Source organism: Furipterus horrens, unplaced genomic scaffold, assembly GCF_987537825.1.
Source record: "Furipterus horrens unplaced genomic scaffold, mFurHor1.1.pri manual_scaffold_3, whole genome shotgun sequence".
Taxonomy (NCBI): Eukaryota; Metazoa; Chordata; class Mammalia; order Chiroptera; family Furipteridae; genus Furipterus; species Furipterus horrens.
Window position 1 is genome coordinate 105,512,407 of NW_028327173.1, and position 121,896 is coordinate 105,634,302.

Sequence of the window (121,896 nt, forward strand, 5' to 3'; positions counted from 1 at the left end):
GGACATAAACACCTAGAGGCAGGAAATCCCTCTCAGAGTAGTCACTTACGGTGAATTGCAAACGATGAGTGGGACCTCAGAATGCCAAAACTGCAGCCCAGCCCTGACAGGCGTGGCTTGGTTGGGCCTTGCCCTGCAAGTCGCCAGTTCAATTTCCCTTCAGGGCACATGCCTATAGGTTGGAGGTTCCTTCTCTGTTAGTGCAAACAGAAGACAACTGATGTTTCTCTCCCTTTCTACCTCCCTTCCCCTCTCTTAAATAAATAATTTGAAAGTCAAAATTAAAAATTAAAAAAACAGCAGTCCAGATGGAGGGCATGGCATCGGCAACAGGAAGGTATCTGGGTGCACTTCTCAGCCTTCCTTATTCTTCAGCACTGCACCCTGGAACCCCTTATGCTTGTTGAGGCTGCTCAATCAGCTGCCAGTCCATCATGAGAGCTGAGTGGGGCCATCTGTGCTCTTCCTCTGCCTCGCAGGGCTGGACCAAATCATCCCTCACCCATTAATCCAGCCTTCTACTCCCTCCTGAGGAACTCAGAACTACTTTTCCTCACAGGAAGCAGGCTTCTGTGGCTATTTCAAGGCCTACTGAAGTCTGCCTCAGAAAAGGAACCACACGGAGGTAACTTCTGGACTCTGGGAATGACAGACTTACAGACCCACCCATCCTACCTCCACACAACAGGCCCACATGAAGACACATGACACAGTTGGATACATAGGGCCAAATGTTCCCCTTTATTATGGTTCACTCAGTTACCACAGACACACTGGCTCAGGCATGTCAACTGCCACTTGGAGAATGGTCTATGTCTCCCAGAAATAAGGAGCAGCAGTGGGCACCAGCAGAATACAAAAGCAGGTCAATGGCTGGCTGTAGACCTGAGGGTCCCCAGAACTGACTTGGGCTTTCCTCCACTCCACCTCCAAGACCATCCAGCAGAAATGAATCTGGGCCTAGCCCCCACTTCTTATAATGGTTCCTTCACCAGGAAAGTGCATAGTTGCCTGGAGATGCAGCACCCCAGGGCCTGGACACACTCAATCACACACAAGTAGCAGGCCTTCCTAGGGACAGTCAGAGATCAGCCATATAGGTTTGAGCCAGGACAAAGGAAAAGAAGGCAGGGGAAAAAAATCAATTGGAGGTGGTAACCAGCAGGTCATGGATTGTGGGCTGGCAGCTGAGCACAGGACTCCTGGACCTACCAGAGAAACTGAAAGAAAGGAACCAGAGGTCTGGGCTGGGGAAGAGGACAGGGGAGGAAGGACCTAAACCTAATGCACTAGGGGTTGTGACAAATGCTTTCCAGAGAGAAAATGGTAGAGGAGACAGCCAATCACACTCTGGCCCAAATCTAAGGGACCATTAGGAAGAGAACTTTCAAAGAGGCCCTGGTTCCCCTTACAGGAAAATGAAGTACTTGGAGCTCAAAGCTCAGGATTGTACCCAGAAGCCCAGGTGCTGGGTTCCAAGCTGAAGCCAGCTCACCATGACCAAACAGGGATTGGTTTTTCAGGACAGATGCCCAGGTAGAAGGGAGAGTGAAAAATGAGCAGCTATTCCATGAGTGAGAATCTACTCCCCTCCAGGCCTCAGTGAGCCAGGGTCTTTACCAACAACATTCTCATAATGCCTGAAACAGAATAGCCCTACAGGCTTGAAATCACTATCGTGGACGAGAAAGTTCTGGCAGGGTGAGGAAGGGCCAAGAACCAAGACCAGCAGGCAGAAGAGAGCAAGTTATATTGATGTGGGGGGTGGGGAGCCCAGAGAGCCTCCCTTTCCACCGTTACTAACCCAAAATCCCATGCCATCCATTGCACCTGTGCAGATAGGATTGGGCCTGTGTTTCTTCCTGGGTCCTGAGTTCAAGTGCCCAGAACTCACCTGTGACCAAGGGCAAGCTGGTGTGGGGGAGTCATGCATCCCTCCATTGGGCTCTGCCTGCCCTCTCCTCTGATCTTCCCTCCAGGTCCAGCTCCTCTTTGAGCCTATCCCTTCTACCAGACTCACACAGAACAGCTGCCAGGAATCCAATGGTCAGTCACTCCGAAACACCTACTACCTCCCAGCAGGCTTGAACCAGTCAGACCTCATCCAGGAACCAATAATTATACACATATCCTCTGCTCCAGCTGCACTTCTGGATACCTCCCAACTCTTCAGGGAAGGCAGGGTAGGGTTGGAGCATCAGGCCACAGCAGCTGGGGTTTTGGGGAGGGATAAAGACAGAGGGTCTTGAGGGGGGCTCTGGGAAGAGAAGGAGGGGAAGCAGGGCAGGAAGAATAGGAGCCTGCCTCTACAGGCCAAGCTCTGAGAGTCAGGGAGATGACTCTGCATTGCCATTTCCCAGGAGTCAGGTGCACAGAGGGGCTCTGCATCTGTATGCCCTCCCACATCAGGGCTAAGGCTCAGCTCCCCTGTCTGCTTCCTTGATCTGGGAATGATCAGTCTCTTGACCAGTCTCAGGAGCAGATACAACTGGGACATTCAGCCTTGGGGAGACAAAGAAAAGCCACATGTGGAAGAGAGAAAGCCTGTGCAAGAGAAGAGACCACCGGGAATGTGATAGCAGGAAGAAAAGAATGGAGGAGCTTAGGAGGAAGAGATTCAAATAAGGAGCACTAAATGATCCCCTGCCTGTCCACACCCATCTACCACCACCACCACCATGAGTGCTAACTAGTGCTGCTTCCCAATCAGACCAAAAGTGGAAACAGTTTCAGCTCACAACCCTGGAGAGGGAGCCAGGCTCTCTCTGTTATGCCCCTGTCCCAATAGGGGTCCTTGGGCGAAGGTCAGAGGGAGTGGCTTGGTGGCGAGTGGGGACTGGTTTAGTTCTAAACATACATCTAGCACCAGGACAACAGAGACCTCCATTGCACACTACTTCACAGGGGACATGGATACAGCTACCACACATGGGACTCCGTGTGCAGCCCATAGCTCTCAGAATGCTCAGAGAAAATCCAAAGGGGCAGGGGATATATATTTATATTTATATATATACATATATATATATATATATATATATATATATATATATATATGTATATCTGATTCTTTGTACAAACAGGAGAGAAGAAAAGACAAGGGGGAGGAGAAAAGGGAAGGGGGAACCCTACTTGGTCACCATAACAGATGATGTGGCTTGAGTCCCCATCCCGCCAGCACTCAGCCCTGCCTTTCAGTAGGCAGGGCTGGCTCACATCTCATTGGAGTATGTGTAGTTGGGGGTGGCAGAATATTGAGTCTGTGGCTGATTCATGGCACCCTGAGCCGCCCCCATGGCTGCATTCTGGGCTGCTTGCTGCACATGTGGGTTCTTCCATGCCCCTGTGGTCCACTCCTCCTGAGCTTTGCTGAAACTCCCTCCACTGCCCCGGTAGAATTTATGAACCTGTAGAAGCAGGAGCACAAGGAAGGGTTAATCAAAGGCAGACCATCCAGGAAAGACATGAGAGCCAGAGACAACTTGCTGTAAAAGCCAGTCCTCCCACCCACCCATGCTTCGTGCATCAGGAACAAAGTCCACCAAGCCATTCCACAGTGAGTCCCTGGGAAGACCTCTGGGTCCTCCTGTCATTTGGAAGAAAGGTTTGTTACAGATCACAGCCCCTTTCCAAAGCCACCCTCTCACCCATGAGGTAACCACATACCATGCTGAGGGCGATGAAGGAAAAGACAGCCACAACTGTGAACATGACAGTGGGAATGAGCATCACCACCGCTGAGCCAACGTTTGTTCCAAAGAAGGAGATGGTGGCGATCCAGCCGCTGCAGGAAGAGGCCAGTTGTGGGGCTACTCAGCATGGTGAGAGGTACCCAGGAGCAATCCCACTAGACACTGGGGTAAGGAACCATCTCATTGTCACATGGAGGGACCATATCACTGGATACAAAGGGACCATCTACTGATACCCAAAGGGCATACGTCAGTAGTTTAGGGCCTATGGCTCAGAAGACAAGCTCCTCATACATAAGGCTTTCTTCCTTCGGGTTCTTTCATGATGCCTGACACCCTGAGCCCCAGAAACCAAGTGGTTTCTCCTCTGATTGTATGGTTGTATCTACTAGCCTGAATCCTTTCACACTTCCCCACAGTCCAGGCAGCTTAGCACATGGGGGTAAACAAAAGACATACCCAAAATACCACCCATGCCAGCCCTGGGTCAGCCCCAGATACCTCAGTCTCTTACCAGACGCCCCAGCCTGGGATGCCCACAGCCTGGATGATGCTGATGACCAGCTGGGCCATGAAGGTGAAGAAGAATGCCATGAAGCTGAAGGAGCTGTCAGTCCTGCAACAGAGGAGATGGCTCCCATCACCTGGGCAGAGGGCCAGTGATTCCCCCCCGAGGCCCTTCCAAGTTTAAGTGAGTACACAATGGACAGAGGCCAAAATAGGACAGTGTTTACCCATGAATCTGTGCAGGATTCCATGTGTTAGGTCTGTGCAACAGTATACAGGAAGACATCTCTTCATGAATGAACCACCCACTGGTACACAGAACCATCTATGTGGGCCCATTGTGGCAGAAATAAACAACCCCATTGTCAAGGGGATGGACAATTCCATTAGCACCAAGACAGTTAGCTCCACTGGTACATGGATAATGGTCCCATAAGCTTAGAGACAGAAAATCCCATTGGTACTAGAATGGACATCCTATTGGCACCAAGAAAGTAACTTAATTGGCACACAGATGTATGGCTTGATTGGCAAAGACATTTGAGGCATCATGGATACTCCAGTGGTGCCAGATAGCCTTATTGGTATACGAATGAATAGTCCAATTGGCACAAAGATTGAAAATCTCATTTGATACAAAGTAGACACATGTTGGCACCAAGACAGCTAGCCCCACTGATATATGGATGGGTGGTCCCTTTGACACAGAGTTGGATGACCTCATTAGCATATAAATAGTATCAGTGGTATATACGGATGGCTAGTTCCATTGTCACATGGATAGATGGTCCACTTGGCATGAACAGCTAGTCCCATGGGTACAGGACGGTTATCTCCACCAAGACAGGTGGCCCCATGGGCAAAATTTAACATGCAGCTGCCTGGGGAAGGCAAAAGTAAAACAGGCCTGGTCTCTATGTTGCCCACACCCACAGGTAGAGTGAGGACGAAAGGAACTAAAAGGACGGCTCTGACTCCCAGCCCTCCCTAGAGCTCCCAGGAAGCCCAAATCCTACCTGGCAGTCTGAGCTGAGGGAAAGTAAGTTTGGGAGACAGCAAAAGATAAAAATAAAAATGAAAAGGTAAGAAAATATGTAGAGAAGAAATGGGGGAGATGAGCAAAAAGGCAGGGTTAGGAGCCAGGGTCAGCACCAACCACTTACTTGAAGGCCTTGTAAATGGGCCGAAACCAGCAGACGTAGGAGCAGGGTGTGAAGAGGATGAGCCAGAGAAAGGCGAGGCCAAAGTTGGTGGCTCCCCCGCCTCCGATCAGCCACGCGAGACAGCCCACCAGGTTCACGGCCAGCGTGACGCTGTTCACTGCAACCCAGGAGCACACGCACGCACAGAGACAGACACCAGACATGAACAGAAACACCAGGCCCATGCACAGATACATGAGCACCCAGATATAAACACACACACCCATAACTCAACACATAACAATCGAACACATGCAAACAGCACAAGCAGAGAGATGCAGACGCACACAAACACCACACATGCAAACCAAATTTATACACATTCATACACATTCATACCCATAATCCACATCAGTGAGTACATGCACACACATACACACACACATATACACACACATACACACACACACACAGAGTACAGACTGTAAGAAAGAAAGCTGGGAGCTCAGACCAACCCCTTCCCCACACATGCTTCTGGGGATCTAAGAAACCCAGAGAACAAAGAGCCTCCAGAGCAGAAATCCAGAGCCTCAGCCCAGCATGCCCCGTTGAAGGGCTCCAAAGCCTCGGGGTAGTAGAAAAGCCCTTTTCTTTATAAGAATGGCCTCAGCCCCTGGCTCCGCCAGAGCCACAGCAATCACCAAGGCCAAGGATTGGGAAACCCACCTTACATCTTCTCCTGCAAGGTAGGGGCACAAAAAGGGGAAAGTAAAAGGCCTTGTGGGAACGTCTTTTCAAGCCACTGTATTATCCTGCCCTGCACTTAAATGGGGCTGAGATCTCAGTCTTTACATAATCTGTTTCTTAGACAACTATGATGCCACCTCCTCCAAAAAGCCTCCCTTCACTACTGCAGCCTTATTCATCTCCCATCCCTCTGACCTCCTGCAGATCTGGGCTGCTCTTATGGTTCCTCAAGTCCAAATCCCAGTTCCATCGACCAGACTAGAAGCTCACCAAGAGCAAGTCCAGGGTCCCCCTCCTTTGTGCCCACATAATCTAGATCAGTGGTTCTCAACCTGTGGGTCACGACCCCTTTGGGGGTCGAATGACCCTTTCACAGGGGTCGCCTAAGACCATCGGAAAACACATATATAATTACATATTGTTTTTGTGATTAATCACTATGCTTTAGTTATGGTTGGGGGTCACCACAACATGAGGAACTGTATTAAAGGGTCGCAGCATTAGGAAGGTTGAGAGCCACTGATCTAGAGGAACATCAGAATCACAGTATCAGGGACCTCAAAGACTCTTTCCTCATCTGATGCTGTTCTAACATACACCCAGGTCTTCTAACACAGAGTGCTCCCTTCCTCAAACATTAGGCTGGGTTCCTTTAAGGCTCCACAAAGACCTGCTGAATAAACAAAGGAAGGTGGGCTCAACCTTAGCCTCAAACACCCAGGCATCTATGGTACTGGCTTCTGAATAGAACCTGTAAGCATCTCAAGGGTTCTATACATTTCTTTGGGAGCAAAGCATCTGGCAGGCACTTAGAGGGGACTTAGGAAGATATTTATGGCCCTTAAATCTACCTCCTGAATGAGATCCTCTCAGAGGCACAGTTCCCAGAGCCCAAGGTCAGGTGGAATACTCTTCAAGTCTGCCCTGACAACATTGTCACCTGTGCAGGTACACCCACTCAGGCCTCTCATAATAAGAATGACCATTTCTTCCTGTACATTTCACCTGCATTTCCTCCATTTCTGTTTACTGCACCCAAATTTCCTTGGAACCTTAGTATTCTTACTGATTTTATTTGCTTTTTACATAAACCAGATATTAACCTGTTTTTGATTTAAACCTCTTTTCCCAGTCCCACCTCTCTCCAGCTCAGTGGATCTAGTTACCTCTCCTGCAATTATTCTACTCCCTCTTTGGAATTGACATCCATTGACTTGGCCACTCTCTAGCCATCAACTTTTTTTCTGCCTCCACTTCTCTTTTTTTACCTAGCTTAGATTCTGCCCTGTCTTCTGATCACACTCACCCTGGATGAACACAGCTCCCATCTGGACCTGAGCTGAATGTTACTAGGGCAAAAGGAGCATCCCCAACCCCAGAGACCTGGTAGGACCTCTCAAAGGGACCCTGTGCATGGCCAAGAAATCTTAGAGGTCGCGTTTCTTTGGATAATGTACCCGCCCTCTGTCCACAAAAGTGCTCTCATTCTAATTCCAGTCCCCTCAAAGCTCCCATCCTCACTTCTACATCATATTTTGATGGAAAAAATGGAAACCAATAGAGACAACATATTCATTCTCTTCCCAAAATCTACACACCTACCTACACCTGCCCTATCTTTTCCTTCTCTAATGTTACATGGGGAAAAATGGCCCCATGGCCACCCAAATGTCAAGCCAGAATTTGTAACAGAATTTGTCTGTCCCCATACTTTTTCTACCACTCCATGAAGGACCTGCTGCAAAGATAGCATTCTTCACCACCTTCCTGGCACAATTAATCATCTACCCAGGTAAGCTACTAAAGAGTAGACCTACTCAAGGCAACATTACACATGGCAGACCCTGGCTAATGTCACTCTGAGGGTGTCTGGCATTCTTTGGGCCTGGTACCCAGCACAGGATAGCCAGACTCCTCTCCTTGCCTATGCCTAAAAGATACCTATGACCAGTCTCGGCACAACCAAGTCCCATCCCCCTAAGATGATAACATTGCCCCACAACCTGCCATCAACCATCAGAAACTGGGGCCTTTAAATGCATGACCTCAAAATCTTAGAACATTAGAACTCTAGACTCTAAGAAGTACCAAAACCACAACACAGAGTTCTATGTGGGACCACAGCAATCACAGCGTCAACACCCTCTTCCTACAAATAAGGAACCTGCTGCTTGGGAAATGGAGTGAAGAGCCGGTTTGATCTCATCTCTTCCAACTCCCAGCTGAATGCTCTTTTCTTTGAGCAGTGTTCCAGAGAAAACAGGAAAAGTGAGGCTTTGAGAGAAGGATCCCTCTCTGAATCCAGAATCCTGAGGTTCCCTGGAAAAACCACTCCAGTGGGAAAGAAAAGGGAGAGCAAGAGACAGAGACCCCTTTCTAGATGGTCTGTGAATGGGAAATGAAGAAATGAGAGGCCTAGATGGGGGTGGGGGGGGGTGTTGAGGAAACCTAAGGCCCGGCTGGGAAGTCAGCCCATGCAAAGAGCCTTTTGGGAGTCAGGCAGGGAAAGATTTGCTGTCCTATGCAAATGATGCAAATGGGGCTGAAAGACACCCAGCCTGCGGGCACCTCATCCCAATGCCCCACACCCCTACCCAGCCCCCCACCCATAGCACTCACACATCCAGAGGTAGTAGAGGCGCTTGGTCATGCTGAGATGCTGGGGAGGGATGTCTGCCTCAAAGTCTTGGTAGAAACATGGCTTCAGCGGGATGAACTTGGGCAGTGGTGGGAAGTTGTTCACTTTCTCTGTGGGTGAGGCAAATCGCACGGCAACACCTTGAATGTTCCCCTTCCCAACAATCCAGTATCATTGTTCTTTCCCTGGCCTAAGCTGCCCGTTGGCTCCTGTGGCTATAGGCCACTTTGCTATTCCTACCCAACCAGCCCTGCTTCCTCCATGAGGCTCCCAAGGCAACCAAAGGCCCTAGAGCAGTGTCACTGTCTCTCAGAAGAAAAACAGTAAATGCTGTCCATCAGAAGTGCAGCACCCTCCTCAGCAGGAAGCCAGTCTCAGGCAGAAGGAGCAGGAGAGGTTAGTCTGGAAACGAGGGTCCCAGCCTCAACTCCAACATTCTGCTCTTGGGCAACCCCTCTCCAACCTCAGTTTACCCAGTGAGATGAAGGTTCAGCTAGATAGTCCCTAAAAGTTCCTCCAGCTCTGACATTCTGTATCTGAGCCTTCAGAAACCAGAGGAAAAAGTCTATCAGAGAGCAGTGATGACAGAGGGGAAAAGGACTGTGTCACCCATGCCATTCATCAGTCCAATGGCCAGTAGGACCAGGGCATCATGACCCCTGGCCCCCTGGGTCAGAGGTCTGACAGAGGGCTAGACAGTGTCATATGCAGGGTCTCAGATAGACAGGCCTAAGAACAGGACCAGGGAAAACCTGGGGACAAGGGAACAGAAAGAACCTGACCTCTAAACACTAGGGGGAGCCCCGGCTGGGATGGCTTAGTGTATTGAGTGCTGGCCTGTGAACCAAAAGGTTGCCAGTTCAATTCCCAGTCAGGGTGCATGCCTGGGTTGCAGGCCAGGTTCCCAGCTGGGGGTGTGTGAGAGGCAACCAATTGATGCTTCTCTCTCATACATTGATGTTTCTCACCCTCTCTTTCTCCCTCCCTTCCCCTCTCTCTAAAAATAAATAAATAAAATATTTAAACACTAGGAAGGATAAGAGGACTAGGAAGAGGTCCACCAATGCTATGCTCACTTGCATGTCTTACCCATATGGCCGCCATCTCCTTACCTGCCATGATGCCACCAGCTGGCCCAGCTTTTTTGTCCTGAACTGGAAGGAAAGAAAAGCCAGAGAAAAATGAGGATCATGGCCCATCCTAACCAGGTCCCTCTCTCAGTCCCAGCAGGGATGGACGATCCCTGGGGCAGGACCCTATTCACACTCACATAGTGGGATCAACCCCATCAAGGCATCTCCCACCTCACAGAGACACCATTCCATCAGCTACCTTCTCCCAGGCATTTGTATCCTTTTGCCTCAAGGCACAAAGTCTAACCACAGAAAACCCCAGGGTAGGAAAGAAACCTAGAAGGGGACCCCATGAAGGGAAAGACAAGTGACAGAGAGGGCCTGAGAGGACCAGAGACCTCTGAAAGAGAAAATCCTATTTCTTGACCCTGAATAAGGCAGAACCCTGGCCTCAGTCATAGGCTAGGCTCCCCTCCCTCCTGACTTTGCCTTCAGTCATATGTTTACTTTTGGGTGATTTATAATGTGCCAGGCACTGGGTAAACAGCCATGAATAAGAAAAATGTGGTCCCTGCCCTCTGCATGAAAATAAAAGGGAAGGATGGCTGTTATGAAAACATATACCGCATATATCAAGGTGATCTAACCTAGTCTGGGAAGTCATGGAAATTAAATATAAGTAGAAGAGCCTTAAGGAACACAGAGGAGTTGCCCAGTGCAGGGCGGCCTTCTCGGAAGAGGGAAAAGCTCACAGAGACCCAATGCAGGAAGGAAACTCACACTTTTAAATAAAGGAAAGAAAGCCACCATGGCCAAAGCAGAGAGGAGAGGTGAGCAAGGAATGATGCTTGAGGCCCTAGGAGCAAGTCTGAAGGGGCCCTGAGGTGGATTTTGGGAGTGGTGGAGAGAGCCATCAAGAAGACTCCCTACCAGCTTAACCTTTTGAGTGCCAGCATCGCTGGGAGCAACGGTGACCAATTTTCCCCAAAGTGCCAGCATCTCGCTCCCAGAGACTCTTTTTTCGATGGCTATAAATGTAAATAACAATAGAATACTGCCTTTTGTCATCTAGTAGTTATGGAGTGAATGATGTCTTTTAACCTTTTGCCAAATCTGTTGCCTCCAGAATGCCAGCCTGTTAAACCAAGCATGCATTGTTCGGGGACAGCCAGCTGACCTGGAGTCTGCACGATCCTTCCCCATGTGGGAAGGCCACTCTCCCCTTCACACCCCCACTCTTATTGGGGATTTCTGGACCCACGGGTAGGTAGGACAACGACCATGTCCAGCTTGAAGCAGCTAGAGGAGCTCATGACCTTCACCCATTGTCCTTTATAAGATTGTAAAAGGTCTTAAGTCTGAGAGGGAGGGATCGTTATTTTCTATTGTTAAAATAATTATTTATTTATTTATTTAAAAAGAAGAAGAAGAAGAATATATGAAAGGGTAGAGCGGGAGAGCTTGTATGTACAAACCATGGGCATGGATTTGAGGGGGGACTGCTGGGGGAGGAGGGTGCTGGGTGGAGGGTAGCAAAGGGGAAAAATTGGAACTATTGTAACAATATAATCAATAAAATATACTTAAAAAAATAGAATAATTGGTATTTTATGTTTTCTTCTCTTTTTGTACCTGAGATTATATATTGATATAACTTTTTCTCATGTTGATCCAAATTTCGAATTTTTACATTTTTTTCAAATACTGACATATTAATTCTGTTATAATTTTTACTTACATTTTAAATGGTCCTTTTAATTTCATTTATCTTTGCAATAATTGTCGAAACTCTGCAGTGTGCACGATAAGGAAGCTTTTGCTAATGGATATTTTCATTGCTTCACAGTATAGCGCTAGCATTTTGTTTATAAACTGTTTTTCACTGTTGATATCTATTGATGTATATCTCTAGTGTGAATGTTGTTTGTGTTCATTCTTTTTGTACATTATGAAGTTTATTTTTCCCAAAAATTTATGCAATATTTGGCATACTTCTTGTTTGTTATCCATGTTGCTAAGTGTTTTTTCAAATTATAATCATAGGTTTTATATTACACCATATATTATACTTCAAAAGCCATACTGAATAATTTATTTTTTCTAAAATAATTGTTATAATAAAATAATTTTAATGCAATACATTTTTTGCTAAATTGCATCAAAGAACACTGCTTACAAAAGAAGAGTGCATTTACTATATGTCGTGAGATTTTCAGCAAATTATTATGAATAAAAATGTTTTTATAGACATTTTTCATAAACTCTGCATTTCTCAGCAAAATAGCCTGGCATTTCTCACACGAATTTTAGCAATTATGCATAGCACTCAAAGGGTTAAACACTGAGGGGCATGGGGCCTGTTAACAGAGAGCCCCATCACAGGAGGCTCCCATGAGAAAAGACCACAACTAGTTGTGTTACTGGCTTCCCAACTCCCAGGTGCTGTGAGACCCCAGACAGGCTGCCTGGTACACAGTGGGGATATTCCGGTTAGGAGTTTCAGCCTGGGGACTGCACTGAGACACACACTGAGTTAAGGCCAAGGAAGCAAATAAGCAACCAGCTCACTAAAACAGCAACTTTGGTGGAGCTATATACATACTCAAAATCAGAAAGTGGTCCACGACCAAGTGCTAAGGCAACTCAACATTTAAAAGTTGGGTAGAGATTTCTATAAAGTTTAAAAATAGACAAAACAAACCTATATATGGTGTTGGGGGGGTTACACAGAGGTGTTGGCTCTGTGAAAATTCATCAAAAATATAGTTATGATTTGTGCACTTTCCTATTTTTTGTATTTCAATTAAAAGTTTGTTTTACAAAAAGAAAAACAAACCCTCCTAGAGTCCCAGACAAATTTCTCTGGATCCAGTTAAAAGTTCAGGCAATTATAATCTTTTGTGGCCCCTTTGTGATAAAATCAAATAGATATAAAAACCCAGAACATCTACCATAAAGGAAAAAAGAAAAGCATGACAGGAACCCAGATGAAATGATACTCTTACACAGCTGCATTAATTGTAGCATTGTTTACAATACCAAAAGATTAGAAACAATCTACATGTCATCAATAGGGGACTGATTAAATAAATGGTAACAGTCACACAATAGACTGCTCTGTAGCTATTTTTTTTAAATGCTTGGTATGGAAAGAGCTCCACAATTACTAGTCATTGAAAATACAACATGAAGAACAGTCTCTATAATATGCTACCTTTCGTTGTTTTTTTTTAGAGGGAAAAGGAGAATAAAAATCTATTTCCCTTTTGACCTAGTAATTCTACTTCTGTTTATTTACCCACAAGTAAAACAAATACACATTACTCAACATGACACTATTTGCAACTGCAAAATGTTGGAAGTGACCTAAATGCAACTGTTTAAATGAACTATAGTACATCATTCAATAGAGTCTACACAGAAGTAAAAAAAGAATGAAGGTGATCTCTATGAACTGCTATGGAATGACTTCTAGGATTCAATGACATGTGAAAAAAACAAAGTACAGACAAGTATAAATAGTACGCCACCTTTTATGTAAGAAATAGAGAAATAAGAATATGCATACTAATTTGCTTATTTTTGCAAAAGGAACACAGGAAGAATAAACCGGAAACAAATGACATAGTAACCTACATAATGAAAGGGCTTGGATGAGTTGTGGGACTTCTCTGGGTAAAGATTTTTACATGTTTTTGTACATATAATGTTGTACATATTCAAAAACTTACACCAGAAATAAAAGTAAGCCCTAAAGTTGAAATAAACAAAAACAAATGAAGCTGGACACAACCACAGAAAAAAAGAATTAGCTAAGTAACTTGTCACAGTACTCTGTGTTCTCTCAGAGGGATGTATCCCAAAGACAAAAATAACTGGCAAAATCCTTATGTATCAGCAGGTTTACTGTTACTGTTGGTATTAATGTGGTGATTCTGAAATTTTGTCATGTGAAGTGTAGGAGAAAGCACATGAGTAAATGTGTGTTATTGGGAAGCTGAGTTTTCACTGCTAAGAGTATGAAGATAGAATACAGAATGTGGGAAGGTAAAAAAAGAGCCCTGTGCTGTTGGATTTGAATTGGACATATCAGTATGAACTCGTGATTTAAAGTATATATATGGCTGGTCCCAAGCCAAGACAAATACAAGGTTAGCCTAGAACATCTTGTAGTGCAAACAAGAAGATATTCAATTAGTGGGGTCATGTCAAAAGGACACCTGACTGAATGGGGCTACTACCAGCCAAATTTGGGGCCATTAAGAGTATCAAAAGCAATAATAACAATAATATAACATATTGTATTTGAAAAAATAATTCATAAGTCCAAAGCAACACTCTTATATTTAAAAAGAAAAGGAGGCCCTGGGTGGTGTGACTCAGTTGGTTGGGTGTCATCCTGCAAACCAAAAGGTCACATGGCTGGGTTTCAGGTTCTGTCCCCAGTGGGGGTACATGCAACCAATCAATGTTTCTCTCTCACATAATTGTTTCCTTCCCTCTCTTTCTCCCTCCCTTCCCCTCTCTCTAGAACCAATAAAAAGAAAAAAAGTTAAAAAAAGAGGGAGAAAGGAAGCTCTGCAGAAGAATGCTAGCTATATATGTAAAAAGAGTAACAGAATTAGAAGAATCTCCCAATCTTGCAATCACTAAGGAAATAGTTGATTCAGGCAAGGATCCTCAATAGATGCTAAACCTTCATTGAGCGAAAGACTGTTGGAAGAAAGAGTCTCAAAGTGCTAGCCCAAAGATTACTTAATTGCAAAAGGAAACAGGCTTGTACACTGCGAAGAAAGCTAGCAAATGCTACTTTTAACCAGATGATCAAACTTAACCTCACTAATGGGACAAATGGACATTATGGCCTCCCAATGTGATGCAGAGAGATGGGCACAGCATCACCTGTGTAGTATTCCTGTCCCAAAATATTTCACCTGAATCTAGTCATGAGGAACAATCAGACAAACCCAAGTTGTGTAGCATTCTAAAACCTACACTGACCTGGACTGTTAAAAAAAATGCTGGACACTGTCCCAGCTGCTACCTAGACTCTGACCTCACCCAAAGCCCCCAGCCAAGACTTCCAGCCAATAGCCATGTAGAAAATTGCTGCCCGGGAAATCCTGGACTCCAGGGCAACCCCACGGTGGAGGTGGACCAGTACACAGCCAAGGGCCGATTCCGAGCAGCTGTTTCCAGTGGAGCTTCTACAGGTATCTATGAAACTCTGGAACTAAAAGATGAAGACAAATCTCAATACCAGGCAAAGGTGTCCTGAAGGCTATGGAACACACTAACAAGATTCTGGGTTGCTCTGCTGGAAAAGAAACTAAGCATTGTGGATCAAGAAAAAGTTGACAAATTTATGGCTGAGCTGAATGCGACTGAGAATAAATCCAAGTTTGGGGCCAATGCTATCCTGGAAGTGTCCCTGGCTGTGTGCAAGGCTGGATCAGCTGAGAAGGGGGTCCCACTCTACCGACACACACTGCAGATCTTGCTGGGAACCCAGACCTGGTCCTCCCAGTCCCTGCCTTCAATGTGATTAAAGGGGGCTCCCATGCTGGAAACAAGCTGGCCATGCAGGAGTTCATGATTCTGCCTGTGGGAGCCAGCTCCTTCAAGGAAGCCATGCGCATCGGCACCGAGGTCTACCACCACCTCAAGGGGGTCATCAAGGTCAACTATGGGAAGGACACCACAAATGCGGGTGATGAGGGCGGCTTTGCACCCAACATCCTGGAGAACAGTGAGGCCCTGAAGCTGCTGAAGACAGCCATCCAGGCAGCTGGCTACCCAGACAAGGTGGTCATTGGTATGGATGTGGCAGCGTCTGAGTTCTACTGCAACGGGAAGTATGATCTTGACTTCAGGTCACCTGATGACCCCTCATGGTACATCACTGGGGAGAAGCTGGGGGAGCTGTACAAGAGCTTCATTAAGAACTATCCTGTGATCTCCATCAAAGACCCCTTTGACCAGGATGATTGGGCCACTTGGACCTCATTCCTCTCGGGAGTGGACATCCAGATCGTGGGAGATGACCTCACAGTCACCAACCCTAAGAGAATTTCCCAGGTTGTTGAGAAGGCCTGCAATTGCTTGCTGCCAAAGGTCAACCAGATTGGCTTGGTGACCGAATCCATCCAGGCCTGCAAACGGGCTCAGTCTAATGGCGGGGGAGTGATGGTGAGCCACCACTCTGGGGAGACTAAGGACACATTCATTGCTGACCTCGTGGTGAGGCTCTGCACAGGACAGATCAAGACTGGTGCCCCCTGCTGCTCAGAGCATCTGGCCAAATACACCAGCTCATGAGGATTGAGGAGGCGCTTGGGGACAAGGCCATCTTTGCTGGATGCAAGTTCCATAACCCAAAGGCCAAGGGAGAAGCTGGAAGTCCCAGGACCCTACAGGATAGATGTAGGCCTTCAAGCCCTCCTTGCTGAAATAAACACTGGTGCCAACCAAAAAAAAAAAAAAAAAAATAATAATGCCAACACCCAAAAAGACAAAAAAAATTTTTTTTAAAGGGACAGGGGATTGTCTAAACTAATGGAGACTAAAAATACATCGCAACAAAAAACTGTGTAAACCTTGATTGGGGGAACACTATAAAGGACATCACTAGAATAACAAAGAACACTTGAATATAAACTCTAAACTACTTAATAGTATTATGTCAATGTTACATTTCTAGGGTGCGATAATGATATCAAAGTTATGTAGGAGAATGTCCTTGTTCTTAGGAAATATGTGCTCAAGTATTAAGGGGTAATGCATCATGTCACTTCAAACAGTTCATAAATTGGAAATTATGAAGTGATAGATATAGACAGAATCAAAGCAAATGTGGCAAATGTTAACAACTGGTGAATCTGGGTGAAGCTATATAGTAAAAAGTATCCTTTTTACTATTTCTTCAACTTTAACATGAGAGTTTTCAAAATAAAAAGTTGAAAAATATAAATAATGTCACTCATGGGTAGGTTATAACACATTGAAAAGAATGCAGAAGTCTAGGACGACATGCAAAAGAAAGGGAGAGGAAAAAGAAAAAGTTATAATAATAGAACCACAGAAATTTTTTAAGTCACCATTTGCAACCCTTGTGTAAGAATTGATACAAGCGGAGACTTCCGGCCAAGATGGAGGCCTAGACAGACGCGCTGCATCTCCCTCCACAATTAAGAAAGAAGACAACTACCTCAAAACTAGAAACAACCAGAAGTTCCAGAAAATCAAACTGCATGGAAGTCCAGCAAACAAAGATGTAAAGAAGAAATACTCATCCAGACAGGTAGGAGGGGCAGAGCCTGGGCGGAGAGGGACACAGTATGGTGGCAGTGGTGGCGGTGGCAGCGGCGGCAGCGGCAAGCCGGTGGAAAGCTCAGTCACACGTTTTAAAAAGTCAGGACGGACACCTGGGGAGCTTTCCCAGCTCCTCACCGAACCTCGAAGCTCCTGGTTCCAGCACCGGAGAAAATCAAGCCTCATTGCTTCTGACTGTGCAGAGCAGTGGGGGTTGAAGTTAAGGCAGGAATTGCCAGCCTCTCAGCAGAGTCTGCTTGTTTAAAGGGCCCCCATGGTCCTAGAAAATCTGCAGACCCACCCACTCTGGGAATGACGGTAAGGGCAGCAGCTAGAGGGGCGCCAGTCCAGTGCGGAAGTGGGAGAGGTGCCTGGAAAAGGGGCGAGTGCTGGACAGGTGGCATTGTTCTCTCTCAGACCCCTCCCCCACATATAGCGCCACAACATGGTAAACAGGTTGCCCTGTACTGACGAATCCCTAAGGTTCTGCCCCTTACAACGTAACTCAAGCAACAGCTCTACCTGGGAGGTGGAGGAAAACAAACATAGGAGCCTGCCAGAATGAAGAGACAGAGAAGTATGGCCCAAAAGGGGGAACAGATCAAGATTCCAGTGGGAGAACTAAGCGACGAGAAGATAGCCAACCTAACAGATGAGATAGACAACCTAACAGACGCAGAGTTCAAAACACTGGTGATAAAGATGCTCACAGGATTGACAGATATGCTGAGTACAACAAATGCATAAGAGAAGAAGTGAAACAAAGGAAAATCCACACAAAACCAATGGTGAAGGGAAGGAAACCGGGGTTCAAATCAATGATTTGGAACATAAGGAAGAAAAAAAACAACCAGTGCAGAATGAGGAAGCAAGAATTGAAAAAAATGAGGAAAACTTCCCAGATTCTGCGAAGGATGGACATACAGGTCCGGGAAGCACGGAGGGTCCCAGCGAGCTGGACCCAGAGGGGACCACACCAGGATGCATCATGACTGAGATGCCAAAGGTGAAAGATAAAGAGAGAGTCCTGGGGGTAGCAAGAGACAGGCGGAGAGTTGCCTACAGGGGGGGTGCCTATAGGACTATCAGCTAATTTCTCAGAGGACACTTTGCAGGCAGGAAGGGACTGGCAAGCAGTATTCAATGTGATAAAAGGCAACCTGCAACTAGGACTACTCTATCCAGCAAGGCTATCATTTGGAATGGAAGGGCAGACGAAGTGCTTCCCAGACAAGGTAAAGCTAAAGGAATTCATCATCACCAAGCCATTATTGTATGAAATGTCAAAGGGACTTACTTAAGAAAAAGAAGACCAAAACTATGAACACTAAAATGACAACAAACTCACAACTATCAACAACTGAATCTAAAAAATACAAACAAAATCCAACTAAGCAAACCAGAATAGGACCAGAATCATAGGTATGGGGATCATTTGGAGGGTTAGCAGCTGGGAGGAGGGAGGGGGAGAAATGGGGATACGGTGCAGGGATTAAGAAGCATAATCAGTTGGTACAAAATAGGCAGGGGAAAGTTAAGAATAATATAGTAAAGGGTGAAGCCAAAGAACTTATATGTACTACCCATGGACATGAACTAAGGGGGATGGGATTGCTGGCAGAGGGGAGCAAAGGGAGGAAAAATTGGAACTACTGTAACAACATAATCAATAAAATATACTTAAAAAAAAACTTCACAAACATAACATTGAACAAAAGAAAAAAAATAGAATTGATACAAGCTAGGATGCCCAATGGCCGCGAATAGGAGAGTCACACAGTTTGAATGCCACCCCCTAGGTTATCTACTAATCACAACAGAGGAAAAGTACTTCAATAATGAAAAGATCTGGCAGACCAAGTAACCAAGCTTACTATTTCTGATAATGGAACCAAAGGATATCATGCACGTCCTGATGTGACACACACAGAAAGATACAAGGTCATCTATGTAGTATTGTTGCCAAAATGTTTAGTTTGAAACTATTATGAAAAAACAATCTGACAAATCCAGATTGCGGGAAATTCTCCAAGGCAAATAAATGTTAATGTCATGAAAGCAAAAGTTGGTAAAGAAAAAAAATTGGTAGGGCTCTCATCTAAATTAAGAGAGACTTAAGAGACATGCAACCAAATGCAATGAGTGATCCTTTAGTGAATCCTAGATTTTTTAGAAATGTATTTATTGTTTTTCTATTACAGTTGCCCCACTTTTTCCCCCGTTGCTCCCCCTACCCCACCCACCCTTTTTCACAGTCAATCCCCACCCTGTTGTCCCTGTCCATAGGTCGTTTATCCTAGTTCCTTGACTAGACCCTTCCTCTTCTTTCCCTGCTTTTCCTCCTCCCCCCTCCCCTCTGGTCACTGTCAGTCTGTTCCTTGTTTCCATGCCTCTGGTTCTACTTTGCTCATTCGTGTTGTTCATTAGGTTCCTGTATTAGGTGACATCATATGGTATTTGTCTTTCGCTGCCTGGCTTATTTCACTAAGCATAATACTTTCCAGTTCCATCCATGCTGTCACAAAGAGTAGGACTTCCTTCTTCCTTTCTGCTGCATAGTATTCCACTGTGTAAATGTACCACAGTTTTTTGATCCACTCACCTACAGATGGGCATTTAGGCTGTTTCCAGCACTTGGCTATTGTAACTAGTGCTGCTATGAACATAGGGGTGCATAGGTCCTTTTGAATTGGTGTTTCATGATTCTTTGGGTATAATCTTAGCAATGGAATCACTGGAGTGAATCCTGGATTTTTAAATCACAGCTCTAAAAGACATTTTTAGGACAAGTAGAACAATTTGTACGTAGATTGCATAGTAGAAATCATTGTTCAATGTTAAATTTCTTAGGTGTTATAGTTACCTAGGAGAATATCTTTGTTCTTAGGAGATACATGCTGAAGTATTTAAAGGTATAGTGTCTTATCTGCATCTTAGTTTCAAATGGTTCTGCAAAAAGTAAAAAAAAAAATAAAGCAAATATCACAAAATATTAACAATTGATGAATCAAGGTGATGTACCTTAGTACAAGTGTTCATTGTACTATTCTTTAAACATTTCTGTGGCTTTGAAATTTTTCAAAATAAAACATTGGGGGAAAATACACATACACACAGAGAATAGGGCAAAAATAGGTTGACAGGTGTGTATAGGCAAAACAGTTTATTCTTGTATTATTATTTATTAATTATTGTATTATTTTCCATATGAACAACTGTAAACCTACTTTTGACCCACCCTATATATTTTGTATTTGTTAATATGTACACAAAGAGTCTCTAGTAGGATATCAAGAAAAAAATACCTGCGAGCCAAGTGTCACTGGTTCGATTCCCAGTCAGGGCACATTACTAGGTTGCATGTCAGGTCCCCAGTTAGGGGCGCAAGTGAGAGGCAACCACACAGTGATCTTTCTCTCCCTCTCTTTCTCCTTTCCCCTCTCTCTAAAAAAGTAAAATTAAACAAATAAATAAATAATTTTTTTTTTTTTAAAAAGAGAAAAAAATAATTGTGGCTCCCTGGGAGACAGAAAAAACTGAATTGTTACTATGTATCTTTATTCCATCTACCCCAAAACACCATAGATTTTAAGACAGATCATTAATTTTATTTACCAAAAGAAAACAAAAATAATGACAACTTGTACCAAAAATTTTAAGACACAGACATTAAAATGTTTTCAGAAATATCCAAATGTTCATCTTAGAACTGATAAAATTTAGGACTTTTCAAATTATGAATCAATATTAAGGTATTATCTGTTCAAAAAAAGTGATAATGATATCCAAGCTCCAAGAGGATCTCCAAGATGGCAGCCTAGGTATACATGGCTCGCCTCCTCACACAACCATATGAAAATTACAACTAAACTATAGAACAACCATCACTCAGAACCAGCATAAATCAAGTTGAATGGAAGTCTTGCAACCATGGAATTAAAGAAGAAACCACATCCATCCAGACTGGTAGGAGGGGCGGAGATGTAGAGATGCTGGTCCCACACACACGTGTGGTGGATAAAAATTGGGGGGATATCTCAAGAGCAAGGAGACCCAACCCCACACCAGGCCTCCCAACCCAGGGTTCCAGATCTAGAAAGATAAGTCCCAGTGAATTCTGGAGGTTGAGTTGGAGGAAGAAATTGATGGACTCTAAGGCAGTTCCTCTTAAAGGGCCTGTGTACAGACTTACTCAGACTCACTCCCACTGAGCTCCAGCACCTGGCCAGCAGCTTGAAAGGCACCAGTGGCATATAGGGAGGAAATAAACTGTCTGGCATCAGGGAAAGAGCTGGGGGATAGGTTTTCCAAGACAGACTGCTGGCAGAGGCCATTGATCCTCTTCTGAGATCTCCCCACAAAGAACCACAGAGGGCAGTGGGCATCATATCTGAGACTCCGTCAGTCTGGCTCACATAGTTTGCCCCACCCTGGTGATTCCCTGAGACTATGCTCCACCAAACTTAGGGGCCCACCAAAGCAGTTAACAGTGCCTTTTCCATACAAGTGGCTTGTCTTGGCACATGCTTCTGATCTTCCTAAATCTTCTCAAACATGCAGCAGCTGGCCTCAGTGAGCCCCAGTACCTTGCTAAGTGGCCCAATGCTCAACACAAGTGGCAGCACGTTGATTGGCAGCCTGGCCTCACTAGGGCACCTCCAAGCCCAGCACAAGAAGCAGCCAGCTGCAGATTGCTTTAAAGTTTATGCCACGTGGCCCCAGACAGAACACAAGTGAGCACCAGAGTCCTGCTGAAGTAAGTAAGCCCTGCTCTACGAAGTGGGCCCTGTACAGCTGATCCTCCACAGAGGGTGAAGGTTGGTGGTCAGTGGTCACAACCAATCCTTGCAGCTGACTGGCCTGGGTAAATCCCTCCCATTGACCTGCCAACAGTAAACAAGGCTCAACTACAAGAGGAGGGTGTACTCAGCCCACATAAAGGGCACACCTCAAGAACCCAGCTTTGGTGATAGAGGAGGTTGTGCTACTGGACCCCACAGGACACCTAGTACATTAGACCACACTACCAAGACAGAGTCATAGTAGCTCTACCTAATACACAGAAACAAACACAGAGAGGCTGCCAAAATGAGAAGACAAAGAAACATGACCCAAATGAAAGAATAGAACAAAACTCCAGAAAAAGAACTAAACAAAATAGAGCTAAGAAATCTTTCAGATGCAGAGTTCATAACACTGTTTATAAGGATGCTCAAGGAACTTAGTATCTCAACAGCATAAAAAGATCCAGTCAGAAGTGAAGGATATACTAAGTGAAATAAAGAACAAGTTATAGGTAATCAACAGTAGAGTGGAGGAAGCTAAGAATCAAATCAATGCTTTGGAACACAAAAAAGCAAAAACAACAAACCACAACAGCAAGAAGAAAAAAGAATCCAAAAAAAATGAGGGTACTATAAGGAGCCTCTGGGAAAACTTCAATGAATGTTGGTATGTCAGAAGGAGAAAAGAAAGAACAAGAAATTGGAAATCTATTTGAAAAAAATAATGAAAGAAAACTTCCCTAATTTGGTGAAGGAAATAAACATACAAGTCCAGGAAGCACAGAGAATCCCAAACAAGATGAATACAAAGAGGCCTATACCAAGACACATCATAATCAAAATGCCAAAGGTTAAAGATAAGACAAAATCTTAAAAGCATCAAGAGAAAAGCAGATAGTTATCTACAAGGGAGTTCCCATAAGACTGTCAGCTGATTTCTCAAAAGAAACTTTGCAGGCTAGAAGGAACTGGCAAGAAATATTCAAAGTGATTAAAAGCAAGGACCTACAACCAGGATTACTCTATCCAGCAAAGCCATCAATTAGAATCAAAGGCCAGGTAAAGACCTTCCCAGACAGAAAAAGCTAAAGGAGTTCATCATCACCAAACCATTAATATATGAAATGTTAAAGGAACTTATTTAAGAAAAAGAAGATCAAAACTATGAACAATAAAATGGCAATAAATACATATCTATCAACAATTGAACTTAAAAAACAAACTAAGCAGCCCTGGCTTGTGTGGCTCAGTGTATTGAGCGCTGACCTGCAAACCAAAGGGTCGCCAGTACGATTCCCAGTCAGGGCACATGCTTGGGTTGCGGACCAGGTTCCCATTTGGGGCACACAGGAGGCAATCACACATTGATGTTTCTCTCCCTCTCTTCTCTCTCCCTTCCCCTCTCTCTAAATATAAATAAATAAATTTAATTTAATTTAAATTTAAAAAACTAAGGAAACAAGCAGAACAGAAACAGAACCACAGATACGGAGAACAGTTTGGTGGCTGCCAGATGGGAGGAGAGATTGGGAAAATAGGTAAAAAGGTGAAGGTACTAAGAAACACAAATTAGTAGTTACGTAATAGTCACAGGGATGTACAGTATATGAAATGGAGAAGCCAAAGACCCATGGACATGAACAAAGGTGTGGGGATTGCCTGAGGGAGTGGGGGGTGCTGAGTGGAGGGGACAAAGGGGAAAAATTTGGACAACGGTAATAGAATAATCAATAAAATATAATTTAAAAAATAAATAAGTAAAAAAAAAGTCAGGCAGAAGAGGATAAGCTGGAGGAAAACCAGAAGAGAGTGGAGTCTCCAAAGTGGGGAGTAGACAGTGAACAAATATGATAGCATGAAACGGGCTGGGCTGAAAGTGTTCATTATACTTAGTAACATCAAGTCATCTGTGGTCCCAGCAAGAACTGTTTTGGTGGCGTGAGACTGGAAGTAGTAACCAAATGAGATCTACAGTTAAACAGGTAAGCAGGTATAGATAGATTTTTGAAGAAGGCTACCTATACCTAGAGAGAAAATAGAGAGATAGGGCACTACTTACACGGGATAGGGTCCAGGTAGAGCTATGACTAAGGATTGTTTGTTTAAGATGGAAATAAGCTAGAGATGTGAAGGATCCAGGGAATTGGTTTCATATGGATTTTCTTCATTTCCTGGCTTTTATAATGTGTGCCTTCACTTCTTCCCTTATGCGTTTGTTGTACTCAATCATATGTCAAGTCTGAGCATCGTTATCACCAGTGTTTTGAACTCTTCATCTGTTAGGCTGGGTGTCTCCTCATCGCTTAGTTCTCCCACTGGAACCTTGATCTGCTCCCTCTTTTGGGCTATATTTCTCTGTCTCCTCAACTTGACTGCCTCTTGTGTTTGCCTCTGTGTCTTAGGTAGAACTGTTACATTGTAAGGGGCAGAGCCTTAGGTATTTGTCAGTGCAGGGTGACCTGTTTTAATGCCTTGTGGTGCTGTATGTGAAGGAGGGGTCCGGCACGGAACAATGTTACTTGCTCAGCACTCACCCCTTTTCCAGTCACTTTACCCACTTCTCGTATGTGACTGGCGCCCCTCTACCTATTGTCCTGGTGATGGTTCCCAGAGTGGGTGGGTTTGCTTGCATTCTAGGAATGTGGGGGCCTTCTAAATGTACTCTCCTGAAAGACCAGGAGTTTCTTCCACCACCCCAACCCACACTGTTTTTCACAGCCAGAAGCAATAAGGCTTTATTTTCCCAGCGCTGGAACTGTGAGCTGCGCCATCTAGCCTGGGACTAGGATCACTCCCCAGGTGTCTCTCCTGGCTTTTATAATGTGTGACTGCCCTTTCCACTGGCTGGCTGCAGCCACTGCTTTACCTGCACTACCACACCGTATCCTCTTTGCCTCAGTTTCCCCGGCTCTACCCCTCCTACCCGTCTGGATGAGTATTACTTCTTTATATCTTTGTTTGTTGGACTTCCATGCAGTATGGTTTTCTGGTAGTTCTGGTTGTTTTTTGTTTTGAGGTAGATATAATCCTTCCTATGGTTGTTAAGTTGTGAAGCCTGTCCATCTTGGCCAGAAGTCCAAATACCGCTAAAAACGGTTTTGAGCAGTGGGGAAAAAAAACATCTCAATAGGTGTATTGCATCAAATGGAGAGTACTTTGCAGGTGACTGAAGTTTAAACATGTAAGAATAAATACACCATTTTTTAATAAGTAAATTCCATTTTGGAGGGTCCCTCCTCATTTATGTATATGTATGTGTGTATATGTGTGTGTGTGTGCAAGTTAAAAAAATCAAAGTGTATAAGGCAAAAAATAGAAGTTCTCTCAAAATCTGCCTTCTCAGAGGCCAACTCTTTAACAGTTTGACCTTCAGGTTTTTGGGTTTTGGTTTTAATGCCTATATGACAAAAAATAAGAAGGTGTTTTATATCCCACTTTTTCCACTCAACAATATCTCATGAAAAATTTTCATGTCAATGGATACAGGTTCGTTATATCTGTCTTTTAATGACTGGTCAACTGGGTCAACAATGTCCATGGTTATGGAGCAGTCAGGAGTGATATGGCTGAGTTGGCAATTAGGAGGTCACAGTTTCAGGGAGCAGTGGGAAGAGATCAGGCTGTCAAGGAATGACAAAAACATGAGGGAGATGAAGAAGGAACAAGTCTAGCATACAAGCCTTTCAAAAAACTTAGCTGAAATTTTAATACACATACAGAATATTAGTGACAATACTGAAGCAAGTAGTCCATCTCTTGATAGTAAGATTATAAGTTACTTGTTTTCTTTCTTTTTATCTTTATTTTCTAAGATTTCTACAATGGTCATACAGTAGTCCCTCGCTATACTGCGGTTCACTTATCATGACCTCACTGTATCGCGGGATTTTTTAAAATATTATATTTAATTATTTATTGTGGGTTTTTCGCTATATCACAGTATTTTGCGGTACTGTATACATATGTTGTTAAAGTTACATAGGTTTAAGAGTGTAGAATAAATGTAAGGTTCCTACTTCATGGGGGGTCTGGAACGTAATACCCGCGATAAATGAGGGAATACTGTATATCATTTTTGTAATAAGACAAAGCCACTGGTTTAAAATGGCAGCAACTGGTAGAGAACATAGGATTAAGAAAGTTTTTTCCAGATAGGAGATGAGCATATTTATAAGCTGGTGTGATAAGAAGGGGAAATAGCTGATGGACATTAGTACCTTGGGAGACATAACACAGGGTAGGTACTTTAGGCTAGGATATCACCTTCTACTGGGATTCAAGAAGTGGGGAAACATGGGTGTGTTTCCACTTCTCCCACAAACCCCTAACCACCATTTCCATGAGTAAAGGCTTTTGGGAGAGTAGTCCAGTTTGTAATACTCCTCCCATGAAATGCAATAAGGAGCTATTGGGAAGAGGGGAAGGATTTCTATAAAGTGATGAGGGACAGCTGAGGCTAGAGACCCTGCGTGGAAGCAGAACCAGACTGCCCTGGAATGTAATGACCCCCAGAAGCTTCCTATATTCTGAGCATAGAATCCAGAATTGGGGCCTCTGCTGCTGGGTTGGGACACACAGGCAAAGTGGCAGGGTAGCTGAGGGCATGCGCCAGAGGATGGTTAAAATCCTGGACAATGAGGTCCAGAAAAGACACAGAAGGTATGATGCTATGGTATAAAGAAAATAAAGGTGTCAGAGAATGAAGTCTCCATAGGGTCTCAAAGCAGGTAAGAGTAAAAATTGGACTGTGGTCATAGTATACTGGAATTTCAGATTTCAGAAGTAGCCACATGCCAATGATGGTCAGATTCAGGAGTATCTGGTAGAAAGGGTAGCTGAAGGAGGCCTTGCTTCCCATGAGACAATGGGATGTGAAATGGGAGAGTGTTGTCCAATACCGAAGTCCTCCAAAAAAAAAAAAAAAAAAAAAACAGAGGGCAGGGAGAGTGTGGGTACTAACTAAATTGTAGGAGCCTCAAATGAGGTGACTCTAATTCCGGCTCCAGCCTGACCCCTGTCCCTGGTCCCAGGCTGTCTTCCATGGTTACAGAGAAGTCAGTGTAACAAAGAATGAATGACTCACAGTAGGAGAAGCTACAGCTCAGTACCAGAGCACAGGGCAAGACTGCTTCATTTGTATATGAAGGTTAGCCCAGAGAAATTTAAGCTTGGGAGGACTGCAAGAGGCTAGGGTCACAGGAATGGAGGGCTCCAGGTTCCTCTAACCTTATTTCAGAGCTAGTCTGTGAGAGAGGTTGGGGGAGGGAGGGAGAATTGAGTGGCCTCTGCAAACCAAATTTCTTGACTGCAAAATGGGAAAAGTAGCAATTTGCTCCTCAACTGAGTCTTTCGTAATGTTGGTGGTTGGTGTTGGGAGAGCTACATATCCCCCTAAAGATGTAGACCTAATGAAGAACCACCCTATTTATCAATAAGATAGCAAACAATACCTGAATTTTGTTTTAAAAACCCAGATTATAGCCTGAGTAGCTACACTGGTTAAAGCATCATGCTGATATACCTAGGTTGTGGGTTCCATCCCCAGTCAGGACAAATGCAAGAAGCAACCAATGAGTGCATAAATAAATGGAACAAGTCAGTGTTGCTCGCTCTCTCTCTCTCTCTCTCTCTCTCTGCCTACACTTCCTCTCTCTCTAAAAAAAATCATTAAAAAAAACAACAACCCAGATTATAATTTATTCCATTTCTTACTGTGAAGCTGAGAGGACAGAAGCTGCCACAGTGGAGTGAGGCCCATGGCAGAGAGAAGAGACTCAATCCTGGCTTCTGATTGCGCCAGAGACCTAGGGCTGGTACCATGGCTGCCTGCTCACCAGCCCTCCCTCCTCCTCAGCATGAGCCCTTCATCCTTGACATAGAAACGATCATTTTCTTCCTGCCTGCCCAGAGACTATCTGAAATGGAAATTTGCCCCTCTTGCTTGACCTCTGGTCCCCTATCCTACCCTCAACCCTGAAGTCCCAGAACTATGACTAATGCTCAGAAAGCAGCGCTTTCCTGGCATTGCTATCACTGTCCTATGTTAACTCTTCTTCAGTAGTCCCTACTGATCTTGTGCCTGGCATTTGAGGCTCTGTGTCAATCAGCCACAAGCCTCCTGTCCTACTACACTTTCCTTCTCTACCATGGGCTGACCTGCTTCCCACACAACTTAACTTCATGCATGAGATCATGTCTAACCACCCCCTCTGCTTCCAGTGCCACTAAACCAGAGCCCCATTAGCTCCCCTAAGTCCTACTATTTTCTCACATCAACCTCTCCTGGGAAACCTTTCCAGACATCCCTGCCATACATCCCACTGCTTAAATTCTAAACCAGTTATTGGGCACCAAGGCATCACTCATTCTCACCCAATCTCTTCCTCAGTCTCTCATGAATGGGGCTTCTAGGAGGGACCCAACACAGGGCAGGATACAGAGCACTGTCAATCTATGTTCTTGCTTAAGATTTGGATGCCCCCCCCCCCAAAGGGTGGGAGAGGAGCAATTGATGCCCTTCCCCAACCACAGCTTTAGTCAACCCTGCTGTCCCACAACTTCAGGAAACCTTCAGAGACTCTAGGCTGTCAGCTAGGAACAAACTGCAGCCCCTAGGGGAAATTCTATGGGAAGGGAGACAGAGAGTGAAGAGAAAAGGAAAAGAAAAAGGGAGAAGAACTGGGAGGAATGCTCTAAACTAGAACAAGCAGGTGCCTCAAGGGAGGTCAGTACTTAATCCTATTATTTTATCCCTAGACAAAGGTGCTGACAAAGAGATGCCCAGAGAGAGGAATGAACTTGTTCAGAGATGGCCAGCCAGCCAGGGAAAAGGCTCCATTGGTTTGCTAGACCTAAGACGATGCTCTTTCTGTGGTCCATTCACCAGAGACACTCCTCTCTCCAGCTCTGGGATCTTTGCCCTCAGTCTCACCAAACCCAGATCAAATCTCAGCTAGCGAGAGTTGTGTAGCACCAAACAAAATCATTTCCACCAGTAATGCCCCTGCAAGACCCATCTTCCTCTTTCAGAGAGCCCTGCCCCTTGGAAGCAGAACCCCTAGGGCATAGGCTGCAAAATTCTCCAGACTCCCCCCACCCCATGGGCTCATGTGGCAGACTCCCAAAAAGCTGTGCTTAATTGCCACCTCTATGCCTCTACCCAGGCCATTCGCCAGGAATGCCTTCTCTCCACTCTCCTGCCATACAAATTTCACCTCCTCCAGGAAGTTTCTTACTCACTGGTTATTGCCTCCCTTTCTCTTTGTGCTCCTTGTGTCCGCGGGAAAGGCTGGCTGGCTCTCCCTAAACTCTCCATCCCGAAACCACCTGAGATGAATTTTCAGTCTCTGCTTGGTCCCCTCAATCCCCAGATCAGGAGCTCCCGGAGGCAGGGGCAGGGATGGGTTGCCAAACACCTCACCCTCATCCTCGTGACGGTCTCCCGCCAGCGTCGGAATTAGCTACATCTAGCACACGCAACAAACCGCCAGAGCCCCGATGGATTCTAGGCTCAAGCCAGTGCACCCCCTCCCCCGAAACCCTGAGAGCTCAGACCAGCGGTCCAAAGGTCGGTCGCCCCAAGGAGGTGGAAGGAGGGGAGGTGACAACCTGGGGACACCTGCAGGCACCTCTTGTAAGGACCCAAAGGAGGCCAGTTTCCCCGTCTCCAGTCTCCCCTACCCCAGACCCCATGCACCATCCCCAGGAGGACGAGGGAGGCCGGTTTCCAGGGAACTCCTGGTAGAGGGTGAGGGTGGCGGGGATGGAGGGCCCAAGGCCCAGGCTCCAGAACCCAGAGGTCTGACGTCACCCACGACAAGGTTCCCTCTAAGGGAGCTGGGGCAGGGGAAGATGGGGGCTGGAGGACCTGGGGGCACCCCTACTGCAAACAGGGAACGTGACCTCATTTTCCACCTCTCCAGCATCTCGGCCTGCCCCTTCTACCCAAAGGTGAAGCGTAGGAGGTACAAAGCTAGAGAGGGGGTGACCCCTCGCGCCCTGCGCCCAGCTTCCCTGCAAAGCCCTGCTCTGAGCCTTCAGGCCAGCACTCACCCTCTGCGGAAATGCGGAGGCGCTGCCCTGCGCTGCGCTGCGCGGCACCGGCGATGCGGCGGAGAGCCCACGGAGACCCGCTTAGGGGCTGGGAGTGCGGAGCGCGTGCGCCTCCAGCCAAGTCCTCGCACCCGCGCCCGCACCGCCCCTGCCAGCAGCAGCTCTCGCGAGACTCCCGTGCCGCTTCTAAGGGTGCTCTCCCTGCTCTCGCGAGAAAGAAGGCCGGGGTGTCCCCCACATTTTGCAGGAGCTATCCGAGGTCCTAAGTCTGGTCTGCAGCACGGTCAGGCGGCCGGCGACAGACACCACGGGGACGAGAAGAGCATGGCGAGGATGTGGAGGAAGAGGCCCAGGCTGGGAGCCCGGTACCAGCAGCCAGAACCTCAGCTTCCAAATCTGTAAACTGGGGAAAATAACCTCCCATGCCGGTTTCAGCGGCCTCTGGGATTTACTAGAAAGGCAGGGTGAGAAAGTTTTGTGAGCAGGAGAGCATGGTTACTAATGAAGGTCTTTCATATTCACAGGCCCAAAGTGACAGCAAGGGGATAGAAGATGGAAGATCAGAGATGAGACATGAGGGGACAGGGACGAGAGATAAAGAGACACGATCACACAGATCCATGGATAAACACAGAAAGGCAAGAGAGGAGATCCGTGCACCGAGGCTTTAGAAACACAGAGAGAGAGAGAGAGAGAGAGAGAGAGAGAGAGAGAGAGAGAGAGAGAGAGAGAGAGAGAGAAACATGGAGGCATCAAGATTTGGAGAGAACAAAGACATGAAAAGAGAGAGAGGAAAGAGATTAAGATGAAATGAGAAAGAGGTAAGAAATAGGGACAGGCAAGCTACACAAACGAATAGAAAGAGAGGGGCTGATAAAGAGAGAGAAAAGAATGGAGGAGACTGTGATATGCAGAAATAAACACCTAAAAAAGAATAGAGACCAGGATTAACGTTTAAAATCCCAGAACTACTGATGGTTGAGAGATACCCACTTGATGCGATGGGGCTGGGGGTGAAAGGCAGCCTTTTATTGTGAGTGGTGTTTACAGTGTGAACCTCCTGTGGGATCTCTCCAGCTAGGACCACCCTCTATCCTGCCATCCAATGGCTCCTGCCCTCCACAGTGCTCTCTTCCCACACCATGCTGGGCCTGGAAGGGGACCTCAGTGGGTGGGGACACTGCAGGGATTCTTTGCCCAGAATAAGAGCCCATTGTCTAATTCCAGCCTGCTGGGAGTGGAGCCTCACTCTCACAGCTGTGCTAGAAAAGGGGTAGGAGGGGTTTTTTTGTTTGTCTTTTGTTTTGGGGGGGGGGGTTTAAAGGCAGACAAGAACTAGTGAGGGAGAGACAAGGGCGGGAGCCTCAGGGGCTGTGGAAGGTTGAGCAGGAAGCATAATCTAGCCACCAAAGCAATCATGGGGGAAGTCATGGGCTATGGGCAGGACAACAGGGTTCTGCTGTTGATCCTGTGCCTGATTCACCAGCATGGTCACTGATCTCTATCTGTACTATAATGCAAGCTTTAGCCTATTTCCAGAGCTGTGAGGAGGGCCCAAAGACAAGATGACTGGGTACCTGAGGAGATTATCAAGCATGGCTCCTACAGTAGAGATGCTGGGAGTCCAAGTGGGCCTCAAGAAAGAAAAGTTCACATGAACCTTCAGGAGAGGAGTCTCAGGTCCACATTGAAGCTTTCTCAAATGTAGTCAATGTCACACAGGTTCACATGCCATTCACCAAAGCATGTCTTATGACTAATGCATGGGTGATGGAGATGTATGGGATCCACATAGAATTTACAGGAGCTATCTTGTGGTTCATGTAGGTCCTACAGGAAATGTTTGTGTTCCCATTTAATGAACAGAGATGACCTTTCCCCCATCAGGGGAATTAGAAGGGCCTCCTATTTGACTAACAACAGAGGCAGGAAAAGTGCACAGGTCCAAAGTCAGAAGTCCATCTTTGTCCCAGTGTAACACACCTTCAGAATTAGGGTAAATGGAAGGGAAAAATGCTTCAGTAGTGACAATTATTTAATAAAACTTCTATTCAGCAAGCATTTGCTGATCACCTACTACAAGAAACAGTATAGAGCAGTGGTTAAGAATATGGACCTAGAAGGCAAACTGCCTGACCTTTCCCAGTTGTGTGAGGTACTCATCCTTATTGAACCTTAGTTTTCCACATATACAAAATAAGGATGATGATGATAGGACCTGTTTATTAGAGTTCCTGTGAGGATGAAATGAATTAACACATGTAGACATGTGTAACCCATGGGGCAGTGCCTGGTACATAGTGTTTAATAAGTACTAGTTCATACCATGTGCCATGCTCTGGGGACATGTCATATTTTCCCCATGGTGGCAGGTGGGAGTGAAAGAGTCTGAGCCAAATTATGCAATAACACATTTAAAGTTTCTTTTTCTCAAATGAGAATCTCACATAGGTTCACCAAAGCATATCTTAATGACAAGAAGACATGCTCCCTCTAGAGCAGTGGTTCTCAACCATCCTAATGCCACGACCCTTTAATACAGTTCCTCATGTTGTGGTGACCCCCGACCATAAAATTATTTTCGTTGCTACTTCATAATTGTAATTTTGCTACTGTTATGAATCATAATTAAATATCTGATATGCAGGATGTATTTTTATTGTTAAAAATTGAACATAATTAAAGCATAGTGATTAATCACAAAAACAATATGTAATTATATATGTGTTTTCCAATGGTCTTAGGCGACCCGTGAAAGGGTCGTTTGACCCACAAAAGGGTCACGATCCACAGGTAGAGAACCACTGCTCTAGAGAATGCAAGGAATGACAGTGAAGATGTTTAATCCTATTGCAGGAAGGGAGCAAGTAACTGGGAGCAGGAATCCAATCACCCACAAGGCCAGCTTCAGGCTGCTTGTCTTTTCTTGCTATGGCTGAATGAGGCATGCCCACCCAGGGATCTCTGGGAGAATATCTATGTTACAGACCACAAAACAACAGAAAAGAAAAGAGGACTGGCATTTACTGAACCCTTAATATATCTGAGCAACATGCTAAGTCTCATGATTATCCTATGAATAAGTGCTTTTCCCCCTATTTTGTAGATGAGGAAAGTAAGGTTCAGAGAGGTAAAGTGATCTGCCCAAGGAAACAGAATGGATATATCTTAGAAATGGAAGAACAGGCTGGGTTTCCCCAGAAGCAGACACTGAGATAAGGATGTGAGTACAGTCTATATGAGAGATAACAGGAAGCACTAGTAGAAGAGTGGAGGAAGTATTCGGCAGCCGTCCGTCTCGAGAGACGATGGTGTAGCTTCTTAAGAGTCTATCTGCACCGCCGAGAATGGCTGTGCAGTCCGACTCGGGAGTGACACGGTATCTGTCTCCTCCCGTGTTGAATCGACATCTTGCGATGACGCTGGAATGTCCTCTCCAGTGAAGCTGAAGCTACAGAGCCTGGGCAGGGTGATATGGAGGGTCTGCTGTTGCCCATGCAGCAGACCCCCCCTCTCTTCGCAGCTGAAGGGTCCAAGGGAAAGACGGAGTCAATACAGCTTGGCTTCAGGTGCGCCGCAGGAGTTGCCAGTGTTGACTACAACGTCAAACCGCCTTAGGGACTCCGGCTCCGGATTTTCTGTCGGGGTTTACTCCCTTAGCCTTTCCCCTGAAGAGGTATGCCGCAAGGCAGCGGAGGTTTTTTGGAGTCAGAGTTTTCTTTCTCTGATGTGCCCTGACTGGAAGATCGAACCAGCGACACTTAGCTCACAGGCCGACGCTCAATCCACTGAGCCAAACCAGCCAGGGTTTGGAGGAAGTAGAAGCAAAGAAATAAGAGGAAACAAATTCAGGGTGCAATAATGAGCAGGCTACCATTGTGGGAAATGGGGACCCCTGGGACACAATGCAGAATACAACACAGTTGTCCCACCAAAGGAATGAGAAAACTAAGGGTTGAGGGCTGCTCGTGGCACTTCCAGACTTCCCTGTGTGTGTTTTCTGAGCAGAGAAAGTCCTCAGTCATGAAATTCCAGAGGGTTATAATAAGAAGCCATCAGGAATATCTGAGGGGCCACGGGAAGGGTACTATGTAGTAGAATCTACTACAACCAAGATCTGAACCCAAGTCTTGTCTGGCTCTCAAGTCACATCATGCTGCCTCCAAGGTAACCTGTTAGTCCTGTGGAAATTTGCAATATAGGGATTCCTTTATTAACAAAGAGCCTCCTGCCACACCCCACCCCACTCCTTGTTCCAGGTTTTGTGAGATGCCAGGTCCCTGACACTTAGTATGTATACATGATGCACAGCACTGAGTATACAGTGACACACATTCTTGCCTGAAGAGCCATGGCAATGGCAGAGCACCTCGTCCAGTCTACTCAATACCCAGGTAGGCAACCCTGAAGGTTAGAGAGTTCACTCTAGACCTTCCTATACAGTGCCTCTACACCGCACACCTCTTCCCCACCACCCAACTCCCTGTGTTTGTCTTCTCTCCCCAACCAGAAAGGAACTTCCCCAAGGCAACCTACAGAATGGGAGAAAATACTTGCAAATCATATATCTGATCAGACTTGCATCTAGAATATAGGAAGAATTCTTATAACAAAATAATAAGACAAATAGCACACTTTTAAAGTGGGCATAGGATCTGAACAGGAAGATAATATAGATGGTTGGTAGGCACATGAAAACACGCTCACCATCATTATTCATCAGAGAAAGGCAAATCAAAATCACAATGAGACACCACTTCACATGCATTAGAATGGTTATAGTGGAAAAGACAGATAATATGTATTAATATGGTTGTGGAAAAACCAAAATCCTCATACACTGCTAGTAGAAATGTAAGTGGTACAGCCACTTTGGAAAACAGTCTGACAATTCCTCAAAAAGTTAAACAGAGTTATTATTTGACCTAGCAATTCTACTTCTAGGTATATACCCAAAAGAAATAAAAACATATGTTCACAAAACACTTGCAAATTCATTGCAGCTTTATTCTTTTTTCCCCCACTTTCTTTTTTTATAATTTTTTTATTCTTTAATATGCTTTATTGATTATACTGTTACAGTGGTCCCAATTTCTTTTCCCTTTGTTCCCCTCCACCCAGTGACCTCCCTCCCTCCAGTTGCCCCCCCCTTAGTCCATGCCCATTGGTTGTGCATATAGTTCTTGTCAACATCTTCCTGTCTACTCCTACTATGTTTCTTAACTCCTGTACCATCTCCCTCCCTTTCCCCCCCTTCCCCCTCCCCGCTGACCTCACCCCATAATGTTCCCCATTCCTATAATTCTTTTCCCACTTTTGTTACCTACTTAGTCTGCCTTTGTTTAGGTTCCCTAGCTTCTGTTGTTGGTTGTTGGGATACAGTTTTCATTTTAATGTTCATAGTTTTGATCCTCTTTCTCCTAAACAAGTCCCTTTAACATTTCATATAACAGTGGTTTGGATCTGATGAACTCCTTCAGTTTTACTTTGTCCTGGAAGCACTTTCTCTCCCCTTCTGTTCTGAATGACAGCTTTGCTGGATAGAGTAATCGTGGTTGTAGGTTTTCACTTTTCATTACTTTTAATATGTCTTGCCAGTCCCTTCTTGCCTGCAGAGTTTCTTTTGGGAAATCAGCCGATAGTCTTATTGGGATCCCTTTGTACGTAATTCTCTTCTTCTCTTTTGCTGCTTTTAAGATTCTCTCTTTATCCTTAATTTTTGATATTTTGATTATAATGTGTCTTGGTGTGGTTCTCCCTGGGTCGTTTTTTTGGAACTCTCTGTGCTTCCTGGACCAGTAAGTCTATTTCTTTCCCCAAGTTAGGGAAGTTCTGCTTCATTTTTTTTTTTTTACATAATTTTTTCAATTTCGAGTTCTTCTTCTTCACCTTCTGGCAATCCTACAATTCGGATGTTGGTCCGCTTATAGCTGTCCCATAGGTTTCTGAGCCTCTCCTCATTTTCCTCACTTTTCGTTTCCTCTTCCTTTTGACTGTTTGTTCCTTCCCTATGTTCTGATTTTTTGATTTGATCCCTGGTTTTCTTTCTCTCACCACTAGTTTTGTATGTGTTCTTGTTCATTTCAGCAGGACTAGCCTTCATTCCTTCTCTGTCTTGTTTAAGATCTGCTGTTATGTCTGTAAGCATTTTTGTAACCAAAGCTCTGAACTGAGCCTCAGAAAGATTTCCTATCTGCTGCTTCGTCAGATTAGATATTTGCTGTCTGGTCAGCTGCGTCACCAGGATCTCTATCATGATCTGTGCCATCCTGACAGTTTTGTGTTTACGTTTGCTTCCTGGGCGGGGCTGTCACACCTTCTACACTATAGGGGGCGGAGCCCCGTGCACTTCTCACAACCAGGTGACCCTTCTCACCACGCTGTGGCATTTTCTGTGGGGGTGGGAGTCCAAGATGGATTCCTGCCGTTCACTCTCTGCTGAGAGACCAGGAGCCTCCTCCTCTGTCCCCATGTCCTCCGGCCCTCACAGTCCAAGACAATGGGGGTCTGCCTTCCCCGGCATTGGAATCGCTTGCTGACAGGTCTGGTCTGCAGCCCGGGGTGCTCCCCAGGCGCTTCTTGCCTCCCCTTAGATATGGGTGTCTGTGCTTACGGCTGTCCTGCTGCTGTCGCCACAGCTGCTGCCGCCATCACAGCTTGACCTCTCTGCCCCAGATTCACCCCTCCTACCTGTCCAGACAAGCACCACTTCTTTATAACTTCATTTGTTGGACTTCCATTTATTTTCTGGAACTTCTGGTTATTTCTGGTTTTGCAGTAGTTGTATTCCTTCTTAGTTGTGGAGGGAGACAGAGTGTGTCAGTCTAGGCCTCCATCTTGGCTGGAAGTCTCTGCAGCTTTATTCTTAATAGTTAAAAACTGGAAACAGCCATCAACTAGAAAATCGATAAACAAATTATTGTATATTCATACAATGTAATATGATTCAACAATAAAAATGAATGTGTAACTGACACATATAAGAACGTGGATCTGGTTCAATTCCCAGTCAGGGCACATTACTAGCTTGCACATCGGGTCCCCAGTTGGGGGTGCGAGTGAGAGGCAACCACACAGTGATGTTTCCTTCCTTCTCTTTCTCCTTTCCCCTCTCTCTAAAAATAAAATAAACAAATAAACAAACAAACAAATAAATAATTTTAAAAAAGAGCATGAATCAATCTAAAATACATCATGCTGAGGAAAATAAGCCAAACCAAAAAATATATAATATATGATTCCATTTATATGAAGTTCAAGAACAGGAAAATTAATGTGATAGGAGTCAGAACAGTGGTTGCTATTTTGGGAGGGGTGTGTAGATAGACTGGAAAGAGACAAAAAAGAAATTTATGGAATGATGGAAATATTCTAGATCTCATTTTAGATGGTAGTTACAAGGTATATAAAATTGTCAAAACTTATCAAACTGAAAAATTGAGATCTGTGCATTTTATTTTATGTAAATTATAACTCTGTAAAGTACTGTTAGCTTTTTTAAAATGGGAATTCCTGGGGCTGCTTGAGTCTAGTCAACAAGGACAATTACCTGTATATGAGACCTTCTTCAACCTCCACCCTTCACTGCTTCCCTTCCGCCAGCAGTGCCTCCAATAGACCACTTGGGGACATCCATGTCCGCAGCGACTAACACTTGGCAGAGCTAATTACCCACCAGCTAGGTTGCTCTGCTGGCAGCTTACAAGTGTGGGCACTGGGCAGCCTGTTGGCCAACACACAGCTTCATCCTTACCACCCCTTGCAGCTCTGTACATGCAGCACCCACTGCTAACTTGTCAAGTTAGAACAGCAGTGCCTGTCCAAACCTGTTCCCACTAATTGCCCAGAGAAAAAAAATTACTCTTCACAAGTCTTAGCCTGGGCCTGTGCCTGGTAAGCACTGACCTGGGGCACTGGCTAAACCTGGCACACTGAATCCACAGGACACATTCCATTCCTTACCTGCTTGTTCACTTAGGTATACTGCAAAGTCAGTCTTGCTTTGACCTCCACTATCTCCCTTCCCCCTTCTTAGCCTGACATCTTCTCCTCTGGCAACCACCCTCCTTCCTAAATCCTCAGCTACCTCTGAGTGCCCAATACTCCCAGAGCTTTGTATTTGGTATAAATCCTCTTCACTTCAGCCCATCTCTAACTGGAATCACAGATCTTTTCCCTGTATTTGTTCCTCCTCCTGTGATCCTGCCTCCAAAAATGGTCCCATTTTTAGTAATTAGGCATGCTGACATGGACTTCCTGATTCTTGCTCAAAAATGCATAGCTTCAGCCCTGGCTGCTGTGGCTCAGTGGATTGAGCGACGGCCTGCAAACGAAGTGTCGCTGGTTCAATTCCCAGTCAGGGCACATGAATAGGTTGCACATCAGGTCCCCAGTTGGGGGCGCGAGTGAGAGGCAACCACACAGTGATGTTTCTCTCCCTCTCTTTCTCCTTTCCCCTCTCTCTAAAAATAAACAAACAAATAAGTAAATAAATTATTTTTAAAAATGCATAGCCTCAATCTAATCATTAGGAAACATCACACAAACTCAAATTGAGAAACTTTCTTTGTTTACATGTATAAAGTTTTAATGAAGAAATTATAATAAATAATATATAATAATAATAATTTTTGCCATTTGCCAGTGTGGTTCAGTTGGTTGGATCATGTGTCGTGGATTATGTGTCATAATTGAAAGGTTGTACGTTCTACTCCTGGTCAGGGCACATGTTGAGGCTGAGGGTTTGGTCCTGGTTTGGGTGCATATGAGAGGCAATCGATTGATGTTTCTCTCTCACATTGATGTTTCTCTCCTTCTCTCTCTCCCTACCTTTCCCTCTCTCTAAAATCAATAAGCATGTCCTCGGGTGAGGATAATAACTAAACAAACAAATTAATTAATTTAATGTTTTTAATTTTTAAAAAGAAGAAATGAAAATTTATTCAGATCAATTTATTTGAGTCACATCCAAGAAGAAACAATTAATTTCAGGATTAGAAATAAAAATGCAGTCTTCTTTTTGGGCCAGGGGTGGATCACACAAGCCTGATTGACAAGAGTACTAATAGCTTTGAGAAGTTACTTAAACTCTGTATTCAAGTATACATCAAGTTCATACTTGGTTTATACAAAATTTATTCCAACTTCAGCAAAGTTAGCATAATTTAAGTAAAGCTTCTTGAATTTTATATTCTCTCAACTCTGAAAGCTTAGATTTGATTTATAACCACTGCAAAGTGATTACAAGCATAGCTCAGAGATATTGCAAGTTTGGTTCCAGAACACCATAAGAAAGCAACTATTCATAATAAAGTCACATGAGTTTTTTGGGTTCTGATCTTATAAAAATTATGTTTATACTGTAGCCTATCAAGTGTGCAATAACAACACTATGTCTTTAAAAAGTGTATTCCTTAATTTTAAAATGCTTCATTGTTAGAAAATGTTAACCATCATCTGAGCCTTGACAAAGATCAAAAATCACCATAACAAATATAATAATAATGAAAAGTTTGAAATACTGCGAGCATTATCAAGATGTGACACAGAGACACAAAGTGAACAGATGGTATTGGAAAAAAGGTGTCAATAGAGTTGTTCAACATCAGGTCGCCACAAACCTTCACTCTCTCCAACACCCAATGTCTGCAAAGTACAATAAAGTAAAGCACAATAAAACCAGGTATGTCTGTATCTTTACTTCCTGCAAATGCAATTAACTTTTAAAATAGCTTAGGCAAACTTCAGTTTTACATAAACCTTTTTAAGGGTAGGAGAAAATTGCGAATCTTCATCTAATTGCAGTCTAGACCATAAATTCAAATTAAACCGTTATCTCTATTGTCATATCAAGCCAAGAAAGCCTATTACAGACTAAAAGAAGTGAATGTGAATTTGCAGGGTCCACTAAATGAATACTTTGAAAATCTATTACATCACATTAGTACTTAACAGCTGTACGTACAGAAATTATTTTCAAATGTGCTCCAAGGGTTACCTCTTAACTGAATAATTAACCTTCAGAAGTCAAGTGACAAGTATTACCTACATTTTATATGCTAGGAAATGAAGGTAAAGAAAGATTTAGGATTGAATATTCTATTCAAAATTTAAAAGTCAATTAAAAACAGGCCCTGGCTTTATTTGAAATAAGATTCATGTGCCCTAAATCCCTTTTTATTGGGTCATATCCATTAGTCTACATTTCTAGAAGCCAATCCATTTCAAAAAGCTACCTCAATTTTGTATTAAATATCTCAATGTATTAGAGTACTACAGACAGACTCTTGTAGTGTTGCTCATTTCTAGTGGGACATTAAAAAAGAAAGAAAAAACTTTGTACTTTCTGTTCATTCTTTAGAAATAAAAATGAATGTATAACTGATTATATTAAAATCAAAATAGAAATTTTTTTCCAAAGCAGCAACAATAATCTGCTTGACTTAAAATCTCTTACTCATTTGGGCATCAAATTACCTAACATACAGGTTATTTTAGATTTTATTTATTTATTTATTTTTAGAGAGGGGAAGGGAGGGAGAAAGAGAAGGAGAGAAACATTGATGTGTGAGAGAAATGTCAATTCATTGCCTCTTGCACGCCCCCAACTGGGGACCTGGCCTGCAACCCAGGCATGTGCCCTGACTGGGAACCGAACCAACAACCTTTCAGTTCACAAGCCAGCACTTAATCCACTGAGCCACACCAGCCAGGGCCATACAGGCTATTTTAAATGTAAACATTCTTTTCCTCATGTTGTCTCCAGAAATATCTTATAATTATTATAAGTCTCGTCGGCAGCCGTCCGTCTCGAGAGACGATGGTGTAGCTTCTTAAGAGTCTATCTGCACCGCCGAGAATGGTTGTGCAGTCCGACTCGGGAGTGACACGGTATCTGTCTCCTCCCGTGTTGAATCGACATCTTGCGATGACGCTGGAGTGTCCTCTCCAGTGAAGCTGAAGCTACAGAGCCTGGGCAGGGTGATATGGAGGGTCTGCTGTTGCCCATGCAGCAGACCCCCCCTCTCTTCGCAGCTGAAGGATCCAAGGGAAAGACGGAGTCAATACAGCTTGGCTTCAGGTGCGCCGCAGGAGTTGCCAGTGTTGACTACAACGTCAAACCGCCTTAGGGACTCCGGCTCCGGATTTTCTGTCGGGGTTTACTCCCTTAGCCTTTCCCCTGAAGAGGTATGCCGCAAGGCAGCGGAGGTTTTTTGGAATCAGAGTTTTCCTTCTCTGATGTGCCCTGACTGGAAGATCGAACCAGCGACACTTAGCTCGCAGGCCGACGCTCAATCCACTGAGCCAAACCAGCCAGGGGCATTATAAGTCTACTTTCCTGTGAAATATGCTCTACCAAAATCAATAATTACATAACCAATTTGACTCTGATTATAGCTAAAAACGACCAAAAATTTTTCAATGAAAGATAGGAGTATATTTATAAGAGTTAGGTCTCAAAGTTTTTGTTTCATAGGAAGAAAGCTCTCTATTACATGGATCTATAAAATGATCCAAAATTCAGAGAAACATTCTACAAAGTAACTGACCAGTACTCTTCAAAAATGATAGTCCCAACTCTCATTCACCCAAGCAAGAATCCTGGAAGTTAAGTCCTATCAATTCTGTTTCCCCATATCTTTAGAATCAATTCTTTCTGCATCTCCACACCCATACTCCATCATCTCTGCAGTCATCTCTGCAAAGTTATCACATTCTCCAGTCTTTCCCCCACCCTCTCAAGCCATTCTTCTCCAAGCAGCCACAGGGATCACAATCATGCCACTCTCATATTTAGAACCTTCCTGAGGCTCCCCACTGTTCCTGTGAATGCGTACCTCTCCCTGTCTTGGCTTACAGACCACCTGACCTCACCCCTGGCTGCTTCTTCAGCCTCACGTTTTGCATACTCTCCCCCTACAGGCACTCCAGCCACCCAGAACTGCTTGCAGTTCTAAGGATCAGCTTCTCTTTCATCTCCTTGCTTTTGCACACGTTCTGTCCTCTCTTCCCCTCCCCTAACCCATCCCTTTTTCTTTGCCTGGAAAGTCTTACTCTCAAGTAAAGAAGATCTCTCAAGTCAAAGCAGCTCTTTCCTCACTCTCCAGGTACCAAAGGGCCAGGAGAGCAGCCCCACGTCCTGCTGGTTTCCCTCTTGCCTGCAGGCATACCACACCCTGTGTCCCTCAACTTCCCACCCTTGGCCCCTATTATTTCTATCCACAACTGGGCTTTGCTCATGTTGTTCCTCTGGATGGCTGATTCCTACTCATTCTCTGAGTGAACACATGCATCTCACATCCTCTGGACACCTCCCTGGACTAGCTGCCTCTGCTTGGAGTTCAGTGCCCTCCCTCCCTGCTTCCATGCTACATTGTTACTTAGGTGCCTGAGTCAGCACAAGACTGAGTTTGGGGGCAGGGGTGACAGAGCAGGTACACTATCACCCCACTGCCAGTCTTAGGGAAAGGAGACCTTGGTTGATTGGTGGGGCTGATAAATGTTTAACAACCAGCTCTTTGGGGAAAAATCTCTACATAAACATACACACATATTTATTATGTTTTTCCAATATAAGGATGTGTAACAAACAACTTATGCATAATAAAATATACAATAATTTTTATTATAAATTCCATATAGCCAATTAATTCTCACAGAATGCTTTCATTGGTTTTCCTCAGCCTAGGGTTGCAGTTGATGAAGGAGTGCAGATAATTAATAAAACAATAAAGCAAGCTCTGTATTTGTAATGTTTGCCGATTTTTGTGATGTAAGTACTTCCACCATGGCTGATTTCGAGCTACCAACATGATGTTACTGAATGCTGGGTTGGGCAAATATGCACACAGCACACTATTGTACAGTATTTCCACCACACAGATACAAGAAACATAAAAAAATTCGAGAGCATGAATAGTAATATGGCATATATGGCATAAAGTTATTAGAAAGTGATGTTAATATAATTAAATTTTTAATAATGCCCATGTTTAACAACCAGATTACAACATTGAAAATTTAACAATTGGCTCTCATAAGCCACTGTGAGCTGCTTCCAGAACCAACTTGCTGCCACTCTAAGAGACTTCTGAGGTCAATGGATGACTCACCCTATATGATGAACTTAGGATTCCTCCTCAAACCAGTGAGCTTAGTCTCTCCTTCAGCCAACTACCTGTTTCCATAGCCTCATTATGGGTCTTAGCATCATCAGGAACAGTTTTACCCAATAATGCCATCCTCCCCTCTTGCCTCTAGACTACAGCCTCCTCTTCTTCCAGTCCTCTCAGCAGCCCCTGGCATGTCCTTCAACCTTGAAAGACATCATCCCCTGAGTCCTGTTTATTAGCCAACTTCTGGTCCCTAAAATATCCCTTCCTCTCTACCCATCCTTCGGCTGGATTATACTCAAGCCTTTCATCTGGGTATACAGTAATTGCACAACAAATAAATTCACATTTAATATTATTATTTCAGTAGAAGCCCTCTTATCTAATGCAACTGAGACCAGAAGTTGGTCAATTAAACAAAAAGTCAGGAGTATCATTTAAAATAATATGTATTTGAATACTGTCTTAAAACATATAAACCATATGTTAACTTGACAGTTTTTTAATATAATGCCAAGCCTTTTTTGGGGGGTCTATTGATTGAAATTCTACATTTCTTTTATTACATAAAAATACCCATAAAAATTGTCTAGTCTCCCAGGTTCTATAAAGTGGGTAAGAGCTTAAGAACACTTGCAAAGCAATCTGATTGCAAACTCTTGGGTGTATATAGTTTCCCAAATCTTTTAGTGGTCTCCCCAAGACAAACTCAACAGCACTTTTTTCTATCCTAGTTTTACTTCTTCTTTTTTTTTTTTTTACTGTTATTTTATTACAATTGTCCCAATTTTCCCCTTTTGTCAATCTTATTTTTAATTGTGGTTAAAAACGTACAATAGCCCTAGCTGGTGTGGCTCAGTTGGTTGGAGCATTGTTCTGTACAACAAAAGGTTGTAAGTTCAATTCCTGGTCACAGCATATACCTAGGTTGCAAGTTTGATCCCCAGTCAGGGCACATGCCTGGGTTGTGAGTTTGGCCCCAGTGGGGGTGAGGCAACCAAACAATGTTTCTCTCTCACACTGATGTTTCTCTCCCTCTCTCTCTCCCTCTGTTCTTCTCTCTCTGAAATTAATGGGTATGTCCTTAGGTGAGGGTTAAAACACACACACACAAGTCCCCGGCTGGGTAGCTCAGTTGGTTTAGAGTGTCTTCCCGATACACCAAGGTTGCGGTTTAATCCCCAATCAGGGCACATACAGGTATCAACCAATGAATGCATAAATAAGTGGAACAACAAATTGATGTCTGTCTCTCTTTCCCTCCCCCCTTCTTCTCTCTCTAAAATCAATCAATAGATTTTTTTAAAACCCTAAAATTTACCATCTTAATCATTTAAAGTGTACAATTCAGTAAAGTGTACTTACATTGTTTTGCAACAGATCTCTAGAACTTTCTCATCTTGCAAAACTGAAACTCTATAGTCATTTGTGAAGGAGAAACTGTTGCATGACACAACAATGCCTGACCGCTGCTGGACCCCTGTTTTAGATCCAGTTAGATTCTGGGAAAAACAGATTATGTCCCTAAATCCCCTCAGAGACTATTCAACCCCTTTCTATGGCCCTAACATGATGGTTCCTGGGACAAGCCATTGCTCTCCCCAAGGCAAGCATGTAAGGCATTTTCCCTTTATCTGGAGCGACTCACACCCAATACCCCTATCCATCCTGCCCTGTCCTGAATCACCCCTAAGTGCCAGCCCCACGGTGCAGAGGATATCCATGTGGTGTTACTACCCCCCAAGAGGAGCCTCATTTGTAAATTCTTTTAATAAACTCATAACCTAATGCTGGGAAATTTCTCATTCCTGGGAAATTTTATGTAACACCATTAAACAACATCTTCTCATTTCTTTTTCAAAATGTTCCAAAGCAGTAGAGTTAGTTTTCATAGAAATAACAATCTGATTTCCTTTTGCACTCATATTTCTATGCTTTAGTTTTACTTTCTTAAGTTAGCTATATATGAAATAAGCACAAAAGGCATTAACAAGTTTGAGAATATGTTACTCCAAGTCCTCAGAGAAGCTAAAACCAAGATGGGATTTAATATACAAAACATTTTTTAGGGAATGATTTGTTAAAGAAAACGAGGAGGGAGCTCTGGCTCAGTTGGTTGGAGCATCATCCCATAGACCAAAAGGTCATGGTTCCATTCCCAATCAGGGCATTTACTCAGGTTGTGGATTCAACCTCCAGTGGGGGCATGTACAGGAGGCAACCAACCAATTGATGTTTCTCTCTCACATCAATATTTTTCTCACTCTCTCTTTCTTCTTCTCCCTCTCTCTAAAAGCAATGAAAAAAATGTTCTCAAGTGAGGATTAAAAAAAATTTTTTTAAAGAAAATGAGAAGGGAGCCAGGAGAGCAATCAGACTACACTATAGTCTGACCCCGAGGGAAGGAGGGAAGGAGGGAAGGATGGGAAGTAAGGGAGTAAGTGGAAGCATCTTAGACAGCTGTCTAGTTCTAAGGAAAGAGCAGCAAGACCATTGGGAGTCTCCTCACCAAAGCCACCATCTTCCATCCATCTACTAGAAGTGTGCCGGTTTTAATATCCCATCCGCTCATTAGTCAGAAGCAGCCATGGGAGGAAATTTGACCTCGTCACAAATGCAGTGATGGATTTCAGAAGGCAGAAACTGGGTCCCTTGATCAACTAGTTATATTGCCTGTAATCAAAGATGTGAGAAGTCATTCTCATAGCCATCACAGGGAACAACACAGCAGGTTCTTGGTGTATCAAGTATGAATTTAGCTTCACTACATGTAACATAAAACTCAAATAACAATGGCTTAAACAAAACAGCTCTTTTTCTCATATAATGAGCAGTCCAGAAATAAGTGAGTGGGCTCAGTGGACTATAAGATTCAGGGCAGAAGTCTCTGCACTCTCTTGGCCTTCCCTGTAGACCTTTTAAATGGATTCTCAGCTACAGCCATCATGGCTGCATTGCAGGCAGCTAGAAGGAGGAAGGGCAAAGGGCAGAAGGGCATGCAGGCGGAGTCAGCACCCTCATTTTATCAGCTTTCCAGAAAACCCCACCCCAAAATTTTCATTTATCTCTCATTGGCCTGAACTATCACATTGTCATTCCTATTTGGCAAGGAAGTGAAACATTTTAGCTTTTTAACTGGGCACATTCTCTCTGCCAATAAAATCAGTGAGAAAGAAGAAAATGGGACTTCCAGCCATGATGGAGGCGCAGACAGTCACACTGCGTCTCCCTCCACAACTAAGAAGGAATACAACTACCTCAAAACTAGAAACAACCAGAAGTTCCAGAAAACCAAACTGCATGGAAGTCCAGCAGACAAAGATATAAAGAAGAACTACTCATCCAGACAGGTAGGAGGTGCAGAGCCGGGGTGGAGAGGACACGGTGCGGTGGTGGTGGCAGCGGCGGCGGTGGCAGGCCAGAGGAAAGCACAGTCACATGTTTTAAAAAGTCAGGAGGGACACCTGGGGAGTGTTCCCAGCTCCTCACTGGACCTTGCAGCTCATGGTCCCAGCACTGGGAAAAATCAAGCCTCATTGCTTCTGACTGTAAAGACCAGTGCGGGTTGGGATGGAGGCAGAAACTGCCAGTCTCTCAGCAGAGTCTGCTTGTTTAAAGGGCCCCCACAGTCCTAGAACATCTGTAGACCCACCCACTCTGGGAACGATGGCCAGGGCAGCAGCTAGAGGGATGGCAGTCTGGTGCGGAAGTGGGAGAGGTGCCTGGAAAAGGGGCGAGTGCTGGGCAGGCAGCATTGTTCCCTCTCGGACCCCTCCCCCACATAGAGCGCCACAATGTGGTGAAACGGGTCCCCCTGTACTGATGAATCCCTAAGGCTCTGCCCCTTACAACATAACAGGAGCGACACCTCTACCTGGGACATGGAGGCAAACAAACACAGGAGCCTGTCAGAATAAGAAGAAGAGAAGTATGGCCCAAAAGGGGGAACAGATCAAGGTTCCAGTGGGAGAACTAAGCGACGAGAAGATAGCCAACCTAACAGATGAGGAGATAGACAACCTAAAAGACGCAGAATTCAAAACACTGGTGATAAAGATGCTCACAGGCTTGACAGATATGCTTGAATACAACAAATGCATAAGAGAAGAAGTGAAGGCTATGATAAGTGAAACATAGGAAAATCCACACAAAACCAAAGTGAAGGGAAGGAAACTGGGATTCAAATAAATGATTTGGAACATAAGGAAGAAAAAAACAATCAACCAGTGCAGAATGAGGAAGCAAGAATTGAAAAAATTGAGGAAAACTTCCCAAATTTTGCAAAGGAGATGGACATATAGGTCCAGGAAGCACGGAGGGTCCCAGGCGATCTAGACCCAGAGGGAACCACACCAGGACGCATCCTGATTGAGATGCTAAAGGTGAAAGATAAAGAGGGAGTCCTGGGAGCAGCAAGAGAGATGGAGAGTTGCCTAAAGGAGGGTTGCATATAGGACTATCAGCTAATTTCTCAGAGGACACTTTGCAGGCAGGAAGGGACTGGCAAACAGTACTCAATATGATGAAAGGCAACCTGCAACCAGGATTACTCTATCCGGCAAAGTCAATATTTAGAATGGAAGGGCAGATGAAGTGCTTCCCAGACAAGGTAAAGCTAAAGGAATTCATCAGCACCAAGCTGTTATTCTATGAAATGTCAAGAGGAGTTACTTAAGAAAAAGAAGATCAAAACAATGAACACTAAAATGACAACAAACTCACAACTATCAACAACTGAATCTTAAAAATACAAACAAAGTCCAACTAAACAAACCAGAATAGGGACAGAATCATATGTATGGGGATCATTTGGAGGGTTATCAGCTGGGATGGGGGAGGGGGACAGATGGGGAAATGATGCAGGGATTAAGAAGCATAATTGGTTGGTACAAAAAGACAGGGGGGAGTTAAGAATAATATAGGAAAAGGTGAAGCCAAAAAACTTATATGCACGACCCATGGACATGAACTAAGGGGGGGTGGGATTGCTGGAGGTAAGGGGCGTACTGGGCGGAGGGGAGCAAAGGGAAAATATATGGAACTACTGTAACAACATAATCAATAAAATATACTTTAAAAAAGAAAAAAGAAGGGGAAAATGGATACCAGGGAGGGTACTAGCAGTGTCTGCCATTCAGTGAGCACCAACATTATACAGAGAGTGGCATGACAGCAACTGAGTGCATTCAGGGGGCCATGGGTTTCGTTCTGTATTGCCATCTGCAGAGGCAATGGGGAGCTTACATTATGCAGGGACTCGGTGCCATGGAGACATGAATAAGCACACTCACTGGATTAATATTATTTCTTTAGAATATGAGCTCCACCGAGGGTCCTTGTGTTGTTCATCCCTGTATCCCTAGCACCTATAACAGCACCTGTAATGTAATAGAAACCAAGTAAGTATTTTTGATAAATGAATGATAAATAGTATTACTTTCTTCCTTGGGTATCCTTTTAATAAACTTCTATTACCTGATGATGTACTTTTTTGTATGTGTCTGAGGAGTCACCTGATTTATAAAAAGATGTAAGAAATATCAAACTGATATAAAATATCATTTTCAAAACAAGATAAAAAAGTGAGTATATTAAGCATACTCCACTCATAACAGAGCAAACTGATGTGTGGAGCAATAATAACTCATTCTGTAGCATGTGTAATAAGCTAGCAACAGATAAAGGTATTTGAAGGAAACCAGAGAAACTTAGTCTTTTTAAGTATTAGAACCGAGGGGATCCATAATCATCTGGCATCCGCTCACTGTTCTACCTATGGTTAGAAATGGACTTCCAGCCAAGATGGAAGCCTAGACAGACATGCTACCTCTCCCTTCACAACTAAGAAGGAATACAACTACCTCAAAACTAGAGACAACCAGAAGTTCCAGAAAATAAACTGCATGGAAGTCAAACAAACAAAGACATGAAGAAGAAATACTCACCCAGACAGGTAGGAGGAGCGGAGCCGGGGCTGAAAGGAGGTGGTGTGGTGGCAGCAGCGGTGGCAGTGGCTGGTTGGCAGAAAGCGCAGTCACATGTTTTAAAAAGTCGGGAGGGACACCTGAAGTGTGTTCCCAGCCTCAGACCAGACCGTGCAGCTCACAGTCCCAGCGTTGGGGAAAATCAAGCCTCATTGCTTCTGACTGTGCAAACCATAGGGGGTTGGGGAGGAGGAAGAACCTGCTGGTCTCTCAGCACAGTCCGCTTGTTTAAAAAGCCTCCATCATCCTAGAACATCCATAGGCCCCCCACTATGGGAACGACAGCCAGGGCAAGAGCTAGAGAGGCACTAGTCCCATACAGAAGTGGGAGAACTGCCTGGAAAAGGGGCAAGTACTGAGTAAGCCGCATTGTTCCCTCTCAGACCCCTTCCCCACATACAGTGGCCACATGTGGTGAAAGGGTCGCCCATACTGACAACTACCTAAGGCTCCGCCCCCTACAACGTAACAGGAGTGACAGCTCTACCTAAGACACAGAGGCAAACAAACACAGGAGCCTGTCAAGATGAGGAGACAGAGAAGTATAGCCCAAAAGAGGGAACAGATCAAGGTTCCAGTGGGAGAACTAAGCAACGAGAAGATAGCCAACCTGACAGACGTAGAGTTCAAAACACTGGTGATAAAGATACTCACAGGTTTGACAGATATTCTTAAGTATGGCAAACGAATAAGGGAAGAAATGAAGGCTATGCTAAATGAAACAAAGGAAAATCCACACAAAATCAATGGTGAAGGGAAGGAAACTGGGGCTCAAACCAATGATTCGAAACATAAGGAAGAAAAATATTGTCAACCAGTACAGAATAAATAAACAAGAATTGAAAAAAAATTAGGAGATTCTTAGGAACCTCTGGGACAACTGTAAACATGCCAACATCCGAACAACAGGGGAGCCAGAAGGAGAAGAGGAAGAGCAAGAAAGTGAAAGCTTATGTGAAAAAATAATGAAGAAAAACTTCCCAAATTTGTTCAAGGAAATAGACATACAAATCCAGGAAGCACAGAGAGTCCCAAGCAAGTTAGACCCAAAAAAGAAGACACCAAGACACAGCATAATTAAAATGCCAAAAGTTCAGGATAAAGAGAGAATATGAAAAGCAGCAAGAGAAAAGCAGGGAGTTATCTACAATGTAGTGCCTATAAGACTATCAGCTGATTTCTCAAAAGAAACTTTGCAGTAAAGAAGGGACTGGCAAGAAGTATTCAAGGTGATGAAAAGCAAGGACTTACAACCAAGATTACTCTATCCAGCAAAGCTAGCATTTAGAATGGAAGGGCAAATAAAGTGCTTTTCAGACAAGGTAAAGCTAAAGGAATTCGTCATGACCAAGCCATTATTATAAGAAAAAGAAGATCAAAACTATGAACACTAAAATGACAAGAAACTTACAACTATCAACAACTAATCTAAAAAATAAAAACAAAATCCAAATAAGCAAACCAGAGCAGGGACAGAATCGTAGGTATGGGGATAATTTGGAGGATTAGCAGCTGGGAGAAGGGGGAGAAATGGGGAAATGGTGCAGGGACTAAGAAGCATAATTGGCAGGTACAAAATAGACAGGGGGATGTTAAGGATAATATAGGAAAGGGTGGAGCCAAAGAACTTATATGCACGATCCATGGACATGAACTAAGGGGGGTGGGATTGCTGGAGGGATTGGGGTACTTGGCAGAGGAGAGCAAAGGGGGAAGAAATTGGGACTACTGTAACAACATAATCAATAAAATGTATTAAAAAAAAAAAAAAAAGAAAAGTACTTGATGGGAACTTCAGAGATCTTCCTGATTCTTTGTTTAAAGTCCAGGTCAACAGTGGCCACAATATAACACTTGTGCTGAGTCACTCTCTGTACTAAGCAGTCATCTGCATAGGTTCCTTTGCATGTGCATGGTAATGGTTCAAATCTTAGATACTTGGGGATCCTTAGAGCCACTTGATACTTCTGCCCCAATTTCTCAGTTTCAGCCATTACACAGTCAGTTATATAAGGGATACACTTGGTATAGAGACAGTTTATCATTGACTGCACTAACCAGTTTAGCCTTAATGGAAAAGTAGATAAAGTTGGTTTCAACCAGGATGTGGTAAGGTGGGCCCAGTAGTGTGTTATAATGGAAGAATAAGCAGGAAGGGTATTGGGGGACTTCTTTTCCTTGAGTACACTAGGATCTTTCTTTACTTTCTTTTTAGGTTTTAATCTATCCTTTTCTTTAACCTGCTGATCTCTCAGCCTAAGCATTCGCTTCATGGTCGTATATTTCCTTGTTTTCTTTTGCTTCCCCATATTCACGCTGCACTCTTGTTTCTTCTGGAATTACCCCTTTGGAAACTGCCAAAGCCTGTTGGGGATAATGCTTTCCTAGTATTACCCATTCCATTCATTCTCAGCAGATAACTTCAAGTCCTTGAGGGGGAAAAACTAACTAACATGCCCCTACATTCTTCCCTCCTTCTTAACTATTTCGGAGGACGATATGATGCTATAGGCTGATACTTGGTCTCTCCAAAATCAGTATGTTGAAATTGTAACTCATAATGTGACAGTATTGGGATGTGGGGTCTTTGGAAAGTGACTAGATCATGAGGGATGAGACTTCACAATGGCATTAGTGTTCTTATAAAAGAGATCATAATAAAGACCCCACAGAGCCCTGACAAGTGTGGCTCAGTGGACTGAGTGCTGGCCTGCGAACCAAAACGTTGCTGGTTCAATTCCTAGTCAGGGCACATGCCTGGGTTAAGGGCCAGGTCCCCATTTGGGGGTGTGTGAGAGGCAACCACACATTGGTGTTTCTCTCCCTCTCTTTCTCACTCCTTTTCTCCCCTCTCTCTAAAAGTAAATAAATAAAATTTTAAAAGAGAGAGACTCCACAGAGCTCCCTAGGCCCTTCCACGATGTGATGATATAAAAAGTGTGCAACCTGGAGGAAGGCCCTCACTACCCCCACCACACTGGCAGCCTGATCTCAGACTTCCAACCTCCAAAACTGTGAGAAATAAAATATTGTTGTTTATAAACCACCCAAGCGGTGGTATTGTTTTTGTAGAAGCATGAATGCACTCAATATATGTCTCCTCATCCCCTCCCACGCTCTGTGCTCTGATTCCCACCTCTTCTAACCCTAGTGGTTTTGATCCTCCAATTGTCCTCTTTCCTCAGTGCCTTTAATTTCTTCTTCTTTCTTCTATTTATCCTTCAAACATCTCCCAAAATAAAAGCAAAATTGTTATCCCTCTGTCCATAGCCCACTCAAGCTATTGTTTTCACTTTCATCCCTGGATGGTCTCAGTTGCTCCTAAGGCAGTAAGTATCCCCTGTGTGCTGAAGATTCCTTAAGTAGCCAAGGGTTCTCGGTTGTAAGCATGAAGAAGCCAACTCTGGCTAATGTGAGCAGAAAAGGTATTTACTGGAAGGGTATCAGGTAAATCCTATAACAAATGTCCTTACCGACTCAAGATCCATCAACCATAGTTCTGGTCATTACCTGGCTTCCCAGGAACCTTTCCTAGGGCGTGTCACTCAGATATGACTGCCAGGCCCTTTGACAATCTGTATCTGGTTTATTTATCATTCTCTTGTGAGCTAGTTTGCTGTAAATCAGCCTTGTTTCCATGAATTGGTAATTTTGTGGTTACTCATTATTTAATAAGAAAAAAATTACTTTCTCTGCTTGACTTTTAATTTTAGAAACTGAAGCTAATTTGTGCCAGTATTATGCCTTTCACTTTTGACTTCAAGGATCTGGTTGCTTTATTCTTTAGATATTATATACAACTTACTATGAAAATAAAAACACTGTTATGCTTATTTCTCCAAACAAACTAAATATTTTGGACCCATTAAAACAATAAACAACAAATATCATACATGACTGCTCCTAGAACATTTTTGGTTATCTTTGCACTCGGAGCCTGTTGCCCTGGCCTTATTCTTCCAAAGGTGCATGGGCCACCGTGATGCTGGGCTCCTCTGCACACTCCAGCTCTTCCCTGGCTCCAGGCCCTTCAGCCTTCTTCCAGTCCTCATCTCTCTCTGGAACTGCTGGTGATCAGCTCCAAAACCCCCAATTTCATAACATGGAGAACAATTTAGCCTCTATTTCCTACCCTCTCAAACATTTCAGTCTCAGAACCACTTCACATTCTCAAAAATTATCGGTAACTCCATTTAACTTTTTAAATGTGATCTATTTACCAATATTTAGTAAACTCCCAGTTTAATAAATTAAAACTGGGAAAATTTAAAAATATTTATCTATTGATTAATTTAAAATAGCAATATAGCCCTGGCTTGTTTGCTCAGTTGGTTGGAGAATTGTGCCATACACCAGAAGGTTGCAGGTTCAATCTCCAGACAGGGCACAAACGTAAATTGTGGGTTCGATACCATGTCAGGGTGTAACAGAACCCCTGGGCTGCTCCGATTGAAACAGAACCCACAGGCTGTTTAGTTAGGGGCCTGATTGCCCACCGCCAGAATTATAACTCTCAATACCAGAGTTTAGTGAAAATGAAAAGAATTGTTTATTTGCACATAGTTCTGCCTCCCCCTCCCAGACCTGGCCAGTCTTAGGAAAGTCAGAAACACCGTTTCCCTACTTCCTAGACACAGTTCAGCTTTACCAGTAGCTGCCAATCACTCAGTTCTGATTGGGGAGGTCCTTTCTGTGCTGCGGTGCCCCCAGTTCTCAATGCAGAAGTGCCTGGATACTCAGCCTCCTTGTAAACTGCCTTCTTCCTGCAAACTGCGTGGATCTCCTCTCCTCAAAGCAGCCTGGAGGCCCCCTCCTTCAAGCCACATGGAGGGAGCACCCCCTAAAATGTCTGCAGCTGCTTATATATCCCTGACTGTGTCCTCTGACGCAGTGGGTGTTGCAAGCAGTTCTCACCATTCACAGAACCCTACCCAGGTTCTGTAGGCTCCTTCCGCATCATCCCACAGTCCAAGACCCCTCCCATCTTCCTGAGTCTCGGAAGTTTCAAAGTGATCTTTGTGCAACAAAGTTTCCAGCCACCAGCTTCAGGCACGCAAAGGCATCCTGAAAGCTGCTTCCTTTTCCCTATCTCCCAGCAGCAAACTCTGGGGTTTGTTTTTGGACTCCCCTGTTCCTGTAACAAGGGCACATACAAGAATCAACTGATCAATGTTTATATCTCATATTGATGTTTCTCTTTCTCTCTCCCTTTCTCTCTCTCTAAAATAATAAATAAATCCTCAGCTGACAATTAAAAAATAAATAAAATAGCACTAATAAACTCATTACGTATTAACATAAATTTTTTTATTTTAAATAATTTTATTTCCCAAAACAAACACAAACAAAAAGTAGTGAGGCATGGCATTGTTTTACATTTTGAGGATTTAAAAAAAAAAGTATATTAATTATCTTGTTACAGTAGTCCCAATTTTGTTTCCTTTGCTCCCCTCCGCGCAGTACCTCCCTTCCCTCCAGCAATCCCACCCCTCTTAGTTCATGTCCATCGATCGTGCATATAAGTTCTTTGGCTTCACCCTTTCCTATATTATTGTTAACTTCCCCCTGTCTATTTTGTACCAACCAATTATGCTTCTTAGACTCTGCACAATGTTCCCATTTCTCCCCCTACCCCCCCCCCCAGCTGATAACCCTGAAAATGTTCCCCACACCTATGATTCTGTCTGTTCTGGTTGTTTGCTTAGTTTGTTTTTGTTTTTATTTTTTAGATTCAGTTGTTGATAGTTGTGAGTTTGTTGTCATTTTAATGTTCATAGTGCTGACCTTCTTTTTCTTAAATAAGTCCCTTTAACATTTCATAGAATAACAGCTTGGTGATGATGAACTCCTTTAGCTTTACCTTGTCTGGGAAGCACATCATCTGCCCTTCCATTCTAAATACTAACTTTGCTGGATAGGTAATCTTGGTTGTAGGTCCTTGCTTTTCATCCTATTGAATACTTCTTGCCAGTCCCTTCTTGCCTACAAAGTTTCTTTTGAGAAAACAGCTGATAGTCTTATAGGTACCCCTTTGTAGGTAACTCTGCTTTTCTCTTGCTGCTTTTAAGATTCTCTCCTTAACTTGAACCTTTGGCATTTTAATTATGATGTTTCTTGGTGTGATCCTTTAGGGTCTAGCTTCTTTGGAGCTCTATGCTTGCTGGAATTGTATGTCTATTTTCTTTGCCAATTTAGGAAGTTTTCCTTCATTATTTTTTTAAGTATATTTTATTATGTTTTTACAGTAGTTCCAATTATTTTTCCCCTTTGCTCCCCTCCACCCAGTACACCCCCTCCCTCAAGCAATCCCACCCCCCTTAGTTCATGTCCATAGGTCATGCATATAAGTTCTTTGGCTCCAATCTTTCCTATATTATTCTTAATTTCCCCCTGTCTATTTTGTACCAACCAATAATGCTTCTTAATCCTGGCACCATATCCCCATTTCTCCCCCCCCCCCCAGCTGCTAACCCTCCAAATGACCCCCATCCTATGGTTCTGTTCCTATTCTGGTTTGTTTAGTTGGATTTTGTTTGTATTTTTTATATTCAGTTGTTGATAGTTGTGAGTATGTTGACATTTTAGTGTTCATGTTTTGATCTTTTTCTTAAGTAAGTTTCTTTGACATTTCATAAAATAATGGCTTGGTGATGATGAACTCCTTTAACTTAACCTTGTCTGGGAAGCACTTCATCTGCCCTTCCATTCCAAATGATAGCTTTGCTGGATAGAGTAATTCTGGTTGCAGGTTGTCTTTCATCACATTGAATACTTCTTGCTAGTCCCTTCTTGCCTGCAAAGTCTCTTCTGAGAAATTAGCTGATAGTCTTGTAGGCACTACTTCGTAGGTAACTCTCTGCTTTTCTCTTGCTGCTTTTAAGATTCTCTCCTTATCTTGAACCTTTGGCATTTTAATTATGCTGTGTCTTGGTGTGATTCTCTTTGGGTCTAGCTTCTTTGGGACTTTCTTTGCTTGCTGGAATTGTATATCCATTTCCTTCAACAAATTTGGGATGTTTTTCTTCATTATTTTTTCACACACGCTTTCAATTTCTTGCTCTTCCTCTTCTTCTTCTGGCACCCCTATGATTCAGATGTTGGTATAATTGTTACAGAACTCCTGAGCTGCTCCAATTGAAAACAAATCCACAGGCTCTTTAGTTAGGGGTCCGATTGCCCGCCGGCGAAAAATTACAACTCTGAATATTATATTTGAGTGGAAAGAGAAATTGTTTATTTAACAGTTACACATATCCTTGCCTCCCCTCTACCAAACCTAACCAGTTTTAGGGGGGTCAGAAACACCGTTTTGCTACTTCCTAGGCACAGTTCAGCTTTACCAGCAGCTGCCAATCACTCAATCTGATTGGCGAGGTCCTTTCTGTGCTGTGGTGTCCTCCAGCTCTCAATGCAGGACCACCTGGATTCTCAGCCTCCTTGCGAACTGTCTTCTTTCTGTAAACCGCATGGATCTCCTCTCCTTCTCCAGAGCACCTCTGCGAACACTCACCAGTGAGGGAGCCAGCCCCAGAGCGTGCCCCCCCTAAAGTGTTCGCAGCTGCCTATATATCCCTGACTGCGTCCTCTGACGCAGTGGGTGTTGCCAATAGTTCTGACCATTGGCAAAACCCCATGTAGGCTCTGTGTGCTTTCCATACCATCACCTGGTTCAAGGCTCCTCCCATCCACCTGAGGCTTTGGATGCATTATAGCAATTTACATAATGAAAGACACCGGCCATCAGCCTCAGGCATGTGGAGGCATTCTGAAAGCTGCTTCCTTCTCCCCATCCCCCAGCCACAAACTCCGGGGATTTTTGGACTCTCCTGTTTCTGTAACATGTTTACAGTTGTCCCAGAGATTCCTAAGCCTCTCCTCATTTTTTTCAATTCTTGTTTATTCATTCTGTACTGGTTGACTAATTTTTCTTTCTTATGTTCCAAATCATTGATTTGAGCACCAGTTTCCTTCCCTTCACCATTGGTTTTGTGTGGATTTTCCTTTGTTTCATTTGGCATAGCCTTCAAATCTTCCCTTATTCGTTTGCCATACTTAAGAATATCTGTCAAGCCTGTGAGCATTTTTATCACCAGTGTTTTGAACTCTACGTCTGTCAAGTTAGCAATCTCCTCATTGATTAGTTCTCCCACTGGAACCTTCATCCGTTCCCTCTTTTGGGCTATACTTCCCTGTCTCCTCATCGTGACAGGCTCCTGTGTTTGTTTGCCTCTGTGTCTTAGGTAGAGCTATCACACTTGTTGTATGGGGTGGAGCCTTAGGTATTTGTCAGTGTGGGTGACCCATTTCACCATGTTGTGGCACTGTATGTGGGGGAGGTGTCTGAGAGGGAACAATGCCGTTTGCTCAGCACTCACCCCTTTTCCAGTCACTTCTACCACTTCTATATGGGACTAGCGCCTCTCTAGCTGTTGCCCTGATCATCATTCCAAGAGTGGGTGAGTCTGCAGACATTCTAGGACCGTGGAGGCCCTTTAAACAATCAGACTTTACTGAGAGACCAGCAGTTTCTGCCTCTGCTCCAACCCCCTATGGTTTGCACAGTCAGAAGCAATGAGGCTTTATTTTCCCTGGTGCTGGAACTGTGAGCTGTGCGGTCTGGTATGGTGCTAGGAGTGCCCCCCAGGTGTCCCTCCCTACTTTTTAAAATGTGTGACTGCGCTTCCACTGGCCTGCCACTGCCAGTGCTGCTGCCGTTACTGCCACCACCACACCACATCCTCTCCGCCCCAGCTCCACCCCTCCTACCTGCCTAGATGAGTATTTTTTTCTTTATATCTTTGTTTGTTGGACTTCCGTGCAGCTCAATTTTTGGAACTTCTGGTTGTCTCTAGTTTTGAGGTAGTTGTATTCCTTCTTAGTTGTGGAGAGAGAGGCAGCATGTCTGTCTAGGCTTCCATCTTGGCCGAAAGTCCTTTGAGGATCTTTTTAATGTCTGGCTTAACAGAAGACAGCTGGAGTCATGTATCTGCTTCTTCATTTAATCTGCTGCAATATCACATGTCATGCAACCTTTGGAAGATTTCACTGTACATTCATGACAGAATAAGAACAAAAATGGCTAATAATGTCTTAATATTGTTATAAAAGTAATTTTGACTTTGCAGGCACCTCTTCTCCAAGAAAGGGTCTTTCAAACTGTTAGGCAGAATAGATAGCAAACCAAGGCAGGGAGGAGGAGGGAGATATGTCCCACCCATTAATTCAGCAGTCCTGAGCCCAGTCAGATAAGATTGCCAGGTGTTCTGAAAATCACAAGAGAAACCATGATAGTGCAGGAGGAGGGGAGTCTTTGATTTCTCTGTGTATCATTTCCACTCTCTGGTAAAGGAAGGCTTTGAAACTGTATGTTAATGTCAAAGTCCAGAGAAAGGAGGAGGAAGGGGTGCCTGGAGACTGGCTACAAGCATAAAACCCATAAAATCCCAATAGGTGGTGCACTGAGACTAGCTGGGTGCCCACTTGCAGCTTTGTGCTCAAGTGTATTTTATAAATAAACTTGCTATTTCATTACCACTACACATGTTGTCTCTTGCCTGAATTTATCTCTTGTGAGGGAGACAAGAACTGAGATGGGGGAACCCCTAACTCAGGTCTCCCAGGGAACAGAGACCTCCAAAGATCTCTGGATCACACTTTAAGAAGCACTCTTCCGGACCATGGACCTGGCGGTGGGTTGCTGACTTTTCACACCTAAAGAAGTCCATCATTCATTCACTCAACAAGCAATATGCACCTACTTGAGTACCCGACACTGTTCTGTGTGGTGGAGATGCAGGTGGGAAGGAAACAAAGTCCTACTCCTCATAGAGCCTTCATTCTACTGGGAGGAGACAGGTAATAAAAATATACAGTTTGCCAAGTGATAACAATTGCCATGAAGAAAAATAAAGCTCACCCTGGTCAGTGTTGCTCAGTTGGTTGGAGTGTCATCCTGCAACCAAAGGTTACAGGTTTGATTCTTGGTCAGGGCACATACCTAGGTTGCAGGTTCCACCCCTGGTCTGGATGTGTACAATCGCTTGTTCAGGCACATTCAGGAGGCAAATGATCAACGCTTCTCTCTTACATCAACGTTTCTCTCTCTCCTTTTCTCTCTAAAAGCAATGAAAAAAAAAATAATGTCTGTGGGTGAGGATTTAAAAGAAAAGAAATGAAAGCCAGAGAAGGCAACATGGATGGAAGGAAAGGAACCATTATTTTAGAGTAGTCAGGGAGGCCTCTTGGAGAAGGTGACATCTGAACAGAGCCTGAAGGATACAGGGCAGAGAGCCAGGGGAATATCAAAGGGACAAGTAATCCAGGCAGCAGGAGCAGCAAGTAAAACAGCCCTGAGGCAGAAGTGTGTTCATCATGTTTGAAAAGCAAGAAGGCTGCTGAGGCCTGAACGGATGAGTGTGGGGAGAGTGGTGGGGATGAGGTCAGAGGAGGGGCTGTGTTCAAGATTTGAATGCACTTTTAAGGACAATAATGGTTTCACTGAACTCATGCCCCTCTTTGAGGCCGCAGATCATATTCTCCAAAAATGGCTATAACAATACGTCTAGTCCCACACACCCTCTCAGACCTTGCCATTCCCCATCAAGAAATGGAGTCTACGTCCTTTCCCCCTGAACCTGAGAAGGGCTCAGTGAGATCCTTAATAAACAAAATGTGACAGAAGTGACACTGTGTGTGGTTTATGCCTGGCTCTCTCTGTATTGGATGCTCACCCTGGAATCCACCACCATGCTGTGAGGAAACCCAAACCAATTCAATAGGAAAGACCACATGGAGAGACTCCCATGTGGCGATCTGAGGCTTTCAGCTGAAAACCAGCAAGAACCAACAGACATGCAAGTGAACAAATTTTCAGATTATTCCAGCTCCTAGCCTTTGAGTTTTCCAGCTGAACTCTCAGACATTGTGGAGAAGAGAGAAGCAATCCTTAATGTGCCCTGCCTAAATTCCTGATCCACAGTATCTGTGTGCCTAATAAACTATTGCTTTACACAACTAACTTTTGGATAATTTGTAATGCAGAAGCTGGTAACTAAAACAGAAGCCTCTTAGCATCCTATTTGAGCTTTCCAAAGAACTGATCTAATCAAGTTAGGCCTGATTAAAATCCTGCAATGATTTCTTAGGCTAAAGACAAAGCTGGTGAGCCCACCAGGGTATTAAAAAGGATTTCAGCGATCACTTGGCCTTCTTCCATCCCGGTTATGACTGGGCAGCTTTGAAATTCAGGCTGATGAGTGGAAGCGATCCCAAAGTAGGTTAATAAGGAGGAAATAATAATAGCCGGGCATGGGCAGTGCCTAATTCCTGACATTCTTCTCCTCAATGAACAGAGACCACATAAACACCAGAGAAAGGCCAGGGTCTCCTACTCCTGTTACTCCCCACCCCTTCCTTCTGCCATAAAAATCCCCTAGTCACGAAAGATTTTTAGGTGAATTTCTTACAAATTTCAAGTGTAGGTTGTAAGCATGGGTCACACTGACCTGCAGGTATGTGTGTTCTAAAGTATGAGTTAGTTGATGTAGTAGACTGTCTATACAGATAGCTGCCATCTCTACAGGCTCCAGTGCTTGTATATGCGGTCAGGCTTTCCACCGAGTTTATTTTGCTACACCTTGAATCTGAGCTGGACATGCATCTTGGTTTAACCAATAGAATGCAGAAGAAGCAATAATGTGTGAGTTCCAGGCCTAGGCCTTATGAAACCTTTAAGCCCCCATTTTCATCTTTTCGGGATGAAGCCACCCAAGAAATAAGCTTGGGCTAGAGACCACATCGTGAAAAACCAGAGGAAGAGTACCCTAGCCATTTCAACCAGCCCAACTGAGGCACCAGATGAGTGAAGCCATCTTGAGTGGTCCAGACACAATCAGACTCCAAGCTGAATGCAGACGCATGAGTGACCCAGCTGACACCACATGAAGCAGAATTGTCCAGCAGAGTCCAGTCAAACTACAGAGGCATTAGAAATATTAAATCTTTGTTATTTTTAGTCACAAAGTTTAAGGTGATTTGTTACCCAGAAAGAGGCAACTGAAACAACTGACAATATTTAAAAACATACAGCTGTCACACAAAACCATGATATCTGGGGTTTCTTTTATTTATTTATTTATTTTAAAACATGTGCACTCCAGGGAAGAATATGAAAGATGTGCCCCAACCAGCAGTGAAGATCTATGGGTACAACAAGACAACTACTTCAGAGAGGGGAGGAGTTCTGCCTTTCCCCATGACTTTTCCCTGGGAGGGGGCAGAAACGATGGGAGCTGGTGACAACCAATCATAACTCTTTCCCAAGGCAGATTCACTGGGCAGGGCAGTAATCAGAAAGTATGTATAATTTCTGGGCAGAGAGAGAGTTTTTCCAGGAATCTTATAAACAAAGTATGTTCTTTTCTCTTCCTGAAATATATAAAATGTATCTTCTGTGACAGTTCGAACAGGTCACCTTGTGCTTTACTTCAGAACAATAGATGGCAGGCACACTTGGTTAACTTCACCTTTTGCTCAAGAGAAGGGAAAACATAATTAATTGTGTGGTGATGACAGGGGGCTGTCGTGGCCATACAGGGGATTTGACCACATAGCTCCTTGAACTTGGAGGAACTCCAAATCACCCAGCTTGATTTGAAGGCCCTATTCTGGACCAGCAGGCTGGAGGATAAAGGTTACAGGGATATTATATGGTAAGAGCTGTTTTTTACTCTCAGTACCCTGGAAAGGAAAACAGGTGACCAACAGAAGAAGGAACTATTTCCTGGCCTCTTCCCAGTGCTCCAAACCCTAGGAGCCTCTACAGCAACAAGATTACGTTGTTAATCGTAAGTCTGACAGAAAGTGATGGTAGAAGGGCTCTATATATACAACATTCAGAAAAGCTGATACAGCCACTCCCCCTTGAAATGAAGCAGAAAATGCTAAGTCACACACAAGCAAAATAAAACCACCAGGTCTGCATTCCTGACCATCAACAAACAGCTCTGGTCATCCCATGGAGGCTGATACCCCGCTCTCTCTATTTTCTGTGCCCCACCTCTGTGTTTGCCTACAAGCTTTACTGTTCAGTAGCTGAGGCCTGGGACAAGGGAATTAAATTTCTGAAAAGTAGAAGTGTTAATCCCATGGAAGTACTGACGGATAACCTGAGACAATTCCAAGAGGGAAGTATTACTATCATTATCATCATTCACATTATACAGGAAAGGTAACTGAAGCACGAAGACCAAGAGCACAGTTAATTAGCAAGTGGCAGAGCTGGGACTCAAACCCAAGAAGCTGGGCTCCAGAGTCCATACTCTTAACCACCCACTAATTGCTTCTGGGTGTTAGATGAGCAGGATTTTGTAAATAGTAGAAAAACTCAGTGCATCCCTGAAGAATAGTCATAATTCTAGGAAGGCATAAACTAAGCATTCTAGCTCTGCCCCAGGTCATACCTGGAAGAGGAAGAGCACCCCTGGTGCCCCCATCCCAGGCAAACACCTAGCAGAGCAGAACTCTACTCTGGAGTACCAGGACCTTCATTATGGGTAGCTGGGGAGGCCTGTAGCTGATGGCTTTCTGCCCTGCTTCCCTTTCCTCCTGCAGGAAGTCCAGTGCCATGATTAAGAACAGTCTCTGGAGCCACACTGACCAGGAATCTAGCTCTACCTCACTTATGAAATGGATAGGAGAGTGCTTGTTGTATTAAATGAGTTAGTACATGTAAGTGCATCGTAGAGTGTCTGGCACGCAGTAAGTCTTAAATAAATGTCAGCTATAATTGGTAACTATTCATGTTACAGAAACAGGGGAGTCCAAAAACAAACCCCAGAGTTTGCGGCTGGGAGATAGGCAGCAGGAAGCAGCTTTCAGGATGCCCTTGCATGCCTGGAGCTAGTGGCTGGATACATTGTTGCAAAGATCCGCTTTACTTCCAAGACTCAGGAAGATGGGAGGGATCTTGGACTGTGGGCTGGTAGGGAAGAAGCAGACAGCCTACGTAGGGTTCTGTGAATGGTCAGAACTGTTTGCAACACCCACTGCGTGAGAGGACGCAGGGGGAGAGAGGAGGCAGGGAGGAAGAGAGAAGGAGCTGCAGACATTTTGGGCTGGCTCTGGCTCTAGGAGGCTCTCTCTCTCAGGCTCTCTCTGGCCCTCACGCCCTCACTCTCTGGCTCTTGTGGGCTCCCTCCATCTGGCTTGGAGCAGGGGTCTCCAGGCGGCTTTAAGAAGAGGCTCTTGCCAGGCTGCTCTGAGAAGGAGAGGAGATCCATGTGGTTTGCAGGAAGAAGGCAGTTTACAAGGAGGCTGAGAATCAAGGCGGTCCTGCATTGAGAGCTGGAGGGCACCACAGCACAGAAAGGACCTCCCCAATCAGAACTGAGTGATTGGCAGCTACTGGTAAAGCTGAACTGTGCCTAGGAAGTAGGGAAACGGTGTTTCTGACCTTCCTAAGACTGGCCAGGTGTGGGAGGGGGAGGCAGGACTTTGTGTAAATAAACAATTCTTTTCCTTTTCACCGAACTCTGGTATTCAGAGTCATGATTCTGGCGGCGGGCAATCGGACCCCTAACTAAACAGCCCGTGGGTTCTGTTTCAATCGGAGCAGCCCAGGGGTTCTGTTACATTCACTCACTCTATCAGCTCCAAACCTTCCTCATAATGCCAGGCGGCACCCAGGGAAGCTGAAGGAGGCCACAACTCAATCCAGGTTCTTGTCACTGCCCAAGAAGGAATTTGAGAGCATAACAAATATTTAGCAAAACACAGTGAAGTTATTAAAGTGGTAGATAGTATGTACTCAAGAAGTGAGAGCGGGCAGCCTTAGAGAATGAGACACATTGGTAGAGTCTGGGTGGAAGGTTTTTCTTAAATGTGGGCAAGAAGGGTGGGAATAAAGTAGTCCTTGACTTCTGGGCTGCTGATGCTGGTGGGGTGACTACCGACAGGGCTTATCCTAGTGCCTCCTCTCCAGATCAACAGATAGTGATTCCTTTTTTGTTTGTTTGTTTTTTCAATTACAGAAAATTGGGAACAGGGAAGCCAGGAACAGGTGATCAGTGAAGGACACATTTGTGTTGTTCCAACTAAGATGGAAAAGGGGAGGGGTAGAACTTGGGGCCTTTGTTCCCTATTCTAACTTTCCTGCCTCATTCTCACCCCAAGGTTCTCAAATATTCTGGTTCTTTTCTTTTTATTTTTTTATTTTTATTTTTTATCAATTCTCACCTTGGAATTAAAAGAATAATCTTCTCTTCAGAGGTCAAAACTTATCCAAAAGTGGAAACAATAACAGAGTATTTCAAGCATCACAGCAGGCTCTTAGGAAGGAAGTCTTTTGGGGACAAGCACTCTCCTGGGAACTAACTTTTCCCAAGTGAGTGACTTTTAACTATACTGGCATCTGGAGTGTGAAAAGGAGATGGAGAATTAGTGGTAACACCCAACTCTTGGGGAAATGGAGGAGCACAAATGGCTTCTTTTGCAGCCCCTTCTCCTCCTACAGACCCCTTTTCTCACTCATTCTAGGCCCAGCATATCCCCTGTCCTCCTCTCTCCCAGGATTCAGATGACTTGGTCTGTTTGCTAGGAAAGCAACTGAATTCCATACAAGGTTAATGGCTTTTGTCCCCAAATGGCACCGCTCACTGGATCTGCGATGCAAACTCCTATTCCCCAACCATAAGGCCAGAGCCAGCATAGGAGAAGCCTGAAGGAAGAGGCTTGGCTGGTGTTGGGACTCCTAGGTCCTGTCCTGGCTGGCCCAAGGGGAAAGCAAAAACTGGGTGAGACATGGTGAGGAGGCTGGACTGGGATGGAGAGAAAAATGGTTAGCTGGAATCACTGCCCCAGGACCTGGGACTCAGTCTAAGAGGTATCTGGCCTGGACAGGGACTCCTAGATGGCAGATCTCTCTCTCAGGCCACGTTTACCTCTAGGTATCATGCTTAGCATTGTTAAATTTACAAAGAGCCCTAAGAGCCATAATCCCACTCAACCTTCAGGAGAGTCTTGTAAAGTGGTGACTTCTCTTAAGGCCATGGCCAAAGACTTGAAAATAATCTCAGAAAAATCGTCACTCATGCAGCATTTAACATTTATTAAGTGCTTGCTGTATGCCAGGAAATAAATCAGGCTCTCCTGTTCAAGGTCCTTCCACATATTTGCTTCATTATGTTGATTCCTGATTTCCTCTCCTCCAAAATTTGCCTCCCAAATACTCACCTTCCATTGTGGTTTTTTAATGTTGGAAAATCCTTTGATAATTCAAGAAATGGAACCAATTCCCCTTCAGAGGTGGCTCTAAAAGGCACTGTGGCAGACTTCCAGCCAAGATGGAGGTGTAGGTAGACATGCTGCATCTCCCTCCACAACTAAGAGGGAATACAACTACCGCAAAACTATAGACAACCAGAAGTTCCAGAAAATTGAGCTGCATGGAAGTCCAACAAACAAAGACATAAAGAAGAAATACTCATCCAGACAGGTAGGAGGGGCGGAGCTGGGACAGAGAGGAAGCGATATGGAAGCAGCTGTGGCAGCGGCAGTGGCGTGCTGGGAGAAAGGGAGTAACACATTTTTTTAAAGTAGGGAGGGACACCTGGGGAGCGCTCCCAGCATCACACCAGGCTGCACAGCTCACGGTTCCAGCGACAAGGAAAATAAAACCTCATTGCTTCTGACTATGAAAACCAGTGGGAACTGGGGCAGAGGAAGAAACTGCTGATCTCTCACCAGAGTGTTTGTTTAGAGGGCCCCCACAGTCCTAGAATATCTGCAGACCCACCCACTCTGGGAACCACAGCCAAAGCAACAGCTAGAGAGGCATCAGCGCCATATGGGAAGCAGAGAAAGTGCCTGGAAAAGAGGCGAGTACTGAGCAAGCAGCATTGTTCCCTCTCAGACCTCTCCCACACATACAGCACCACAATGTGGTGAAATGGGACTCCCCCCACACTGATGAATACCTAAGGCTCCACCCCTTACAACATAATAGGTGCGATAGCTCTAACTAGGACACAGGCAAACACAGGAGCCTGTCAAGTTGAGGAAACAGAGAAGTACGGCCCAAGAGAGGAAACAAATCAAGGTTCCAGTGGGAGAACTAAGCGACAAGGAGACAGACAACGTAATAGACACAGAGTTCAAAACACTGATGATAAAGATGCTCACAGATTTGACAGATATGCTTGAGTATGGCAAATGCAGAAGGGAAGAAGTGACATCTAGGCTAAGTGAAACGAAAAAAAGAAATCCACACAAAACCAATGGTGAAGGGAAAGACACCAGGGTTCAAATCAATGATTTGGAACATAAGGAAGAAATAAACAATCAGTACAGAAGGAGAAAACAAGAATTAAAAAAACGAGGAGAGGTTTAGGAACTTCTGGGCCAACATCTGAATCATATGGGTGCCAGAAGGAGAAGAGGAAGAGCAAGAAATTGAAAAATTATGTGAAAAAGTAATGAAGGAAAACTTCCCTAATTTGGCTAAGGAAATATACATACAAGTCCAGGAAGCACAGAGTCTTGAAGAAGTTACACGCAAAGAGAACCACACCAAGACGCATTATAATTAAAAAGCCAAAGGTTAAAGGAGAGAATCTTAAAGGTAGCAAGAGAAAAGAAGACTTATACAAAGGGGTGCCTATAAGACTATCAGCTGATTTCTCAAAAGACACTTTGCAGGCAAGAAGGACTGGCAAAAAGTATTCAATGTGAAGAAAAGCAAGGACCTACAACCAAGATTACTCTATCCAGCAAAGCTAGCATCTAGAATGGAAGGGCAGATAAAGTGCTTCTCAGACAAGGTAAAGCTAAAGGAGCTCATCATCACCAAGACATTATTATACGAAATTTTAAAGGGACTTATTTAAAAAAAGAGGATCAAAACTATGAACATTAAAATGACAACGAACTCACACTATCAACAACAGAACCCCAAAATAAAATAAAATGAAAACAAAAACAAACTAAGCAAACAACCAGAATAGAAGCAGAATCATAGATATGGTGATCCTTTGGAGGCTTAGCAGCTGGGAGAGGAAAGGGGGAAAAATGGGGGAAATGTGCAGGGACTAAGAAGCATAACTGGTTGATACAAAATAGACAAGGGGAAGTTAAAAATAACACAGGAAAGAGTGAAGCCAAAGAACTTTTATGCACGACCCATGGACATGAACTAAGGGGGGTAGGATTGCTGGAGGGAAGGGGGACATGGGGCGGAGGGGGACAAAAGGCAAAGAAACTGGGACTACTGTAACAGAATAATCAATAAAATATACTTAAAGAAAGAAAAGACACTGTGGCTTCCTGCTTGTTCATGTTCTTATTCTCCTCCCACCCCACCCCGTTTGGTCTGGGGGAATCCAGCTGTTATGTTAGGAGCAGATCTCTGGAAAGATCCATATGGACAGTAACCAAGGCCTCTGACCAATGTGTAAGTTTGTGAGTGAACCCTCAATGGACCCCAATACCTTCACAGTGACCTCACAAGAGGCCCTGACCTAAAACCAATCCTATCAGCTGTGCTTGGTTTCCTAGCCTTCAGAAACTAAGGTCATGAACGTTTTTGTGATAAGCTGCTGAGTTATGGGGTACTGTTTTCATTTTTTAAATTTTTATTGTTTTTTTTTTCCATTAACCATTTATCCCCCCTATACCCTCTGGGGTTATTTTTGTGCAATAGTGAATAACTAATACATCTTCCCCAATGTAGGAATCCTTTTCTCTCCCCTCTACTGGGCAGCTCAAATCAGGTGAGGTAGCAAAAATGTCAGAGCACCTGCATTCAAATTCTGTAGTTGCTGCTTTCTAGCTGTGGTATATTGGGCAAGTTACTTAACCTCTCTGTGCCTCAGTTTCCACACTGTTAAACAATGATGGGAAGGAAGATTGTAAAGACCAATCAGGAAATAAATCTGTGAGAGTACCTGGCCCAATTTGGGACACTTGGTGCTTGCAGTCTGAGTACCCTCTGGTCCCCTCCAACTTTCCAGTTCCTGACTCCTTCGCATGCTTCCAAGCTTCTGCTGGGAGAGGCTGGGACTTTGGGAGCTCATCATCCTTATGAAGTAGAGTCTGATCCATGATGCAACTGCTTTCTGTTCTGCAAGCTGGACCAGGGCTAGAATGGAGGTAGCTTTCTGCAAAGCCCCTTAGAGACTGTCTGATGGTAGCTGATGTTCGTTCTGACATAGTACCCCCTTCCCCTGCCTCCTGCTACATGCTGCTTCCTGGGACAGGTTGTCATCCTGACCTGGTCAAGCACGCAAAGTAATTTCTGTATCTGGTGGCATTCACATAGTAGTACCTGTGACTATCCCCTCTTTACCCTGCCAAGATGCCCAAAACATGCCTTGTATGTAAGTTTCCTTAATAAACTCTCTTAATTACCAGACTGGAGTGGCCAGCCTTCTTCTTCAGTCTTTTCCCTGCCCTCCACTTAGGGAAGTCGATTTTCAGTCTCTGGGTTTTTCCCTGGGTCTGTATATATACAAACAATCCTCTTCTCACCAATGCAGACAGAGGAGGAAGAGACTTGCCCTGTGTCATGGATTTTCTGCCAGTCTTGGGGTGAAAGGAGACTTGTCCATGAGAGGGAGGATGTACCATTAGAAAGGCACATAAGCCTGGCCCATGCAGAGTAGGAACTGGGGGCTGTGTTTAGCCAGACTTGAGCTCCAGCCTAGCCACCCTGCCACCTCCCCTTAGGGGGAAAGAATTGTAATTTGCTACTCATTATTTCCTAGAATGTTAGGAAAACTGTCATTTTCAAGGCTTTGCCCATTTCCTTTCACCAGCTTTCTTTCCCTCACACCTCCCTTTTTAAATTTATCTCAATCACAAATATTATATGGAAAATATTAGCCAACATTTCCCAAGAGCTTGCCAACCAAGTTTCTAATAATGTTACATCTCTTGCAACCACTTTATGAGGCAGGTTCCTATGTTAGCCCCATTTATAGCTAAGAAAACCAAGGCACAGGGGTTAAATAATGCTCAAGGCCACACAGAGGCAAAAGAAGCTAATAAAGCTCAGGCTTCAAAGTCAGTATCTCACTGACACATGCAGTTCCAAGGCTCTGTGCTAAATTTTGTTTTGAGGGGAAGAGTACCAAATTACTTTTAAGTAATGGTGTAACAGAACCCCTGGGTTGCTCTGATTGAAACAGAACCCATGGGCTGTTTAGTTTGGGGCCTGATTGCCTGCCGCCAGAATTATAACTCTCAATACCAGAGTTTAGTGAAAAGAAAAAGAATTGTTTATTTGCACATAGTCCTGCCTCCCCCTCCCAGACCAGGCCAGTCTTAGGAAAGTCAGAAACACCGTTTCCCTACTTCCTGGGCACAGTTCAACTTTACCAGTAGCTGCCAATCACTCAGTTCTGATTGGGGAGGTCCTTTCTGTGCTGTGGTGCCCTCCAGCTCTCGATGCAGAACCGCCTGGATTCTCAGCCTCCTTCCTGTAAACCACGTGGATCTCCTCTCCTTCTCAAAACTGCATGGCAGAGTTTCTTAAAGCAGCCTGGAGGCCCCCTCCTCCAAGCCACATGGAGGGAGCACATCTTAATGCAGCCAGGAGGCCTCCCTTAAAGCAGCCTGGAGAGACCTGCTCCTCCAAGTCACATGGAGGGAGGATGCCCCAAAATGTCCGCAGCTGCTTATATATCCCTGATTGCATCCTCTGACGTAGTGGATGTTGTAAGCAGTTCTCACCATTCGCAGAACCCTACACAGGCTCCCTACCATCTCACAGTCCAAGACCCCTCCCATCTTCCTGAGCCTTGGAAGTTTCAAAGCGGATCTTTGTGCAAGAAAGTTTCCAGCCACTAGCCTCAGGCATGTAAAGGCATCCTGAAAGCTGCTTCCTTTTTCCTATCTCCCAGCCGCAAACTCCGGTTTGTTTTTGGACTCTCCTGTTTCTGTAACAATAGTACAAATTAAAAACGTTAGTAGATAATTTGGATCTGTGCTGAATTTTGTATTCATATTTAGTAGTTCTTAAATAGGTCCACAAAAACTGGGTGTGGCCTCAGGGATAACAGATGTAGTGTGCTGCTTTCTTGCAGATATTTAAAAATACATTTATACCTATAAACACGCACACATGAAAACAGCCCCACCCCACCCCCTTTAAAAATACTTGTGGTGCCCGACTCTCTTAAAAAGTCTTGACTGTCTTTCCACATTACTAACAGTCGCGGGGCATGCTCCACAGATGCTCAAAATTATTCACCCACCTTTCCAGAATTGAGCCCTCCACTACTCTCGCAACCGCGACCGCCCCTTCTCCGGGATTCCTCCCGGAGTGTTCTCCCTTCACCGGATCCTCAGCCTCCTTCCCTCCCTCACACCTGCCCCGTCCACCCCCACCTCTTCGCTACCTCTACAGCGGCCGCGTCACTGGACGCCCATGAATTTCTCCTGTCCTTGCCCCACCCGCCTAAGGCACGACGCAGCCCATCTCTCCCCTGCAATGGCTCCTCTCCCGCCTCCCTTCCTCCCGGCTGACCTCGTTACACTTTCAATACCTTCCATTCTCGGATCCTTCCGTGCCCTTCCCCCGCGCGCCTTCCGGCCCCCAGACCGCAGCCCCCAGCCCTGCGAATCCGCAGGACCGCAGGAGCTCCCAGCCCGCGGGCTACGACGCGTGCAGACAGGGTAATGAAAGGCTTCAGCGGTAATTAGCGACCTGGCAGCTAATCATCATGTACATTTACATTTTAAGTGCTGCTAGGCGAGCCGAGAAGCAGGGTACCGAAGGGGGGGGGGAAAGGGGGTGGTGCAGGCCTTTCGACGCTCTCCCTGCACGGACTCGGGAGCGAAGTGAGTCCAAGTCTGCAGCTGGCTGCAGGGGTCGGGAGACCGCGCCTCCCAGGACCAGCCCAGGCAGACGCACTGCGTACCTCCCAGCCCCCTTCCTCCAAACTGCAGCCCCCTGCCTGCACCCCGTAGATGGACAGCTCGTTACCTAATCAAACCCTTCGCAAGCAGCTTCCTAACGAATGGGACTTTTTCTCAGGCCTAGGCGAAACTGCCGCTCTTTAAGTCTCACAGCTACCCTGACCTTACAGAGCCTGGAGTTTCCCGCACCGCGCCGCGCCACGCGCTGCAGACAGCCTTTGTGTCTTCTCAAGGCTGCTGTGCCCCTAGTTCCTCCTATAGCTGTTCCTCGTGGGGTCCGCACGGGCGCTGGCGCGGGATCGAAGTCCATGTTCCCAGTGGAACGTGCCCGGAGGGCCCCTGATCCCAGCGAGCAAGTGTTTCGGGTTCAACTGTCCACCAGCTCAAGCCACTCCCAAGGGGCGGTCACGGTGTCAACACCGGGTTCTTAACAGCAGGGACCGAGAGCTAGGACTTACAGGGTGCCGAGGAGGTAAGAGCGCCCGTGAGAAGGGAAAGGAGGACTCCGACAGCCCCTCTCAAGACTGGGACCCAGCTCCTCCAGGCACTGTCACGCCGCCAGCACTCTCAGGGTTGCCCGCCCGTCCCAGCTTTCCAGGTGCACTCCCACCCGGCCACACTCCCTCGTAGTCACCGCCATCTAGATCAGGTCTGCGCCACGCTCTTAGTTCTGACTATACGGTGCGTGAAGGGAGGTGGGAAAATGAAGGGTGAGGCGCTGGGGCAGTTTAGGGAGGGTCCAGCTCCTTCTCCAACCCCTTCCCTCCCTTCAGCCGCCCTTCAAAACTAACCTCTCCTCTGTCTCCACTGTTCTTCTCTTCTGGAAGGAGATGGGGGCCGCCCTCTCGGTCCTACGCAGTTCGCGGAGAGGGGTACCCAGTAGCCTCATAATACCAACAAAGCTTCAACTTCCCACCTCCCTCCTTTTTCCTCTCTCAAAACCTGCCTTCGCCCAGTTTCCTTTTTGAGAAAGGATCCCAGAGGTCTCAGGGTGTTAAAGCTGACTGACAACGAATTCCATCAGGGGAGAAGGGGAATCCAAGTTAGCAGAGAAGCATGCCTGTCTTACCTTTAAGAGTACACCGCTAAAAGTGGACTTTTAGGCAGGGATGGAAGGAGCTTAACTCCCCTTGAGAAGGGAGCGCCTGATTCTCCTCCCATTCATCCCAGGGAACAGTCTGGCCCACAGACTCACTCCCCACTCCCCAGGGGTGTCCGAGGGTCAGGTCGGATAACCTCCAGCCCCGTCAGGCGCGGCAGGACTAAGACCTCAGTCTCCGGCTGCCCTGCGAGGACCACGCTGCGACGTTTCGAAGCCAGCGGCTCCTGCACTTGCTGACCGTGCACGTGCACAGTCCGTCCTTGGGGCGAGTATCCAGGTTCCGGAACAGAAAGAACGAAGTTGGGGGATGTAGTTCCCAGAGCAGTGGAGGAACGAGGCTCCGCATGCCGCTTGTAAATCTCTCCTTGGGAGGGAAGAAGGTGCGGGCCTTCATTGGAATGCAGAAGGACTCGGAGACCCCGCTTGAAGCAGTATTTGCACTGAAACGCAGTTTTTATTTAGGTTACCGCTTTTATAAAGTTTGGCTCGGGAAGGACTGATGACAATTATAGGGGAACTTCGCCAACGAAGTCACCCCCTGGTGCTGCCATTACGCGCCACAACGCGCGCCGCTCCCACGCCCCTGTAGCAGAGTATCCCGCTGCCGGGATCTGGGAAGCGCGTGGAGTTGGGGCGGGGATCAGCTGGCCGAGTTAGGGGCGGGGCCTGGCGGCAGGGGCGGAGCTCCAAGGCGGGGGCCTCGGCTAAAGGCGCGGAGCGCAGGGCGCCTTGAGCACTGTGTAGAGCTGCTACCGCAGGAGAAAGGTGGAACGCAGTGTGAAAGCGCTGGCCTAGCTCGCCCGCCAGCCTCCCTGCTGCTCCCTCACCATTGCTTCTGCCGGTCCTTGCTGAGTGCGACGGGCAGCCATGCTGCCCCAGGGCTGAGGCGGCTCCATGGGGAGGCCCGGGATCCCGCGGTCCCGGCAACAACGGCGCATGGAGAACTTCCGTAAGGTGCTCTCCGAAGAGGCGACAGGAGGGTTTGGGACCGAGGGGGACAGCCCCGGCTCCGGACCCTTTGCCGACCTGGCGCCGGGCGCCGTGCACATGCGGGTCAAGGAGGGCAGCAAGATCCGGAACCTACTGGCCTTCGCCACGGCCAGCATGGCGCAGCCAGCCACACGCGCCATAGTCTTCAGTGGCTGTGGTCGGGCCACTACCAAGACCGTCACGTGCGCTGAGATCCTCAAGCGCCGCCTGTCAGGCCTGCATCAGGTCACGCGGCTGCGCTACCGGAGCGTGCGCGAGGTGTGGCAGAGCCTCCCGCCGGGGCCCACGCCCGGGCCAAAGCCTAGCATGCCAGGCGCCAGTCTCAGTGTACTTAAGAACGTGCCCAGCCTCGCCATCCTACTTTCCAAGGATGCACTGGATCCTCACCAACCCGGTTACCAGCCCCCGAGCCCGCATTCTGACTCCTCTTCCCAGCCAAACTCCACGACCTCCAAGAGGAGCCTAGGGGAACCTGCTGCTGGAGAAGGCTCCGCGAAGCGGTCACAACCTAACCCAGGTACTTCCGAAAAGGACAGGACAGCCTGAGAATTCCCGGTTCTGGGCCAGCGCCTCAACCTTGAGACGCACTTCCTGCTGCACAAGCCTCGGTCTTCTGGAGCTCAAAGCCTGGTGTCAGCATATCAGACTGCCATCATGGACCCCACAGACACAAGAGATGCTTCATGGTGCAGTTGCTCCTCCACTTGAGTTTCCCGAAGACGCTGAATTCCACCTTCAGCTTTGCTGAGCCATACTGAGACTTTCATCAGGGAGGGAATGGTGGGCAGTGGGACTCTTGAGCCTTTCCCAGAACCCACAAGGGTTAAAGGCACCCAGCATTCATGGGGCGGGGGTGGGGGGAGCAAAGGAGAGCTCTTGGAATCACCTTCATCCACTGGCAGCAGAGGGCAAGGGGTGAGAAACCCAGTGCTTGGGGGCAGGAGAGTCTGAGTTGAAGAGAGCTCCATTCTACCCCTCACCCCAGGACAGTTTACCTTTCTAATTCTCCTTCTCTTGCTTTAAAAGAGCATCCTGGGATCATGTTGTCTGTCAGAGGCTCTAGCTCTTTCAACATTACCCCTTTCCCAAGCTGGCCCAGAGGGAGAGACCCAGGATAAAACTCTCCATGCCTCCTCCCTTGAGCCCAGTAGCTGGAATGTTGCTTCCAATAAAACAAACACAAAAATGGCTCTGTCCCCAAATTTCCCCTGTCTTTGCCTGTGCAAAGACAGCTCTGAGGTGCCTACTTGTGTCTCAGTCTCCTCCAGTCTGGGATCCATAACCTTTGGAGTCTTCAGGGTCAGGCAGAGAGAGACTGGACCGATTCAGAATGGTGCAAGAGGGACATCCCCCAGTCCCTGGCTTCCTCTCTCTCCAGCCCTCCATGACTGCCTCTGGCCTCAAGGGCCTGTGGCTGTAAGGAGGCTTGTCTCCCCCTGTGCATTATGCATTACCACTAAGGGAAAGGGAGCAGTATAATGCTTTTCTGGGAGGGGAAGGAAATAGAGCATTGTAAATGCCCCTTGGGGGCATCACTGCCAAGAGTGGCAGACCTTGCTAGGGACCCTAAACCTGCAGCCTCCTGCCAATAGGCTGAGCCTTAAGCAGAAGTCTGGCACAAAGACCTACATCCCCATGGGTAGGATCTCCCCCTTCACTGCTCTCTCTGAGGAAGGACAACACACCCTTCCGAGAGGGGGAGGAGAAAGATTGAGCACAAATCCACTGCTGGTAATTACTATTCAGCAGAGAAGCTGGGACTTGAGCTGTGAATCACTGCAGGCTCCCTGATAAGCTGCTGCCTCCAGCCCTACACAACTGTCTGCTGAGAGATATCAGCCTCATAAGCCTCTCTGCCCAACTCGAAGTCAGCTAGGGGAGTGGGGAGTGCTGTGTGCTGGAAGAACTCTAGCAAATGAGGGGGGGGGGGGCACATAGGTCCAGGATCTCAGAAGCACACCTTACCCCATGCAGCTCAACAGGAGGAGATGGGAAAGAACGTAAGTCACTTTGCTGGCAGAACCCTGAAATAAATCCTTCTGCTAGTGACAAACAGGTAGGTTTCTGCAGCTAACACAAGTTCCCCCTACCCCCATATCTCTGAGCTTTGGATCAGTGAGCCCTACCATCTAGATTCCGGCACTGGTTGCCTTCCTCAATTTATTTTCTTGATGAGCCCCTGGGGAGGGTCAAGGAGGTTGGGTGTGTTTGCTGACACTCTCAGGGGTGGCCCAAAAAGGGTAGAAAGAATGTAAATTATCCTAACCAAGGAGCCCTGGGATGCTCCTGGGATTCCACATCTAAAGTAAATCATAAAACTTGGAAAAGGAAACTTAAGGGAGACTGGTCTTGGTTCTGGAAAAGAGCCAACTCTCCAAAACCACTAGTGCCCGAGGTCCTGATTGCCAGTCACAAGGAATATGCAAGCAGAGGCTTTCCCTTCTGATGGCTTGAGTCAGGTAAGTCCCCTTCCAGCTTGAAAACCCCTCCTGGGGTGTGAAGAGGGGAAGGGCATGTTGTTGCCCCAGAGTGTTAACTTGCTCCCATGGAGGGCTGTTTCTGCCTCCAATGCTGGAAAGCAGGTTATGAAACTGACTTTCTTCACCTCCACTCTACCCCAGAAGGCTTGGTTCCTGGATTTTTGGTCAGTGCTCACGGGTGCCAGTGGAACCTAGCACCCACAAGCACCCCATTCCTGCCTTACTGATGCTCTGGCCCCACTGAACAAGGAGCAGACTCCAAAGGAAGATGGTGTATATCCATGTATACCTCCTTCAAGGCTGAGGGGGGACCCTAAGAAGTGCTGGAATAAGGGGATTGGGGAAAATTGCTAGTGGAGCACCTCAGAGACAGCCCTCTCTGGGAAGCAACTAATGGCAGAATACAAGAGGGTGGGAAGCCCCTCTGTGACCCCATCTTTCTAAGAGTGGCCTCTATCCAGAGTTTCCTGGGCTCTGCCTTGGGGCACTTGTAGGCCTGGGGTGGCAGTGAAGGCTCACACCCACAAAACTGTCAGGTCACACAATCGGAATCCATTTGTGAACATAAGTGTATACTCATATAATCCACAGGCAGAACCTGTGGTCAGATGGGCAGTGGACCTTCAGCAGGGCCTTGAGGGACTTCATTGTTATTGTGCCAGTCCCAATCTAGGCATGGGGTGGGACTGGGGAGTAAGAATCACAGAATAATCATTGTTTCTTCCTCAAGGAGGTCCCAATCTAGTGGAGAGAGAGAAAGGAAAGTTACAACACAATGCCATGGTCGTGGGAGAGGGCAGGATCTCTGAGAAGGGACTCTTAATTCACCTAGAGGGGCTGATGAAGCTGGTTCCTCAAGGGCCAGAAAGTCTGGGCAGGGAATCCCAAGCAGACCAAAGAGAGGTGGTGCTATGTCTGGTGTTGAGGCAGCCTCAAGCCTGAAGGACATAAACATCTGAAGGATACATGGTAAGAGGTAGGTGGGACTGGAATACCTGGTGGGAGCCAAGCCAGAGGGAAGCCACAAAGTCGGGGAGTGCCCAGCTTTGTTTGGTATTTGAGAATGATCCCTCCAACACCTGTGTAGGTAGGAAATGGGTTAGAAGGGGCCTGACTGGATCCCAGAAGCTCCAGGGAGGTAAGAGATGAGAGAGCCGTAGCAGGGCCAGAGATGGGGACAGACGTGGTAGTATTTCACTGCCATTACAGCCAGGACAGGAGGGTTTCTCCTTGTAGCATTAACCTTAGCCCTCATTAGCATGATCCTCTGGTTGTCAGTCACCCCACTGAATTAGTAGCTCATGATTGAATAAATCCTACCTGCTTTACTCCCTACCCAGCTCCTGGCATACAGGAAGCCTACAGAGAGCTGGTGGCAAAATGAATAGACTGGCTGAGCCAAATTTCTGAACTGTTCTGATGCCATAGCAAAGTCCTTAACCATCCAGCCTCATGGACAATGGCCAGATCTTTCCCTATCCTCACCACAGCATTTCTTCCCATCTGGACCCTTGAATCCTTCCTGCTCTTTAAAAAGCTAGTTCACCATGGTGATTGGGTTTCTATACCCAACTTGAGGATTCTGGTGGGATTTCTGACACCTCCTGACTACCACAGGTATTGTGAATTGAATTGTGTCCCCCAAAAGATATGTTAAAGCCCTAACCCCTGGTATCTGTGAATGTTACCTTATTTGGAAATAGGGTCTGTACAGATGTGATTCATATGTAACACAAAGTCATACTCAAGTAGAATGGGTTTCTAATTCAGTATGACTAGTGTCCTTATAAGAAGAGAAGAGAGAGGAAAAAACAGCATGTGAAGATGGAGGCAGATTGAATTTATACAGCTGCAAGCCGAGGAATGCCGAAGATTGCCAGGAAACAACAGAAGCTAAGAAAAAGGCATGGAACAGAGTCTTCCCTAGAGCATTCAGAGACAGTGTCATACTGCTGACATCTTGATCTTGGACTTCTAGCTTCCAGAACTATGAGAGAATAAATTTCTGTTGTTTTAAGTCACCCAGTCTGTGGTTTTTTGTTACAGTAGCCTTAGAAAACAAATACAATAGGTATTCTCACCACCTTCAGTGGAAATAGGGAAAAGGAATGTGGAGTGTTTGCCAAGGTCCTTCTTATCAGAATTTCTAGTCCTGAATGGAGGAAGGCTCTCTACTCTGCAGGCAAATGTAATAATGCCTGCTGTCCGATTGAACATATCATTGGCTTTAGAGGAAGAAAGGCTGACAGTGGTTTGAGGCAAGTTAAATCTCCGAGCTTAAGCTTTCTTGTTGGCAAAGTGTTCCAGATTGCTGTGGGATAAAGGATATAATAAGATCAGGCTTCCTAACATTGGTTTATCATCAGAATTACCTAGGACACTTGTTAAAAATACATGCAGATTGCCTGGGCTGAACTCCAAACTGACAATATCAGAATTTCCAAGAAGAACCTGGAAATAGGCATTTTTTAAAGATTTTATTTAGCCCTGGCTGGTGTGGCTCCATGAATTGAGCACCGGCTTGCAAATCGAAAGGACACGTGCCTGGTTTGCAAGCCAGGTCCCCAGTTGGGGTGATGTTTCTCTCATACATTGATGTTTCTCTCCCTCCCTTCCCTTCTCTCTTTAAAAATAAAATATTTTTTAAAATTTCTTTAAAATCTTTTATTTATTTATTTCTAGAGAGAGGGGAAGGTAGGAAAAAAGAGAGGGAGAGAAACATCGATGTGAGAGAGTAACATTAATCTGTTTTCTCTTGCATATGCCCCAACCAGGGACTAAGTATGCACCCTGACTTGGAATAGAATAGGCAACCTTTTGGTTTGTGGGACGATGCCCAACTGAGCCACACTGGTCAGAATGAAATAGGCATTTTAATAAGGTCCTCATGTAATATTTTTGTTTCTTAGTTAATTTTATTTATTGGATTCCACATGTGATTTTGATGATTAATCAAGATTGAATATTCCCTAACATAATATAAATATGGAGTGGTACCCTGGTTCCGCTGCCTTGCGGCATACCTCTTCAGGGGAAAGGCTAAGGGAGTAAACCCCGACAGAAAATCCGGAGCCGGAGTCCCTAAGGCGGTTCGACGTTGTAGTCAACACCGGCAACTCCTGCGGCGCACCTGAAGCCAAGCTGTATTGACTCCGTCTTTCCCTTGGACCCTTCAGCTGCGAAGAGAGGGGGGGTCTGCTGCATGGGCAACAGCAGACCCTCCATATCACCCTGCCCAGGCTCTGTAGCTTCAGCTTCACTGGAGAGGACACTCCAGCGTCATCACAAGATGTCGATTCAACACGGGAGGAGACAGATAGCGTGTCACTCCCGAGTTGGACTGCACAGCCATTCTCGGCGGTGCAGATAGACTCCTAAGAAGCTACACCATCGTCTCTCGAGACGGACGGCTGCCGACGACGGTACCCTGGTAAGAGAGACACTAAATTAAATTCCCCTCTCCTTTCTTTCACATTCAGCCACAGTTTAAACACTATTGTGGAGAGGAACTCAACTATTAAAGAAGCGTTTTTGAGTTGCCACCACCGAATGAAGTGCTGGGAGAGCATCTTGGTTCAGGGAGCTGAGAGGTAGAGAAAGAACCTTTATGATAGCAAATGGATTCAGAGCACAAAACTGCTGCCATGGGCCTGGTTTCCTGAAAGAAACAGGGTTGGGGGTCCAGCTCAGACAGCTACAAAGGCTCAGCTTTCTTTGTTTAAAAAAAAAAATTGTAAGGATGTAGAAAAATTGGAATCTGCATACATCATTGGCAGGAATATAAAATGTTTCAGGCTAGCCTTGGCTAGTGTGGCTCAGTTGGTTGGAGCATCATCCCATAGCCAAACGGTTGTGGGTTTGATTCCAGTTGGGGCACATGCCTATATTGTGGTTTCAGTTCCCAGCCCCGGTATGTGTGATCCCTGGTTCATGCAAGTAGTGGAGGCAGCCAATTGATGCCTCTCTCTCACATCGATATTTCTCTCTCTTCCTTCCTCTCTCTAGAAGCAGTGAAAGAAATGTCCTCAGGTGAGGATAAAAGTTACTATTTGACCTTTATAATACTACTAGATAATTGCTCAAAAGAATTTAAAACTTATGTCCACACAAAAATATATACTTGAGTGTTCATAGGGACATTATTAATAATAGCCAAACAGTAGAAACAACCCAAATACCCATAAACTGATGAATAGGTGAACAAAATGTGGTATATCCATATAATGGAGTATAATTGTTCCATAAAAAGGATGAAGTACTGATTCATGTCACAACAAGGATGAACCTGAAAACATTATGTTAAGTGAAAGGTGCCAGATGCAAAAGACCACATGTCATATGATTCTGTTTACATGAACTGTCCAGAATAAGCAAATCCATAGAGACAAAAAGTAGATTAGTAGTTGCCTAGGGCTGGTGGGGTTGGTGGGTGTCATTGAGTATGGGGTTTCTTTTTGGGGTGATGGAAATGTTCTGGCATTAGATAGTGATAATGGTTACACAACACAGTGAATATACTAAAACCACTCAGTTGTACACCTCAAAAAGGTGAATTTTATGGTGAGTTACATCTCAATAAAAAAAAAAAAAAAACCCTTTTCACAACGGAGTTCTATGTAGCAGAAAGAAAGAAGGAACTTCTACCATTTGCAACAACATGGATGGAACTACAGAGAATTATGCTTAGCGAAATAAGCCAGGCAACGAAAAATACCTTATGCTGTCACCTATTACAGGAAACTAATGAACAACACAAACAAATGAGCAAAATTGAACCAGAGCTATGTAAACAAGAAGTAGACTAACAGTAACAAGGGGGGGGTGAGGGAGAGAAAGGGGTAAGAAGGGGAAGGGTCCAGTCAAAGAACATGTATAAATGATCCATGGACATGGGCAACTGAGTGGGGACTGAATGTGGCGGAAGGGAGTGGCAGGGTGCAGGAAAGCAAGAGGGGAAAAAAGTGAGACAAGTGTAATGGAAAAACAAACAAAAATTTTTTTTAGTGGGGGAAAAATGAAAATATGAAGAATGGAAATGCCAGTTCAGTGAATATTAGGACAAAAATTTTCCTTCACGTTGTATATTTTTCTCCCTATCTGATCCCTCCAGAGTTTGGCATTCTAAACAAGTAATGACATGTTTCTTTGCATAAAACTAATAAGACAAGTTGTTAATAGAGGTTCTTATTTTTTTTTTGACCAAGTCTTTGAAAAAAAAACAAAACCCTTTAATGATTTTCTAATCATAAAAGTACTAATTTAGGAAATTACATAATAAAAAAGAGAGCAGAAAAAAAGAAAAGAGGTGAGAGAGAGAGAGAGAAAGAGAAAAAGGAAGAAAGGAAGGAAGGAAAGAAGGAAGGAAGGAGGAAAGAACAATCAGAGCCCTCTTATTTCTATTGGATGGCAGGCCCACAGGATTGGATCACCTTTGAAGGCTGCTTCCTTCTGCTATCCCTTATCCCTGATTCTCAGATGATCCATGTGGTATGTTTGCCCACCCAACCTCCATGCCTTGTCCCGCATCTTACAACCTTCCCTGCCTGGAAAAAGAACTATAATTTCACAACAGGAGCATACTTGTTCTAGAAAATAAGATTTATTATTTATTGAGTCCTTACTGTGTGCCAACCAGGACATAATGTTTTACATACATTGTCTTAGGTAATCTATGCCACTAACCTATTAGGGAGGTTCTATTATTATTTCCATTTTATAGATGAGGAAGCTGTGGTTCAGGAAATTGGAGTAACTTGCCTAATGGCATAAGACAGAGCTATAATTCAACAGGAGCAAGAACGTCCTTCTCTCAAATGCCTTCTCTTGTTAATTCCCTTTTTCAAAGCAATCTAGTAAGTAGTGTGATTCCCATCATTGGAGGTGCTCAAGTAGGGACCTGAGGAAATGAAAGCAATGTAAGATGAGTCAGACAAATGCCCTCAAGGGCCCTTCCAGCCTTTAAATGGCAGGATTAATTATTTTTCCCAGTGCATGCTTCATTCCTACTAAAGAAAATAGAGCTTTTGTTGAACTCGCACTTCCCTTTACTAGACATTCAAATGGTGTAACAATGTCTTTGTCCTCACAAGCTCCTCAAGAATATCATCCCTCTCCCTCTGCACACATCAGAGGAAATGCCTTATCACAACTCTTCCAGGATGAAAGCTCTGGTTACAGCAGGAATCTGATAGGCTGATCAACTGGTGGTAATGACATACTTGAGGTGTTATAAGTCCAGCTGCTGCTTTTCCAGAGGGAGGAAAATGGTAAGAAGAGATTAAAGACCCTGATGGCCTTGGGCAAGAGCCAGGATATGGTCTAAACCCATCCAGGAAGCAGCACTCACTAGAAGCAGCAGAAAGGCCTGGGACTTGGGGGCACAACTGAAGGCAATTTGAGAACAAACAGAAACCCCCACTTTGCCCCATTGATGTGGTAGATTGAATTAAAAGATGGCCCCCAAGATTCAAGCTCCTGGTGCTCATGTCTTGTCTCATCGAGGCAGAATCTGTGAATTTATTGGGATATCACTTCCAAAATTAGGCTACTAAGTCCTTTACTTTTTTTTTCTTTAGTTTTTATTTCATAATCATAAACTTAACTCTGCAATCCAGCTAGACTTGGAAGGGGTAAGGAAAACATGGAACCCATGAACTGCAGTGAGAGCATGAAGATCATAGAACATTCCAAGCAGATGGGTATGAAGGGGTACTCTCCTGAGCTACAGAAAGGATGGTGTGGTAGTTAGATAAAACACAAACCATAGAGTTGTCCATATTCAGTAATGGTGATCTTGCTGGTCTTGCCATTCCTGGACTCAAAGTGCCCTATGGCTGCCACAATATCCATGCTGTCTTTCACCTGGCTGAAAACCACATGCGTTACATCCAGCCACTCAGTCTTAGCCATGCAGATGAAGAACTGGGAACCATTTGTGTGTGTCCAGCATTTGCCATGGACAAGATGCCAGGACCTGTGTGCTTCAGGATGAAATTCTCGTCATCAAATTTCTCCTCATAGATGGACTTGCCGCCTGTGCCATTGTGGCGTGTGAAGTCCCCACCCTGGCACATAAATCCCAGAACAATTCGGTGAAAGTGGGAACCTTTATAACCTTTATAACCAAATCCTTTCCCCCCAGTGCTCAGAGCATGGAAGTTTTCTGCTGTGTTTGGAACTTTGTCTGCCAACAGCTCTAAGGAGACGTGGCCCAAGGGCTCACCATTGGCAGCAATGTGAAAGAACACAGTGGGGTTGACCATGGCTGGGCGAGGGAAGCTCTGGGGTAACAGCCTCTGCAAGGCCTTAATCCCTTTACTTTGAGTTAATCAAAAGGAAGGTTACCTTGGATGTCTGACCTAATCAGATGAGGTCTTTAAAAGAGGGTGAAGTATCTCCTGTTGGCTTGAATATATAAACTGTGTATTTTGAGGGGGCCTATGTGGTAAGACCCTGAGGGTGGTCTCTAGAATCAGAGTAATTTTTGGCTAACAGGTAGCAAGAAAAAATGGGGACTCAGTCCTAACTGCAAGGAACTAAATTCTGTCAACAACCTGAACAAGACTCAAGTCCAGGTGAGACCACAGACCTGGATGACATCTATTTTTATTTTTTTCCTGGCATACATCTTGATTTCAGTCTTTTGAAATCCTAAGGAGAGAACTAGTCATGTCATGCCTGAACTTCTGACCTACAGAAACTGGGAAATATTAATAAATGAGTAGTTTTATGCTGCATAGTTTGTGGTAAATTGTTATGCAGCAACAGGAAATAAATGCAGGTGATAAGGGCTGAGAATTGCCCTCAAGGTAGTAGGAGGTTCAGAATTCACTGAAAAGTCAGCAAAGCCTATCTTCAGGGGTGGTGGGGACAGAAAACAATTTCTGGACTCAGAGAAACCTAGGTTCAAATCTAAGCACTAATATTTATTAGCTGTGTGACTTTTGGGCAAGTGTACCTTGAGTCTATTCTGTCATCCATACACTAGGTTAAATACTGATCTCATAAAAGTTGTTATGAGTTTTAAATGGGATAATAAATAGCTTTGAGTATGCAGTGACACATTATATATTCACAATTGTATTAAACAATAACACTTTAGTAGCCAATCTAAAGACTTTACACAAAGTAGAGAGACTGACAGCAGTAGAGTGACCAGTTGGGATTCAGTTGCAACATACTCCAGTACTTTCTCATCTTGAGCTTCTGGCTCTTGGAGATTTGATGAATGTTCATTGAAACGCAAAGAGGTCAAAACTTTCCCAGGTGTCCTTTGGTTAGGCTGGTTGGAGAAGGTGAGGGGGTGCTTTGAAAACAGCTATTTTATCCTTTTCCCAGCCAGGTTTGTACCCCCTAAAGACGCTCTGCTAGGAAGGAAAAAAGAAAAACACAGATGCCAATACCCAGGAGAGAGGGCCTGGACTGAGGAAGAGACTGAAAGTCCATTTTTAATTTTCTTAGTGAGTCAGGGATAGAGAACGAGAAAGACCAAGACAAAAGAAACTGTCTCATTATCTCTGGTGGAAGTGAGGTAATTCAAGCCTGGGAAAAGTACCCAGGAACTCAAAGTCAAGATGTAGTTAGTAAGGCCAGATTAGATATTAAAAGCCTTGAAAACCTCACACTGGATGCAGAAGCTTGGCCAGAAATATCCAGGTGAGTTCTTGAAATTACAGATTTGGTGAATAGAGCCTTGATTACTGGCAAATAATCTAATTTCCGAGCCTGTTTCCTTATCTGTAAAGTGAAACCAGAAGTCGGTGTTCTTGCTGCCTGTCACTACCAGAATCAGGAAGTGAAGACTAGGAATGAATCTTTATGGGCGCTTTATTCACATGACCTGGCAATCTGGGAAGACAAAGGGTTACAGACCCTAGAAGACCATCTTACATTTCATCTCAAGCCGCCTTTTTTATAAGGGGAAGAAAAGTGTAGGTAAGGGGTTTGGAATTCAGGGAAAAGGGTAATTAGATAAAAGCTGCAGTCCAGCAATTTTCCAAGCTGACGGGTGATTATGTGTGTCCTGGGTGGCAGGACATTCTTTCCCTGGAGCACAATGGCTCAGATACCATCTTGATTCCTTGCAGTCCTCCTGGGGCACAAAGGTCTAGCTGCTTGTGGATCTTCTGGAGTCGGGGTATGTCCCGTCATACATTCCAGTTCCTGGAACAATAGCTTTCCACATGCATTAATGGCTAAGCCTATTAAATATAACTTAAAGCTAACATTTTTTAACTCTTGATTTCCCCTATCAGTAAATTTTTTTTAATGCTTGTGGATTTGTGACGTAAGAAATTATTAATAAGGTCCCTTATATGTAGGCAGTTGCTTCTCCCCTCCCCCCCTTCCTTCTTTTAGGCTCAAACAGAAGGTAGTGGGAAGCAAAGGTATTTTTATTATAACTTGTCATTATTATTATTATTCCCATTCTGAGGTGATGGAGACACTTCCGGAGCCAGACAACGACACCTTCCACTGCTCCCTCCACCCATTCCCCCCATCCTAGCTTTCTGATACCTGCCACCGTCCACTGAACCACAGACCTGGCAAAACGCGGCCCGGAAACGGTTTGTCCTTAGCGTGCCTACCGTAGCTCGCCAGCAGCCGCGGAGTACCTCGTCCCGCCCAGGCAGTGGGCGGGGCCTCACGCTCCGCCCACTGTGCGTCAGCACGTGAGCCCGACCCCCGCAAGCTCCAGAACGGCTGGTGAGCTCACAACCGGCTTCTCTTCGAGTTCAGCCTGCGCGCCGCCATCGCTGTCATGCTGGGCGCCGCTCTCCGCCGCTGCTCCGTAGCAGCAGCTGCAGCCACCCGGGCCAGCCCTCGAGGTCTTCTGCACCCCGTACCAGCCTCAGGTCCCGCCGCCGGTAAGGCCCCCTCCTGGCACCGCCTGTGCCCCCGTGTCCTTGCGGTGACCTGGGTCCCTGCCGCCACTCGAGGGCAGGCTCGCTTCGCGGCCTAGGCTGCCTTGCCGGCGGGCGTCCGAACCTAGTGGCCGCTGGCCGCCCTCCCCGCCGCGCCCCCAGGGCCTACCTCAGGGCTCCTTCCCTGGTGGGGGCACCTCGAGTGTGGACCTGCTGTGGGTGCCAAAGAGAAGGCTCAGCGCACCTCCCGCGTCCACGCGACCCTTTCGGTCCCTGGGCCGAGACTATGTCCTGGCGCTGACCCCTGCCGCCACCTGACTGGGAGTGTCCGCCGCCCTCAGCGCTTTGGCGAAGGTGACATTGAGCCGCATGCGCGCCGCTCAGTGTTGAGGCTGGAGAGGCTCTTCCGTAGACCCCTGCACCGCGGCTCCCAGCGTCTTTCAAGAACACAGTATGCCTTCTTGTGGGACACAGTATACTTTTTTATCAGGCATTTATCAGTTGATGTTTTCTGGGTCGCCTTCACAGACCTTTCTGTTAATTTTTAGAGCCTGCTGTGCCACGTTCTAATTCCACGTTTAGGATAGATGGACGTGTGTGGTTTCCTGAGGTCTGAAAGAGAACCTGAATAGGTCATGATAAGAGTATTACTGTGTCGAAAGTGGGGTACCACAGACCAGGAATGTTGCATTCTAGAGACATGGGAAGGCTTTACTGTTTGCTTCGGGTTAGAAGCCTCATTGTTGGAGTGTGAGATGTGCTGCTGATTCCGGTTTATTATTATTTCTTCCCTTTATATATGTGTTCCAGGTGACTGTCCAGCTCTATGTTTTTAATTATTGCTTTTAATGATTGCTACATCATTTAGCACCTAACTATGCATATTTTAACATGTAAACTCACAAACTCAAAACTAACAAGGTTTTCTTGACTATTTTGAGTGTTTTTAAGCAGACACTTAAGCAACTAAGGAGTATGTTTTACTTCATTCAGTTTAGATTTTATCTTCTATAATATATCATAGAATGGTAAGGCTAGCGTACACTTCCCAGACCACGAAAACCACTTTATTTCATAGAACAGGAAACCCACCATGTGGCACTGGCTCCTAAAATGATGGTAGAACCATTTTCTGTTTCTTAGCCATAGTTGTTTTTGACTCATCCTGATGTTTATCAGGTTTTATGGTTTTTTATTCTTCCTTATCAAAATGTGATACAGACACATTTTGGGGAGGTTTTTATGACCTTCAAAAGAATTGTTACATCTTGTGACAGGTTGAGGAAAAGGCACAGGTTTTTGGCAAATAATAAATTAAAGGGATTCTATTTTTCTTAGTAAGTTTGGACATAGTGGTTTATCTCCTAAGTGTTCTATTCCCACTCTTGAGTATAATTCATAAACAAAAAGTTGTATTTTAGGTGTTTGTCATATGTAGACCTAAATATTTGCCACAGGGTGTCAGTATTGCTTACAGTTGTGTCAGTGGCTTTCTAGCTGTGTGACCTTGGACATGTTAGTTAACCTTAAGACTCAGTCACCTCATCTCTAAAATCAGGATAATATTTGGTAGTTGTGAGGTTTAAGTGAGATAAAATAACTCTTAGCACCTTGTCTGGCACTAATGCTTAATACATATTTGCTCCGTTATAGTGCATTTCATTTTAGCATTTATTATGCAACTGAAGAGGTTTTTTGCAATTTAAAGTCAGAAAAAAGTAAGGTTCTTAGATGAGGTGGTCCAAAGTCAAATGAAAGCATATATGAAAGAGCTCTAGTGAGGTTAACCCAAGAGTGGCCTCAAGTTTGCTGTAGTTAAGTAGCAACCCAAATTTCATATTTGGACCATGAAGAAGCCTCCAACTTGAAACAGTTGTTTTCCAATAACTGTAGAATTAGATAATTAAAATGTTTTAAACAATGGCTAGTTTCTTTAGTCAAACCTTAAAACCTATACAGTCCTTGCTCCTACATCCTTACCCTAAAAATTGGGGAAGGGTGGCTTTCTCTTTTCCTTTTTTGGTGCAGGGATGAATTTAAGTGGCACTTTTTACTACCTTCCAACCTTCCTTTCCACACTACTCCCACATTTCTAGATTTCTAGCGTTTGAGCCCCAAGGTCCATACCTGCTTTTAAGCCCTGCACCTCAATAATTCTGCCTTTGAATTCGTTCATGTTCCCTCTCCACTAATTTCTGCTTTCCCTTGCTTCTAGATTCACCATCAAAATATTCATTCTTTGGGCTTTGTTCCAGCTGATTAGTTATTAAGTGGAAGGCTATCTGTTTAAACCAAAGGGATTAATGAGCCCCTTCATTTTCCTTAATATGTTAACTTTTTAAAAATAGATGCTTAACTGAAAGTCAAAAAGCATTATTAGAATTAGATTTTTTAGATTGAGGTTGTAAAAAAGCCCCAAGGATGTGTTTATTCATTTTAGACAAAGAGGAAGGGAGGAGGGGGAGAGAAAGAGAGACATTAATTGGTTGCCTCCCTTATATACCCCATCAGGGCATTGAAACTGCAACCTAGGTATGTGCCCTGACAGGTGATCAAACCCACAACCTTTGGTGTACAGGATGATGCTCCAACCAACTGAGCCACCTGGCCAGGGCTGGCCCAGCTTTTTTTTTTTTTTTTTTTTCCTTACAGCTGCTTCCCTTTCTTTACTCTGGTACCTTCAGATTATATGAAAGCACAGAGCAATTGTTTTCTAAAATAGTTTGCCTTAAAATCCTCAACTAGGTAGAAAGGCTGTACTTAAGTAGGGTCAGTGGTGGGGAGAGAGAGAATGCCTATACAGTTTAAAAATCAAAATGTTAAGCATATGGGGGACATGTTCATAACCATGAGAATGGATGCTACTCTACCCATTACTGGAATTAGGAATATAATTTAAACCATGTGGGAGAGTCTTTTTGCCCTCCTGGAAGGGATGTGTGTTCCTGGTGCATGCTTGGTGTTTTAAATAGTTGTTTCATATAAGGTGTTTTGTTATTGTCATTGTTTTAAATACAGCCAGTTTGTAATTGGGACTCCCCAGAAGTAAGGTAAACAAATTATTGAAGATGATCCATTGACCTCCTTGACTAGAATTTGCAGTTGCTGGTCATCTTTTTCACAATGAGAAAACAATACAAGACTTCTGGCCAAGATACAGGCCTAGACAGACACGCTGCATCTCCCTCACCACTAAGAAGGAATATAGCTACCTCAAAACTATAGACAACCAGAAATTTCAGAAAATTGAGCTGCATGGAAGTCCAACAAACAAAATTATAAAGAAATACTCATCCAGAGTAATTGTTAGACATCCGGCCAAGATGTAGGCGTAGACAGACATGCTGCATCTCCCCCCACAACTAAGAAGGAGTACAACTACCTCAAAACTAGAAACAACCAGAAGTTACAGAAAATCAGACTGTATGGAAGTCCGGCAAACAAAGATATAAAGAAGAAATACTCATCCAGACACATAGGAGGGGCTGAGAGGATGCAGTATGATGGCAGGCCAGCAGAAAGCGCAGTCACACGTTTTAAGTCAGAAGGGACACCTGGGGATTGTTCCCAGGTCCTTGCTGGACCTAGCAGCTCATGGTCCCAGCACCAGGAAAAATAAAGCCTTGTTGCTTCTGACTGTGCAGACCAGTGGGGGTTGAGGTGGAGGCAGAAACTACCCGTCTTTCAGCAGAGTCCACTTGTGTAAAGGGCCTTCATGGTCCTAGAATGTCCCCACAGACCCACCCACTCTGGGAACAATGGCCAGACAGCAGTTAGAGGGGAGCCAGTCTGGTGTGAAAGTGAGAGAGGTGCCTGGAAAAGGGGCAAGTGCTGGGCAGGCAGCATTGTTTCCTCTTGGACCCCTCCACCACATACAGCGCCACAACATGGTGAAATGGGTTGCCCTGTACTGATGAATCCCTAAGGCTCCTCCCCTTACAACATAACAGGAGCAACAGCTCCACCTGGGACATGGAGGCAAACAAACATAGGAGCCTGTCAGAATGAGGAGACAGAGAAGTATGGCCCAAGAGGGGGAATGGATCAAGATTCCAGTGGGAGAACTAAGCGACAAGAAGATAGCCAACCTAACAGATGAGGAGATAGACAACCTAACAAACGCAGAATTCAAAACACTGGTGATAAAAATACTCATAGGCTTGACAGATATCCTTGAGTACAACAAATGTATAAAAGAAGTGAAGGCTATGCTAAGTGAAACGAAGGAAAATCCACACAAAACCAATAGTGAAGGGAAGGAAACCGGGGTTCAAATCAATGTTTTGGAACATAAGGAAGAAAAAAACAGCCAATCAGTGCAGAATGAGGAAGCAAGAATTGAAAAAAATGAGGAAAACTTCCCAAATTTTGCGAAGGAGAGGGACATACAGGTCTGGGAAGCACAGAGGGTCCCGGCAAGCTGGACGCAGAGGGGACCACACCAGGACACATCATGATTGAGATGCCAAAGGTGAAAGATGAAGAGAGAGTCCTGGGAGCAGCAAGAGAGAGGTGGAGAGTTGCCTATGGGGGTGGGGGGTGTCTATAGGACTATCAGCTGATTTCTCAGAGGACACTTTGCAGGCAGGAAGGGACTAGAAAGCAGTGTTCAATGTGATGAAAGGCAACCTGCCACCAGGACTGCTTTATCCAGCAAGGCTATCATTTGGAATGGAAGGGCAGATGAAGTGCTTTCCAGACAAGGTAAAGCTAAAGGAGTTCTTCATCACCAAGCCATTATAATATGAAATGTCAAAGGGACTTACTTAAGAAAAAGAAGATCAAAACCGTGAACACTAAAATGACAACAAACTCACAACTATCAACAGCTGAACCTAAAAAATACAAACAAACCTAACTAAGCAAACCAGAATAGGAACAGAATCATAGGTATGGGGATCATTTGGAGGGTTATCAGCTGGGAGGGGAGAGAGGGAAAAATGGGGATATGGTGCAGGGATTAAGAAGCATAATCGATTGGTACAAAATAGACACGGGGGGTGATAATAATATAGGAAAGGGTGAAGCCAAAGAACTTATATGCATGAGCCCTGGACATGAACTAAGGGGGGATGGGATTGTTTGAGGGAAGGGCGTTACTGGGCAGAGAGGAGCAAAGGGGAAAAAAATTGCAACTACTGTAACAACATAATCAATAAAATATACTTAAAAAAAACAAAAAGAAATACTCATCCAGACAGGTAGGAGGGGCGGAGCCAGGGTGGGGAGGATGTGGTCTGATGGCGGTGGCAGCAGCAAGCAGGTGGAAAACACAGTCACACATTTTAAAAAGTAGGGAGGGACACGTGGGAAACGGTTTCAGCACCAGACCAGACCACACAGCTCATGGTTCCAGCGCCAGGGGAAATAAAGCCTCATTGCTTCTGACTCTGAAAACCAGTGGGGGTTAAGGGCAGAGGGAGAAACTGCCAGACTCTTAGCAGAGTCCACTTGTTTAAAGGGCCCCCACAGTCCTAGAATGTCCACAGACACACTCACTCTGGGAACAACGGCCAGGGCAACAGCTAGAGAGGTGCCTGTCCCATTCAGAAGTGGGAGAAGTGCCTGGAAAAGGGGCGAGTGCTAAGCAAGCAGCATTGCTTCCTGTCAGGCCTCTCCCCCACGTACAGCACCACAGTGTGATGAAACAGGTCGCTCGTACTGACAAAAACGTAAGGCTCCGCCCCTTAAAATGTAACAGGAGCGACAGCTCTACCTAAGACACAGAGGCAGACAAACACAGGAGCCTGTCAAGATGAGGAGACAGAGAAGTATGGCTCAAAAGGGAACGGATCAAGGCTCCAGTGGGAGAACTAAGCACTGAGGAGGTAGACAACCTGACAGACTTAGAGTTCAAAATACTGGTGATAAAGATGCTCACAGGCTTGACAGATATGCTTATGTATGGCAAACACATAAGGGAAGAAGTGAAGGCTATGCTAAATGAAACGAAGGAAAATCCACACAAAACCAATGGTGAAGGGAAGGAAACTGGTGTTCAATGATGTGGCACATAGGAAGAAAAAAAAAAAACAGCCAGTACAGAATGAAGAAACAACAATTGAAAAAAATGAGGAGAGGCTTAGGAACCTCTGGGACAACTGTAAACGTGCCAATATCTGAATCATAGGTGTGCCAGAAGGAGAAGAGGAAGAGCAGGAAATTGAATGTTTATGTGGAAAAATAATGAAGGAACACTTCTCAAATTTGGCGAAGGAAATAAGCATACAGGTCCAGGAAGCACAGAGAGTTCCAAAGAAGCTAGACCCAAAGAGGACCACACCAAGACACATCATTATTAAAATGCCAAATGTTCAAGATAAAAAGAGAAACTTAAAAGCAGCAAGAGAAGAGCAGAGAGTTACCTGCAAAGAGGTGCCTATAAGACTATCAACTAATTTCTCCAAAGAAACTTTGCAGACAAGAAGGGATTGGCAAAAAGTATTCAAGGTGAAGAAAAAGCAAGGACCTACAACCAAGATCACTTTATCCAGCAAAGCTAGCATTTAGAATGGAGGGGCAGATAAAGTGCTTCCCAGACAAGGTCAAGCTAAAGGAGTTCATGATCACCAAGCCATTATTATACAAAATGTTAAAGGGACTTATTTAAGAAAAAGATAAAAACTGAATATTAAAATAACAACAAACTCACAACTATCAACAACTGAATCTAAAAAATAAGAACAAAATCCAACTAAGCAAACCAGGATAGGAACAGAACCATAGGTATAGGATTATTTGGAGGGTTATCAGCTGGGAGGGGGAAGGGGAAGAAATGGTGAAATGGTGCAAGGATTAAGAAGCATAATTGGTTGGTACAAAATAGAGAGGGGGATGTTAAAAATAATATAGGAGAGGGTGAAGCCAAAGAATTTATATGCGCGACCCATGGACATGAACTAAGGTGGGTGGGATTGCTGGAGGGAAGCTGGTACTGGGGATTACTATAACAACATAATCTCTAAAATATACTTAAAAGAAAAGAAAAAGAAAACAATACAAAGCTACCAGTCATCTGATGAATGCAAGCCCAACTGAGCAAGAAAACTGGTTATCATGAAATGCTTTCTGAGTGGTAAGAAAGGTACACTTAATAATTACCTCTGGGTTGGAGTACATATATTTCATTTTCCTTGGTAAATACTTAGAAGTGTAATTACTCGTTGGTATGGTAGGGGTGTGTTTAACTTTAATAAACTGTTAAACAGTCTTTCGAAGTAGTTGTACCATTTTACACTTTAAGTATTTAGTGAAGTATAACTTTAGTTTTTGAAAAAGGTAGCTTATAAGTTTTTGTTAACGGTGGTTATGAACATTGTTGTGATCTATGCTTTCTGATACATTAAATATGAATATTAGTCTTGTAAGAGTTATTAAATATCTGTATAGTTTTGATTAAATGTCTGCACTCACCAAATACTTTTAGGTCTAGAAATCCATTCTTTTTTCTTGTCATGGAAATTAAAGGGTGTCCAATTCAAGCCTATTTATATACATGTCCCACTTTATTCTGGTCTTGGATTGTGGAGGTAATTTAGATTTCTGGTAAGACCGGGACTTGAGCTGTGGTCCCCTGTGACTAATGACAGATATTTTGATATAGGTCAAGTGGTAATTTAAGTCAATCCTTTTGCTTAATCTAGCAGTGACAGTCCATCTCACTAGTATTCCATCTTTTCATCTTGTTTTGCCTTCTTTCTTTTTTTTTCACTGTCTCGTCATTTATGAGATTAAAGATGTATAGGATACACCTAGCATTTAAATTTAAGAGTACACTTAGAGCCCAGAGGTTTCTGCCTAGTATCTTTTGGTTTGGGTTTTGTTTTGTTTTGTTTTTGTTTTTCAATAAGCCTTTAAAAAATAATTTAAACCTATACCAGCAGTGGATAGAGGTAGAAGAGGGTATAGGGAGAATAAATGTAACGGAAAAAAATACAATAAAAATAAATGGGAGAAAAAAGAAAGAAACTATACCAAGCTTGTCTAATTCATCTAACAGGAAGTGCAGTTTAATGAATGTTTTATTTCTATAAATTACAATTTTCATAAATAGAAGACTGATTAAAACCTTTTTAGATAAGGATTAATTTATAACTACCATTTATTTAGTACCTACCTACAAAATGCTAAGTCCTAGGCAGTGTTAACTGGCCTTCATTTTTTTTTTTTATTAATATTTTATTTATTTTTAGGGAGGGGGAGGGGGAGGGAGAAAGAGAAGGAGAGAAACATCGATGTGTGGTTGTCTCTCTCATGCCCCCAACCGGGGACCTGGTCTGCAGTCCAGGCATGTGCCCCGACTGGGAATCAAGCCCGCGACCCTTTGGTTCGCAGGCCAGTGCTCAATCCACTGAGCCACACCAGGGCTGGCCTTCATTTTAAATTTAACTAGTGGTCGGATACTTCTATACTCTGCTGCTTGCTAAAACCCAAAGGTAAAATTTCCTTTTCCCCCTCCCCTTCCATACAGAGGCTGTTTAGAAAGAATCCAGATTTCCTAACTCCTAATTCAGTGTCATTTGACAGGCAGTACTAAAATGGAAAGGCTTTTCATATGGTAATACAAAGGGTATAATGATTAGGCATAGAATGCTAAGTGTGTCTTGTTTACTTGACAATGTTATATTTTTTTTAACAGAACAAGCCTTTTAATTTTTATTACTCAAAAAACCTTCATTTTTTTCTTTGTCTTTTTTAAAGATTTTATTTATTTTTAGAGAGGGGGAAAGGGAGGGAGAAAGAGGGAGAGAAACATCAATGGTGTATGTTTCTCATACGCCCCCAACTGGGGACCTGGCCTGCAACCCAGGCATGTGCCCTGACTGGGAATCAAACCAGTGACCCTTTGGTTCACAGGCCAGCACTCAGTCCACTGAGTCACACCGGCAAGGGCAAAAGCTTCATTTTTATTTAGCTTTCTGACTCTGTGCTTGTGCCTTCAATATTTTCACCACAATTTTCTGCTCAATAAGGAGAGCACGCTTGATCCTGTCACAGACACATTTAGCACATATGGATCCACCATAGGCCCTGCAGACATGTTTTTTTGTTTTAGACAATCTCATTAGAACCTTAGGTCTCACAGCACAAACTCTGCAAAATCATCCTGGGCATAAGCCACATGCAAATTTTGCGCTTTCCCAACCTTTTTTGGTATAAAAATACAAACAATTCTATTGCCAACGGTTTGGGACAGCCTAGTTTTTTAGAGGCTGTATTGTAGAACAGCTTCTGGCAGTATGTCAAACGTTAGATCATTGTGAATGCCTAACAACACCATTCCTGTAAGAGGATAGTTTTATATATTTTTTAATCTTATAAGGTAGTGTTTTTTCATCTGGGTATAAGTCAGAGAACATGTTCCCTCTTAGGGGATTTATCAGAATTTGTGGGGCGGAGGCTATATAGTTTGATAAAAGTTTTTAAATTACCATTGCTTTGTTAGGATGTGTAATTTATTTTGGAATATAATTTAATAGAGAGCATAAGATTTTTTTAATTTTTCAAAAATATATCTTATAAAGTCACCGAAGAACTAGAATGAACATTATTTTTTTAAGGATTTTATTTATTTTTAGAGATAGGGGAATGGAGGGAGAAAGAGAGGAAGAGAAACATTGATCTGTGAGAGAAACATTGATCAATTGCCTCTCGCAAATCCCCAGCTGGGGACCTGGCCCACACCCAGCCTGTACCCTGACCAGGATTGAACCAGTGACCTTTTGGTTCGCAGGCCAGCGCTCAGTCCACTGAACAACATCAGCCAGGATGTAGAATGAAAATTATTTTAAATTAGGAATTAATACTCTGCTTATTGTAAAAATTCAGACATTTTAGAAGTGTATAAAGAAATAAAGTTTTTCCTTCTAAAAATAACCAATGTTAACAATATCAAGCTAGCATTACATATTAGGGGAAAAAAGCATAAACATACATCTAAGATGTTTTTTCATATCAGTACATAAGATTTGTTTCATTGGACCTGTTAAATAATTTTCCTACTGTGACATAGAGTTGATTCAAAACTTAAGGCATCAAATGTATTTAATACCAATAAAGTGTACATTTAAAAATAGTTAAGACAGTAAATTTTATATTATGTATATTATTAACACAATAAGAAAAACAAAAAAAGCCTTTACATATCGACAGGCTATATCAAGTACTATTTCTGTACATTGATGTTCTTCTTTCCTCATTGTAGCTATGCAATCAGTTCGCTGCTACTCACATGGGTCACATGAGACAGATGAGGAATTTGATGCTCGTTGGGTGACATACTTCAACAAGCCAGATATTGATGCCTGGGAATTGCGTAAAGGTAATTGGAATATAGACTATGAAACCGTCTTACTTTGGTATAGAATTTTGAACTGTTTGTATATCTTCCACTTCTTTGTTAAAAGCAACTATTTTGAAAACATGCATTATGTAAGCTGAATACTCTCATGCAACTTGGAGTTAGAAAATAACATAGCTTCCACAGTGAGTGTTTCCTGTAAAGCAGGATTTTCAAGCAGGCACAGTTGACATTTTGGACCAGATAATTCTTGCTTGCAATGGCTGCCCTTTGCATTGTAGCATGTTTAACATCCTCCTTGGCTTCTGCCCACTAGGTGCCACCACTACTTCCTCCAGCCCCCAGCTTTGACAATCAAAAATGTCTCCTGGGGGACAAAACCACCTCTGAAGCTGCTGATGTAATGCTAGGTCAGGGTGAACAAGAGTTAAATTTTGTATCTTTTAAATAATTTATGCAACTAGTCACTTGGTTCTTCTCCCTTCTTGGTCATAGTATGGGTTTTTTGTTATTTTTATTCTCAGTTATGATTTCTCTTGCCCTGAATATCCAGTCTAAGTAAACTAGAACTTATTTTTCCTAAATTTATGGATATGTATTTAACATTAATAAGTAACATTAATAACTATTCTAATAGTTAGACTGGTAGATAACTTATTTTAAGAATAGGCAATTTATCTCAGACCAAGAGTATAGTCTCTAACTATATTCTAGCATTACAGTCACTGGTGTCCTTTGTTTTGTTTTGTTTTATTTTTTCAAAGATTTTATTTATCTTCAGAGAGAGGGGAAGGGAAGGAGAAAGAGAAGGAGACAAACATCAATGTGCGAGAGAAACATCAGTTGGTTACCTCTTGCAAGCACCCAGCTGGGGACCTGGCCTGCAACCCAGGCATGTGCCCTGACTGGAAATCAAACCAGCAGCCTATCAATTTGTAGGCTGGTGCTCAACCCACTGAGTCACACCAGCCAGGGCCACAAGGGAAATTTTTATTGAATAATTTTGAGAAATAATGAAAAGAACAGAAATTCCGCCCTTTTGTTAGAGAATCTTAAATTTTATGATGTGTAATTTTGTGCAAAACTGGAAGTAATCATGCCCAATCATTTTCTGGTTGAATGTTTGAGTCAGCGCTGTTTTTCTATTTCTTTCTTTTTTTAAAAAAGATTTTTAAAATTTATTTTTAGAGAGAGGGGAAGGGAGGGAGAAAGAGAGGGGAAGAAACATTCATGTATGGTTGCCTCTTGCTCCCCCAACTGGGGACCTGGCCTGCAACCCTGGCATGTGCCCTGACGGGGAATTGAACCGGTGACCCTTTGGATCGCAGGCAGCGCTCAGTCCACTGAGCCACACCAGCCAGGGCCTCTGTATCTCTTTAATGTCTTCATTTGGGCTTCATTAACTCTGATTTAATATTTCTCTGATTATTTTTAGGTTACTATTCAGTTGAGTCTATCTTAAACCATACTGTATACATTGTACTGAGAGTTAAAGGTATGAGTTGAAAATGACCCTCTTATTTGAAACGAAACCAGCAGATTATTATGAAAGTAGTGTTTTCATTTAAGGAAATTCTGACTTTATTATCTAGAATTTGTTAAAAGTAGATTCTCCCATTTTATAAATAAAAGAATAGAGGCCCAGTAGGGTTCCAAGATCCAATTCCAATGTGTGTGTGGAGGCTTCCCCACACCAACAAACAAATCTGGACCCAACAGGTGTCCAAGAATTCAACCTAATGTGGCATTATCTACCCTACCCAGTAGAATCAGATTCCACAGGTAAAGGGCTCAGTCTCACAAGACTACAAGACTATCCTCCACTTTAGAGGATGTTTTGCAGGCCCAGGTTGTTAATCTGTGCTTCTGACCTACTGGCTACAACTCAGAATTCCCACAACCCTCTCCTTGGGTTCGAATGGCTCCAGATCTCAAGAAAACCTGTTTACTCATTAGATTAACAATTTATTACAAAGGTTATTAAAGGATACAAATCAACGCCTGGTGAAGAGATACATAAGACAATGTGCCAAATGCTTCTATCCTCATGGAGTGTGGGGCTGGCACAGTGTCTTCTGGAAGCTCTCCACAAAAGGACTAAGGGGCTGTCCTGTGGTTTTGATGGAGGCTTTATTTACCTAGCCATGATTGACTAAACCCTTGGCCATTGGCAATTAATTCAACGTCAAGCCCCTCTCCCCTCCTTGGAAATCAGGGGGTGGGACTGAAAATTCCTCTCTTCTCCTTTTTTAAAATTATATTTTATTGATTATGCTATTACAGTTGTCCTGATTTTCCCCCTTTGCCCTTGTCCACCCAGCCCTCTCCACTCCCGCAGGAAATCCCCACCCCATTCTCCATGTCCATGAGTCATACATATATGTTTCTTGGCTATTCTATTCCCTATGCTGTACTTTACATCCCCTGTGACTATTCTGTAACTACTAATTTGTACTTCTTAATCCCTTCACTTCTTTCATCCAACCCTCACATGCCCCCCGACCCCAATCTGGCAAGCATCAAAATGTTCTCTAGGATTCTGTTTCTGTTATGCTTATTTGTTTTATTTTGTTTTTTAGATTCAATTGTTTATAGATACATATTTGTTCCCATTTTATTGTTTATTTGTTTATTCTTCTTAAAGAACACCCTTTAACATTTCATATAATGCTTGTTTGGTGGCGATGTACTCCTTTAGTTTTTTTTCTTGCCTGAGAAATTCTTTATCTGTCGTTCAATTCCAAACGGTAGCTTTGCTGGATAGAGTACTCTTAGTTGTAGGTCCTTATTTTTCATCACTGAATATTTCTTGCCATTCCCTTCTAGACTGCAGTTTCTTTTGAGAAATCAGCTGACAGTCTTATGGGAACTCACTTGTAGGTAATTGACTGAGGCGGAGGTGCCTCACACACCCTAGGCTCAGTTGGAAGTCGCTCTGTCCAACAGAGGCTTCATGACCACAGCGGAACAAACTTTTACCCAGGACACTTTATTATGTCTGGGGGAAGGAAGGTGACTGCTCTCTCTAGTGGAGAACAGCAATTAGACCTTCTTCTCTCATGCCTTTTATTGAGGAGGATACACATGAGAGATACAACAAGGTCAAGATTCATGAATCATCAATAGTTTGGAGGTGTTAGGATTACAGTTGACAGTAACAGATTACATGTACTAGTACTGAGGGCACAGTGGCCAGTCTGCGTCAGGGTCTATCAAACATCTTGACGCCACACTGGCATTAGGTGCAGGGTTTTATACATTCTTATCTAGAGACTGTTTATGTTATACTACAGATAAAGAAAGCAGAGCAAGTTCTAAAGCATAAAAGTATAATAAGTATTTTTCAAATCTAATTCCCACAGCAACCCTCTGAGTAGTTTTCAGTCATGTTGCACACACAGCCTTATGTTGAGACTTAAAGACAAGCACAACCAGAATGCTGTCAGCAGTCATGCTCAGGCCGGGGCTACAATTCCCTAAACCATGAGGAGCGGTTGCCCACAATTGACTGCTTTTCTCTTGCTGCTTTTAAGATTTTCTCTTTGTCTTTAACCTGTGGCATTTTAATTATGATGTGTCTTAGTGTGGGTCTCTTTAAGTTCATCTTGTTTGGGACTCTCTGTGCTTCATGGACTTGTGTGACTATTTCCTTCACCAAGTGAGAGAAGTTTTCTTTCATTGTTTTTTTCAAATAGATTTCCAGTTGTTTCTCTCTCTTCTCCTTCCAGCACTCCTGTATGTAAATGTTGGTATGCTTAAAGTTTTCCCATAGGGTCCTTATACTTTTTTGGATTCTTTTTTCTTCTTGCTCTTCTGATTTTTTTTTTTTTTTTGCTTCCTTATTCCAAATCACTAATTCGATTCTCTGTTTCATCCACTCTACTGTTGATTACCTGTAAATTGTTATTTATTACAGTTAGTGTATCCTTTATTTCTAACTGGGTCTTTTTTATGATTCTCATGTCCTTTTTTATGCTGTTGGTGTTATCTCTGAGTTCATCTGCTCTTCCCCTAAGTTCATTGAGCATTCTCATAACCAGTGTTTTGAACTCTGCATCTAGTAGCTTGCTTGTCTCCATTTTGTTTAGTTCTTTTTCTGGAGTTTTGTTCTGTCCTTTCATTTAGGCCATGTTTCTTTGTCTCCTCATTTTGGTAGCCTCCCTGTGTTTCTATGTATTAAGTACAGCTGCTACATCTCCCTAGCTTGGTAGTGTCTCAATATAGTAGGTGTCCTGTAGGGCCCAGTGGCACAGCCTCCTCTATTACCCAAGCTGGGTTCTTGAGGTATGTGGACTGTGTTAGCTGTGTATATCCTTCTATTGTAGTTGAGCATTGATTGCTCTTGGTATGTCCAAGGTCAGCCACCACCTGTGTTCTGTCTGGAGTCACACAGCATGAGCTACAAAGCGATCTGCAGATGGCTGCTACTTGTGCTGGGCTTGGAGGTATCCAGGCGAGGCCAAGCTGTGAACCAAGGCTGGCTGCTGCTGTCGCCAAGCCTCTGGCCACTTAGTGAGAGGTATGGGGCTTGCTGAAGCCAGATGCTCCTCATTTGAGAGAATTTAGGAAAATCTGAAGCATTGGCCAAGACAAGCCATTTGTATAGAAAGGCCACTGGAAACAGCTTGGGTTGACCCACAAGTTGGGAGTGGCAGGGCCTCAGAACCACCAGGGTGGGGCAAACAGTATAACCAGTTTTGTGATGTCTCTGATACAGAGCCTGCCTGTCAGCTGTGTAGCTCTGTGCAGGAAGGGCTCGGAAAAGGATCAATAGCTTCTGCCAGCACCTCTGTCTGGGAGAAAGCTGCCTCCCAGCTCTCACTCTGATGTGAGATAATTCAGTTCCTCCCCATCTGTCTCTGATGCCTTTCAGGCTGCTGCCTTTGTGCTGGAGCTCAGATCAAATGAATCTGAGTAAGTCTGTGTGTGGGCCCTTTGAGTGGAACTTCCACTGATTCCAGCACTTTCTGTCTTCCACAACCTCTATCCCATTGGCTTTTACAGCCAGAACTTATGGCATCTTCTCTTTCTGCCACTTGAACCCTGGGCTGGGGGACGTGTTGTGGGACTGAGACTCTTCACTCCTCAGATGTCCCTGCTGATTTTTATCTGCTACAGATGGATGTGGAACCAGTCCATTCTGCACCTCTGCCCCTCCTACCAGTCATGATGTAGTTTGTTTTTTAATTCTGTAGTGGTAGGGCTTCCATTCAGCTCAATTTCTGACAGTTCTGAATGATGGTTCTATAATTTAGTTGTAATTTTGATATGGTTGTGCGAGGAGGTGAGCTTTGTTTACCTATACCACCATCTTGACCAGAAGTCCTAAAAATTCCAATCTTCTAACCACAGTGTTGGCCTTTACTGGCAATCAGCCCCCACTCTTGGGTGAGGGTCCAAAAGCTACCTGCTTAATATAACAACAGGCACCATTGTGCTCTCATCACTTAGAAAATTCCAGAAGGGTTTGGGATTCTGTGCCAGAAACAGGGACAAAGACCAAATACATATTCATTTTAAATCCCAATGTCACAGGCTAAAACAGACAAAGTCACATGTCTGTGATTCAGTAAAAATATAGATAACTAAATTATAGTCTAAGTGAGAATATTTCAGGTTGATATGGCCCTTCTTTTTAATTTGACAGGGATGAACACGCTTGTTGGTTATGACCTGGTTCCAGAACCCAAAATCATTGATGCTGCTTTGCGAGCGTGCAGACGGTTAAATGATTTTGCTAGTGCTGTTCGCATCCTAGAGGTTGTTAAGGTCAGTAAAATAATGCTAAAGTTGTTCTGGAAATATGTGATCTTTTCATTAGGTATCAGCATATTCTGTATTTTTGAATTTGTTAAAATACCTAAAATTAGTTCTTATATAGCTAGAGAGAGTATACATTATCATTAATAATTTTCCTGGAGTGCAACTTGACTTTATCCCAGGCCTTAAAAATTGTGCTTGAGGACTTACAGCCGAGATGGAGGTCTAGACTCACATGCTCCATCTCCCTCCACAACGAAGAAGGAATACAACTACCACAAAACTAGAAACAACCAGAAGTTCCAGAAAATCAAAGTGCATGGAAGTCCAGCAAACAAAGATATAAAGAAGAAATACTCATCCAGACAGGTAGGAGGAGCGGAGCCATGGCAGAGAGGACATGGTGTGGTGGCGGCGGCGGCGGCGGCAGCAAGCCAGCGGAAAGTGCAGTCACACGTTTTAAAAAGCCAGGACGGACACCTAGAGAGCGTTCCCAGGTCCTCACTGGACCTCGCAGTCCATGGTCCCAGCACTGGGGAAAATCAAGCCTCGTTGCTTCTGACTGTGCAGACCAGTGGGGGTTGGGGTGGAGACAGAAACTACCAGTCTTTCAGCAGAGTCCACTTGTTTAAAGGGCCCTCACGGTCCTAGAACGTCCACAGGCCAACCCACTCTGGGAATGATGGCCAGGGCAGCAGCTAGAGGGGCATCAGTCCAGTGGGGAAGTGGGAGAGATGCCTGAAAAAGGGATGAGTGTTGGGCAGGCGGCATTGTTCCCTCTCGGACCCCTCCCCCACATACAGCGCCACAACGTGGTAAAACGGTTTGCCCTGTACTGACAAATCCCTAAAGCTCCACCCCTTACAACATAACAGATTGGACAGCTCTACCTAAGACACAGAGACAAACAAACACAGGAGCCTGTCAAGATGAGGAGACAGAGAAGTATGGCCCAAAAGAGGGTACAGATCAAGGTTCCAGTGGTAGAACTAAGTGATGAGGAGATAGAGAACGTAATAGATGCAGAATTCAAAACACTGGTGATAAAGATGCTCACAGGCTTGATAGATATGCTTGAGTACAACAAATGTATAAAAGAAGTGAAGGCTATGCTAAGTGAAATGAAGGAAAATCCACACAAAACCAATAGTGAAGGGAAGGAAACCGGGGTTCAAATCAATGCTTTGGAACATAAGGAAGAAAAAAACAGTCAACCAGTGCAGAATGAGGAAGCAAGAATTGAAAAAAATGAGGAAAACTTCCCAAATGTTGTGAAGGAGAGGGACATACAGGTCTGGGAAGCACAGGGGGTCCCGGCAAGCTGGACCCAGAGGGGACCACACCAGGACACATCATGATTGAGATGCCAAAGGTGAAAGATAAAGAGAGAGTCCTGGGAGCAGCAAGAGAGAGGTGGAGAGTTGCCTACAGGGAGTGCCTATCAGCTGATTTCTCAGAGGACACTTTGCAGGCAGGAAGGGACTGGCAAGCAGTATTCAATGCAATGAAAAGCAATCTACAACCAAGATTACTCTAGCCAGCAAATCTGTCGTTTGGAATGGAAGGGCAGATGAAGTGCTTCCCAGACAAGGTAAAGCTAAAGGAGTTCATCATCACCAAGCCATTATAATATGAAATGTCAAAGGGACTTAACTTAAGAAAAAGAAGATCAAAACAATGAACACTAAAATGACAACAAATTTGCAACTATCAACAACTGAACCTAAAAAATACAAATAAACCTAACTAAGCAAATCAGAATAGGAACAGAATCATAGGTATGGGGATCATTTGGAGGGTTATTAGCTGGGAGGGGGGAGGGGGAGAAATGGGGAAATGGCGCAGGGATTAAGAAGCATAATCGGTTGGTACAAAATAGACAGGGGGAAGTTAAGAATAATATAGGAAAGGATGAAGCCAAAGAACTTATATGCATGGGGAGTTGGAGCCGCTCGTGGCATGGCTCCCTCCCTGCTTGCTGATTCCCTCAATAAACTTCTTTTTTCCTGCTCGTTGCGTCTTGATGGCTTTCTGAGCAACATCATTCTTACATTATGGTGCCGAAACCCAGGATTGGGACACCAGCTCAACTGGGACTCCCGAGTCGGACTTGGGCCCTGAGCTGGCCCCCAATCCTTGGACCCGGAGTCGCTCAGACCTCCATGAGTCAGCAGCTTGAGCTTCCCCTCTGGCTTGCTGACCCATTTACCTCCTTTTTCCTACAACCCCTTCCCTGAATGCCATTTACTCACAATCAACACCAACCCTTAGATTCATAGGTGAGTCCCCGCCTTAGTCTCCCCCAGTGGTTCTGTTTCCTGGTCTATCTGAGACCATTCCGGGCAGTCTGGCTCTAAATCTGAGTGCTCATCAGAACCACTCTCGGGGTCATTTGACTCCTCGGGTCAATCCAGACCCACTCTCCAGGGCCTGACAACTCCTAGGGATGCCTGGGATGAACCAGCGCCTCTCCTCTTGGCTTTTGGCCCTCCACTCTCTGGTCAAAATGGGGACACTCGTCTCGACAGATTGTGGAGGCAGGAACGTTGGCTTGGAATCACCCTACTCCTCTTTCTCAGATTCACATTAACCCTAACCATTGCCATGGGAATTGGCCAGTCCCTCACACCCAAAGATACCCCTCTTGGGTGTTTAGTCCATAATCTCAAATCTCTCCAACTAAATGGAGAAGTCAAGGCCTGTTGACTTGTCTTTTCTGTCCACCGTCGTGTGGCCCCAATATCCTCTAAATAACCAGAGTTGGTAGCTGGAAAACGGCTCACTTGACTTCGGAGTTCTCACAGACCTTGATAATTTTCTCTGACATTCGGGCAAGTGGTCAGAACTTCCCTATGCTCAGGCTTTCTGGACTCTTCGGAGCAAACACTCTCTCTGCAGACAGCTCACTACCCACCTTCTCAGGAAAAAGTCACCTTCCTCTCGACCTTCTGCACCCCCTATAACCCCTTCTCCTTTTTTCTTATACAAAAAAATACTCACAATAAAACACCGGAACACAGGATTTTAGCAGTAACCGAAGCAGTTGTTTATTCACAGACCTGCAGCTTTGGGTGCAGGCAAAAACCAAAGATCCTTACCAAGAGGATCAAGCTGGCTGTTCTTATCCTATCGCCGCGCTCCCCACCCCTTCTCCATCTCTGTTTTTCCATGCTGAATACTCCGGAGTTTTAATATAATGCAATTAACTAAATTAAGAGTAATCTGGTTATAGGTCTATCTCCAGCCCTTCCTTGGTGTTTCCCTGTTTTGTTTGCTGGGCTGCCAGGCTGCATTTTCCCATTTCCCAGGGTTTAGTAATAAACGCCCTCCCCTCGGATTACAGATGTCCTTCGTTCTCAGAGGCATTTGTGCTAAGCCATGGAATGCCCCTTTTCTAATGCTAATATTGTTAACTCTGGCTCAAAAAACCCTCCTAAATACATTTGCCCTTCACTGCAAATTATTTTCTACTGATCTGGGAGCCACCGGTTTCCTTGCTTCTTACACTTGGACACTTCCAATCCTACTGACAACCCACCTCCCTACGACCCTGCGCCGGAGGCCCCTTTGCCCCCTTTAAAAAAAAAAATAAGAAGAAATTATATGCATGGACATGAACTAAGGGGTGAGATTGCTGGAGGGAAGGAGGATACTGGGCAGAGGGGAGCAAAGGGGAAAAAAATTGGAACTACTGTAACAACAATCAATAAAATATACTTTAAAAAAAAATTGGGCTTGAGGACTTCCAGCCAAGATGGAGGCCTAGACCGACACACTTCATCTCCCTCCTCAACTAAGAAGGAATACAGCGACCGCAAAACCAGAAATAACCAGAAGTTCCAGAAAATAAAGCTACATGGAAGTCCAACATATAAAGTTATAAATAAGTGGTGCTTGTCCGGACAGGTAGGAGGGGCAAAGCCGGGCCTGAGAGGTCAAGCTGTGCTGGCAGCAGTTAGCTGTGCAGACGGCGGTGGGACGGCAGTAAGCACATACACCTGTATTTAAGGGGAGGCGAGAAGCGCCTGGGGAGCACTCCCGGCTGCAGACCAGACCCGTTAACTCACGATTCCAATGCCGGGGAAGGCAGACCCCCATTGCCTCGGACTGTGAGGGCCAGAGGACGTGGGGATGGAGGAGGAGGCTCCCGGTCTCTCAGTGGAGAGTGAATGGCAGGAATCAATCTTGGACCCCCGCCCCCACACAAAGTGCCACAGTGTGGTAAGAAGGGTCACCCAGTAATGATGAGTGCACGGGGCTCCACCCCCTATAGCGTAGGAGGTGTGACAGCCCTGCCCAGGAAGCAAAGGTAAACACAAAACTGTCAGGATGGCACAGATCATGATAGAGATCCCGGTGATGCAGCTGACCAGACAGCAAATATCTAATCTAAGGGCTCAGCAGACAGGAAATCTTTCTGAGGCACAGTTCAGAGCTCTAGTTATAAGAAAGCTTACAGATCTAACTGGATCTTAAACAACACGGGGAAGGAATGAAGGCTAGTTGTGCTGAAATGAACAAAAACATATACGAAACAAGTGGTGAGGGAGAAAGAAAACCAGGGATCAAATCAACAAATCGGAACATAGGGAAGGAACAGCCAACCAGTGCAGAAAGAGGAAATGAAAAGTGAGGAAAGTGAGGAGAGGCTCAGAAACATGGGACAGCTATAAGTGGGCCAACATCCGAATCATAGGGTTGCCAGAAGGTGAAGAAGTACTAGAAATTGAAAAATTATGTGAAAAAATAATGAAGCAGGACTTCCCTAACTTGGGGAAAGAAATAGAATTACAGGTCCAGGAAGCACAGAGAATTCCAAAAATACTGGACCCAGAGAGAACCACACCAAGACACATTATAATTGAAATGTCAGAAATTAAGGATAAAGAGAGAATCTGAAAAGCAGCAAGAGTGAAGAGAATTACGTACAAACGGGTCCTAATAAGACTATCAGCTGATTTCTCAAAAGAAACTGCAGGCAAGAAGGGACTGCCAAGAAATATTCAAAATAATGAAAAGCAAAAACCTACAGCCAAGATTACTCTATCCAGTGAAACTGTCATTCAGAATAGAAGGGCAGAGAAAGTGCTTCCAGGACAGAGTAAAACTGAAGGAGTTCATCAGATCCAAACCACTGTTATATGAAATGTTGAAAGGGACTTGTTTAGGAGAAAGAGGATCAAAACTATGAACATTAAAATGAAAACTATCACGACAACCAACAACAGAAGCTAGGGAATCAAAACAAAGGCAAACTAAGTAGGCAACCGGAGTGGAAAAAGAATTATAGGTATAGGGAACATGGAGGGGAGGTCAACGAGGAGGGGGAATGGGAGAAAGGGAGGAGATGGTACAGGAATTAAGAAGCATGGTAGGAGGGAGTGGAGTAGATAGGAAGATGTTGAGAAGAACTATATGCACAACCAATGGGCATGGACTGGGGTGAGGACAACTGGAGGGAGGGTGGGTCACTGGATGGAAGGGAAAAAAGAGAAAAGAAATTGGGACAACTGTAACAGCAAAATCAATAAAGCATATTTTAAAAATTGTGCTTGATACTCTTAAAGTTCAGCGCTTCAGTTGAGAATTTATTTTAAGGATATAGAAAGGTTTTGCTATAATTTATCTTTGTGCTATTTGTAATATGAAATTAAATGTTGTTAGTGGTTTTTTAAGACTTCCCAGAAGTGGTTATTACACATCTCTTAATGTTTAAAAACATGTTTAACATTAAACATACTTATAACATATTAACTGAAGAAAATTATGAAACCGTTTTTGTGGTGTGACCCCATTTTATTAAAATATATTTAAAGATAGATAGATGAAAATATAGGTGGACATATTCTCCCTCTTGTTTGATTATAGTTACTGATTTTTCTGTAATGAGCAAATAAATATGTTTTATTTTCAACAAGAATTTTAAAATTTAAAAAATACAACTAAGGAGACTTAGAATTTGTTAAAGACAGAAAAATAGCAGAATTCGTGAAAACTCTTGCCCTGGAGATAAGTATTGTCTATTTGTAGCTCATCATGAAAAGACATGGTCTATAGGAAGGAAATTCAAGGTCTGTAAAAGAAAAAGTGTGACATTACTTTATCTGCAGTGGGTAAGATAAGGGTTCTGTAAGCTATCAGTTCACTCAGCACTAGTAGTTAATTCAGTTAGGGTCTCAAATTGGAGGCAAAGTTTAAAAATTTTCCTCTGTTAACCTAATTATTCCTGTTGCCTACTGGACATGTTTAATAACTTTCACAAAATTCTGTCATCGCCACCTTGTTTTGCAGTAACTCAAGCTTTGAAAATTTTTTCTGAATTTAGTCTAATTGTCTTATTTTCAAAGTGTCTTAAAACTCTACCTACAATAGTGCCCAGAAAGTTGCTCTCTTTGTTAAACGAATATGTTAACTTAAAAGTAGGTGACATATTTTGCTACTAGCCTCTGCATATGTGACTAAAAGCATTTTCAAGTTCATTTTGTAAATAGAAATTGCTTTTCAGAGAACTAAATCTGAATATTTTCTTTGCCATCAGGACAAAGCAGGACCTCATAAGGAAATCTACCCTTATGTCATTCAGGAACTTAGACCAACTTTAAATGAACTGGGTATCTCCACTCCAGAGGAACTGGGCCTTGACAAAGTATAAACGCTATGGGTAAGTAACATACCATTAAATAAAGCAGAAAAGAATCCAGGGAGTGAATGAGTGACATTTCAGTGTTCTCAGAGTAAGACCTTTTAATTTGCTTGTTAGAGGCTGTGAGCAGAGAGATTTAGAGAGTACCAATAATTAATGATAACTTTAAGAAGCTAGGATTGTTAGTATTTGTTTTTCTTTTTTAAAAAAATTTATTTTTTATTGTATTTTTTCATTACCATTTATCCCCCTCGTACTCCCTCCCCTCACTGTAATCACCATACTGATGTCCATGTCCATCAGTCCTTTTTCTTTTGTTCTCAGTCCCTCTACCCGCTAAACAACCCCCCCACCCAGCCTGCTCTCTACCTATGAATCTGTCTCTATTTTAGAATTGTTATTTTTAGTTGTTATGATTGTTCTTTTACTGGTGGAAAGGGGAATAAAGGTCTCCTTAATAAAAAATTTATATAAAATAATTCAAGCATAAAGAATAGCATAGAGAATAAATGTTAACCACTCCCAGGTTTTCAGATATTATTATTTTGCCAAATTTGCTCAAGTTCCCCCCCCCCCCCATACACACACACCAAGAAATGATTGGTTACACCTAGAGTTGAAGCCCCCTGGGTACCCTGTCTTCATTCAAGCCCATTGACCTGCCAAAAACTAAAAGTAATTCACTGTATTCAATATGTTTACCGTGCATGCTTTTATACATCTGTTTATTTTTAACAGCAAGGTTTTATTAATTTAATGCTTTTGTTTTTGAGTGCCCAGGTTAGAATTTAATAATCAAGTAAATGTTCTTCAATAATAAAAACTTATTTGATACCTTGTTTTTTATGGAAAGACAGATTAGGTAATAAAACCAGCTACAAAATTGTCTAGGTAGTGAACAGTGTGCAGAAAATTCTTTGCAAAACAAAATATGTAAGCAGTAACTCATTTTTTATAAATTTAACAAACACATACAGTATATATAATTTTTTGATATGCATCAGGCACAGTTTTAAGTGCTGTATACATATTACCTCATTTAATCCTGATAAACAGTCCTGTGAGGTGGTTACTATTATTATAATTATTCTCATTTTATTGTTTACTGCTGATAAAACTGAGGCATGTTGTCCAAAGTCCAGGTGGTAGAATCCACATTTAAACCTAGGCAGACTGGCTCCAGAGTTCACTGCTCTTACTGTGCCATATGTCCTGTGTTGGCATTTATAAAGGCCGTACTCTTATTTCTCAAAGCTAAAATATGAGGCTTAAATAAAATTGGACCCAAAAATTATTTGACGAACTAATATCAGATCCTTCACAAGATACAGAACCAGTAAGCCAGCTTAGGGTATCATTAGTGAACATTCAGTTTTCCTGCTTACAGACTAAGCAGAAAATGCTTTGAGGTTTTACTATAATCTACTTTTGGGCTTGCCTTTTTGAGCAGCAGTCTTAATTTTATCTTTGTCGACAACCACCACCTTCTGAAATAAGATAGCTCATCTTTGTAATATATGGAAAGGTTTTTGTTTGTTATTAAAAATGTCCATGAGTACTTGAAGAAAACTAGGTATTCAGAATAGAAGATTTCCTAGTTCTAGTTTTGAAACTCTTATCTATGGTTCATATTTCATAATGGACTCTTGAGGGGTTGTTTAAACACTTGGGCTTAATTTTTTATCAAGTGTTATTCCAAGGAGTCCAGAAGATCTTTGTTATATAGACTATATTCTTGCTTCAGTAACATGTTTCTTTAAAAAATTTTTCCTTTTTTTTAAAATCCTCACCCAAGGATGTGTTTATTGATTTTAGAGAGAGAGAGAAGGCAGAGAGAGAAACATCGATTAGTTGCCTTCCATACACATTGCAATGGAATTGAACCCACAACCTAGGTATGTGCCCTGACTAGAAACTAGACCAGCAACCTTCTGGTGTATGGGATGGCGCTCCAACCAACTGGGCTACTTGGCCAGGACTAAAAGAAAAATTTTAAGGGCAACTTCCCAACACTTTTCTGATTGGAAAAGAAAACTGACACAGCCCTGGCAGTGTAGCTTAGTTGGTTAGAGCATTGTCCCTATACGGCAGAGTTTCAGGTTCTTGCCTGTTCAATCCCTGGACAGGGCACATAGAAGAATCAACCAATGAATACATAAATAAGTGGAACAGCAAATTGATCTCTCTCTCTCTCTCTCTCTCTCTCTCTCTCTCTCTCTCTCTCCCCCCCTCTCCCCCCTCCCCTCTCCTGCTCCCTCCAACCCTCCCTTCCTAATATCAATTTTTTTTTAAATTAAAAATAAATAAGCAGCCAATGAATGTATGAATAAGTGAAACAACAGAGTGGTGTTTCTCTCCTTCCTCTCTGTCTCTTAAATCAATTTTTTAAAAAAGACTTAACATGGTAAGTACCAGGTGTATAAACAAAAAAGCCACAGAAAAGGCTACATAGAGGCAGTGATTTCCTGGCTGTTGCTCTAAAGAAGGTTATTTTAAACATTTTTACCTTTTATTTCCTGACTAATTCTTCATGCTTTCTCTTACAGATGGGCTTTCCAAGGATTTACTGATAATGCTACTTGATTATAAACAATCACCTGGAAATACTGATGATAACATATTACTTTATTTGAACAAGTTTTCCTTTATTGAATACCAAACCATGTAGTGGTAACTTGGACTTTAATAAAAAGCAAATGAGCTTGAACTGAAATTAGATATCGTTCCCTGTGTTTGCATTGGAAAACAGAAAATGAACTATTAGAAGTCTGTTAGTTTTGCAGTTTTGTTGTCACTTTATGTGCTAAGAGAACTCTAATTTCCTGGCAACCAGCTGACATCCAAGTCAGCTAAATAAACATACATGGGAGGCACTGACTGGTAAATTAGCTGAAGACAAAAGTCATTTATATAGAATTTCCTTGTTGTCAGGGCCAGCAAATCATGGATTTAGGGTTGTCTGGGGATAGATCAAATTGTGTACCTTCCCAAAACAAGTGAAATAAAGTTTAAAAGCGGTCATAGACATAGTCTTGAGGATGTACTATGTGGTAGTCAGCCCCTCTCTTAGTGCCCTTTTCATTCCCTACCTATACTTCTCTGGCACTGCAGTATTAGCCTTGGGCATCAAAGAATTTGCTGTTGTACATTTGGAGGCTTTCTGCTTAAAGAACTGAATAAATGGGTTTACAACATGAGAGAATTAATAAAATAAACAAATCCTGTCTGTCTTTAGAAGTCCATAATACTGGACATCACCACTGGATAAAGAGATTCTAGGCCTGCCCTGGCCTGGTAGCTCAGTTGGTTAAGAGTGTGGTCGCGATATGCCAAAGTTGTGGGTTCCATCCCTGGTCATGGCACATACAAGAATCAACAGTGGGGGAAGGTCAGCAGGGAGGGGGAAGGGAGAAAGGGAGGGAGATGGTACAGGAATTAAGAAGCATAGTAGGAGGGAATGGAGTAGACAGGAAGAGGTTGAGAAGAACTATATGCACAACCAATGGGCATGGACTAAGCAGGGAGGACAACTGGAGGGAGGGGGGTCACTGGGTGGAGGGGAACAAAGGGAAACGAAATTGGGACAACTGTAATAGCTTAATAAAGCATATTTTTAAACATTACTTTAAAAAAATCAACCAATGAATGCATAAATGAGTAGAACAACAAATCTCTCTCTCTCAAATAAAAGAGAGAGCAGTTCTGCCTGAGTGACTACTATAGCCAGTTCATACTCTAGCATCTGGGGAATTTGAATGTTCAGTTCAAATTTCAATGTCTTCTCTCCTAAAACCATGTAGGGAAATATAAGTAAATGTTTTGGTAAGGTTTTAACATAAATGACCTTTATAAAATGCTGACTGCCAAAAAGCTCCCTCCCCCCATTTTAAGGAGTATAAATGAAATATACCGAAACAGCCACATCTATTTAATGTATAGTTAGGCCATACTCCTTAGGTTTGATTCCTCTGTGGGCCAGTTCTTTCCCTCTCAATCTGTGTAGTATAAAGTCCCAGTCTCTCATCCTCTGTTTTTCCTCTAGATTCTCTTATATGTTGCTTCCCCTCAGTGATGAACATCAAAATAGCCTGCCCTTGTAAGTCCTATGACAGATATAAAGATGTCATGGCAGATTTTAAAGTTCTGTGAACATGCATACAGGTACTGTAAGAGGGAATGATGTTTAAGTCTGAAGGATGGGGGGTATTCTTTTATTCATTTGTTTGTTTGTTTTTGCTAACTGAGAGTTTTATTTCAAACAAAAATTAATACAGAATTGAGAGCTATTTCCCTGGGTGTGGCAAAGGGATTAGGATAAGGAATTCCCCATGGCTTGGCCTAGAGTGGTTGTATAACTCCCTTCCTCGCCTCTGTGGTGGGGAATCTCAGCAAGTGCAGTACTATGCCAGATCCACCTACCAAGGGTAACCCAGGCTAGGAGTCACTCTCTGGGAGGGGACAATCAGGCAGCAGCATAGCCAAAGGCAAACCACAGGTTCAAGTCCTAAGTACCAGGAACCCCCTCTTCCCTTCCTGGGACCCAGAACAACTTAAGCAGGTGCCTGTGAAAAGAACCTTGCAGACCTTGGTGAGAAGAAAACCCCATGTTCTCGTTCTCTCGAGGGCCCTAAGTCCTGGGGGCACAGAGCCCCAGCAAGTCTGGACCCCACAGCTGACTCCCACCACAAGGTCTACAGTCACCACATGATCCTTTGTGTTTCTTGCCTTCCATTTTCCTTGGGTGGATGAGTGGGTACAGAGGGTCTGCTGATGCCATTGGTGAGGTACTGGAAGCTGCCATAGATTGGTGGGGACAGACCACATGATGCCTTCCACCAGCAGCTGGAGCTGCTGCTCAGTTCTGTTATGAGGAGAACCTCTCCTTGAGGTTATGGATGGAGCTGGACCTATGGAAGCAAGGAGTCTGAGAACTCGCTGCTTGATCTCCATGATCTGCCCCAGCTTGTCCATGTGTTTCCAAGCAGCAATCCATGCCACATATGGTATCTACAAATTGGTCAGCTGGTCAGCTTAAAGGTTGGCATATCAAATCCCAGGTTTCAGGGCAAGCTGGACAGGATGAAGTCAAAGTCAATGTGAATCTTGTGGCCTTCTGTGTCCAAAAGGATATTACCATTGTGCCTCCTTGATCGCAGCAGGTAGCCAGCTGAACTTTGCACGAAATTTCTAGGCACTAAGGAATGCCTCAGTTGTGTAACTGCCATGCTCCTGCAGGAGGTAATCGAGCAAGGAAGGCTGTGACTATTTCTTCTTGGTGGATGGACACAGCGTTGACCACTGGTTCAGTCATGCCACTGTCCACCAGAATCACAAGAATCTTGTATGGCTTGATTCATATGGGCACTCCCTCCTGTTCCCAAATGAACTGCAGCTGCTTCAACACCTGGGAAGCCAGCAGCTCCTGCCAGAAGATCATCCCCAGGCTTGACAGTAACTGACAGGAGCTGCCAATTTGGGAGGTGGTCATAGAAGGAGCCCTCTGATTGCCTCACTTTCTCCTGCCAGAGTTCTTTGAGAGCAACTGCAGAAAGATCTTCTGGGTCTCATTTGAAGGCTGTGGGGGTGCGAACCAGCTGCTCTGAAGGGCGCTGTCAGATGTCTCCTTGTCTACTAGATGGTGATGCTGTCCACAGAAAACAAGTGTCACAACTGTTGGTGTGCACTTCAGGGAGCTCCACCTGCAGCCCACCTATATTGTCCACTGACCAGGCTCATCATTCTTGTCATAGCTGGGCACACTGTTGAAGCTGCCTGCCTCCTGTTCATGGGTGATACTGCATCCAGGCAGGTTTTCTACAGACTGCACCAGATTCAGTTCTTGGGGATCTGGGCAGAGACATTGGTTGTATGGAAATTTTCCAATTCAAGGACTTCCACTTAATTCTTGGACTTGAGGAGAACAGCCTGGGTGTGGGGCATACAAATCATGTGGTAATCAAAGCCAGCAGTGGGCAGCCAGACTCAGGCAGGGAGCTTATGGTTGAGCAGGGAGATCTCTGAGATCAGCTGCTCTGTTTTCTGCTGGTGGGGGAGTGTGACTCACCACATGCTGATTACCATCAGGGACTTGAGAATTCTCAATCAGGAGCCAGTCTGAAAGGCTCATCCTTTCTCCACTTTGGAGTTCCTGGCTGTTCATTTCAGGTTTTTGCTGAGACTTATGCTGGAGGTGGCATCTGAATTGGGGTGCTGGTCAGTCCTTTTAGAGGGAGGCAGCCCTGTGTCTGAGGTGGGGCTCAAGGACAGCTCCCTCTTTTGGTGAGCTGGCTTCAGCTCATGTGAGAGCATCAGCTTCTATAGCTTATCCTACAGGGAGTGTCACGTGAAAATGCAATCTGAAGAGTAGGCTCCAAGCAACAGGGCACACTGGAGGGAAGTGGTAATGCTCTGGCAGCAACGATGAACTATGTAGGGCTTGATGGCATTACATCCTTATCCATATGGATCTACATGTTAAGCAACTGGTGCAGATAGAAGTCCACGTCCCTTCATCACTAATCAGAGAAGTGCAAATTAAAACCACAATGAGATACCACCTCACACATGTCAGAATGGCTATCATCGAGTGTTAGCAAGGATGTGGAGGAAAGGGAACCCTCATGCACTGATGGTGGGAATGCAGATTGGTGTGGCCACTGTGGAAAACAATATGGAGGGTTCTCAAGACATTAAAAATGGAACTACCATATGACACACAATTCCACTTCTGGGAATATATCTGAAGAAACCCAAAACAGGAATTCAGAAGAGTATATGCACCTCTATGTTCATTGCAGCGTTATTTACACTAGCCAAGATACAGAAACAACCCAGGTCCCCATCAGTTGACAAGTGGATAAATAACAGGTGGGGCCTGGCCAGGTAGCTCAGTTGGAGTGTCATCCCCTACACCAAGAGGCTGTGGGCTCCATTCCTGGTCAGCGCCCATACCTAGTTTGTGGGTTCAATCCCCAGTAGGGGTATGTATAAGAGGCAATCAATCCCTGGCTGGTGTGGCTCAGTGGATTGAGTGCTGGCTTACAAACCAGGGGGTTGCCAGTTTGATTCCCGGTCAAGGCATATGCCTGGGTTGTGGGCCAGGTCCCAGTTGGTGTGTGGGAGGCAACCACACATTGATGTTTCTCCCTCTCTTCCACCCTTCCCCTCTAAATATAGATAAAATCTTTTTAAAAAACACTTAAAATCGAGGTCTTGAAAGAGCCTTAAAAAAAAAAAAAGGCAACCAATTTGTGTTTCCCTCTTCCCCCCGCTTTCCTTCTCTAAAATCAAGAAACATATTGAGTGAGGATTTTTTAAAAAGGAACAAGTGGTACATATACACAATGGAATACTACTTGGCCATAAAAAAGAATGAAATTTACCATTTGTGACAGCATGGATGGACCTAGAAGGTATTATACTCAGTGAAATAAGCCAGAGAAAGACAAATGCCATGTGATTTCACTTATATGTGGACAAAATTAACGAAATGGAAACACTCATAACTTAAAGAGTGGGCTGGTGGTTGCCAGGGGGGAAGAGGTTTGGGGATTAAGAAGTACAAATTGGTAGTTGTAAAATAGTCATGAAGATGTAAAGTACAGTATAGGGAATATATCCAATGATATTGCAGTAATTCTGTATGGTGCCAGGTGGGTACAGGAAATATTGAGAAGAACACTTTGTAATGTATATGACTGTTGAACCACTATGCTGTACACCTGAAACCAATACAGAATTATATTGAAAGTAAACTGTAATAAAAAAATATATATCCAAGATACTGACCAACCTCCACCCAAGATGACAGCAGAGGTAAACATGGCTCACCTCTTTGCACAACCACATCAATATTACAACTAAAATATAGAACCATCACTCAGAACCATCAGAATTGAGTTAAATAGACATCTGACAACTATGGAATTAAAGAAACCACATCCACCCAGGCTGGCAGGAGGAGCGGAGATACAAAATGAGCTGGTCCCATATCCACATGTGGATAAAAATTTGGAAGGGATATCTCAGGAGTGAAGAGTCCCAATCCCTCAGCAGGCCCTCTAGCCCAGGGTGCCAGTACCAGGAAGATAAGTCCCCATAACTTATGGCTGCAAAAGCCAGCAGAGATTGAGTCAGTGGAAGAAATTTCTGGAGTCCCAAGCAGCTACTTTTAACCCACACATGGACTTACTCCCTCTGAGCTCCAGCACTGGGATAACAGCTTGAAATGCACAGAGGCATACAGAGAGGAACTGAAGTGTCTGGCATCAAGGCAAGGGCTGGGGGACTATTTTCTACCAGACAGGCAGGCAGGGGCCATTGTCCCCCAACAGAGTCAGCAAGAAGATGCCATGTTTGAGACTCCATCAACCTGGTTAACACTGTTTGTGCCACCCTGGAGGTCCCCAGAGACTTGTCCCACTCAACTATGGGCCCACCCAAGTGTTAACAGTGGGTTTTCCCTGTGAATGGCCAATCTTGGCTCATGCTTCACAATTTCATAAATTCTCTCAAACAAGTAACAGCTGAACTCAGCGAGCCCCCAACCCCATACTTCTTGCTAAGTGGCCCTACACTAGCACTAGCACTAGATTCACAGTGTGGCTTTGCCTAGGCATCTAACCCCAGCACAAGTAGTGGCCATCTCAGGTTTCTTTATAGCTCATGCAGGATGGCCCCAGACAGAACACAGATGAGGGCTGACCTTGGTCCGCACCACCCAGTTGATACCTATAGACCATGTCAGAGCACCACCACCCTGCCCCTGCACAGCTGATCCTCCACAGAGGGCAGAGGTTGGTGGCCAGTGGTCACAACCAGACCTTGCGGTAGACTGGCCTGGGTAAATCCCTCCCATTGACCTGCCAACAGCAATTAAGGCTCAACTATAAGAAGAGGGTGTGCTCAGACCACATGGAGGGCAAAACTTGATTACCCAGCTTGGGTGATAGGAAAGGCTGTGCTACTGACCCCACAGTACACCTACTACATTAGGATCATGGTTATAGAGTGCGTTTTGATTGTTTTCAGATGGGAGGGATGTGTGGGGGAATGGGTGAAGAGGTGAGGGGATTAAGAATTACACATAGGTAGTTACAGAATAGTCACAGGGATGTAAAGTACAGTATAGGAAATGGAGTAGCCAAAGAACTTATACGCATGACCCATGGACATGAATAATGGTGTGGGGATGCCTGAGCGAGTGGGGATGCTGGTTGAAGGGGAGGCAAAAGGGGGAAAATTGGGATAACTGTAATAGCATAATCAATAAAGTATAATTAAAAAGAAAAAGAAAGAAATGTCCACATTCTAATTGTGGAAGTAGAAGAGCTGGTTGCCAATGAAGGCCTGCAGTCTAGGCTTCTTGGGTTATACAGGTATGAAATAGCCATGGATATGTTAGAGTTTTGACTGAGTCTCAGCAGCCAAGACTGGCTGTTCTACTGCTGCCTTCTGCCCTTGGCTGTGCTAGAAGCCACAGTGACCCCCATCTCTCTTCCTCCTCTCTTGTCTGGGCAGGTGGGTCATCCAGGCAGCAGATCTTGCTGTTCACACCATCCGCTATGAAGAAAAAGGAGCATTGGCTGGAATTTCCTTCTTTCCAGCCATAAGGTCTCTGCAGGCACCTGTTGTTGCTGTCAATTCCCCACTCTTGGCACCTTATCTTTTTCCATTTCCACAGAGGTATTTTGAATTTTCTCAGGAGTCAGTTCTTCTCTTGGCGGGTTGCAATAAATCTAGAAAGGAGCTTTGCCTCTGCTGGAGACGGCCATACCTCCATGCAAAAGCTTGACCTTCTTCAGCACCTCCTGGCAGGCCTTTTGGGCCACCTCAGGGTCAATCACTGGATAGGTCTCCAACACCCTCCATGATGTCACTTAGCAAGGAGCCCCCATTATTCCCTGGTGGGCTCAGAAGTTGACTTCAAGGGACAGGCTCCACTACTGTGTCTCCCATGGCCACAGACTTTGAACTTTAAAACTCCAGGGGGCCTCCACGGAGCAGGTACTGGTGCTTTGGGGTAGGGCTGCTGACACTGCAGCCTCAGCAGCAGCGGCTGCTCCCGAGTTCCATAGGCTGCCTGCATGTCCCTGACAGCAGCTGCAGAGGCTGCCCCTAAACAGTAATTCTGATTACTGTGTCACCTGTGTGGCTCTTATATCATTGGAGAGGGTAGGAGGGATTTTTGTTGTCAGTGTCCATATTGGATACAAAATACATTTAAATCTGCTTCTTTAATACCAAAATCTAAAGGATTTACTATAACTAGCTGAAAAGGACCATGTCCGTTATCATGGGCTCTTAACATATAGGAGGAAGGTGAAATGATTAAAAGGGCTTTTACTCTTAGGGTCATGGAAGGAGCCTGAGGAGGAAATATAGGTTCAAAACGATCTACAAGGTGAATAAAGTACTGTGATGGTCTTCATGCCACATTTACTGAACAGATACTATATACTAGCTATTGTGTCACGTATTGAAAGTAGAGCAATGACAGAGTTGGAGCTGGGAGAGGATGGAGGTAAAGGCACAATACAACCATACTGTACAGCAGTGTAGTTATAACTTAATGAGGATTTTTAAGGTAGTAGCAGTAGAAATGGGAAGAGGTGAATTTTGAGAGTCCTATTCTTTTTTTTTAAACAAAATTTTAAAAAATTTTTATTGATTGATTTTACAGAGAGAGGGGCAGGGAGAGGGGTAAAGAGAGAAAGAAATATCAATTTGTGCCCTGTCGGGGGTGGTTCGGTTGGTTGGGTGTTGTCCCACAAAGTGAAAGTTTGCTAGTTTGATTCCTGGTCAGGGCGCATGTCTGGGTTGTGGGTTCAATCCTGGTTGGAGTGCATATGAGAGGCAACCAGTCGATGTTTCTCTTTCACATCAATGTTCTCTTTTTTCCCTCCCTTCCCTTCTCTCTCAAAATAAATTTTAAAAATATATATTTTTAAATCTTTGTTCTATTTATTTATGCATTCATTGGTTGCTTCTTGTATGTTACCTGACCAGAGATCAAACCCACAACTTTGGCACCTCAGGATGATGGGACTATGCTCTAACCAACTCAGCCAGGGAGCATTCACATTCTGGAGGTGTAGTTAACTAATTTGGTGAGGGGGATGAGAACTCTTTGAAGGCCTTTTTTACACATTTGAGTGATGGTGCCATTCATAGGAAAATAAGAGTTAGCAAGAAGAGGAACTTGGTGCACAGTGGAGAAGGAACTGCATTTGACCCTGGTCCTGTTAAATCTCAGGCATTAGTGAGCCAATGAGGCCTAGAACTCTGAAAAGAGAGACTACAGGGATTATGAAGGAAGACCATTCGAAGATAGATGTGAATTCAGCAAATGGCTGAAGTTACAGGAGCAGGGACAGATAGAGGGAAAGAGAGAGTAACTTTATTACAGAAAATTCCATGGACTCTAATGAACAAACTAACTAATAAGCAAAATAGAGAGCAGAGTGACAGCTCTGGGGGATGGGGGGCATTGGGGAGTGGAGGGATCAAGCAAAAAAAAGAACAAAACAAAACTCAGGGACATGGACAACAGTGTGGTGATTTTTAAGGGGAGAGGGGTGGGTGGAGCTGGAAGAGGGTATGGGAGGATAAATGGTAATGGAAAAAACAATAAAAAAGAACTATTAAAAAAGAAAATTTTTAACATTTACAAAAAAAGGTTATTATTAATAACTTTCATAAACTCATCACTTCAGCAATTATCAATTCATGACCACTCTCATCTGTATCTGCTTTACCCCTACTCCAGATATTTTTAATAAAATATCAGGTGTCATGTCATTTCATCTATAAATATTTTTGGAATATATATATATATATATATATATATATAAGCACAACCACAATAAAGAGTTAAACTTTTTATTTTTTTCATCCTCACCTGAGGACATTTTTTCATTGTTTTTGGAGCGAGAGGGAGAGAGAGAAACATTAATGTGAAAGAGAAACATCAATTAGTTGCCTCCCATCCGTGCCCAGTCTAGGCATCATATGCACGCTGACTAGGGATTGAACCTGCAACCCAGGCATGTGCCCTGACTGGAAACCAAACCCACAACGCTTCGGTTATGGAAGGATGCTCCAACTAACTGAGCCACATTAGCCAGGGCTTAAACTTTTTGAAAAAAAGATGTTTTGGTGATGGCCCTGTCTCCTTCAAATAAAAATATCCTTACTCATTTTCTTCATTATAAATACATGCTCATGAAACAATACAGGAAAGTACAAGAATAAAGCCCTGAAATTTCACCACCCAGTTATAACCATGACTAGTATTTTGGTGACGATCTTTCCAAATGTTTCCCTGTTGTGCATGTGTATACACTTCTGCATGTTTTTTTACCAACATGTTTTTCTCCCCTTTGTTAGGGCAAGACTGTCATTTTCTATGTTGATAAATGTATGCCTCCTGCTCTTTAATGGGGCACAGTATTCCATGGTATGGGTATTTCAACTTGGGTGATGGCTCTTGTAATGACTTAGTAAGGTATATTTCCATGCATTCAAATATACTAATCTTAAAGTGCACAGCTTGAATTTTTACATGTGTAATCTATGAAATCATGAATGGAGGACTTTTAAGAGTCATTTTTTGGGGGGGTAGTGAGGATTTAGTAAGATTAAGTGAAGTTGTCAGCATATAGCAATGTTCAGCAAATGTTAGTTCCTCTGACAAGGCTGAATTATAGGAGGTAAAGAAGTGCTCTCGGGCAATAAGGGAGGAGGGTTCCTGAAGAACCCTCTCAAGTGGGTGATGGGAAAGATAGTCGAAGAAGGTATTGGCATTTCTTTTATATGCTGGAGGTTTTTACTATGTAGCTGGGTAGAACTGGTAGCTGGAAAACAATGGTTATTGTTTCCTTTGCTTCTTAAATTCTGTTGAGATTTCTGTTAATTTTTACCTGGGTAAGTTATTTGTGCTTTTAGAAATAGATGGGTATGGTGATGTTTTTTGTAAATGCTAACTTTTAAACCCCATAAAGTTTGTTATGGCAACACCTTAGACTGTAGAAATAAGTGCTGCTTTTATTTTCTTTGAAGATTCTATTTATTTATTTATTTTTCAGAGAGAGGGGAAGGAAGGGAGAAAGAGAGGCAGAGACTTCGAGGTGTGAGAGAAACAATCAGTTGCCTCTCCCAAGCCCCCACTGGGGACCTGGCCCATAACCCTGGCATGTGCCCTGACCTGGAATTCAACCAGGGCAAGTGCTGCCTTTTAAATCACATGGTGTATATCCTTTGTCTCTAAGGTAAGGATGGCAAACTATGGCCCCTGGGCCAAATCTTGCCCACCACCTGTTTTTGTATGGATGGCAGGCTAAGAATTGTTTTTTCATTAAATGGTGTAAAATCAGTAAAATAAATATTTCATGACATGTGAAAATCATATGAAATTCAGAATTCATTGTTCATCTATAAAGTTTTATTGGAGCACCAGCTACACATTCATTTGCATATTACCTATGGCTGCTTTTAAAACACTTGTAAAATACACATAAACCTTACTATCTTAAATTTTAAGTATATAATTCAGTAGCATTAGTATGTTCACATTGTTGTGCAATACCTGTGGCTGCTTTTGCACAACAATGGCAGAGTTGAGTAGCTGGAATGGAAACTGCATGGCCCACAAAGTCAAAAACATATTTTATCTGGCCATTTATAGAAGAAGATTCCCAACCTCTAATCTAAAACAATAGAAATCATTTTCAAAGCAAGCAAACATCTAAATCACAAGTCTATTACTAAGGTGACTAGATAAGTGTACTAATAAATTTCTTCTTTT

General features: G+C 44.1%; 3 protein-coding genes, 1 long non-coding RNA gene and 4 pseudogenes across 4 annotated transcripts; 3 read left to right on the forward strand and 5 right to left on the reverse strand.

Moving 5' to 3' along the window:
- Window positions 1-3,021: 3,021 nt before the first annotated feature.
- SCAMP5 (secretory carrier membrane protein 5) lies at window positions 3,022-9,875 on the reverse strand. Its single transcript, XM_090270001.1, has 6 exons — window positions 9,839-9,875; window positions 8,708-8,836; window positions 5,363-5,519; window positions 4,207-4,308; window positions 3,667-3,784; window positions 3,022-3,407 (listed from the first exon to the last, which is right to left on the reverse strand). Exons 1-6 carry the CDS (start codon window positions 9,843-9,845, stop codon window positions 3,213-3,215), a joined length of 708 nt encoding a protein of 235 aa, XP_090126127.1. The 5' UTR covers window positions 9,846-9,875; the 3' UTR covers window positions 3,022-3,212.
- A 5,005-nt stretch (window positions 9,876-14,880) lies between these two features.
- On the forward strand, window positions 14,881-16,248 carry LOC150015650 (beta-enolase pseudogene; annotated as a pseudogene).
- A 32,534-nt stretch (window positions 16,249-48,782) lies between these two features.
- LOC150015651 (rRNA-processing protein FCF1 homolog) lies at window positions 48,783-51,351 on the reverse strand (annotated as a pseudogene).
- A 21,410-nt stretch (window positions 51,352-72,761) lies between these two features.
- Window positions 72,762-73,986, forward strand: RPP25 (ribonuclease P/MRP subunit p25). Its single transcript, XM_090271789.1, has one exon. The coding sequence runs from the start codon at window positions 72,951-72,953 to the stop codon at window positions 73,590-73,592; it is 642 nt and encodes a 213-aa protein (XP_090127915.1). The 5' UTR covers window positions 72,762-72,950; the 3' UTR covers window positions 73,593-73,986.
- A 10,348-nt stretch (window positions 73,987-84,334) lies between these two features.
- LOC150015653 (uncharacterized) lies at window positions 84,335-85,805 on the reverse strand. Its single transcript, XR_016509755.1, has 2 exons — window positions 85,043-85,805; window positions 84,335-84,700 (listed from the first exon to the last, which is right to left on the reverse strand). It is a non-coding gene; the product is annotated as an uncharacterized LOC150015653 (long non-coding RNA).
- COX5A (cytochrome c oxidase subunit 5A) lies at window positions 85,193-110,805 on the forward strand. Its single transcript, XM_090270002.1, has 5 exons — window positions 85,193-85,392; window positions 95,594-95,710; window positions 101,337-101,458; window positions 107,988-108,110; window positions 110,639-110,805. Exons 1-4 carry the CDS (start codon window positions 85,287-85,289, stop codon window positions 108,099-108,101), a joined length of 459 nt encoding a protein of 152 aa, XP_090126128.1. The 5' UTR covers window positions 85,193-85,286; the 3' UTR covers window positions 108,102-108,110; window positions 110,639-110,805.
- Window positions 94,296-94,647, reverse strand: LOC150015655 (large ribosomal subunit protein eL34 pseudogene; annotated as a pseudogene).
- Window positions 110,806-112,748: 1,943 nt separating the features above from the next.
- LOC150015656 (phosphatidylinositol 4-kinase beta-like) lies at window positions 112,749-118,049 on the reverse strand (annotated as a pseudogene).
- Window positions 118,050-121,896: the final 3,847 nt, after the last annotated feature.

What these genes read in the sequence shown, in the direction of transcription:
- SCAMP5 (XM_090270001.1), bottom strand. An exon ending in CCTCTACTACCTCTGGATGT is followed by an intron (nt 5,520 to 8,707) that starts GTGAGTGCTATG and finishes CCTGGGTTGCAG; the next exon opens with TGAACAGCGTCACGCTGGCC. An exon ending in CCCATTTACAAGGCCTTCAA is followed by an intron (nt 4,309 to 5,362) that starts GTAAGTGGTTGG and finishes CCTCTGTTGCAG; the next exon opens with GACTGACAGCTCCTTCAGCT.
- RPP25 (XM_090271789.1), top strand. Translation starts at nt 72,951, where the DNA reads ATGGGGAGGCCCGGGATCCCGCGGTCCCGGCAACAACGGCGCATGGAG.
- COX5A (XM_090270002.1), top strand. Translation starts at nt 85,287, where the DNA reads ATGCTGGGCGCCGCTCTCCGCCGCTGCTCCGTAGCAGCAGCTGCAGCC. An exon ending in AGCCTCAGGTCCCGCCGCCG is followed by an intron (nt 85,393 to 95,593) that starts GTAAGGCCCCCT and finishes TCCTCATTGTAG; the next exon opens with CTATGCAATCAGTTCGCTGC. An exon ending in TGCCTGGGAATTGCGTAAAG is followed by an intron (nt 95,711 to 101,336) that starts GTAATTGGAATA and finishes TTAATTTGACAG; the next exon opens with GGATGAACACGCTTGTTGGT.